Consider the following 144,179-nt stretch of genomic DNA (forward strand, 5'->3'; position numbering starts at 1 on the left):
CCAGATTTGATAGGCTTCAATTACTTCACGCTCGTATTGCGTGGTTCCCTTCCCAATGATTTGGGTGCCTTTCAGATCAGGAGAACAGCCGCACACCCGGCAATGAGCAGGCAGTTTTGCTCCTCCTCCCGACCTGATAGACGCTTGATGTTCTTTTAGGCGCACATTAATGCATCGTCCCGTTTGTCCAATATACACGCAACCACATGACAATGGTATACGATAAATAACATTTGCGATGCACGAAGTGAAGCAAGATTTATGACCGGTACAGAAGACACTCCTGGGTTTCCGCCCATCAATCCTGCCACAGAGACTTGATAGCTTACACGGCGCCGAAAACACAACGCGAACACCATGCCGTGTGGCAACCTTTTTCACTTTATGTGAGACCTTATGAATATACGGCGTGACTTCTACTTTCTTACGGTCGTCATGAACAGTTTTGTTAGCACTGCTAACCCGTTGTGCTTTAGTTGCCTGTTTCAGCTTTTTTAGCTTTGTCTCAGTTACCGCCTTGAGAACAGTTTTAGGGAAGCCAGCCGCCTCCAAACGTTCTATCTGTTCTTGAAAACTTTGCTCCATCAAGTGATGGCAGCTTATCTTCAGGGCAAAGACGGATAAGTTGTCCGTTTTCTTTGCAGCCAAGACCCATAAGGTCGAATGCCCTTTCAGAGCCATAGTGACGGAGAAGGGAACCTGGCTCTTTAAGAAATGAATCACTGATTTTCAACTTCAATAACTGCATTGTTGTCAATACAAAAAGAAAACTTGTGTGGCTTAACAAGCAGGTCGAGATGAACGCGAGAACTATTGTTAGATCGTTCCTTAAAACTGTGGTGGAAGTGAAATAATAAAAAAAATATTTTATGTTGCCGTTTAGCTTCACATAGACGGGCATTATACGTCGTCCGTATTTCCTGGAAGCATTCACCACATCGTTACCGAAAGCCGAGTTGCTTACTTGGAACTATCTCGAAATATCCAAGCTCATATTTATTTTTTCTGCCTTATTTTTATTTCACTTTTAATCCACTCCCGGAACATAGCCCCATCATTTACCGAAGTCCTTTCCATCACCTTTCCTGATATTGCGTCGCGTCCTAGATTACTGTGTCCCGTCGTAACACCATATATTAGTATCTATATATGAGACTGCTTTGGTTTCCCATGTTTCGCCAAAGATAGCCGTCCAGTCAGCACCAACTCTAGATTAGTTCGTTCGCGCAGGCTTTGGAACATTCGGAAACACTGCACAGTTACACTGTAAGAAGAAGCCAGCGTATTTTTGTGTAATAATTAACGAGATAACTAACAAAATGTGGATACGGCATTGTCATACCGCGCACGAGTTCAAACGTTCGATTCCCGTCCATGACAGCAACAAAATCAGTAGGAATGGAAGACAAAATGTTTTTGGTTACGTTTCTCAGAACCACAGATTTTCGAAAACATTCTGAACACGCCCCTCTTCCAGAGCAATGGACTCCCTTTTAGTTTGAGTTGCTTTGGAACGTTCAAACTTCAAATTTCCCCCTTTTTCCCCTTTCCATTTTCCAGTAGTAGGCTAGAGCGTACTAGTTCAGGCCGACCTCTCTGCCTTCAAATAAAATTTTCTCTCTCTCTCTGTCTCAATTAGAGAGTCAATGAATCCCAAGAAAGACGCGGAGAAATTTTCCAAGATTTCGGAAAAGTTGAGTTATCGTTACGTCGTAGTCGAGGTAAATGAATAAACAAAAACAAAAAATCGTTGCGATGAGCTGCGCACTAGTAAAATGTGCAGACTATAACTGCATTTCCTTACGCCTTTTCGCGGTGCATATTGGTTCAGCAGCGTTGAAGTATTAGCGCCGACGTTTCAATTCAGGTAGGTTAAACAGTGCGGAGCTTTGTCTGTTTACCGAGCCAATGGCTCTGATCTTGCAAAAGAAAGAAAGAAAGAAAGAAAGAAAGAAAGAAAGAAAGAAAGAAAGAAAGAAAGAAAGAAAGAAAGAAAGAAAGAAAGAAAGAAAGAAAGAAAGAAAGAAAGAAAGAAAGAAAGAAAGAAAGAAAGAAAGAAAGAAAGAAAGATAAAAGGAACTGGCAACCTGAGGGACCTTTACACAATTTATAGCGAAAGAAGAGCTCCCGCTATCGAAGAGATCCTTTTCGTCCTGTCTGTCGAACAAATATCGGCCGGTCAAGAGACGACGGCAAATCGGAGACGCCCATGGGAGATCAGCAAGTTTTCTTCGCTGTTGTGCCTCAGTGTACACAAAGCGACCGGCGGCATCGCTGAACAAAGGAACTTTTGACCCGCCGTCTATGCCTTTTTTGCGAGGCCCGTAGCTCTCTAGACGCGCTAGGTACGGAAACGCGAAGTGGTGTAACCGGGTGGCGGCCGCTGGCGCGTTTATCTCTTACCGTGTTGGCAAGTGAGGCCACGGAAACGAGAATGCGGCGCATCTAATGTTGTTTGCCGAGGGGGTATGGCGCCGTTTGCAGCGTCACGGCTGTTGCGCCCGCGCTTGGCGTAAATGTGGCCTCGACCGTTGACATTTTCTGCGACAAGCGCTCACAAAGTTTTCCATGTCGCGAAGAAAAAGCCTCGGATCGTTTGAAAGAAAATTGTTGGTACAGCTTGATCCTAGCAACACGGCATTTGTAGCTGCCTGCTTTGCGATATGGACGAACAGCACTAAAGCTTCGCTGTGATAGTTAACGACAATATAGGGAGAGCCGGCAATCTAAAGGATTGCGGTGTGAGTAACAAATGCCGCGGTTTAGCGCCTGCAATGTCACAGCTTATCTTCAGAAGCGTGTGTTGTGTTATGGAATGCTGAGCGAAGCCAGATTGGCCACAGAAAGGAACTGCACGCTCGCTGGTGCCGCCAGCTCTTTCATAGCCCGAACTTTCTCGATGTCCGCTTTGATGCCATTTCGACTAAGCTCACGGTCAAAAAACTTTATTTCGGTTACCTCAAAACAGGCCTTTTCTTCTGTTTAGCGTAAGCCAAGTACTTGTCAGACGATCTAATGCAAGACGCAGGCGCTCGTCATGTTGAGCCTTCTCGCAGGCAAGAACGAAAACAAAATTCATCGTTTTTATCACGCTTGGGATTCCATCAAATGTCTGCGACGTTTTCATTCGAAAGAACTCGGGTGTTGACGCTATTCCAAACGACAATCACCGAAATCAGTATTGCCCCACCGGCGTTATGCATGTAGTTAACAACTGGCTTTCGGGTGACAACATAATTTGATGAAAGCCAGCGTTGGTCGTCCAACATGGAAACGCAGATGCCCCACTTAAAATACCGAGACTATTATCAACAGTCGGCATCACAGAACGCTCACGAAGTACATTTTTGTTTCATTATATCACGTCAATGTAAATACGAAGAGCGCTAGATGTTTGAGGGTATAACGGAAACTTCTGCGCCTGAATCACGTTCTGCGAACACCGGAGTGCCGTTAATGACAACCTGCACAAAATGAGATATTATAGCGGTCGCTGTTCACCATGTCAAGGAAATACGCGCCCTTGTCCATATTGCCACGCCCGCTTCTTGTTTTAATTTGATGTATTCGGGTTTGACCCGTAATGATGGTTAGCGACGCTCGACGAAGACCGCCGCGGTGTTTGAGAAGCTTCGCGATTGTAGAAGACCATTTTGTTAAGATTACGCGCAGGACGCGAATAGTCAAGATTACTACAGAGCTTGCGCGACCGCCAGTGATAAGGCTGGAAAGTTCGATGCGTGATGTATAAAAGACAGCGCGTCGCAGCGATGATCAGTTTATCGACGGCCGACGCTCTGTTCGCCGCTATTAGTGTACAGTGTGTATTGCTGTAGTTGACTTTCCGTTTCCCGGCCACAAGTTCGGCCAAATACAGAGTTTAGTTTAACACTCCGGCTGCTGCCTTCATCGACGTCAGGACCCCGTGACAATATGGAGAGAAGAAAGTTGTACCTTCTTTCGATCACCTGCAGCCTGATCACCTCTATGTTCTCGAACGCGTCGGTGAAAGCATGCACTCTCATAAACGAGGTTCCTTGTGGCCACGAAGTGCTCGTCAAACTTCTTCCTAATGACTTCGCACAGAGGTCAACATGCCTGTTCAGAACGCCAGAGCATCGCTACATACATAGGCCACATCTTGGCATGCGCGTCCCCAATGATGAGCCTGCCTTGAATTTTGTTTCCTCCTTTTTGTCACCGTGGCTAGAAGAACCGTCTTTGCCGTCAGAAGCGCTGTTGATGGTGTAAGGACGCAAAAAAAAACAAAAAAAAACGAGGAAACAAGAACCGCGCAATGTATGTGCAGTAACGGCCGTGGCATGTGCGACGGACTGCCCTAATGACGCTACCGCTAACCAAGAATAATCTTGCAGCATAGCTTGCATCGAGCGCCCAGCGGGCCAACTCTCCGCGTTTTCTTTCTTTCTTTCTTTCTTTCTTTCTTTCTTTCTTTCTTTCTTTCTTTCTTTCTTTCTTTCTTTCTTTCTTTCTTTCTTTCTTTCTTTCTTTCTCTGCGGCGCCACAACACCGACAGCGCTTATGACGTCCAAATCAGTTGTTTGAGCTGCGGCGATAAACAAGGTGTGGCCTATCTCAAACACGTGTTATCTGTAGACGTCGCCCGTGCAGTCCCGAGCGCGGCGCTCCGGCGTTCTACACAGGCACGTTGACCTTTGTCCTTCTGTTCTTTCAATAATGCGAAAGCTGGGAAGAGTTCTCTTGCTTGCCTTTCCCATCGTATAAAGTAGCCTCCTGACTTCCACTTTTTCTCTCCGCTCATTTAGGCGTGAGGAAAAAGACGTAGTCATCAAAGAGCTGGCTCCAACAAGGCCATTCGGATGTCCGGTCGAAGTCAAACCTTGGCGGAGTTTGAACCGCGAACATGCCTTGAAAGGGCTTGACTACGTTGTATTCTTACCAGGGGTGTAGCCAAGGGGGGGCTTGTGGGGGTTCAAACCCCCCCCCCCCCCCCCGAAATTTTTCAGTTTTGCTTGCGTATATATACACGCACACATACAGACGCACGCACGAACATACACAAAGTATGGTTGAACCCCCCCCTCCCGAAAAAAATTTCTGGCTACGCCCCTGATTCTCACATGGCACTGGTTGACGCAGATAGTGCTGCACTCCTCGAACGTCAGAAAGCAGCCACTGGGGAGAGGTAACCAGAAGAGGAGCTTCCGGGAAGACACACAGCGGCGCTGTATGCCTTACCTCTCTTTCTTTTTTTTGGTTTTCTTTGTGCGCGGCTTTTTTTTTTCAAGAAAAAAAAAGGAACGGAAGAAGGACTGAACGGATACGGAGAAGTAAGTAAGGTGTGTTGGCAGCAATGCGGCCGTCAGTCAGTGATGATTCATTATATTGGCATTCACACTGGAGCTAGATGATTTTCCGGCTTTACTGCCTGCTTCGCAAAACTATATTGTGGAGCGTATGTAATATGTTTGTGGAGCGCTTGCAAAATGTCTTGCATGTAGTGTTTGCGAAAGGGTTTTCACATCGACAAGTGTTTCTAAAGGGCACGAAGGCTAGAGATGATTTTTAATGAGACATATGAGTAAATAAACTCCAGAAAGAGAGAGAGTCGGGCGAGTCTTGTGTCTGTGCCGTGTTCGAGCTGATTTTCCAAGTATACGAGTGAAGAAGTGTTAAGCAAGAAGGGAGATAACTGGCGGAAAGAAAGGGAAGAAATAAAGCAAAATCGTTCACGCGAAACGGGGGCGTTCCATGACACTTTGTCGCGAGAGATATAAAAAAATATGAGTTTTTTTTTTTTTAGAACATAAGGAAATAAAGAGTATATGGTGGACGGTTAAGAGGATTTTGTGTCTCGGACAAAAGAAAGGAAAACGGAGATCGGACGACGTTCGGTGGAAATTGCAGAATTATCGGCTCGCTCCTCGGAAGACTGTCAAGTATGGCAAAGTTTCACAGACCGAGGAATATTCCCAAAATACGAAGAGCACGGCGTCGAAAGTGAGAAATAGAAGAACGGGCTTGTGGGCGGCGTGGAAGGAAAAAAGCTTAGCAGGGTCGCCCACTACTACGACGTCAGTCTGCGCATAAGAATTATTAGCCCGTGAACTCTATTAAAATAATGTCGTTTTTCTCTTTGCAGCATTTTACAGCAGAACTTTCACGCTCGACGCTAGCCGTGTGTCGTAGATAGAAAGTCATCATCATCATCACGAACCGGTACGCGCTCTATTCTTCATTGTCGTCTTCTGCTTCGCTCTCAGAACACGTGCGCCCATTTTTTCCGGCGCGGGATGCAATAATTTGATGCGCGAAAGAACGAGTACGGAGAGAAAGAAAGAGAGAAGGAAAGAGAAATGAGATTGAGAAAGAAAGACATCTTTGGCGAAAGAGATTTCTTGGCCAGAGCAAGCATAGCCATGTATAGTATAGTATAGTATAGTATAGTATAGTATAGTATAGTATAGTATAGTATAGTCTAGATAGTATAGTATAGTATAGTATAGTATAGTATAGTATAGTATAGTATAGTATAGTATAGCAAAGGGGTGAGAAAAAGAGAGGTGAGAGAGTCAAGCCTAGCCAACCCAAGACCAGCTAAATGCCCACCAGGTCTGCCGTGACACAGCTTTGCGCGACTTGGTGGAAGCTGCGCTGATTTTTTGAAAGAATGCAGTATCTTCCCTGTTGATTAACCTCTCTGCCTTTCCTTTCTCCTCGGTTTTTCTCTCTCTCTCTCTTTAATCCCCTGGGGTGTTTTAGTCTGACCCGCCGCGGTGTTCTTGTGGTTATGGTGCTCGACTGCTGACCCGAAGATAGCAAGATCGAATCCAGGCCGCGGCGGCCGCATTTCGATAGTGGCGAAATGCTAGAGGTCTGATACATTGATTTAGGTGGATGTTAAAGAACCATAGGTGGTCGAAATTTCCGGAGCCCTCCATTGCGGCGTCTCTTATGATAGCACCATGGTTTTGGGACGTAACACCCTAACAATTAAAATAATGCTTTAGCCTGGTTCGGAAATATTATCCCACTTGCAGTAAGCCGGTATGTAGTGCTTCTTTCTGGAAGTCTCCTGACCGCTAATATTTAGGAGGAAAATGAGAGCAGCGTGCTTTTTTGGCAGAATATCCGCGAACCGCAACACAGAACTTTTTACGCAAAGTAGGGCGACTACGGGAGAATAATAAATTGAAAATGGGCTATTAAAAGACGGGGTGATCGATAACATCTGCTGCGAAAGGCTGTTCGCGATAAGTGAACAAACGGAGTAAAAGAATAAAATTATTACCTGCAATTGAAATTCAGTGATAGCCGTTACAGCGCTCGAAATAAGCGTATTTCACGTACTGATAAGGAATTACCTCCGGCTCATTTAATGCGCCAGGGCTTATCACACCGTAAATCTGCCTTCCATCGCCTTGTCTAACAAAGATTTATATTATCTAGGTGTCATATGCGCAAGTGGCCGCCGATATATATGGCTTGGTTTTTGGATGTTTACCATGACTTCTAAAGCAGGCAGTTTCTTGTTACGGTGTTTCGTCCTTTGCGGAGTTTGAACGACTCACGCGCTCGGATTTGTATGTTTATATAAGCAGAATGTCCCAGTACTGAATATTCAGTTGCGATTTAGCGCTCACTTTCCTCGTGTGCTTTGTCTCTCGTCAACAAAATATTCGGGTTAAGTCGCGTTATCAAGGATGAGCAACCCGCCTGATTTTCTATTTTACTTCACACTAGGGCGGTTGATGCCCCTTTCATAGGAACCTGTGGCGACACGAAAGTGAAACGTGTTGTCATAGAAGTATAATTACGGCCTTGTTTGACGTTAAGAAATACAAGAGCATAACTTTGCACTGTGTACAATATGATATTATCTATAATTTTTCATTGTTTACCTTATTGCGCACCACCGAATCCATACAGAGCCTTTTCAGGCGGAGGGCCGTGTTGCATGAAGCCGACATGGCCCTTGCCATGTCGGCTTCATGCAACACGGCCCTCCGCCTGAAAAGGTTGCCGACCCTGGCTCCTAATAATCAACATTATGAGTTACCAATTTCAGTGGCGGCGGCATAGTACGCGAAAAACCCGGCGCCGGAGGGCATACGCAAACAAGCCCTAGAACGTGCGCCAGCCACATGCGCATATGTATGCACCGTTTCCCAATAATTGATGCTCTCTCGATCGTAGGCCTGCTGGCGACCAGCCGTTCTGATATGAAAATCCGATCTTTTATCGAGGTCAATTTTTATTTCATGTGGCCACATTTCATTGCTGCCTTTCATTGTGGCAGTACATTGTTTCACGCATGGCCGTCATTGTTGCCTGTAGCAACAGATGGTCTTGCGTCGCTAAGCACGTGCGTGAAGGTCCAATTCCCGGCATGGAGGAAGGAAAAAGTTAAAGAAATCATTGCGCAATGCGACAGGTCATGCACGCACACTCCAAGCTTCGCTTTTCATTTTCCCGATAGGCGAAGGGCTCCTTAATATTTACTATAATCGTAGATGGTGGACAACACACAGGCCAAATTTAGAGCGTGTGACCAAGTTACGAAAATAGCAATACATTAGGAAGGCAAGTGATCGCGAAAGCTGTTACTGTCTTCCACGAAGAGCGCATATTTTGGGCCCTTTGCAGTAGGAGAACCGCCAGCGCAAGCGATAATAAATTCACCGATAACGGTGCGCGGGGGACATATTGATAAAATCTTCTCGAAGTGTGATGCGCGCCGTATGATTTACAATTTTTATGAAAATTTCTCAGAACAGGTGCTCGAGAGTCATATTCGCGGAACGATTAGAAAGACAGAGACGCAAGGAAATGCAGGGAGGACGCACGTCCTGTTTGCCACCCTGCGGAACGTTTAAAACGGTTATAATATCTGGGGTTTAACGTCCCAAAATGACGATATGATTATGAGAGACGCCGTAGTGGAGGGCTCCGGAAATTCCGACCACCTGGGGTTCTTTAACGTGCACCTAAATCTAAGTACACGGGCCTCCAGCATTTTCGCCTCCATCGAAAATGTGGCCGCCGCGGCCGGGATTCGATCCCGCGACCTTCGGGTCAGCAGTCGAGCGCCATAACCACTACACCACGCGTTTAAAACGGCCGTGTGATATCATGCGGGTAGCGTTTTAAACTAGACATCTTAAATGTAGGCAGATGATTTTTTTTTTCATTTATCTGCTCGAACTGCGTCATTTAACTGCGTCGACAAAAACTGGGCTGTGATTGTGCAAGGTACCACAAGCATTACTAAACTTCATTTTTTTAGATGCAAATCGCATGCTGACGTCCATGCCCGAGCACACCTACGCAGTTCGGTTACTGGGAGGCTGCTTTCTTTCGCAACAGCGGGAACAAAAGCTAAAACTGTGACCTCAGGGGGAACAGGTTAACACTGCGTAACCTAAAGCAAGCTGCCTGGTTTTCGCAATAGTTGCTCCACCCTAAACGATGCGAACGTGGCGATGACACTAAACAAGAGGCCCATTACTAAGCGGCCATATGGGACACGTTGAATACTCTGAAGGTATACTGGTCGCCTGTGGGTTGTTGCACATCGTGCTCTTAAGGCACCGGCATTTTGCATTAGTTATCTTCTTCCTAGATCCGGGATATCTGATGCTTATTTAATTACCAATCGAATGCCCAATAACCCCAGCGAAATAATCGCGCTACGTCTCTGCATATACCCCCGTTTTGCCTACCAAAGAGCAGCCCTCCCCGACGCACAAGACCAGCTGTACGACCACACACTCACACAAAGAAAAATAGTGGGGCACTGGGCTTCACAGACTTCAACGCGGGTCGCATAAAGTCGTCAGCGCGTTTTTTTTTTTTTTTTTTTGAGGCATCGGATTGAACGACATATAGTCAAGGGGACAATGTTTTTTGTGCCTTTAACGTTACCACAGTCATAATGACAATGCGATGCCTACACGAACTCCTCTTTCATTCTTTCATACCCCCAACCCCCTTCCTAAGTGCACTCTAGCCAAGCAGAGATATTTTCGTTTAACTTTGTCTCTTTGCGTATCTTTCTTTTCTTCCACATTTCATTGTTTCTAAATGATCACGATGACATATAGTGAAGAAAGCTAGTTACTTTGCTCTAAAACTAGTATATTATTCTATCTTCATTCATGAAGCTTTCTTTCGTCTCTTGCGATGCCACCGTACAAACGCCGATGAGCTGTCGCCTTCACGCTCGGAGAACATTGCTTGACAGCTGTGTGTGCCGTGGTCAGTACACGTTGATCCCCTTCGCCCTTTCAAAACAAAACAGAGGCAAAGGAAGTAAGCTCGAGGAGAGGGTTCTGTAGTGCAGAGAAGGGAGGCCGGGCAGGCCAAACAACGTCGCCTTTTTTTCCGCCAGCAGCCACTAGGCTGCGCTCTGGGAGCTGTTTTTCGTCGATCGATGGTTGCTTGGAGCACGCGAGGGCTCTGCAGCCTTGCTTGCCTCGCGCGTCATCCCATCGTTGCAGCGGCAATCGTTGCCCCTCTCTCTCTCTTTCTCTACGCTGTCTCTCTTCCCTAGGTTCCCGAAAGGGGAAGCGAAAGAGCGAGACCTAGGGAAGAGGCCACGACTTTCCCCTTGCCCCTATGCTAGTGGGAAAGAGGAAGCGAGCATTACACACCGAGCGGTCGACGGCAGCGCTCGCACGCCGCTTCCCTCTCCCTCTTCTCACTCTCGCAATTCGCGCGTGCTGTTCGACGCTGCGCGCACGGTCAGTGAGGACCTTCCGACCGCCTACGCCCAAAGTCCTTCGTCTGCGACTCGTGAACGTCATCGCCAGGCGCCCGCGCAGCTCTTCGGGCAAACGACGCCGATCGTCTCCGCTGCTGTTACGTCCTGCGGTTGAATCAGAGGTCAGTGCATTCGTAAACGATCATCCGCGATGTTTTCTACGTAGCCCTCTAGTTAGACCACTCTCGTTGGCACTTGCGCCGCAAGGCATAGGTTACGTACAAGCAGCGCTATTCATTAGATGTCCCGATAACAACTGCTGGGCAAAAGCCCCAATTTACGAGATCCTGGCCGCAAGAAGGACAATTCGCCTCGCTCACGACCGTGGCCAATCGCTTAACTACGTGGAGCAACGACAACAAACTGTCCCCGTTACGGCACGTACGCAAGACACATGGAACAGCGCTTGCTTGTATTGACTCAACCTTTCATTGAAGCAGCAGCTTCGCCGCGAGTATTCACGGAATTCGGTTTTACAGGTATAACGTATGCGCGCGTGTCATGGAGTCTTCCTGGCTCTTGATTTTCGCAAAGGCCATCCTTTAGTCGTAAATCATAGGGTTGGCAAAATCAAACACTTGCGCAGTAGTGGGACGGCAACCTTGACGTCCCATCTGGTGGCGCGATAAAAAAACGTGCTAAGCGTCGGGCTCATTCGTCCACGTTTCGCCGCGGGCGCTACAATAGAGATCAGAGTGACCGAGCCACGGCGGAGCTTTAGATCAACATTGGCTGAAGTTTAATTTTAACCTGAGCGTTTGCGGTGGTCGCGCAGTGGGAGTGGCCGAGGCCGCTCATTGACGCTCGGGTTTAATTCATCATTTCGTGTTACAAACTGTTCTTAAATGAGAAATTAGACACCAATTCAGTTTCGAAGCCACGCTTCGGAAAAATAGTATTATAATGGAGCCTCTTTCACGTTGGTACATCTGTTGAGTCTGCGATAAAATGTAATATAACGAAAGCCATCATCCACAGAATGCGTGATGCCGTACATGCTGTGGTTATACAGTGTTTCATCAGCTTAGAAACCTCATGGATCCAGATAAAATGTGCCACAAGACATGTACTGTAAGCTAGAAAAGCTCAGATTTGGGCTAATCGGTTGTACTGATTGCAACGTGCCATCTTATTGTGAACAAAAAAGCCTCACACTTGCCTATTGTCATGGGTGCCTTTTGTTTGAGTATTTTTTTTTGCCGCAGTAGGAAGCTTCAATCAGTAGTATAAACACCAGGCGACGAAGAAGGTATCAGCTTGGTGCTACCTGTTGGTAGTAATATTATAACCTTAAAAATGATGCGCATTGGTTATGAGACCGCATATAGGCTTACAGAGAAAGGTTGTTATGCAACTGCCTGTTTAAAAGAGAGTGGAAATAAATATACAGGCACCAGATATTCGGAAACATCATCCCTGGTACCTAGTTACCATGCATATTTATACATTTTTAATTTATTACAAAATTATTGTGAAATGTGGAGCTGCGTATTATTTAACATATGGAAGAAGCACTGTCTTCGTGATCAGGTAGACAGTTGTTACTATATAGTTCACTTGCTTGCCGGCGTCTTAGGCGGAAAATTGTCATAAGCTTTTCTTCAATACTTTATGTTGTTCATTGCAGCTAATGTTATGTATCTATAAGCTATAGCTCTCATTATTCATTCCATTCCTTCCCAGTTCATGTGAAAAACTGACAGTGACAAGGCTGAAGAACCACCAGAGCTACGTTTTTAAGTAAATATTAATGGCTCTTTTACATCAATCTTTAATTAGCACACAGCGAGAAGAAAGTCAAGATATTTACGTCATAACCATATTTGTCGTCCTTCACCATGTATAGTTACATATTGCGGACAAAATTATCGCTTCGTTGCATATTAACAATGACAACAGTGGTCTTCACGCTGATAGCCCGGGCCAGATAAATAAAAACTAAACTATATATGCTGCAAAGCTTGTGACGACCTTATCAATATTCAATGTCTGTGTTCGCCTGCTTTTTTTTTTTTTCAAGATGTGCTTCTTATGTGTATAAGGGCTTGCGACCCGCCTATAAATTGTTAATTTCCCGTCGTCGCTTCCCGGCTTCCTCAATACCGCGATGTAACTTTTAAAATTCCACTACTATGTATGTTAAAGGCCGCCATGATTTCGTCTTGACGTTGGATTAAATTAACGTAAACTACCATTGCATTCTTCTTCTAATCAGTGAGCGACTAAATCATCTCAGACTGTGATAGATAGATAGATAGATAGATAGATAGATAGATAGATAGATAGATAGATAGATAGATAGATAGATAGATAGATAGATAGATAGATAGATAGATAGATAGATAGATAGATAGATAGATAGATAGATAGATAGATAGATAGATAGATAGATAGATAGATAGATAGATAGATAGATAGATAGATAGATAGATAGATAGATAGATAGATAGATAGATAGATAGATAGATAGATAGATAGATAGATAGATAGATAGAACTGTTAATTCTATTCCATCGCTGTAGTAGACTAATCACAAGACTGATTCTAGATCTGGTGGTTAATTTGTATTTCTCGCGTCGCTGATTACAGCACGCAGCGAGTAACTCTGTGTGTTCTTTCTCCCGTGGAAATCTAAGAAAGTCCGCGAGAAAAGGACAGCGTGGAATATTTGCTCCATGAGGAATAAAAATACCGAATTACATTGTAATTTGGCCAGAGTAAAACGCGACCGCGCCATCACTCTCTTGAATGGCTGTGTAAGAGAGAGAGAGAAAGGTTAAGTGAAAGGCAGGGAGGTTAACCAGAAGTTTCTCAGTTTGCTACCCTGCACTGGGGAAGGGGTAAGGGGGGATAGAAAGGTAAGGATGGTGTAAATATAATAAAGTGAACGTAAATGTATTTGGCACATTGCCGTTTTTCCAAGCTAGTGGCGAACACGCGAGCTCGATTCACGGTAGATACTCTTACGTTGCAATACAACGGAATACACATTATCAGTATATGCGGCATCAGATACGTTCGTCTCACCGATGGGAATTTGGGTCAAAACGTACTCGTTATTAAGGATGCCCTGTCAATGAATAAACGGCAAGTTTTGGATAGCGTTGGTGCTAAATTGCTTATACATAGCTGAGACGAATGTCAGATCGTCGTCATGCGTGACGAATCGTATTCATTAAGTTCAGTGCACGTCCATATGTAGGCATAAGGTTCGACGGCCTGTCTAAAATGTTGATAGCGCAAGCGACACAATGTCGCTAATTTTCTCCATTTTGAACATTCTGGCTAGGTCAAAAGTAAAGAAACATGAAGGGAATATGAAATGAATTTGGTTTCAAGCAGCATTAGAGGGCACGTAACAGGTACTACAAAGCTGCAAAATCCAGCGATTCTTTCGCAATTTCCGAGGACTACTTGAATGTCGACTTTTCTTTTTTTTACTATTGCAAGAGTATGCGCTATTTCTTGCAGTGTAGGATTCGCGTCTCTGCAAGCGCAACCTATGCGGTTACGAAGCACTTTTGTTCATTTATTTCGCAACGCCCCTTTAGTTCTCAAGGAACACGTTTGTGAAACAAGTAGCCATTTCTGTTACAATATTGGTAAGCGCCCTTGAAACCCGATATTATGACAAAACGCTGCGCTCAGGTTAACAGCCGAGGCCATCGTCGCAAGCTCAGCGAAATGCTATCAGTTCACCGGAACATTGTTAAGTAACGAAGCCAGCAAGGTTGAAAGTGCTTACGTAAGGGCCCGTCACTAAAAAACAAGGTAACAAAACTTCAGTAAAAAGCATGCGAAGCCGCTAAGTTTTATCATCACTGCACTTTTCCGCGGCCATTCGCAGAAACGCGAGTTTTATTCTCAGAAGCCGACGGTGGCGCTAATGTTCAGCGATATGACTATGCACTTAAAATACTGATATGCCGCTGAATTCGAAGCGTACTAACCACCCCTTTCAGGAATTGTAATATACATCGAACTACATTTAACCCGATCATGCTTAGCTTGACAGACTTGAAGCAAGCTCAAGCAGTTGGAGGAAAATGACGACAGAATCCATGACATGGGGACTGGGGGGAAGAAGAAGAGAATGAAAGAAGAAGTTAGAAATGGCGACGTGAAGGGTACTGTGTGTTTATTATGTGAAGTCTTGTTACATAATGAACAGATGTCATTTGTAACTTCACGTCACCATTTATAACTTCTGTATTCTCTTCTCCTTCCCCCATTCCCCATGTTATGGATTCTGTCGTCTTAATTCGAAACCAACAAATTCCACCACGTATTTATTGGCACTAAAAAAAAGCGTCGCATTTCTTTTTTTTTTTATTAATATAAACGTATTTAAAAGGAGTTGGTGCCTAGCGCTGGCTAACCCATTTTTTCTGACGTAATAGCTTTTCCAGTAACGTTCCTAACAAACACAACAATCGAGCGTCTCTCATAGCATCAGTCGCTTTCGGAAGTTAAATCCCATAAACCAAACCAGTAATAATAACTGTCGGGATTTTACGTCCAAAAACCACGACATGATTATGAGGGACGCCGTAGTGGAAGGCTGTAGAAACTTCGACCATGTGGAGTTCTTTATCATGCACCTAAATTTAAGCACATGGGCCTCCAGCGCTTCGCCTCCATCGAAATGTGGCTGCTGCAACCGGGATGCGATCCCGTGACCTTCGAATGAACCAAACTAAACCACGACACTCAAGATAAAAAAAAAAACATTTGAATGAAAATGCACATATGAAATTTGAGGGTTACAGTCTTACTTCTTACTACGTTTAAAGGATCGGCAGATAAATAACAGGCCCATTTACTGGCTGCAACTATCACTTCTATTTTTTTTCTCCTGTTATTGACACCCTGCATACGTGTAATATACATGCACTGGATGTGATTCTTTCAGAATGAGATTTTCCGCCGCGTCTGTGTAAACACATTGGCTACGCCTAAAACTTCGCATTACAGCGGCGCTAAAGCTGCTTTCGACGAGATAGTCGCCGTTAAGAATTCCAATGCGTCGAGAGTGGGTAATAATGCACGAGGCATAGTTTTTGTTTTCTTGAACACTAAGACAGCTACAGAGACGTCGCACACACCGCCATAAGCTTGCGGCTAACGATTACGAAAGTATGCAGCATCTGTGCCGGATAGCACGCCATCAGAAGCAGCGCTCGTTAATTTGCGGAGCGCCAACGCAGAGAAACACACACTGACGATGTCGGACTGGCGTCCGTTTAATTGATGCCGAACGGCGTAGCGCAATTGGCGTTCGGCCCTTACACCGAACGTTTACACAGAAGACGGTGGCGGAGGAGGCACTGCGGCGCCGCGTTCGTGGATTTCGATTCGTTTATAGGCTGTCGTAAAGCCCGCAGCTTAGTCTTTTTCTACAGCTGCGGTTGTTACTGAGGACATCTTAGTGGAAAGGGAAATGGGAAACATCAGCGTTAGACGAATGTAGGAACGCAGACGCCAGGCGCGGCTTACACATGCGTAGGCGGTGTCTGGCTCCCTGCAAAGCGCCGTCTATTCCACTGATTCGTCAGTGAAGAGATGCTATTTTGAAAATTTCCGCTGCATCCAACTAGACATGTCTGGCGCCTTGCCGAAAAGTGTGCATAGAGCATGCAGAGAGTGCAGTCGGTGACGCATTGAGCAAGACCTTGTGCTTGCCGATACGAATGCGTATGCTGCCACAAGTTGAGAAAATAGCCCACGCAGCCGCATCATGGCGCACTAAGGATTGAAGCGCATTCCATTTTCAAATAAAAATACACATTAGGTGTACGTAAAAGCACGTAGGTGTCTTAACGAACATGTAATCACTAATTTATACCGATTTATTTTTCGGATGAATGCACAAAGATGTGTTGATGGTAACGTTCTTAGTTGAGCTTAATCGGTGCGCCGCTAGTGAAGACTACGTAGCGCTTTACTATCAGATTTTGTTTACAATACGTTTCTTTCCCGCCATCCTCGTTCATATAGCGCACTGCGCATGTTTTGGTAATTATTTTTTTTTATTCGTGGTAAATGGTGTGTCCATGGACGGAATATCTACTTGTGGCGCGCCAGTTATAAAAATGGACTCGGTTGAATTCTTCTGGGAATAATGTTTATGACATCAACGACTGTCATAAATGTCACCGTCCTTTCATTGAAACACCTACATTAACTTTTCGGTTTTCTCCGCATTTAAGAAAAGAGGCGTGCAGGCTGCCTCCTCTAAAGATAGACATCGACTTCAGAGCATACAATAAAAAACATAGTTACGAAGACTTAGAATATTTGAATGAAACCTGCTATTCATTACAGCATCGTTGTCATTGGCGACCTCTTGTGTTGACTGCTATGTAGCTAGACTATCAATTTCCGTTATGGCGTACGAGGGGCCACCTACATTGGAGCTAGACCTCTGCATCTTGAAATTTCCGCTGAATCTAGCTGAACTACAAGCAATTTTCGTCATAATGTGAACGCAGCCCAGAAGTGTCCTAAACCGTGCCAATTTACTATATCTTACTGATAATCTGCGCAGGCCCAATGAGCATTTCGTGCAGTAAAAAGCTGGTATGACTGGTAGTTGAAGGATCCAATGGAATATAGTGCGCGTCTGCACAGCGAAGTGTGGAATGAAAATTTGCGGATTTGATGAAGAGAGAGAGAAACATCAAACGAGAAAAATGTGGGGTGGTTAAGCACAAAAAAAGTATGTTTCGTATATTTCGACATTGTTTACTTTATATTAAACTGAAACAAGAAAAAAAAAAAAACCAAGTAAGTGGAAAGTCGAGAAACCCTAAGTTTCATATTTTATGTGAAACTATGGATTCGATCCGCCGAGTTCGTTAGTTTCTGAGAAACGGTAGGTGAAAGTAAAGGAGTGTACAGGAACTTGAAACTTGAATACAGCGCTAGCACGGAACACAGAACAGAAGCGACAATTTCTGGTATGTACCAACAAGCGAGCATTAATGCACTTTTTTCAGGAATTTGAAACCTCGATCCGTCCCTCACTCGCTTTCGCAGTTTGGATAATACAAGCTAGGGGAGCGCAAAACGACACCACTGTTGCGAATGCCTGATAGCGACAAAGGCAACAAAAGAATATTTTCAGAACGGTCCCAATACCTTTATTTAGCGTAACCAAAAAACGGGAGATCGCCGTATGCCGAAGTGCAGCGCCTGCAGAGCGTGCTTCGTTGCAGACACACCCTAACAAAGGTGAAGCCTGCTTAAAGTGAGACGACATTATTACTGTCGAAACCTTTTGCGCTGTTTTTTGTTTTTGTTTTTTGAAGAGCTCCGGTAGTATAATTTTATTTAAAATGTTCTACTCAGTCTTATTGTAACTTCTGGCAGGCATTGCCCTTGCTGCAACAAAGACCGCTTTAAAGGAGCGCCAGCTCTGGAATGCTGCGATCACATCCCCCCCCCCCTCCCATTTTTGTTAGGACATATTGCCAATCTCACAAGAAATTAAGGTGGAAAGGGCACAAGAATAAAGAATAAACATAGAAAAGGTGGTTTCCAATTAAAGATAAAATAGTTTATACCAAGGACGAAAAGGGACTTTCTGAATTACAAAGATGATGAGTAGTAATATCAAAGTCTGATATATAAATACAATAGAGATTATGAAAAATAGATATACAGACTAGTGGTACGTTCAAAACCTTGCAATAAATGCTCTGAGGTAAATGCAATACCTTCAAGTCAAGAAGGCGCGCAGTGTTTATGAATCATAGTTGTGAATCCTGTAAGCAATAATGAAGTAGTAAAAGTAGTAAATGAAATGGAAAAGTGAGCGACGAGATATTGGTAATATTCGAAGGTAAGCCTTTCTATCGCGCCATGGTCAGTGCGAAAAAGGAGAAGATAAAACAATTAGTATAGAAATGATCTACCTATAAAGAGCATGAATGCTTTAACCGTGTTGTTTTTGTGTATATAATGCTAACCCTTAATTTGTTAAATTTATTTATTTATTTATTTGATTTGCATACATACAAACACAAGGACACCGAGAAAAGAGGGAGAGAGCAAGCTGGCAACTGCCACCAGAAGGGGCACAACGCCTGCCTGCTCTTTCGGGAGGAGGGAAGAGACAGAGGAAAGGTAGTTAGGAGGAGAAAAAGAGGAAAGGAGATAGGAAAGTGAAGAAAAAAATTGACGAAGACTTGGACAAAAATAGGCACACACACACAACACACACACACACACACACACACACACACACACACACACACACACACACACACACACACACACACACACACACACACACACACACACACACACACACACACACACACACACACACACACACACACACACACACACACACACACACACACACATCAGCAAAGCCCGCTGCGTAGCAAACGCGGTACAGTGTAATATAAGATGCTCAAGTGTTTCACATGAGCCACAAGCTGCACACAACGGACTGTTCACACGTCCTTGACGGAATAGGCGTTCGCGCACCAATACTGAACCGACTCTTAGTTTATATAACAGTGCTCTGCAACGACGAGGAAAGCCACGACCACGAACACGGGGAGGAAACGATCCGTTCGCGACACGCTGGTCTGGGTGCTGCTTTAGGAGGTGGCGGCGTATAAGCAGACGAGCGTTGTCCATCATAGACGAAATTTCCGGGCAGTCACAGACATCATGATTACAAGATAAAGCGAGGCGATCAGCCTCTTCATTTCCAGCAATGCCCACGTGCGAAGGTATCCACTGGGTAGCTAGGGACATCCCGCGTCAAAGAATTTTGTCGGCTGATTCTACGATGCTGCATAGAATAGGGCTGTCGGCCTCTTTTCCAGTGAGTCTGCTGAGGGCGCCACAAGAGTCTGTAAGGATGACGACTTTCGATGTAGGCAATCATTCTTGCACGTACTTAAGGGCGACATCAATCGCTGCTATAAACACTCGTCTGATGTCTGTCGATGGACAAAAAAAGCTGCAGAAGCGCCGAGGCCGTCGCTGCGTACAGATGCGTCCGTAAATACTTTAACGTCATCTTCCAATTCTTCATATAAGTGCGACTGGGCTAATTGGAATAGTGCCCAAACAGGTTGGTCACACTTTTTGCGTATTTCTGGAATTGACAGGTGAATGGGGAAGATGCATTTACTGTGCCCTTTCGATGTTGTCACAGAGGTGGTTTTGTCCGAATTGCCGGTAATGTCAGTAAACAAAGCCGCCATTTTCCCCATGTTAGAGAGCGGGCGCCGAATAAGCCTATTAACGTGTGCTTTGCCATCTGGGGCGCGGTGCATGCGCTCGATATGATGTAACGCTCTCTGGTCAGCTTGTAGCCTTAGGGGCAACTGGTGTAATGGAATAGATTGGGCCTCTCGAGGTAAGCCAAGCATGACTCGGAGGGCAACACGATGATCCCGTTCCAGTTGAAACATTAAACCAGGCGCAACGTTCAAGACTGGCAAGGCATACATCACGCAAGAGAGTACAGATGATTGGTACACCTGTAGCACTGTCTGGTCAACGCCATCGCCCCTAGCAGTCAATGCGGCCACATACTTGAGCAGGGACAGCGATTTGCGCCGCACAGAGGCAACAGCAGGGCGCCAAGAAAGACGATCATCGATGATTACGCCCAGGTAGCGGTGTTGCTGTAGCCATTGTATCGGTGTGTCTTCGAGGTGTAGCCTGCTCATGCTTCGACGAGCGCGTTGCCTAGGGTGGTAAGCAATCGCGGCTGATTTCGCACGTGAAATGTGCAGGCCAACTTCCACCAAGTATTCTGAAGTTGCATTCAGAGCTCTCTGCAATATTCCACGAAGACGGGGACCATGGTGTGACGGACCGCTGACCCATAGTGCGATATCATCGGCATAAATTGCTATGCCTAGTGGAAAGTCACATTCTTGCGGTAATCGGCTTGGAAGTCTAGCTAGCACACTGTTAAAGAGAAGCGGCGACAAGACGCTGCCTTGCGGGACGCCACAATTAACAGTGCGAGATTGACTCGTTGCTTCTCCAACGCGTACTTTCATCCTGCGCTCCGATAGAAAATCACGCACAATATGTAGCAGACGACCTGAAATTCCCGCAGTCATAAGTGCGCAAATAATCGCCCTATGCAGTACCGAGTCAAACGCTTGCTGTACGTCAAGGAATAGAACGTACGCAGAGTGCCCGCTTGCTCGAGCAGATTCAAGCGATGATACAAGATCTGCGATGCTGTCGAGGGCTGAACGGTGACGACGAAATCCACTCATGACGTCAGGGAAGAAAGAGAGCTCCTGTAATCTGCCGTCCAGACGAAACAGTACCATTCGTTCCATCAACTTCATAACGTTAGAAGTTAGCGATATTGGCCGGTATGACTTCAGATGTTGTGCAGGGCGCCCAGACTTTAATATTGGCTTCACCACAGATAATTTCCACTCAGTAGGAATCAGACACGTTCTCCACACTTTAGTGTATTCGTCTAGGATACCCTGATGAAAGGCTTCATCGATGTTTTGCAAGGCTTGTTACGTAAAACCATCTTCTCCTGGAGCTGTGCGACGACATGAAAGGCTGAGCGCATGGCACAGCTCGTCGAGAGTGAAGTCTGCTTGATCCATCTCACAGGGAGGACCCCTGTTAAAGCTCCGAACCGAAAGCAATCAAGGCAAATAGCATGAACGTCAACGCCATTGAGTGGCGAGAATATCCTGTATTTAAGACAATTACACAAGCCTGCATGTTCACCTGAAAGGCGTTCACTTAGTGACAATCGCAGCACCATATTTCTGCGACGTGTACGATGTACACACTACGTGTAAAGAAGAAAAAAGAAAGACAAAGTGCAGCGACGCTCCTTTACTACACTATTATAAGTTATTTCCTTCGTGGCTTCAACTTAAATTTTACTTTGTATCGTAGGTACCCATAGCTAAGTCTTCAATTTTATTTTTTTTGACCGTACTCTAAACTATATGCATATTTTTCCATGTCCAACACGCCCTTTCGAGCTCTTAATTTGCCGCTACTAGAGACTCTCGTGCGGAGACTTCCTAATGTATTCTAAAGTATATCAAATACCGCTGTACAGTAAAGGAAAGAAAAGAAGACTTCCATGCGTCTTGAGAATGTGAACGATAGCATGCATTACTTCACGGCCTTACTTCCTTGAGTATCCTGTTCTTGAGTGAAACCGACACAGACTGCCTTACATTTTCGGCAGAGCTCTGCAGATCTTGCGAAAAAGAAAAACTTAAAGGCCAGGAGCTCCATGTTGTAAATTGTGACATCCGTTGGAAAAAGAGCGGGAGGGAAGGAGCAAGTTAAGCACGCTCTTTTTAAATGAAGATGACAAAAAAAAAAGAAGTTCGCACAAGCCACTCAGCAGAGACTCAATCTTGCAAGAACAAACCCCAACGCATAAAATACGGAAACTACGGTATGCCGCCTCGCAGCAAGATTGAAAACATGTGTCTTTCGCTTTGTAAGTTATATTAACAAGCGAGTAACACGTTACTTTATGAAAGTGGTGCTTGGTTGCAAATAGAATTTTCGCACTTTTCTACCCTTTACAGAACATCTGTGCAAACGTGCTGGTTGTAGAAGAAAAAGAGTATTTTATTTTTATATTAACTACTAACGCGTTAGTGATGCTCCCTCCCACATAACAAGCTCAAGTTCTCGTGGTAAGCTTCCCATTTTTATTTGCCATTGACAATGTCTGTCGCAACAACCTGCCGGCAAAACTGACTACTAGCGCTTGCATTGGAGATCTTCACCTCATAACTTGATTAGGTAAATTTATCAAAGCAAAGAACAATATAAAAACAAATAGCCCAAATTATTTGGGATATATTTTATTTTCATAGGAAATTGAGTTCGTGTGCGTCTTCCTCTCTTCCCTACTTGCTTGCTTGCTTGATTTGAATGCAAACTTACATTTTTGTTCGGTAATGTACGGCATGCCAGTTGCCTAAGGTCATTTTCCATATAGTGGTCTGTTTGCCTTGAACCAGGAAGACGCAAGATTGTCTCCGTTGACCAAGTGGACATTCCAAGTGCACGAAAACAAAAACACATTTAAAAAGGAAAAAGCTCGTGGCTGTTCGTCTTCTCTTCCGCGACAGGGCTGCGCGTTCTTCCTTCGCCAAACTAGGTGCTGAGCGTTCTTTCAGCGTCAATCGATACGCCGTGCGACAGCAGAATGAGATTCTGGGTCCATCCATTCAAGATTCCTGGCATCGATTGCGCGAACTTCTTATATGCTGAAAACGACAGAAGAAAAGTAGGTTGTCTTCGATGTTATATCCGTACTTTATTTTTCTGCTTCCGGTGAGAAAGATAAGAACTCAACTGACGCGCACAATTTTCAGAGTGAAATCTGATAAGAACTTGTCTCTTCATCAGTGATCGATTTATGTTGAAACGTATTATTACACAATCCGCATTGCACCCCCCCCCCCTCTCTTGTAATTCGTTTTCGAATTGCACTGGTTATACGTAACATACTTTCCCGTGGTGGTGATTCTGGGCAAATATGGGTTAAATTTCTTTTGGATGGTTCGGCGCATTGCTCAGGACTAACCATTTCAAAATTCCTTTCTTTTACTATGCAGAAATAGTGTCAAAAGACACCAATTAATTTAAGAAAACAACCATTGAATATCATACCTTAATTGACATATGATAGCGCAGTTATCTTATGCACAAAGGAAGAAGGAGGTGTGATGATAATAGCATGTTTCATAAATTTGTGAATAAAAAAAAAACAGTATTTTAAAGAAGAAGTGGTTGTTGCCAGGAGTTCGGCGGCCACCTCATTCCAGACAGCAGTGGGCTTGTTTTCGCAATAGGCACGCCGCATCACTCATTCGTCTTTTTACAGAATGTACGCCTCTTTCCTGCATAGACGTTACAAATATGATTTGCTTGATGTAATGTACAGTTCATTTCACAGCCGTGTAGAACACATGAGTGCGTGGCCAGGTGATATTCACGGAGGGATACTTAGGTGTGGTTTCTCGGTCCGAGATTGTGCATAAAAGAGAACAATACCACACAGTGAAGAGAACAATGCCATGCACCCTACAGCACGACCTAATATAGATAAATATATGGGCACATTACTATAACTCAGAATGACGTCATATAATTTCGAACTAAGGTTTCTGCAGAGCACCTTGGTAGTGGAGAGAAGCAAGAAAACAAGAGAGAAGGCTTGGTAGTGCGCTAGTTCAGATGCCATTGAGGCGACGTTGTTATGCGTGGGCTAGCCTCAGATTTTTCTGTTCGGCTTGAGGTTTTCTGGTGGTTTTAAATGCGGAGCATTTCTTAGTCGCACCTGCGGCGTCGGTGGCGCCGTCCACACCCCCACTGCGCATGCTCGGCTCGTCTCGTGCCGGCAGCAAGCCTCTCCTCTCCCTCCCTCGCATGCTCGGCTCGTCTCGTGCCGGCAGCAGGCCTCTCCTCTCCCTCCCTCCTCTCCCTCCCTCTCCTCCTCCCCTCCCCCGTGTTGTCCGTTTTCTTTCTATTGTCCCCGTGTGTGTTGCGCTGTAACCGAGTGAAAAAAAATCATTCGAGTAATAATGATAGGACACTCTGAGGACATAAGAATGGGCCTTCACATGCAGAAGTGTGCAGACTGGCTTTACGGCGAGCCAAGACGAGCATTTCAGGTAGATTTTTTTTTAAAGAACAGTGTTGGCAAGAGAAAACACCTCCGCAAGTTTGAACCTGACTTGCCAATATACAGCTTCATCTGTCATGATAATGACGGACGCTTCGCTGATTTTCCTAAATTTCGTGGTCTTGTATTCAACCGGCTTTGCGTATATACAAAGAGATAAATTTCAACGAAATATTTGTTATACATGCAGCCATTCGCACTAATTACGCCTTGGGGTAATCAGAAACCTGTTCCCTTCCTGCAATAAAATAGGACTCCTGAAATATACAACGCGACAAACAAAATAACTAACCAGGCTTATTTTGGCTGTCGCACAAACGTCCTTTTTAATCATACGTCGACCCTTGATCCTATCGGTATGAAAATTACGTTACTTACTATAGCCGGTAGAGCAAGCGCTGAATCCCTTTTCCCCGTTTCAGTGATTTCACAGAGCCGTACAATGAAACAACTCGACGTTACACAGGTAGGAATAGCAACAAACAGTCACTTTTGTAGGATTCCCCAACCAAATCAGTGTCAGCTAATAAATTGTACGTTTCGATAACTGGGAGGTACAGATAGCTTTGTTTCCGTTTCTGATTTACAGGCAATCGCAGTGCCCGCATTGTCTAGCTTCAGAAAACTCGATGACGAAGTTGGCGACGAGATCTTTTTTTTTCCCGGAGTCATGCCAGCTCAGTCTCAACCCTTCTTACGGTGTGGCGGCTGTCGCCTAAAATTGGATTCCGATAGCAGTCTCGTATTGCAAAGCACACTGGATGACAAAACACACAGAGGTGCCGCATAATTCTATGGTAACCTATCTATATATTGCATTTACCAAGTCTCCTACTTCGTCGCCTCGGTGTGAAGCTACCGCTTCGGTGATTCCTAGAAGAGTGCCGCAGCTGAAGAGAAATATTTTTCTTTACATTACTTCAGAGGCCAATTTCGTTTTCCGAGAATTCGCCGTTTTCCTTTACGTCGCTGACTCTGTGAAGTCAATTCGTATTACTGTCATTTCATCCCTCGGCATTGCGTCCATAGTCTTTCTTTCGATCACTCGCTCAGAGTCTTCCAGTAGACGGCAACTAGAGAAAGAAGTTAGTTTAGTGATATTTTTAAGTGATCATGCTTCAATACCAGAAAAGCAACTTGCACGGCTACAAAAACTTTGGAAAGCAATAAAAAAAAGAGAAAGAAAGATGCAAGCGCTAAAAACATCTGGCGAAGCCGCATTGAAGTTCCTGCATCAAGTGGTCGCGTCATCACAGATTTCGACACCATCTGCTATGCCATAAATTAATTTTACTGGTAAAGATGAGTGGCATTATACACTTCAAAAACAACAAATAATTAATGAACTTCGGATGCTTGAAGAACTTTAGCCGGGTGACAACAACAAAGTAAGAGAATTTTATCTTAAAATACGAAATGCAATAAAGGAAACATTACCTTTTATTTTAATGACATACTAATAACCAGTGTTCACAAGATTTTAAATAATTATCAGTCAAAACTGATCATAGTGTTTAACTTTAGCTTCCATTCTTATCTTTTTAAGATTCTTTGTATGTCTTCTAGATTTGGTTGCTCATAATGTATTCGGTTCCACATTCCACATAACATAAATTATACATCTTTAACTCCATGAGTAACCTTCAGTGACTTAGTGTACTATACTATTAAAGCGAAAGCCTTATACGTCTCATCGAGTTAAAAAAGTTCGAGGTTTGGCGAGACGGCAGCGCCAAAACGAATGACGCAAAAAAAAAGCCTACGTATAATAAGAGTCGGTCAAAAGTCATGTGATACTCAACTGCGTGTATGTTAACCGACGGCGTACCGAAACTCACTCACTCACTCACTCACTCACTCACTCACTCACTCACTCACTCACTCACTCACTCACTCACTCACTCACTCACTCACTCACTCACTCACTCACTCACTCACTCACTCACTCACTCACTCACTCACTCACTCACTCACTCACTCACTCACTCACTCACTCACTCACTCACTCACTCACTCACTCACTCACTCACTCACTCACTCACTCACTCACTCACTCACTCACTCACTCACTCACTCACTCACTCACTCACTCACTCACTCACTCACTCACTCACTCACTCACTCACTCACCCTCACGATTGTGTTAACTAATGCTCTGAGTATTGCCTAACTCAGTTTGCTAGCATGCCTTAACGCCTATGAAAAAAAAAAATTAAACGGAGAAAGTCGCATTCAGTGCTCTATCATCAAGCTGCGCATACGCTAGCAGCGTGATCTTCTGCGAAACACGTACTATTTGTATTTTCCTTTTATTTTTCTGGCCAAAAAGTTGAGCCGGCTCCCTATAGAGCGACTTCTCGTTTCCCACTGCGCAAGCCGGCGCCTATTGCACGTTAAGAACAAAAATCCTCTTCCTATCCCTCCAAATTTCCCGCTTCTTTGATCTCATCGGTACAGTCTAAGTAAACTTGTTTCATCTTGCCATTTAGGCGAGTAAACATTTGCGATGGTGTTTCCGCAAAATCTTCGCGGGACGTTACTAAGAACTGTATAACGCTGACTGAATCAGCTTTTTCTAGCGCCTCATTTGCGCTTCAAGCCTGAACGATCAACGCGGTGAGGAAGAATGAAGGAAAAGGAAAGAGAGGAGGATGGAGAGGAGGGAGAGGGGAGGGACGCTGACAGTGTAGGCCAGGACTTGTAGAAGTCAGGAATGAAAGTGGAAACTCCACCCACACCGAAGTCGCGCAATTTCCACTTGCATCTCTCTCGCGTCCCAGAGTTTCCTCCGTTTCCTGCCATTTCGTGTCGTCGGATTGGACATAAATAATTCTGCCTCGCGAAGTAGGGAAAGCGGGTGACCGGCTCTTTTGCAACTCCTTCTTTTATTTTTGTTATTTTCATACTATAGCTTGGGGAGGGCAGACTGAATTGGGGCGTTATCAGGCTCGTTTTTCTTTGTTCAATCTCAGCTTGGTCTTTTCTTCGTTCAACCAAACACACCTCTAAGCTAACAGTGTTCCTCTGCCGTCCTGGTTTTTCCGTTGCGTGAACTTATGCTGGTCTCGTTTTACCGGGCCCCGTTTGAGTGAGCACCCACGCGAACGTTATCGACTCCTCCGGTTTTCACTTTTATCTTACTTTTCTTGCATTCGTAAATTAGTTCTACGTCCAGCGGTACCATCGGTGGGTGTGAACTGGAGCTCAGCTTTGTTTTCTTGAAACGCTCTCACTCTCTTTTTTTCAGTTTGAAACAGACAAGTTCCTCTGCCCACGCGGCCCGATTAATTGCATTTCATTGCAGCGCAAACAGAGCGCCGAGCTGCCGCTACGCAGTGAAAAGACCCGAAGCGGAACAGCACGTACACTTTATCCTTGTCGCTTCTGCTTTTTTCCAAAGACTCTTTCGCGCTCCCTAGGGAGTGCAGAGACTTCGCGCGAGAACAGTATTCAGCTTTCTGTGTCAACGTGGGACGCCGGCAGTAGCGCGCAATCTCGCGATGTTCTCGCGTCCTGCTTTTGCTTCGTTGTTACTGCCGTTACCCAAGACGTGCTAGCGACACTGCGTGCAGCGAAAGAAGCGCGAAAAGACTGTGCAAAGAGACGCGCGCTGAATTTGATAAAAGAAAAGCGATAATCTCGAACTCTGCTTTTGTGCGTCAGTGCCTGGCATAGAAGGTTCACCTCGCGAAGCTGCATTTCACGAAGACTAGTTTAATCTAGTTCCTTCCCTCGTTTCGCGGCCGAAGCGAGGCGTAGAAGAATTACGACATTGTATAGTCGAGTTTATCGCACAACGTTTTCGTTTGCAGAAGTGTTAGTACCAGGGCCACTCTTTCGCAATTCGTGGAAGAAGTTCTGGAACGCTCTCCGTTCTTTGGCTTTATTCAGATAAGCAGGGAAGTCACGTTTGTAGTTCGTAAACTAGTTAAATCCTTTCCGTGTATTTGGACGTTCGTGTGACACTATGAGCAACGCAGTAATTTGTTTCCACGCTGAACGTGCATGTGTCAAAGTGTAAACGATACAGGTGCAAGGATATTTCGGCCTGCTGCGCCAACACTCTTCCTCTAGCCTGAGGACATGCGCCACTACTGCCGGCTTATCGATCTCGTAACGGTAGCATTTCTGTGTATGTCGATACCATGATGTTCACGTTTTATCAGTAACTTTCTCGCCTAAAGGTAGTCGCTTTCTGCATTACGATAACGTTGCGCGATCTATCTAATTTCTAGTACACTATGGAAAGTGGTAGAAGTATCTGTTAACTACTTTGGTTGTGCGAACTCAAAGCTTTACGCTACTTGTGAGAGAAATAGTAGAGAAGGAAAGGCAGGGAGGTTAACCAGTATAGGACAACCGGTTTGCTACCCTACACATGGGGACAGGGTGGGGGAGATTTAAAGATGGAGAGGAAAGAGAGAGAGAGAGAGATAGAAAGATAGCACGACACAGCACACATAGAATCAGTCGGTCACTCTTGCGTGGTAGCATAGCACACATAGAAACAGTCGGTCACTCTTGCGTGGTAGTTGGTCACTCCTGCGTGGTACGCGACATTTCTGTCACAGGCGCTTGGCCAAGTTCGTCGCTCTCAAAAACCTCAGCAGTGCCTTCGTCGCCTTCAGTTGTGATGTCTTCTGTTGACAACATGCAAGTATTGTTTGAACAGACATTGGTCTACTATCAAGGCGCGCTAGAACGGACGCCAATGACTGTCTCTGAGCATTATATACCGGACAGTCGCAAAGGACGTGGTGTAGCGTCTCCTCGCAACGACAGGCATCGCAGAGAGCGTTGTCGGCCATTCCAATTCGAAAGGAATAGGATTTCGTAAATGCCACCCCTAGCCACAAGCGATAAAGCAGTGTGGCCTCTCTTCGGTGGAGTCCAGTTGGCATACAGACATGCATCAAAGAGGACAGGTGGCGTTGACGATTAGTCCGGTTGGTTTGGCTGCTTGGTGGGCACCATAGAGCGAGCGTGATCTCCTGTGCAAGGCCTCGAAGACTGCTGGCAGCGTCAGACCTTGAAAGTGGGATGGTATCTTCCTGTGAGCTTTCATGAGCTGTCCGAGCGGCATTATCGGCCTGTTCGTTCCCTATGACGCCGCAGTGACTTGGCAGCCGTTGAAACGTCACGTGGTGCCCTTTCTCATATGAAGTGTGGAGAAGACCTCGAATTTCAAAAACGAGCTGTTCATATGGCCCGCGACGCAGAGCAGATAGCACAGATTGTAGGGCTGCCTTTGAGTCGCTGAAGATAGACCAATGTTGAGGTGGTTCCCGATTAACAAAACAAAGTGCAGCGCGCAGAGCAGCTAGTTCCGCAGCTGTCGACGTCGTGGAGTGGTCGGTCCTAAAGCTGATGGTAATAGCTCTTGCTGGGACAACCACCGCACCGGACGAACACTGGATGTTTGTGGAACCATCTGTATATATATGTACACTGTCCGCATACTTCTCGTACAAAAGAAGCAGAGACAGTTGTTTCAACACAGGTGACGACAGCTCAGATTTTTTCCGGATCCCTGGTACACTGAGTTGAACTGTGGGTCGAATAAAACACCAAGGGGGCATCGGTGGTTTAGATGCAGTGGTGAAGCCCGAAGGAAGTTTGTCGTTGTACTTGACGATAGTTTTAGAAAATGATGCGTGGCGCCTCTCTGAAGGCAGTGTTGCAAGGTGATGACAGGGAGCACGTGCAAAATGTCTGATGTGCGTTCTCAGGACTTCCACCGTAATGTGAGTTTGCATTGGATGGTCACGAGCAATCGCAATAGTTGCCTCTATTGACGTACATCTGGGCAAACCAAGGCACGCTCTGAGTGCTTGAGCTTGTACTGCCTGCAGAACACGAATATTGGTCTTACAAGTATTACTCAGCACGGGCAGGCTATATCTAAGAAAACCGAGAAAGAGCGCTCTGTAGAGTTCCAGCATTGCGTCTACTGACATCCCCCACGTCTTTCCTGCCAAGAACTTGAATAACTGGGAAATTGCTGTCAGGCGCTGCTTCAGGTAGGCCACGTGCGGGCTCCAACATAGGTCCCTGTCGATGATTACGCCAAGAAACCTGTGAGTTCTGGCATAAGGAATGGGCCGCCCGTTGATTGAGATGACATAAGGTTTCATTAGTTTTCGAGTGAATGCCACCAGTGCGCATTTTTCTGGTGATATGCTGAGACCTTGTTTACACAAGTACCTAGCTGTCAAAGTTGCTGCTCTTTGAAGCCGCGCACGTATCTGAGGACGTGTGACTGCCGAAGTCCAGACACAGATGTCGTCTGCGTATATTGAAACCTTGATGGTAGTTGGCAAGTAGTCAGCAAGCCCAATAAGTGCGAGGTTGAATAGCGTCGGGCTGAGAACTCCGCCTTGAGGAACGCCCCTGGAGGTATAGCGTCGTGTAGTTGGGCCATCGTCTGTTAACACAAAGAATGACCTTGCAGCCAGGTAACTTGCAATCCACGAAAAAATTCGACCACCGAGGCCAACCGCCGCAAGTGCATCGAGAATAGCCTCATGTAATACGTTATCGTATGCACCTTTCACATCTAGGAACAAAGCTGCAGATAGTCGCTTACGGGACTTTTCGTGCTGAACATACGAAACGAGATCAACTACATTGTCGATGGAAGAGCGGTCACGTCGGAAACCAGCCATGGAATTCGGGTAAATCTTGTAGTGTTCAAGATACCACTCAAGGCGGCCAAGGATCATTCTTTCCATCATCTTTCCTACGCAGCTGGCTAGTGCAATTGGGCGGTATGAGGCGAGTTCGAGGGGCGATTTACCCTGCTTCAAGAGAGGCACCAAGCGGCTTACTTTCCAGTCGTCGGGAACATTGCCATCCTGCCATGAGGAGTTGTAGAGGCTCAGCAATTCTCTCCTTGCGGCTCCTCCCAGGTTGCACAAGGCTCGATATGGAATACCATCTGGACCCGGAGTGGTAGAACGCCTGCAGAGAGCTAGTGCCGCCTCGAGCTCCTCCATTGTGAAAGGGAGGTCCATGCGGCAGTCACGGGAATGGGGGACGTCACCTCGGGCTGGAGAATCTGGACGAGTCGTTTGGTTGGCGATCCGCGCACAAAAATCTTCTGCGACATCGATGTCTTGCCGCCCTTCAAAGAGTGCGAGCGCTTTGAATGGAAAACGTTGCTCCGGAAGGCAACGCAGACCTTGCACAGTTTTCCAAATGTGGGAAAGTGGCTTGCGGGGGTCTAGCGTCTGGCAAAACCTTGTCCAACGTTCCGACGCTAATTTATCCATGCGACGCTGAATCTTCTTTTGCATCCTCCTGGCTGCCCTAAGGTCGTGAATTGATTTCGTGCGCCGATATCGACGCTCCGCCCGGCGCCGCAGTGCTCGAAGTCGTTCCAACTCTATGTCGAAATCGTTTCGCGTGGAAGAGATTGTCAACGTGCGAGTGGCCTTTTGCATTGTACTCTTAATTGTTTGCTGTAACCCAGATTGTAGGCCCTCGCTGCAAGCATCTTCCATGTCAGATTTGAAGGTGGTCCATTGAGTCGCTCGAATGGTCCTCCGTAGACCAGCTCTTGACAAGCCTTTGATGTTAAGGTAGATGGGAATGTGATCACTCCCGTGTGTCTCAACATCTGGAAACCACTTGACACATCTGGCGAGAGAGTTAGAGACAAAAGCAAGGTCGAGGCAGCTTCCGTATGTCACGCCTCGAAGAAAAGTGGGGCAACCATCATTCAGGAGAGTAAGGCCATAGTGGTAGGCGGCGCTTGCTAATCTTCGTCCTCTTGCATTTGTCCTTGGACTTCCCCATGCAGGGTGGTGCGCATTGAAATCTCCTATGATAACCCATGGAGCAGGACAAACACTCAAGATATCCGCTAATCTTCGTGAATCGAAATTGCTTGAAGGCGATATATACACGCCTATGAGAGTAAACAGGAGTTTGTGCTTTTTAACGGTGATGCATACATATTGATTGTCATCGTGAGGCGCAATTGGTTGCACCACATAGGTGAGTTCACGACGAACAAAAACGATGATCTTGCTGCACGCACCGTTTGTTGAAGACATGACAGCTTCGTACCCTGACAATCTGGTTGGTTTCGACAAATTGGGCTCACAAATGACGATCAGTGGAAACACATTACTATACACAAACTGACGAAAATCTGAAAGGCGTGATTTAAGCCCTCTGGCGTTCCATTGGATGATGGACGCTGATTTGACTTCTTGACGGAAGGATGAGGTGTGGGTAGCCATCTTTCTATTCGAGGGATTCAAGCACTGGGCTTAAGGCGTCCAGCACTCTAAGTGCGCTTCGAGCTGATGTTGTTCCCATGTCCTCTAATATCGCTCGGATGGCTCCCATGAGGGAACGCAGCACCGAAATGACTTGACGATCTGTTTTAGGTATACCATCCATGACCGGAGATGGCTCCGGTGGAGCGGCGACCTTCCGAGGTTCCTTGTCAAGGGGCCGGGTCGGAAGCGTAGGCCATTCCTCTGGGGGAAGATGCTTATCCGCTGCCTTCGTGGAACTGGTGGGCACTTTCGCGGCGCGACTGAGTGGTGCCGCCACGGAGTGGGCACTATCATATCGGGCATGCGCGTTCTTAGAAGACGTACGATGACGCCGACGTCGACGCCGACGCTTGACAACTTCGGCTGCCTCCCTGTGGGTCGAGTTGTCTCGAACCATTTGCTTGAGAACCTCACGCTCCTTCTTGATGCGAGGACAGTCTTTCGACGAGGCAGCGTGAGGACCGCTGCAGTTGGCACATTTCAGAGTAGTGGCACGGCAGGTGTCTTCTGCATGAGGTTCAGCGCAACGGGGACAGAGTAGCGAGTTGGGGCACACGCCTCTGACGTGTCCTAGCCTGAAGCACTGATGACACTGAAGCGGCTTCTGTATGAATGGCCGAACCGGATGGCGGAAATGTCCGACTTTCACGTGGGATGGTATGCAATCCCCCTTGAAGATCAATTTTACGCAGCGCGTATTCCCAAGGCGACGCACTTGCGTAATGACAATGCCCTCGTTTGCCGGCTTGATGAGGGTAGGTAAGTCAGCACTGGGAATGGCAATGTCGATGTCGTAAATTACACCGGCTATAGATGTATCATCCATCGGGATAAAGGGGCGCATTTTAATGCCGCCTAGCTCCGTCATTTGTTGAAGCTGCCCCAGAGCACTCACGTTGTTCACGTCTATGGCAAGGATGTTCTTCCGTGGATTAATTCTGATGTCTTTAATTTGATCCGGCACCGCACGTTCCAGAATAACGGATAGGGCTTGCCTGTTCAGCAGTCGTAGGTTGCTTGAGGGATCCTCCGGCATGAAGATGATGACATGCGGCCAGCGCGCAGGCCTTGACTGCATAGTCGCTGTACTCGCAGGCGTCGAAGGCGGTGCGTTGATGATCTTCCTCTTCGCCCTCTTACCCCGGACGGGTATGAAGCTGTCGTCTGATGTGTCGTCTTCTGACATAGAGTACAGCTCGGTGTCCTCAGTGTCACTGGGAGAGCCAACTCGCTTCCTTGCGATTGACGGCCGCGGTGACTTCTGGCCAGACGGGCCTCTGGCCTGCTCCGCGTCCATGACCGCAAGACGGGGAGGCGAGGCACCTCGAAAAAGCGAAGGTTTCACTAAAAATTCAGAGAGCACAGAAACAAGCGTTCTGCCAAGAAGACACTTCGTCGTCGTACTTGTGAGGCTTTGCAAAAAGCTTACAAGGCCCAACGAATTGTTTAGCATAATTGCCTTTTCACTATAACGCGCGCTGGAAGGCACGGCCAGTGGTAGCTGCCGTTTCTAATAACACAGCGACCGTCCCTGAGCTGGGATTTCGCAACCCCAGATGCATAACGTCACTCGAATTGAACCACCAACAACTTTTTTGTTCTTTGTTCTCCTCGGCGCGCTCACGTATTAAGCGAGGAACAAAGTTCTGCACGTTCTATTTGGAGATTCAATATCAAAGGATCGAAATGAAAATGTGAAGGGGGGAGGGCAGGCTCGAGCTTGCACTGGTCGAACAAAGACACACGAATAACGCTTCTCCATACAGAAGCCAGCGCATACGAAAGACGGCGCACATACCCTCAGGCTCTGTACCTTCAAGCACATTTGCCCTCAGGGCTGCAAAACTATTGCTATTCTTTCTATAACAGACCATTTTCCGCGAAACACGCCTCTCGAGAAAATTGCCTCGTGAAAGTAATTTATAGTGCTGTTTATGCGGTGGCTGCCTTCGAGTGAGCAAATTGCATCGGCGACTGCCACGGTGGTTCTTATAATAAGGAGTTATGCTGCTTGGCTTCAGTTTCAGTAGTTGGGGGTCGGCCTCAGCAATGGAAGCGGTAACCGTGTCGAGTCGTAACACAAAATTAAGGGAAACATTATAGTGCTCAAGTGCAAAGCTATCGTGTTTGCGACGGCATCATTGGCAGACGGCTCCAAACAATCATGCAGGACAAGACGAGACAGCACGAAAGCGCAATGGCAGCCATGTTTTTTTTTATTTGTGAGGTTTAGCTAACATCTTTTCCCGTAATTTGTAGAAATTTCAGGGCACTTAGAGGCAAGCCTAACTTGGCGAAAAAAACTACGATCCGCCCAGTATAACCTGCATATTTGTACGTGGACAGCCAGAACTGTTCTAATGGTGCCTATGTTGATCCTTTTTTCCTGTGTTTCTTACTTGTTTAGGCGAGCGGGACGAATCCCTTAAATTACATTTGCTTTGGGATGCATTTACTGATTCTGCGTAAACAGATTTTCTTCCCATCTCTGCCTTTTTTCTCATCCTTCTTCCTCGGCGAGTGCACAGTAGCGAACCCTATAGTTACTATATGGCCAAGCTCTGTTCTTTTTATCGTGGTTCTTGGCCTTCATTGGGACATGGAATTGTTAACGCATTTACTGTAGCGAACTATTAGAACTCTTGTGTATTATCCGCATCTTTAGCAGGCTCGAGGAAGGCACTAAAGTTCGCCCTAGAAAAACGATGTTACGGACGAGCCCAGTAAACCAGGCGGCCCCCCTATAGCCAAACGACGTTCGTTTGCGGCCGTTCCTATTTATAGCCGCTGACTGTACGAATACATCGCGGTTGTTAAAGAGAGCGATTGCGCTAAATTTGTAATAGCGATCACGCCACTCGCTTCTCGCCGATGAGGACATCCATTTGGCGCGAATTCTCTGCTCTATAGGAACAATTCAGCGCTGTTGAACAGCAGATGCTATTAGAACACGTTGATGACCCGCTTTTCTGCATTTCGTTTCCGTAACAGAGGTAAATTTACGCAGTAACTAGGCAGTGACACAGCAAATCGCGCAGTAACTAGGAAGAGAAAGGGAGATAAGGGTGCTGCTCTCGGAAAAAATTCCAAGGAAGCACACTTGACGATCAGTCTAATGTTCTATAAGTCTACCTCACAACCAGCCTTCGCTTTGGTTCGACTAAGGAAAGGTACTATAGATCTGAATTGCTGGGAGCGTAGTGTTACAAATTCGCCCATTCGTAACGATATACATTATTAGGAGCGAAACTGCTCGGTAACTAGGACGGGGCATGGAAGAGAGAGAGAGAGAGAGAGCTGCCGCTGTCGAACAAAATTGCCAGGAAGCGCACGTGACGCTTTACTTAATGTTCCATAAATCTACCTTCCCACCAATCTTCTTAACATGGTAAAAAATATCACATTAACTGCTTTCAAACTTGCGACAAAAAGGAAACGAAAAAGAGCAACAACGGCAGCAGCAACGAGATACAAAAAAGTTAGAACAAAAAAAAAACATAAATCTTCTGACGCAGCTCAGATTCCAGACATAAGAAATTAAGGAAGCCTTCTTCTTTCCTCACTCTCTCCAAGGGTTGAATTTTATTTTATTTTTATTTTCTTGCTTCTTTGTGCTATCGTTTTATGCTGACGTAAGAAAAAAATTTACAGCTCTGAGAAAGCTGCCGCGTTAGACTCGAACCGCCCACGTAGGCACGTTTTTTTTAGCCCAATCAAGCCAGCGTTATGAGATATGAACTTCGGCGGAGAAAATGCGCGGAGTCAGCTATGTTCCGGAGTAAGGACTGGCGTGACTGACTTGAGCTGTTAAGTAGCATGCACAGCATTTCCTAAGCATCAGGGTGGAAGCTAACCAGAGATATCAGCTCATTTCTGAGCGTGGTAAAAAGAAGGCCGGATGAACAAAAAAAGAAGCTTAACGAGGGCGTTCTTTGGGGCTGAAATTACAAAGTGTCTGAGCCTCGTTATCTGCGTCTGTTGTTCTTTTAAGAAAGAAGGCCTAGTGAACATCTACAACAAAGTACGCTTCGCATAGCGGCATTCTTTTTGAATCCTAGTCCGGATAATGAGGTATCACTGTTTCTTTTTTTCTTCAGGAGAAAATGCCGCATTACGAATATAGCAGACAACGTTGTTACGGGGACTTTGGATCCGCAATTTTGCATGGAAAAATGGAAAAAGGAAAGGAGGAAAAGAAAAAGCGATAGAGACAGAGAGGGGGTTGGGGTTTGAGGAGATGGCTGACGAGACTCATTTCAGCGCGTTAACTGATGTACGTAGTCGAGTATTCTCTCAGTGCCGCAAGACTAGGTGTAATAAATTTGTTATGAACTCTAAGACACAAAAGAGAACGGTCGTGAACTAACGGGACTAGTAGGGTGAGGCGGGGCAAAACGAGACGTGGGGCAATACGCGACATTTTGACTTTGCCGCCCTCTATAGCTAATACAAAAAGTGCCTTTTCTTTGTTTCTCTATTTCAGCGATAGGTGCCGGTAGTTTTCGACCATTTATGTGTAAAAGTTGATGATTGCTCACAGCGTTCGCGGGGGAAAAATTGCGCGGCCGATGTCAGTGTGTTCGTGACCCGCCACAAAAGGGGCAAAATTCTGCTCGGCCAAATTTTCGGACCTGGGAATGAAGCTACTCCGGCATCAGTAGAACAATGTAATTATTTATGTTGTTACTTTATACTACTAAGCTACATACCACCAAAAGTTAAGTTCATTTGGTGGCGTGGGCCAAAGGGGATTGTTTTTAAATTCGGGCATGTGAGAGGGGCAAAACGCGACAAAAAGGCATTGAATTGCCTTAGAGAGTGTCTTATTAAGTGAACCATTTATTTACGCTCAATATATATGATATTTTTTATATGCGAAGCATCTCTTGCTTGGGGGTATGTCCTGCAGTGGGCTAGTCCGCACTCACACTACGCATGCGCAGGAGGCGAACCGGCCAAGCGGCTTTCCTCTCAGGCTGCTGCCCGCAGGAGAGTCGGCGGGGGAGCAGGAGGGCGGCGCGGTGTGCTTCCAGGGGGGGGGGGGGACGTTTGAGGCGCGGCTGCTTGTCTCACTCTCCTACTGTGGGGGTGCGAACTAGATTTACAGACAGGGTTGCCAGGTCGAAAAGACAAAAAATAGCCAATAAATCGGAAAAACTAGCCAGAAAGTAGCCAACTTGAGCCAAGGGCACTAAACGTAGCCAAAAGTAGCCACGCGTGTGTGAAAACGACTGCGACCTTGTTATTCAAATGACTGAATTCGGTAGCCTTTTGGTGGAAACGTAAAGAAGTACACCAGAAACCCTTCAATATCATAATTTCTGAGAATAAAGCATAAATTGTTGACTCTAGCAATCATTTCGTGCCGGATGATGAAGTTTCTTACGCTGTTGCAGAAATGACGTCCTCTTCGCGCGCCTTGCGTGACTTTTCTTGAAAGGGCTACAAGTACCACCGACAATAGAAATTAGTGCTGCATAAGTGTGCACAGTCAGTTTCCGTGACTGAAGCATAAATTGTACTCACTTCGGCAATCGTTTCTCGCGTGATTACGAAGTTCGAGTAATTAATATTCTCGAGTCGCAGTCCGCCCCTAATTCTTGGAAACGACACAAGCAGTTCGTCAGATATCCGATTTCTAATGTCGACTAGTGCATAGAACTTTGGATGCGGAGCGCTTTCGGTTGTCCTGTTCCCTTTCAATTAGTTTAAAGTCGCGTTCAGCAATAGGTGGTCTGCGAAATGAGATGCCATGCAACAGTTTTCTCCCTAAGTCCCAGCCACTTATGCATAAGACTTTTCTTTTGTATAATGCGAGCGCCAAATTCAATTTCGGGAGCTTGTAACACGCCTTGATAACCATGTTTTGACACCGCATACTCGAACTCCAGCGGCTGCGACGTCACAAGCTATTGATAATTTAGTTCAAATTGAGGCAACAAGAAACTAGCCAAAAAGTAGCCAAGTAGCCAACACAATTTTTCTGCCGCCACCGGCCTAAAAAAGTAGCCAAATTGGCGCAAAGTAGCCAAACCTGGCAACCCTATTTACAGACGATAGTCTTTCTTGGGGAACTTAAACGCAGAAATTTTGTGGTTCGTCTGTCTGTCACACGATTCAGGCAACCGGCCAAAGTTGAACCACTTGCCGAAAGGCCAGCCATCCTGTACTGCTGACTAGGTTCATACTTGTGTAAATTGTCGATCCAAAAGCAAACATTACGCATATCTGAGGCGCAACATCACTAGGTAAGTATTAGGTGGTGTGTTCCTTTAATAGAAAATACATAGATACGTAATTCTAAAGACCGTAGTTTCTTAAACTGCGCTGACAATGCGGCTGCGCTGAAAATGCGATATGCACGCAGACGAACGTCCTCTACCACGGAGAAAAAAAAAGAACCTCCTCCGTGCCCTCTGCACAACATGGCCTCCGAGATGGCGGGCGCGAAACCCGCCGCGCACCCACCATCTCGGAGGCCATGTGCACAAACTCATGTTTCCCGACGTATTGCCAGATGGCGCCCATATCTCACGCAGCTCTAATCTATCGTCTTTCGGCGACATTTCGGCGACAAGCACGCAGATACGCGGCCCACTTCTGTCCTGCTGTGTACAGCATTCCTCCCGGTTGCTGCTGCTTGCCGGCTCCAGAAGCGGGTTTTGAGGAGAGGGTTTCTGGCTCTCTGGGTGCCTTTGCGACGAGGCCGAGGTCGGTAGCCTGCCCAACGAACGCCAACGGAACGCGATCGTTCAAGTGCTCCGGCTTCGCATCGCCTCACGGTCCCCTTTAGCGGGAGATGATGTAATTTTTTTTTGTTAAGGATAGTGCGGACGTACAAGAGAATATCATGTAAAGTTTCCTGGGAGGAAAACGACATGAAAAAAAAAACACTGAATGCTTTTCAGGAGTTTCAGAGCAGCACAGCGCCGGGTTCTGTGTGGATTCAATGCATGGAGTGCAAAGACTGGGCGCATGAAGACTGCGTGGCGGCCCACGGAGTGAATTTGAAGTGCTTCTACTGCAAGAACTGAAAGGATAAAATTTTTTCACGCTGTCTCGTGTTGCCTCAGGCAGCGTCTCGTTTTGCCCTGCAGGTTGGGGCAAAATTAGACATGTGGTGCATTTTTTGTTTCTTTTTAAAATAATATTTTGAACCGTCCCAGCATGGCCATATTTATGCAGCACATACCTTGTACCCAAAAGAAAGTTCCTGTGTTGACATTTTATGGTAACGAGTGAAATAAAAAAAGATATTCACTATTTTCAATTTTTTGTCGCATTTTGCCCCGCCTTACCCTGCTTGCAGCAGCAATTTTAAAAATTCTGGAATTAACTTCGCTTGCCAAAACCGCGATATGACCATGAGGCACGAGGTAGTGAGGGACTCCACATTAATTTTCACCGCATGGGGTTCACTGACATGCAACTAAATCTGTGCGAACGGGTGTTGTTTGCATATCGCCTCAATTGAAATGCGGCGGACGTGGCCGGCAGTCGAACCCGTTTCCTCGAGATTAGGAGCTGCGAATGGGTTGCGTTGCTAAGCTCCAGAAAGCGGGTTCGAGCTCCTTAGCAGCGCAGCACGCGCTAAGCTGCCACGATGGGTGCAACATCATTTAAGTGTAGTGTTGTATGCGCGTTTGTCTGTATGTGCCGTGTATATTTTAAAGTTGGAACAAATTAAGAAACATCGTATAGCCCACGTTCCCATGTTTTCACATCTAAATAAAAAAAGACAGCCAGAGCACCTCGACTTGTTCACAGAAGGGGTTTGTTGAGACGAGCTTTACTATACACTACAAATCGCAACGTTCAGGCGGCTAATCAAAATTTTTATCAATTATCTTTTGAAATATTTGCCTCTGTTCATATGCTGAAAGCGCGACATCGAAGTTAATCGAAAGCAATGTAGTCGTGCCCACGTAGTAGAAGTGCCGCGACCAACACTATTTTTTAAGTATGCACCCTCAAGAGGTACGACGAAGTTCCCTCACATTTCATTCAACAGTTTCCCAAAAGCTACGTTCTAGCAGTTGGAGATGAGGACAGCTGGTGCTGCACGCGTTCCGATAAATGCCCTGTCTCTGCACGAATAATTAGTGACTACCTAACGTCCCGTGGATTCTAAGAATATACAGTCGTAACACATGTCTGCAGCCACTTACATCTTCCATAGCGATGTTACGTCCACCTCGCCGGACATCTTGAGTACCATTGACGATCGAACCTTCTGACTAGCTTCTTTCCGTTTACTACCATATCGCAGTCAATTAGGCGAAGTCTTATAACTTAGCTAAGTTCAGGTTGTTTCGAACCTTCCATACGAGCGCTTCCACGGTCCTTTAATTAAGCTGTCTAGCAAACCACAGACAGGCCCTCCATAGGGCATTGAGCAAACGTTCACTGGCGGCCGATCAACATGGACGAATGAGGGAATCTCTGAAAGCGAGCGTTCGTATTGGTCATGCAGTTAAAATGAGGCGCAGCGCGTAGCGCGGTTGTGGTAATTAAGTCTTGATTAAGCCTTTAATAAGCGCTAGCTTTCATTAGTTTTAACGGAACTTCCTCGTGTGACCTTTCGTAGGTCTGCTCAAAAATTGGACGCGTTTTTGCTGCTGTTCGCCACGTTAATTACGCGGCACATACAACTGGCACTGCCAGCTCAGAGGATAAACATTCGTCGTGTGCGGATGCGTAGTACAGCGGGAGCTACCTAGAACTAAGTGGCCGGCTCCCGTTCACAGCTCTAGGTAGACAGCTGCTCATACAAGAATGCCTCGCGTTTCAATTATTCAGCTTAACCTAGGGGACGTGTTTTGTTGCAGTATTTCTCGTTCTGACGTCATAAATTTTTCGACGTCATCGCCGTAGCGGTGCTTAAGGACGACTTAAGCTTAGAAGCGCCAGCGAGGGCTCAGAACATGTGTGGAATATTAGTCTATCCGTTTTGTTCCTTCTTGTAGCTGAAATTAATGGTTGATAAAAGGAAATATTGAAAGCCTAGTTGATAGTATCACTTGTGCGTCTATTAGTTAGTTCATAGTACTCTGTGGCACATGGCTTTAAATTGCATTCTTCGCAACCCATTTGCCTCTTCTAAGACGTACCAAATGTGCGATTGTGTACGTGTTAATAAAACGCTCCCTTACTGAATTCAAAGTAGTTTCCGAGTAAGCTCACGAAACTAATTTTAACTGTACTGACTGTGCTGTTATTGCTTTTTCATTAAAATTGTTTCTCTTTCATTGATTCATTTCGCAGTGCTTACAGAAAATTTAAGAAGTTTTAACGGTTGTATACTATGTTTATTCTTCATATATCAGCACTCTTACTCTATACGCCCCACTTGTGCTCTCTGTGGTATTTTAAAATAAATAAATAAATAAATAAATAAATAAATAAATAAATAAATAAATAAATAAATAAATAATAAATAAATAAATAAATATTCGGAATACGCGGGCGCATGTGCGTCCCGTGCACTTCAAGAAGAGATAGAAACAGAGTACAGTAACTTCGAGTGACATGCAATGCGAAACGAGCGGAGTTTCAGATAGTTGCGCAAGCACCTTCGAGCCTTAATACACCGACTTGTTGTTGTAGGCAGCTAGGCAAAAGCTTAAGCGATTAAGTTGATCCTACAATGGCTTCCAGCCGCGCACAATGGAGGCAGTCTGTAGCTCACGCTGTTTTGTTTTATGTTTTTTGTTTTTAAGTTGGCGGCTGTTCAGGCTCTCGACGCCTAGAAACAACGTCTGAACATACTTTAAGTTACAAGTCGTCTCCAACGTCGCTTGTTCTATGTTCCTCATCGATCGTTGCGTTTGCCGGCGGCTACGGGTCCTGTTTATTTTTCATTACGTAGCTCTCCGGTCCGCCGTCCTCACGAGCGCAGCTCGTCATACAACTCATTCGGCTCAGAAAATTGCTGTTTTCTCAGCTGGCGAGTAGAGCTACCAGCGTCGCCTTTGTGTTTCGGGGATCGATCCCTTTTTTTCTCGCATCTCTTTGGAGGAATGCCCTGTCACGTTCGCGGCAGAAGGCGGTGGACAGTAAAATTTAATCTTCACATGCATAACACGGGACGGCCGTCCCGATGTTAGGAATCGAAATCTGAGGAGCACTTCGGTCCACAACTTTCGAAAGCCGGTGAGAACATAGACGTCGCTTCTGTTATTTTTTGTCATCTCTTCCTGTCAAGACAACTCAACGTAGCGAGTAATGCGGTCTGGCACGCTGTTTCAACACTGTCTTACTTCGCCTCCAAGAAAGAAAGAAAACAATACCGAATAGTGTGAGAAATACTGTGGCCGCCATTCAGTCTTCTTCCAGTTCTCATTTGCGTCACGGGCTGTAAACTTTTCTAGCGACACCCATTCCCTGAAAGGTTGCTCGTGATGACCTCTGTTTTCATTTTCGAGAACGGCTTCGACATTGAATGGCAGCTACAAAATTTGACTTGACAGGGCAAGTAGTGACTCGACTTGATGATTTGACTGACAGCTGCTTACCTCGTGGGCCGAAGGTATACTGCTACTGAAGTCAAGAGTTCGCAATATCTTGTAATCAATGTGTTTATAACGGCAAGGACGCGTTTGTGTAAGCGTCGTGGGTTTCCTTTCGAAACCTGCGCAGTTGCTTCAGGAGTGTATTTCCATTCTTTCAATGGTGCGCGTCTTCCTCGAAGGACTACCGCCAGCTCAGTCTGTCCTGTACCAACCCCAATGAATCTCATTACGGCGATACTCAGATTTCGTAACCTCCTGTAACCAGAGCTTTCGTGCCAGCGCTAAGGCGTCAGCAGACTGTCGTGGACCTTTCTACGGCTTCAGTGCGACTCTTGGACACTTGATATAGCAGTGTCTTCCTTTATTTGCACGGCGCGCGTTCTTGCTGAGAGACTCGCCTGCTTGGCCTGCCCTGTACCTCGGCGAATGTTTTGATCCTTGTGGTCCAGCGTATGGACAGGAACGAGCTTGTCGAGTCTGTCGGTCTGTGTTTTATGAAAGCAACTGACTTGGATTCCTGTTCGTGGTGTATTTGTTTCACTCCCTTACTCCTGCTCCCTGTGCGATGAGCATCAAGCCAACGGGCTCCTTGTTTTAAATATTGTTTCCATCATTATTGAATTTTAGTGGCCCACAACTGTACCCCCCCCCCCCCCCCCCACCCCATCATACGTTCCTTTTTCAAATATTTTCATTGTAATTTATATTTTCTATTTCCAGAGCGTACGCAATTAACTTCACAAGCTCCGCACAGTTCTGGAACGTCATTGCCTTCTTGCACGCTCTTATTGAGGCCCCGGAAAAAGTGCTACCTAAAGCCAGGAAACTCAACAAAAAAGGCCTAGTTTCCTAACTTTCGCTAGCAGTTCAGGCGAGACCTGGTTGAGAATACGTATATGTGTTACCGTGGAAACTTGACCTTATAATCGTGCCGTATTTTTCGCACATAAAGCACCAAGTTCTACGTCAAGTGACCTTTTAACTAGGCGCTTGCCAGACTTTCACACAGTCAGATTTTTACTTTAGTCGGATACAACTTTCGCGGCATTTCCTCCTCAAAGGCGGATGCACACAAGCCTGCACCGTTGGGCGCGCACTCCGGACTGACGTCATGAGCCGGACGGCCGGTGACACCGCCTTCGGAATACATTGGCGAGTGCATGAGCGGGACTATTTCTTTAGTCGCGGAGGCGATCGGCTGTCGCGCTTCGGTCGTCTGAACGGGGCCTCTCCGGACTTCTTAAGCTCTGTCCGACTATAGACTACAACAGAAAGAAATAGCTTTAAGCATGGGCTGCTAACTAACGTGTTGTGAGATTGGGCGACCACGAAATAACGTTCAGTTCACTCATCCTTCTCTTCCGCCGCTACGAAGCGGTCAAAACACAAACAATGTAACAACGCGCTACAGATAAGGAGGCGCATCACTCGATGTGACAAAAAAGCAGGTAATTTTGCATTCAAACGTGCATGCAGTCCCTACACGTACTCTCGCACACGATTTCAATTTTTTCAATTTGCATGCACGACGGTTCCACTGCTCACTCGCAGCTCATTTACGGGAGGCTCAGTGTTCTGGCAAAATGAAATTATAAACAAGACGCTTACACTTCCTGTTCGACCGGAACAACTCTTGCGCCACATGAAGCGCAGTGTTGTAGCGCCATTTTGAACGATATAGGCTGCGAGATGCAAGAATAGGATTTCTGTAGCACACGCACACGGAAAAGCGCGCATAGCTTGCGGAAACCATGGCGAGCATACTCTTTAATTTTTTATACATTTTTTTTTCACTATGACATCAAAAACATCGTTTCCTGTATCTCGAACACAGTGCCGACTATGACGTGCTATGTTCGATTCGCTGCACGCTATCGCGAACCTTCTGCATATCCCTACCGCACTTCCTCGTCTTCTTTAGCGTGAACGAAACTTTCGCAACAGCGCATTCGTTTGCATATTTCGCTCCTGGTTTTGGTCTCGAGAACCGAGCGGTGCTCGGTTGCACTAAAGAAACAACTGCAAAAGAGACCGGAGTTTGCGTTCTAAGGTGCATGTGAGTGTGAAAAGCTTACTGCGTCACCAGCAGCATCAGCCGCAGCCCGTGACGCCTCGGCGGGCAGGCAGACACAGGACGCGCATAAATCATCTGGCTGCGTCGTATACCGTCTGGTGTACTGTCGATCTTGTAGGCGTGCCCCTGATGCTTCCTTTCAACGTCGGGCGTTGCGGAAGAGGCGAGACAGGCCTGAGCTGTTTCACGGTTTTGCGCGTACGATTATGAAGGTGAAAAGCATTGTTTGAATGCGGAGTAGGAAGTTCAAATGGCTGATGCGAGGGCTTTTCGGGGGAATACGAATGTACTTCAGTTAATTACACAGTGGCCTCGGATCGCATCGTCTAAGAAGCTTTTATGCTTCCATATTGCAATCATTGTTGCTCATCGTTGTCGGCTGACAGAGCACCGTGCTTACGTTATCACCTTCTTGGGTAATGACTGGCGCATATTCGTGCAGCGTCGATCGACCCACTGAGCGAGCAAAGCATGAGCGACATCTTCGCAATGCTTTGGATTTTATAGAACCGTTTGTCGTTCATCGAACGCCCCGCGAGCTATATTTCTTGGTTCGCACTCAATAGGTCCTCCCGCCATATTTTTCTAAAAAAAAAAATTCCAGTCAATCCCGTCACTGGACGTACCATTAGCAGAGTCAACCCGCCAATAGCAATGAGAAATGAACAAAAATGTTTTGCGGATTCAGCTCCGTGTGTTTTTCGACAAAAAATGGGTGGAGTCGCCAAGACGCCAAGAACAAGGCAACAGACGAACCGAAGGCGCTGCTATTGCGAGCATGGTGGTTCGCGTTTGCAAATGTTCCTTTAGAATAGCTTTCAAAACTGTTCTTCTTCACTACCGAAACAATGTATGCGGCAGAACAGTTGTCCACTGACTCTCCTTTCGAACATCGCCGTACAAAATCCTTTGTGAACACGAGCTTTGGTCTGTAAACGTGATCGCGGTTCATAATATGACCGTCAAAAAATGAGCGCGCTCTACAAACGTCCTTACAAAAGGCGCCCCTACATGAAACGGTGCACAAACCTTCAATGTATAAGTGAGCTCCATTCTGGCGCCAAAACAAGCTCTTGGCTTTTCTCCGACTTCAATCGAAGACAAACAAGAAAGGAAGCGACCATCATAAAGTAGAAGGACAGCTAGTGACGTTCTGTACATGTTCGCTATGTGCATGTGTTTCCTAGCTGTGTCCAGTGCATTCTAACTTTCGAAAATTTCGTGCCAGCCAAGCCAAGTCACAGCTCTTCATACTGACGTTATCGTTTTTTGTTAATTATGCGCATATGTACTCACTAGCCACTGAAATCAGCGAGAGCGTGATGAAAAGCTTTCAAATATTCAACACAGTTGTAGCAGTGTCAACACAGGGCGTTCTATTTATGGCATCGCGACTCCCTCCAAGCAAGCGATGTGCTCTCTAACGACTCTTAATTGCGCGACCTTAGTGACCTCCGCCTTCTCATGACTTCTTCCAAATCTTTCATGGAAATGTCGTTTAATGTAACAATACGTGTTGGCATCTTTTTTATATTATTGTTCTGGTCGAATGGCACTCCGCATTACGCTTAATCAGCCTTCGCGCTGAAAGAAAAAAAAATATTGAGCAAATTCGCCAACACTCGTCTTTCATGCTACCACGCATGCGGGCGCTTTTAATTAGCCTGTGTTGGTCCTCGCTTCAGAAAACTATGAAGCCTGATTTCCCCTCATTTCGAAATGTATATTTGTAGTGCAAGCGCTTATTTACAGCGTATAACATTCCAAATGGGTATGCGTGATGCCTAAATTTTTTACAGAAGCTCGCATTTGCGCAGAGAGTGCGAGATAGATAGAGGGAGAAACAGCAAGGTTAATTAAGGACGCATTGGCTTGGCTGCCCTATATTTTTCCAGATAACTTACTACCTTGTAGCAGGCCCGTAGCCAGGAATCTTTTTCAAGGGGGGGGGGGGGGCACTTGCTGGCAACCTTGACTATTTATGAAAAACACCTATCTTCATTATTTATTTTTGGTTAGTTCTGTCCCGTGTGTTTGAATAATTCTACTATATATATATATATATATATATATATATATATATATATATATATATATATATATGAATACCCTACCTTGTCGCTGTTTACTTGGTTATTCATTTTATTTTTTTATTTCCTTTTTATTCTGCATTTGGCCCCGAGACTGGGTGGCCCTCTGCTGCGGGTTGTGCCATGTCATTTCACTGCTTACACCATGCGAAGAAGGCTGGACTGCCAGCCTAAATTGTTAGGAGAAAATGAATATTTGTTGTGCTTCCTACATTGCAGTACTTTCGAAGATGTTTACGAGTTTCATTACGGTAGCGAGAAGAAGCTCTCGTTTATCTATCTATCTATCTAAGTGGAGGGGTGAACCTGAATTAAGTGCCTCTAACTTGCTAGCCCATGCTGGAAACGTTTTCTTTTCTTTTTTTTTTCGTAAAAGGGGGGGGGGGGCATCTAAGATAGGACGTGAAAAGAAGAGTGTTGATATTACGGTAAAGTTAATCAAAGCCGCACATTCATTTCTAATGAAAATATTTCGAACGGCCCCTTCCCAGAACATGCCTCCACGTATAGATTGCAAACTCTTCATTTCTTTGAAACGGACCGTATATTCCGCTTTCTTGTTTTATTTTTTTTAATTAAACACAATGTGCGCGGCTCATTCCGGCTTGTTTGGTGGCCCAAATATATTTCACTTTGTTGGTTGCTGGTTTCAAAAGAGTCTTCCAGTCTGGAAGCACTTCTAGTTTCGATCGAAAGAGCAATAAAGAGAAATACGATTGTCTCCATAATCATAGTTGCACTTTTACAATACCAAAAGCACCGCTTATGCCGTTAGAATATTTTAATGTGCGCATCGAGATGTATGTAGGCGCGTGATTAAAGTCACGGTGTTTTTCAGCAGTTCTTGAAAAACTTAACTGGATAAAAGAAATAGTCGGGCCAGTCAAGAATAAGTAGTCTTATTACCAATTCTTCCTTTTTCCTATCTATCTATCTATCTATCTATCTATCTATCTATCTATCTATCTATCTATCTATCTATCTATCTATCTATCTATCTATCTATCTATCTATCTATCTATCTATCTATCTATCTATCTATCTATCTATCTATCTATCTGCAGAGAGTGTGTGTGAGAGCGAGAGAGAGAGAGATCAGACACCGACCCCTCAATACCTCACAGGTAACAGATGTAAATATGCACTCTGACACAAAGCGTCACTTTTCGCGCTTTTTCTTTTTTTTTTTGTTGCACCCCATTAACCTCTTCCCCCTGTCATCATCATCATCATCATCATCATCAGCCTGTCTATGCCCACTGCAGGGCAAAGGCCTCTCCCATGGTCCGCCAATCAACCCGGTCCTGTGCTTCCTCCTGTGTAGGGTAGCAAGTCTGACGCGCATCTGGTGGATCTTTCTACCTTTTGTTTTCCTCGTCACTCTCTCTCTCTCTCTAACTAATCCCTGCCGATTCTCTCACTAACACTCGATAAAAAAAAGCGAATATTTTTGACCTTCGTTGAGAGCCCCGCTTTATGGACCACGTTCACCGGAACGGGCCTGCAGCAGTGGCCTGTCTCGTAGCCCGGCAACGGAAATATTTATCATCTCGTTTATCGTTCGCTTTCGTGTCCCCAGAGCAGACCGGTGAACGGTCGCTCACGGCTGGCGCGGCTGTGTTTAATCTCGCCGTGGCGCCGTCGCCAACGCGTCCCCGCTCGTTAATCAGAATAGGCACTGATAGCTATACGGCATGGCGTTTTACGGTGACCCAGCAAATAATTATTTTCTTAGCCGTGGCTGCCAGTTTGGATAATTCCAAATGCGACATGTGTGACCGTCGCAAAGGTCAATTATATGCTGAATGCGAAGGTTACAATGGACGGAGGCTTAATAGTGCCCGCAAGGTTCTTTCCAAATTTTCTGTTCTAGTGAAAAGTGGTGAAATATGCTGACGATCGCGATTGCGATTCGGCTTGTTCGTATGTCACCAGTAATGCGTTCAGTGGAGCACAAGCTGCCATTCGGCGTGTCGTATTCTTATGCGGATGTTACTGACATCGCGAAACCATGAAGCACAAAAAGAAAGAAAGACACAACACAGAGCTCGTGCTGTGCTTTATGGGTTCACGCTGTTGGCAAAATATGCATCGGTAGCGTCTCGCCCAATTAGCTACGCTTCTGTCTCCCCCCCCCCCCTCAGCCCCGCCTTAACACACACACAATGAAAACTACCGGTAGAGAAAGCGTAAAAATAACGTTCGCACAAAACAACCGAAAAACGACCGGCCGCCGGACTCGCGAGTAGTGCAATAAAGTTCGGAAGGAAGAGAAAGTAACAAGCATTCAACACATACGAACAAAAACAGTGGGACGATGCTCGAAGCGAAGAACAAAGCAAAAAAAGAAAAGCTTGTGCAGCCAGAAGAGTGTGGCAGGAGCGTAAAATTAAGGTGCCAGAGGGAAAAAAAAAAGATCACAAGAAGGCGGTGGGAAGCGTGAGGGTTGAAAGTGAAGAGGCGCCTCTGGCGAATCAGAGTGCATCTGCGATGTCTAACTAAAGAGTCGATGGCCAGGGACGGAGAGTGCCCTCAAGCGCGACAGAGAGTGAGAGACGAGGCCGCGGTAAAAGGGAGCTGGATGCGACTGCTCCATCGGAGGTGCAGGAAGTAAGAGAAAACAAATATAGGGCACTCGGTGATGCAAGGGAGGGAGGTGGGCTGAAGCGCGTCTAACGCAAACCAACCACGCCAATGAACAGAGACAAGCGAGCAGTAATAAAACGAGTGCAAGCCACCGTTGAGGAAGAGAACGAGGAGGAAGGAGATTTTGGTGGCGGGTTTTGGGGTAGGCTGCACCACAGAGGCGCGAAAAGGAGTGCCGAGAAGCGAAAGGCCAGACCGGCGAAGCCCATCAAACGCGAAGCGACGGTATAGCCGAAGCTTCCAGCGAGCCATCGGTCGCTGCCGTCGTCGACACAGCAGGTGCCACCTCCCCCCCCCCCCCCCCCACGTGTCGCGGAGAAGGGGGCAACGACCTGCTTTCCTCCGCGAAGGAACCCGGGCACCGGCCGCCCGAGCCCTGGGCCCGGGGACCGACGACGTGTTTCCCCCAACGATCACGGCTCGCCCGGCATCAACCTAAGCGAAAACACAGAGCCCCCGAACGCCACTCTCACTCGCCCGGCCGAGCAGCTAGCATCCCGTCTGCAGTGCGGCGAAGGGACTGGGGGCTTACTTACGCGAAAAATAATGTGAAACGGCGAAGGCGCTCCGCGCAACCGCTTGGTGTTGGGAGAGAAAACTGGGCCATCCGTCTGGCAGTTCTTCTCTTCCGCATGTTGGTTCGCATTTTCGTTTGTTCACGTTTATTTGCTGATCACTTCCACGAGTTCCATTGCAATGCGCATTCTGCTTTCGCGAATATAAATATGCATTCCGCGTGTTTGCATAGACGTCTCTTTTTTTTAGTACCCTTCATCTTGCCTCGTACCAGCCAGTCGTTTCGCTTGCTTTTGAGAAGCTCAGAAACGACGGCGTCAGGAGTGAAGAAAAAAGAAGGCACGCTTGCAAAGCCGTTTTGCGATGCTGGAATGGACGCACTTTATCCTTCGCTCGGCTCTCGCATACGGCCACACCACCGCCTTTCATCTGGTTCTTTTTTGTGCAGGTTTGGAAAACTCCTCTGGGTTGGTATGATGGCATCACTGGGCTGGTCACGGTCTGCCGGCGGACTGTCATCAGTGTCATGAAAAAATAAACGCCTGCTTGCACTGTCGCTAAAGAGAATGACCTCAAGCAGAAATCTGTGCAATCGCTCGAGGGCCACTCGTTGACCGACGTTGCGACATCAGTTCAATTGTGAGGGAACGCATGGACAGCATTTTAAGAAGGCGCGTTTTGTTAAACGTATAGTGACCCCTTTGTACGCTGCTTTTGCTCTTCTTTGTGCGCGTCTTGTCTATCACCACATTCTGTTGATACAGTTACATGGAACATCGCGGGCAAAGTCAAAATGAGAAACTCACAGGGCATCTTATGCGTTCACCAAAGACAACTCGAAGGCGAAAGCTATCTTCTTTTTCTTCGCAGTCGCTATAGTAAAATTTCCTCTCTCCCCGCACCCTTCCGAAAGCTTTCTGCAACTAACGTGGTTTTGCACTGACTCCGTGATCGGCCCGCGTTTGACCAAGCGTTGATGTCATGTGATGACGCCATCATGCGACTGTACATAACGTGACGTCATGATGATGTTACAAATTTCGGATGGCAATGACGATCTGGTGATCTGGCTATACCCTTTGAATCGGGTCGCCTGCGTTCAATGCGCGGCGTAGGCTGAAAAAAAGAATGTTCTTCGGAGCATCGCGGCTCCAAGAGATCCCCGGAAACATGGGCACGGGAATCACCGCGGCGCACCATACCGCCACCAGTGTTCCAACCGTTGTTTGGTTAACTCCACTTGTGTTCTGGTGCTTTTACGCTGGTCTTCACTTTCGACAAAACCGCGTGCCGTCTGTAGCGATGTTGTCTCGGAGGGCGGGTGAATCTTCGGACACTGGATGACTATGTGCTCGATTGTTTTCTCTGCTGCATTGCAAAGGATGCATTGCGTCTGCTGCCCGTCATGTGTGGTGATGATGATCTCATTTGGCGACGGCCCACTCCTGCAATAGCCCATGTGAATATAGAACGCTGAACAACAGATTGATTACCGTCATCATTATCATTACTATCATGATTCAGACATGATAATGGTGGCTTTTCGCATCACTCGTGTTGGCGCCGTCGACGCCGCCGACGGTCATTTTTCGCGTTTGATGAGATATCTAAGGCTTCCGCCCTAATGGATGAAAACAGAACTCATCACCTTCCTTTTGTTTTCTGTTTTTCGCAGGACTCATCGCTATGAAGGTTGACTGCTCCAGCCTCCTAGTGCTGGCGCCGCTGTTTTTATGCGCCGCCGTCCAGTCGCTGCCGACGGGCCACAAGACCGGTGAGTGTGTTCTGATGTCTACTCCTTCGTATGAGCTACTTAGCGGTAGCCGGAACGTGTTCGACGATGCCTGCTTATGAAGTTAACGTCATCCGCCTCGATGAGCAAGTGGGTGCAATGTTCCGCTGGCTTGCACGGGGCAGATGGGGGTTGCCCTCCTTGCCGCAGGTTACAGATTTCGATGCGAGAGGGTAATGTATGAGGAGGGGGTAATGCGCGTCGCACATTGTCCCGGATGGTCAAACTTATTGCTGATTACAATCAATCAATCAATCAATCAATCAATCAATCAATCAATCAATCAATCAATCAATCAATCAATCAAAGAAGGGAAAAGAGCGCTGAATTTTGGTCGAAGACAAAGGAAGACAGACGACAGGCGTTGACTTCATTTCTGATGTTTATTTCTGTGAAGTAGGCACATTTATACCACGTCAGTGAAAACACACGTGACTGCCATTAATGTGCTATCATCACTCTGACATCGACATCACCGCATCACCACTCTGTGTCACAAACAAGCGTGAATCATCTGAAGCCTTAACTTAAGCCTTAACCCTAGCAATCAATCAGCTGTGATCGCTTGTTCAGACTCAAAAAGCTGCGTTAGTAGGGGAAGCCGAGGTGCCCTCAATAGTAACCTACGGTTAACAGAACCGAACACAGGAGTTCATGGTGAAAATAAGCAGCGCGAAACACTTGGGAAACTTAGGAAGCCCATTTTCACCATGAACGTAAACCAACTAGCCCACATCGCTATTATTCAGAACAGATGAGTTATAGGGACAACCAACTACACGAATGGAGTTGTTCGAGCGTAGCCATGTTATGGTGTCTCAAACACCGCACAAGTGGTGCGCGTGTTCTGTTCGAGCGCTGGCTTTGATCCTGCGTGCGTTGTTATTTCAGTTCGCTCTTCCACATTTGGAGCGCGGCGGACCGCGCTATCGTAATGCGCTGCCTAACAACCAAACAAGCTGTTCGGCCTACCGGGACGTAAACACTGAGTGTGAAACGAAACATTCAAACCGACGGTGTTTTCCTTCAGACTCGCGGAAAGGAATAACATAACCATGCCGGGTGCCGTTTGTTTTGCCAGGGAAAAACGTGGCTACGAGACCCGTTAGTAAAATAGGTTAGAGACAGCGCAGTCTAATCAAGTTCCGTTTTCTCCCTCAATGTGCCCCTGGTGGCGAGGAATGAAAGTAAAGCTTCAACGAAAAGCTTACGTATGACCACGTTTCCAAGGAAACGGATGCAGCCAATAAAAGTGAATGTTTTGTTATATCACTACAGTGTATGTCGCTCGTCACACAAGATGGAAAAAGGTGGTGAGTGTTTGCTTAGCTTCTCGGGCTTTCTTGGCTCCGTGTTTTCATGACTAAAGAGAAATTCAGGTCCAATAAGCTAGCGAGAGTGCGTTCTGTTATGGAAAGGTAGCCAATTTGCTGCGCGACATCTTCATCTCATCAGGCTGCATGCATTCGTCTACCTCTGACTTTCAAACTTCCCTAACCCTTTATCCACTGTAGGGGCAGCATACCTGTTCTTCTAGGCTGGTTAAAATCTCTGCCTTTCCTTTCCTGTCTATCTTAATTGCCCACCCCTTTGGCTCGTTGTATTTGTCTGTCCTCTCTTTTTTCTTCCACCAATGGGCAATTTTACCGTAGAGTTGACGTGGCAACGTAAACAGAATAAACTATAAACCCTTAAGAATGAGAACGCATCTGCCTATATACGCGTCGAAAGTGCATTGCAGTTGCGCTAAAAGCTCGATCGCATTCACGTCACGTCAAGCAAGGGCGATGACGCAGATGCAAAGAGACAGAGAGTAGGAAATGAAGCGTGACAAGATGAAAACAAAAGGAGAACCTAATGCCACGCTGTCCTGGGGCACACACTGCCGCGCATTCTTGTTTTTCTCTGGCGGCGCATGGGCATGCACCTCGCGTGTCTGTGCTGCGCGGTCTCTATCGCGCTATGGGGGTTGGGCACGCGCAGAATGACGCAGCGAACGCGTTCCTACAAATTGAATTAGCGTCCCGACGGCCGGAAGCTCCCAAGGCGCGCATGCATTCCTCTAGCTGGCGATAAATCCTGACGCCCCCCATCTTCGCTCGTCGCGCTCGCCGCCGGCAGCGATGAGCGCCAGAGGGAAACGATGCTGTCGGCCAGGCACGTTTGCGCGTGCGTGAACGCGTACGTCGCGAGCCGCGCGCCTGTTTGTGTGTGGCGCCCTGCAGTCATTCGGATTAAGTAAACGCGGTGGTGATGCTGTCGTTATAAGGGAACAATGTTATGGCATCACTGGCAGCTTTTACGTTTCCAGCGCTGCCAGTTTTACCCTGTCGAAGTGTGCGCTACTAAAGTAATTCCCGAAAGGGATAATCGACCACGTGCTTGTAGCGTGAAGTCTCAAGGAAATTCATACGGATTTCTCAGAAAGGAAAACTTGTAGTTGACGAAACATTCGTCCTGGTCCTGGTATCAAACCCGGTGCCAACACCTTTCCGGGGCACTCACTCTACCGGCCGAGCTAACCATGGATGGTAGCAATTGGCAGCGCGAGGGCGAATTAGTCAACAACTCGAAGCACAATGACACATGAAGCGACTCTTGCTGTACAGGAAGTAGATGACCGTCATGCATACCTATATATAGGGTTCAGCGCGAATAATTGAAAATATGAAAGTTATTGAGTGCGTGTCGCAGATTGCGTGCGCACGAGCTGAACACGGGTTGAAATGCGAACCATGGCTTGAACTTACATATGTACAATCGGCGTCAAATGAAACGCGAACCGCGGAGCGCGTGCCACAAGCATTAGCGACGGTATATTGCACACCGTCCAGTCACCACGATTGAAAGGCGCGCACATCCGGTGTGGTAGCACTGCGCGATTCCCCTATGGTGATGTTCTTGCTTCTGTTTTTACTTCTGTTCTAGTTCTGATATATAAAAGGAAAAAAAATAAAAGATATAAACGAACAAAAAAGTGATACGGCCAAAAGCGCCAGGCACGCCCACGCCGGCCGCCTTTATCACCATATCAGAACTTGAACAGAAGCGAAAATATCGCACAATTTGACGCCGATAGTACGTCCGTTAGTACGTTTTGCTATTGGTTGGTCACAGTTGCTAGTAATATGTTCGTAGAGTTTTTACAGCGAAAGCTGTTATGAGATCACAACGGGCCGTTTTTGGCGCCGTAGTTGTCCGCCGCCGCCGCCACCGCCGCCGCCGGTGTCCGTAACCACTATCGCGAAAAAATAAGAAAAAAAAAACTAAATAAGAAAAGAATATTCGGGATGGAACGACGTTCAAACCTGGGCCCTCTGCGTGGGAGCCTAGTATTCTACCTCAGAGCCATGCTTTTTTTTTTTTGCTTTATTGCCTGTTTCCAGACACGAATTACATGACAAGCACGTAGAATAAATAACAACAAATGGTGTCCGCCCTACTGGACAGACATCAATTTTAAAATTCTTTGAGCACTGGAATAACCACTCGGGTACAGACTCCTGCGTTTTTTGCAATTCCACAAATTTCGACATGCACTCTCGAAAGTACATTCTGGCGGGCTTTGCATCTGGATCGCGGTGAAATCCCGCCATACGGGCTCGCTATAGAGAGTGGAGGCCGGTTAACATTATTAAGTCTAATGGCAATCCATCCTCATTATCTATTGGGAGAAACCTGATACCATATGGATCTATCGGGAATTCTTTTTGGTGCTTGAGACTGCCTTGCAAAAAGACCCTATACAGGCTTCATGTCAGGAAGTAAGCACATTAACATATATAATGTAGTGTGGTAGAAGACCAAATATTAACCAGGCGTCAGACAACGCGAATTTTGTAACCGGGCATCTCACAATGCGAATTGCGCAACGAATAGGTTGTTGAATTCTTCCAACCCATTACAAAGGCCTCTGCCATAATTCTTCATCGTCATCAGCCACAGCATCAACAGAGTGCACATAATGCCTTACAGATGTTTAGTGAGTACCACGGTTCTCCGCAGAATGACGAGAAATTGCAGAGTGGCTGCTTCCCTACCTCACAAGAATTATGATGATTTACAGCGTAGTGGGTTCCTCGCAAGTGCACTTCTATTGGTTGCCAAGGAAGCCCATGAGGCTCCCATGATCCATTTCCTCAGGGTCTCAATAAAGTTAATTCCCTCTTTCCATCGCTTTCTGATTCTACGGTTAACGTATGTTATAAAGCGTGTTGGGGCAGTTAAATAACGACCGGGATTCACACAATGTGAATTACGTAATTAAAGGGTCGTTTAAATCTTCCAACCTATTACAAAGTGATCAGCCATAATTCTTCGTCGTCATCAACCATCGCATCAACGAAGTGCACATAATGCCTTACAGATGGTAACTCGCTCCTCCGCAGAATAACGAATAATGTGGTGGGTGCTTCCCAACTTCCCAAAAATTATGATTTGTAGCGTAGTGGGTACGTTGCTAATGTACTTGTATTAGTAGCCACAAGAGAGTTTATAACGAGCTCTAGAAATGCCGCTCTTCCAGCTTTCGCTGTGACTGTGCTGCGTTTTCCGCGCAGCCCTGGCGTCTTTTTTTTTTTTTGGCTAATGTTTGCTGTTAAGAACAATTGGATCTTAAGAGCTTTATTGCGAAACAGTCCCAGCATCAGTGCCCGTCTCTGCAAAACTTCTTTTTCGCACAAATGTAAATGTACGAAAAAGTAAAACACCATGGCTTGCTGATTAACATATCTGAGTACAATCAGGCTTGGATGACCAGAATTGATCTTAAACTCCAAGGCCGAAATCACAAAGCCTCTGTTCTTAGCAGCGGAGCTGTTTACGCGTGGCAAAACTCCGCGTGGCGTTGGCGGGTATGCGCCTCTGCAAGCGGGTATTGGCCTCGAGGAGTTACGGAGTCGCCCTCTATCGGATGCGCCACGATTGCGTGCTAGGCAGGATACCGCCGGCGCGCTCCCCATAGGTTTTGCTGTCGGCGCTCTACAAAAACACCTCGCGGAAGCCCTCCAGGGCATTTCTGTAAGTACTTTCGAAATGAACTGTGTTCTTTAATGTCAAGATAATCGTTTTCGACAAACTGAAAGCACAAGATAGTCTTCAGTCGCTGTCTCTTTGCACAAAATTGAGCACCCGCTTCACGCGGTCACCGCGTTGGAGACCCCTGAACCGGCTTCTTGCGTGAAAGGTAGTCACTCGCTGAGTGCAAACTATGTGAAATATCTCGTTAGAGTAGACTGCCTGTATAACCAAACGGAGCATAACAGAAAGAAGCCTCAAGCCAGCGATCGCACGGGATCGCGACGACTGACGGTGCCTCTGCATGTATGAGCGTCTGCATGTATGTTCGTACTGATGGTTTCGCTTTTGCTACGAGCGCGTTTTGGCACCGCGCTGTGAACTTTAGGCCGCAAAATATGAGAATTTGTGAGTAAACAAACAACTACTGTTGCGCGGACGCTATCAGAGCAGTTCAAAAACAATTTCCTTACAACTGCAGCTTCGGTGCGCATGGCAACTTTGTGATCTGCCGTCCCGACGATTCAGTGTTCTTTTTTTTCTTTTTCGGTCTAAATTCGGGCACGTTTCAATGTCATTTTACAAGCTGTCTCGCACTGCGTATTGATCGGTCTTCTCAGCGGGCAAATGCCGCTGCTTCTGTTTCTTTATTCAGCGCATTCGTTTCGTTTGGTGCTCACACAAAACGTGAGCAAATGCAACGCCTTATTTTAATGCTCCTTAATTATCGTTCCGTCTGCATTCCAGTGAACTTGCCGCTCTGTAATCAACAAATTCATAGACCAAAGCTTCACCACTTCGAGATTGCTGGTGGAAGAAGAACCAGTCTACGAGACCGAGCATGTAGTAGCATGCGACGTCTAGGAAAAGAAAGAAAATACAGTAACGTTTGCCGGACTTGTTCTGCAAGCGTCGGCTGTGAACTAGGACCCACATGAACTTGAAATAGCGGTGAATAAAATAGAAGTTATTGCAGTAACCAGGAGCCGCAAAACAGGATAGTAATTATTTGGCGAGTACCCCAGCAATTTTGGCAGCAGTGTCGTGCAAACGCGAACAGGGTGGCATCTTTCCCACGTAAATAAATGAGGCTCCAAGAAAATACATGGGGTTGGCCGGTGGGCCGATCACGGAGGCAATGCAAAATTTATGTAGCTTATGAAGCAATGCATGCCTCATCAAATGGGAAGGTTGCCCGTTGGCGTCCCGCATCGGCGGCGTCAACACGAGTGATGCAAGAAATAATCGTCACGTGATAGTGTCACCATATGACGTCATCATGATGTACAGATCGCCAAAATATGTAGCGTCATTATGACATCATATAATGTCACGTCAAATGATGACGTATTCACACGTCATGGTCGCTTTGCATTGCCTCCGTGATCGGTCACGGAGGCCGTGCAAAACCGCGTTAGGCGCAAAACGCTTTTGGAGGGGGGCGCGGGAGAATCAGTACATCGACTGACAAGAAGAAGATGTCTTTCACCTTCTAGTCATCTTTAACGAATGCATAAGGGACCCTGTGCGTTTTTTAATTTAACGTATCTAAACAATGACTTGCGCATCTGCAGCCGATTTTGTGGACGCTGAGCACGGGGCCGACGATCAAGAGGTCGCATTGGAGGGTTTGAGATGACATTGCACGTGGTAAAAGGTAGCGCTTTTACCATCCTGTGGCAGATGAGCATCATTTGCCGGCGGGAAGCGCGCGCGAGCCATCGTCTCAGTGCGCGCTGTCTGCTACTCACCGAACATCGCCGGCCCGACGCAGTAACAAGTCTTCGTCGCGGAAGGGCTTGTTGCACACAAGACTCGTAGCGGATGGCTACTTGCCGGTTCTTAGCTTTACAACCCATGCTTCACACTGTTTCTTGTCCCGCGGTTACCAGTAAAGGCTGACACTGGGCTCCTTTGCGTAAGCGCGGCACTGCGGCACCGAGCGGTAGAGCCCCATATTCGTCGCCTTCGGAGGCAGCCACTCTATTACAATGGTTTCATTTGAGTAGAAAATGAGAAAAAAACCTTCGAATTTGAACAGACCGCAGCGCATGTGGGACTTGAAACTCGTTTTCAAAGCACGCGGCAGTGCGCCACAAGCAGCCGACGCGGCCGCTGAGACCACGTGATCCTGCCAAGCACGTCACGCCGACGGTGGCGCCGGCGTTTCCAGTGGTGGGCCTCGAGGCCAATATGCCAAGCAGCTCCTCGCATAGCATAGCCATGCACAGTAAAGTATAGCAAGAGGTGGGAAAAGGAAGTTAGGGTGAGGCTAAGGCCACCAGCTTCGCTGCATCCTCAGTCTTCGCCCCACTGGTGCGTGGCCGCCGAAAACTTTTAGATGCGAAGCAGCTTTTGCTCGGGGCCGTGTCCGGCGGCGGTGGTGGCGTCCGCGCTCCACTGCGCATGCGCCTACTCTCCCACTCTCCTCCTTTACGCAGGTGTTCGGTCGCCTTCTCCCTTCTCCTCCCGCGCAGCCTCTCCTCCCACGTGATGCAGCCGCGCCGCAGCCAAATACAGCCTGTAACCAACTATCTCCTCTCCCTCCCCCATTTCATGTGTATATAAGCGCGTGCGCTCGGTCGGCTTTCCGTCATGACTCATTTTCGCTTCGCTCCCGTTCAGATGAGTTGTAACGTCAACGTCTGCGCCACTTGTTCACTCGGCGCTAACGGAAAGCAACGCACAAACACAACGTGACGATGAGACAAACACTAACTACAAACCTCACACACTAACGAAAACGCCGAGCGAACGTAACGGTAACTTGGTGTGCGCCCCCAATGCTGTTTCGCATCCCCTCATGGTTCCCTTGAGTGGGAGATGGTGTAATTTTTTCCGTAAGTGCTTATTGCTACTGTGTACTGGCCTTCGCTAATACGTCTGACGCCAGGATTCATTAGCATTTAATTTTTCAAACTCTTAAGTAAGAGCTTGCGTATTTGGGGCCCTGATGTTTCTCACATTTCACTTATTTACTGAAGTGCCGCGTTTTAGCCCACGCACCATTGTACATATTCCTCAACGTTTGAAGAAAGGAAATGCATATAAGGCAGAGAGGTTAGAGGAAGCTCCTGCTCGATACCATGCACGGGGGAAGGAAAACAAGGGGAAATGGAAGAGGGAGTGAAAAAGAGAGAGAGAGATTAACATAAATAGCGTAACCGCATACACCGATGAAGAGAACAAGCCCACACCGATGCGCCCGGCACGGCGATTTGCGTCCGCGCATGCGCTCGTGCGATGGCGAGTGCGCCGGGGCGAGGTTTCAAAGGAAGGAAAGCGGGTACACCATCTCCCCAAAAGATGGGGCGGTTTCTCTTCAGTCGGTTCAAGAAAGGGATATAGCACGCGACGCGGCCCCGAGAGCACGTAAACAAACAGAATTCTAGGCACACAGATGGCCGCGCGTCGATATGGCGTGCGCACGGCTCGCTCACTCGGGACTCGATACGCGCCGCTTCCCGGAGCAGCAATCGCTGCCGTCTAGTGACAGGGCGGGCATAAAAAAAAAAGGGAGAGGGGGTTGCTGTGAAAGACAGAGCCAAGATCTTGCTACTGAAGGCGCGGGATCAATAAAGAGAGACCGCACCTGTCCGTTACCTTTGCTTTTACTTAGATAGATCTCGGCCCAGGATAGACGCACCCCCATTTCAGTTGCTCTTGTTCTGCAGTCTCGGCCTTGCCTTCAGAACGTCAGCTTAGGCTCTGCATTGTCCGTTCCGATTCTATACGCACCGTCTCTTTCATTTCTGAAAGCACACACACACAAAAAAAAGGGTCAGATCCTTTGGTTTCGTTTTCGCTTCTGCAATTGCTATCTCCTCTGTTTTCCTTTCACTTCGTTTACATATAAGCTTGTCCGCGACAATGAATGCTTGGAAAGCATTCGGAACGAAATGTTCCACGTCCATTTCTCTGTTCCGTTCCTTCTATAGAAACTTAAACAGCAGCAACAGCGTGGACGCAAAATTTGATTTTCGGAGCACGTAGTAGAGCGCTGGCGTCTCGCGAGATAAAGGACGAGAATATTCGATGTCGCGAGAGAGCCGGATTGGTGTAAACAAGACGGCGGCGGCCGTCACTTCGCCGTTATCGAGAAGAGATGGCGTTAGAGTCTTCAGTTTTCTTACAAGAACCGCCTAACTATAAACGCGTTCGTCTCGTAGATCGTCAATTCGGCCGTCGTCATGGCAACAAGGACGAGAAAAACAAAGAGAAAGAGAAGATAGTGAAATAACATAAAGGGAAGTGGCGGGCCAGTTAATCAAGTTCTATGTCTGGAAAGTGCTCCGGCCCAGTATTGCATGCGTGCGCTTCGGTGACAGCTATGAACGGAAGGGCTTTTTTTCCCCACCTCCACTGTCCACCCTTTTTTGTAATTGACAAAGCTGGACATGTCGAGGATTCCGGTTCCCGAAATAAGCTTTCGTGATATTGGATGGAGGTCGTCGTACTTTTTTTAAACACTTCAATTTAGCAGCTGGTTAAAATTTCTTTCTTTCTTTCTTTCTTTCTTTCTTTCTTTCTTTCTTTCTTTCTTTCTTTCTTTCTTTCTTTCCTTCTTTCTTTCTTTCTTTCTTTCCTTCTTTCTTTCTTTCCTTCTTTCTTTCTTTCTTTCCTTCTTTCTTTCTTTCCTTCTTTCTTTGTTTCTTTCCTTCTTTCTTTCTTTCTTTCTTTCTTTCTTTCTTTCTTTCTTTCTTCTTTCTTTCTTTCTTTCTTTCTTCAATTATGACAGCCAGCTAAATTCCTGTAGCACGTGGGCAAGTTTGCTCTTCACCGCGTCTCCTCTCTTCGGTAGGCGACACGTGTCTCTGGGCGTCAAGCTGCAAAGCAATGTATGGTTGGACGACCATGCATTGTCTGGCTGAAATATATATAAAAAATAGACCCCCCTCGCTCTTTCACAATCCTACTACTGAGATTTCTCGCTGCTCTCTGTACCTATAATGCAGATTTCCAGAGATGTCCAGAAAGTTTTTTTTTTTCGCGTTGCTCAGTCCCACGCTCAGGCGGATATAATGATCAAATCAGCTTGTAAAGTCAAACCGCAAAGAAACAGCGTTGTTGCCTGATAAAGGCGTACTTTTAGAGAACACATTCTTCTTCATTAGCGGCTTGCATTGGCGAGGTAATTGCATCAGTGGTTCCTTTTTGTTGTCGCTTTCTTTTTTTCAGCAGTTATCTTATCTGTTTTAATGCTTTGGATGAACTTGCTCACCAGCGCTTCCATATTTTCAATCATCTATCGCGTTACCCCTTCGTATTACACTGCGAGGCTGCAATGGACATTGCACAGTGCACGCAGCCATAACGATAGCGATATACAACAAAACAACAACAACAATAATAATAACCTAATTGCTGGGGTTCTGCGTTCCAAAACCACGATATAATTATGACGCACCACGTAGTGGGAAACCAGAATTAACTTCGACCACCTGTGGTTCATTAACATGCGCCTAAATCTAAAAACACGGGTGTTCTTTGCATTTCTTTTATTTGCGTTTTTCTTTGGTTTCTTCTATAAGCTGTTTTCATTTCTTTTGCTTTATTTTATTTTTGTGCCTTTTTCTACTTTTAATCCGTTTTATTTCTGTATTGTATTTGACTTTGGATTGCATTGCTCTGTTTTATTGTATTCCTTTTAATTCATCTTGTATTTCAACTGTTCTTGCCTGTTGCTACTTTTTGCATTGTATATTATTGTTATTATTATTGCTCATTATGTTGCATTTAGAATTTTGCATTCTATGTTTTTGTTTTCCTATTACTTCATCTCCTATTTCAACTTTTCTCGCTTGTTCACCACCTGCTAATCGTCTGCTTTTTTTTTAATTCACTTTTGTTGTAGTTTTCCACTGAGGGTCCAATTTTTAGTATTTATTCTCTGGGACCATCATCTATATACGAGTATTATGTAACTGATGCTTATGTAACCAGTAAACTCAAACTGAAATGAAATGAAATTTCGCCCCCACCGAAATGCGGCCGCCATAGCTGGAAATTGAACCCGAGCCCTTAAATTAGACACCCCGCACCCCACCACCACCACCACCACCACCACCGACAACAACAACAATAATGGCTTCGAAATGAAAAAAGTCATTTGTATTGTGCGTGATCGGCCACATGTATGCCTGTTTGTGCCCCATATTTACACGTCCCGCAGATAGGCGTATAACGGGCAGTTGAAATTTCATTGTGCCACGACGACGTTGTCGTGTTCGACCGTCATTACATGCGCCGCCTGGACGTCGTTAGCGAATGAAATCGTACGACGATCGTTTATTTTACACACAAGTCATCAACTCTCCGCCGAAAGCATCTTTGCTTCCGTCGCGTCCTTCGAAAATAACAGACATTGATTTCTTAAAAAAAAAAAAGTACGAACGCATAGACAGTTCGGTAAAAACTAGGTCTGCGGAAAAAAGCAAAGATAGAGAAAAGAAAAGACACACAAAAAACAAAAAGAAAAGCAAGAAACGGTCGTGATATTTCTGACTGACTCAAGGCCGTTTTCCGCCATTCCCAGGCGCGAAACGACCACTTCCGCCCAACGATGCTTCGCACCCATTCTGCCCATCGCTCTTGAAGGTTGTAAAAGAAGGGCTTTTTTCTTATACCCTCTCCTACGCCAAAAGATAAAGCAACCGTAACAAGGAGTGAGGTTACACGAACAGAGAACAAATAAAAACAGGCAACATATAGAAATCATCAACGCCGTTCTTGGGCGTTCCCCTTTTTTTTCACTTCTTTTTTTCGAGTCTTCCGGAACCCAGTTGCTAGGAGAGAAACGGAAGAAAGTTTTACCGCGAGAACGGTCAACGATAGATAGTTTTGTTTTCTTTGGCTCTTTTTTTTTCTTCTCTGCCACGCACTACAAAGCGCGAGGCGAAGCCGAATCGGCGGAAGAGGCCGTTCTGGCAGTGCGCAAATAATCCGGGTCCCCGAATATTTCTTTCACACTATTTTTGTCGTGTACTTGCCGGCTATTTACGTCCCTGCCTTCTGCGTTTTTGTTTTCTTCCTTCCTTCTTTCCCACGTGAAATTCTTTTTTTTTGTTACATTGAAACATCAAAACAAGAGAAAAGACCAAAATAGGTTCCAAGCGGCGCAACGCCGACTGATACCGTCTATCTTTTCCGTTCCCACATTGAGCATACTTTCGTTTTTCTTCGTTCATCGCCCTCTAGTGTGAAAGGATAATAACGAAAATGCGGGAGAAAGATACAGTTTTCACGCTTCAGACCACCTTTTAAAGAGAAAGGGCTGCACGTCTGGGTTCACATATCGTACGACAGTTTCTTTGATTTCATCGTGCTTCTCATTAAACTGAATTCAAATACGCGTGAAAGAATATCTAACTTTATCGCAAAAAGAAACGGCGTTCACGCTCTCTTCTTGCAGCCAGCGTGCTGACTAATCGTCACTGCGGCGAAACTTTTCAGCACGGTACCGGGGCAGCTTCGGAGTGCAGGAACGGAATTGGGTCCGAATATTTATAAAGTGAATGAAGTCACGTGGTAGACTGACTGGTTGGTGAAGTCATATTAACACGGCTTGCTCGTTACTTGACGAGAGGTCACATGACGAGTCAGTCACATCAACCCCTCGGCATTGCCGGACACATGTAAAGGACCAAGAGTAAAGCTAAAGAAGCGCCATGCCGCCGGCGATTCCAGCGAGTATGCATCAAATAGGCAAACAGCGCATGAATCACGCAATATGACAGCCTTACATACAAAAGTATCAGCACATCATCAATTCGTTGCAACGTCTCTTTTCTATCATCTTTTATTCCCCTTACCCCTTTCCCCAGCACAGGGTAGCCAGCCGGTCTGAGAACTTGCTAACCTCCCTGTCCTTTCGTCTTTCCGTTCCTCCTCCTCCTCCTCCTAAAGCCACAAGACTGCCTCAAATATGGGTTAAGAGTAATGACAATTAAGTACTGTCTTCCTTCATTCTAGTTTTACTCTTTAGTAGATATTAATATACCGCAATAACCACGTTTATAGGATCCTGCTTGCCGCTACGTGCAGTTACAATCAGAATCTTTTGTTCTATGTGACAATATTGTGACAAAGAGCTGAATGTTGTTCTGACATGCCTCTTTATCGCTACTTGTTTACAATTTCGTACTCGCTGCAGTAATTCGGGTATATAGTCACGGTCGGCTTCGGATGGTCGCATCTTTATGTTCTCTTCACAGAACTGTCTTCAAGTGGGGCAACGGCACTGGGCCACATCATTAGTCAACCAGATAACTGAAATTACCGGTGCCAACATCACACAGCGAGATGATTAAAATCACTTATGTGGGCGTACTCTTCCTAATGACAGTCTGTGAGCCCGATAATTCGTCTCTCAGCTTCTATTACCCACGACACCTCGAATGGAAAAATTCAGGACGCATGGCAATTCCAACGCTCAGCTCGGTCTTGTTGAGACTGAGTCAGGATTGCTAGAAAATTGGCCGCCAGAAGTATATACGTCAACGGTGGAAGATCTAGCGAAAAAGAATAAAGAACAGGCCGAAAGAGGAAGCGTTCAGCTTCCAATTGCATTACAAAAATCCTCCATCATCTAAGCGAATTCTCGGGCCGTTCTTTGCGAGCGACGCAATTAAATTGCGGCAGTCTATACTCATCGCCACCGTCAGTACGGCGAGCGAAAGATTGAGAGAGAAGCTCGGATGGTATGATTGCTGCCGCAGGCTTTGTGAGCGAATCGATCAAGGTTCCTGCAATGGCCGACCTGCGACGTTTCCTCGCACACCGTTCCTGTTCGATGCCCTCTAGACAGCCCATCCACGCTTCGCAGGACACGCTGACCTCGCGGCTGTTTACTCCGCAGTTTGCTCCCCGCCGCTCAAATACACGCGATAACTACCTATACTTTCAGGCCGACTATAGCTGTCTTGGTAGAGCGGAGCTCATTTGCAAGCTGGATCGTCTTAATGACGGGTTCGAGACGCGTGCGTAGGCTCTTTGTAGGACGCTATTCAGAAACTTCCGGACGTTCTGTCAGGTGATTGCCACCGGTGCAGGAGCCCAGCTGAATCACATCCGGGGGACGAAGCAGTTTACCTCGGCATAGTTTCCTGCGGTGCTGTGACAGCTACGGGTTGCAGTGTTCTCGCATTGGTGACTCATGTATTAGTCACACTAAATCATTCATGTCTGTTGATCTGAGCCCCGCGTGTTCTTTCATTTATTTGTTTTGTTTACTCGAGTTTGCTAACTCTTGCCAAGTGTTAACGCGTGTCCTGGGTGTGCACATTAAGCGCCCGTTCCTTATTTTTCCTAATATATTGAGTCTGGAATTTCCCTTTTACCCTCCCCAAGTGTTGGTAGCCAACGGTGTACGTCCTTGGTTAACCTTCCTGACTCTCCCCCTTGATTTCTCTGTGACTCAATGTGTGTGTGTGTGTGTGTGTGTGTGTGTGTGTGTGTGTGTGTGTGTGTGTGTGTGTGTGTGTGTGTGTGTGTGTGTGTGTGTGTGTGTGTGTGTGTGTGTGTGTGTGTGTGTGTGTGTGTGTGTGCGTGTGTGTGTGTGTGTGTGTGTGTGTGTGTGTGTGTTTGTGTGTGTGTTTGTGTGTGTGCTTGTGCGTGTGTGTGTGTGTGTGTGTGTGTGTGTGTGTGTGTGTGCGTGCGTGCGTGCGTGCGTGCGTGCGTGCGTGCGTTTATCTTCGTGTGTTCCCCTTAGATTTGTGATGGCCTATATTTAAAAAATAGCTCACATTGCACCAGTACTGGCTGAAAATTTATCTTAATAATAATAATATTTGTGGTTTAACGTCCCAAAACCACGATATGATAATGAGGGACGCCGTATAGTGGAGGGCTCCGGAAATTTCGACCACCTGGGGTTCATTAACGTGCACCTACATCTAAGTACACGGGCATCAAACATTTTCGCCTCCATCGAAAATGCAGCCGCCGCGGCCGGGATTCGATCCCGCGACCTTCGGGTCAGCACTCAAATGCCATAGCCACTATAGACCACCGTGGCAGGGCAGAAAAATTATGTTAAAAAGAACACAAGTGTAAGACGTTATTTTAAATACCGGCCCTGGTTCTGACCGGGGCGCCAGCACATCTACTTTTAAAATAATACTTCACGTTTTTTTTTTCCTTACCCTTTCTTTAAGCAGACAAAAATAACACGACCAGTACTTGTATCATGCGCATAAAAAACAAAAAAGGCAGCTGTCTTGGATTTTTCGAAGCAATCGTAGTAGCACCTTATATTGCAGCCTTCAGAAACACAGCAGCTTTTTTTTTTGTTTTTTCCAAGTCTGTCGCCTTACAGTTTTCTTCAGGAGGCAAGAATGGCTACAAAATTCTCGCCGATTATGTCATTGCAGTCTGCAGGTTACGCACGCGCCGCACATTTCATAACATTCGGTCAGCCACGAAGCCATTCGTAGGAGCAAATTTGGTGGGCATAATATTAACAAAAGAGAGGAGAAGCTGTTTCGAACGGAAAGCTTCGCGAATTCGGGGCCTCGGCACCACTCACTGCGTATTGATGGCAATAAAAAAAAAATATGCACATACGAGGTCTGTCCCGCACTTGAGGGGCTGTCAATTCGGTCGCGGCGAAAGCCATTCGCAGCAACGAGGCCGTATAACGTGGAAAGAAATTGACCAACGTCGACGATAAGAAAGCGTTGCGAAAGCAGTTCGCCCCCACAGGCCGTATGTAGTGAGCATGCGCGGAATAGCGCGACACTTGCAAGCCTGGTTAAATCCACAGAGATGAACGAATGCAAACACTTCTTCTGACTGAACGCTACGTTTCGATTGGGTGGACTGCGGCGCCGCTCGGTTAGTCTTGCGAGAGAAATTTTTCCTAGAATTCTGACGGAATCGCATTCGTTGCGCAAGCCGCTTCTTCGATCGTCTCCGCCCGTCGATCGTTAAAGAATGCCCCGCGTGGGAGGAAGAACCTCAAGCTGCGATTCATATGGCGAGATTTTTTTTTTTGGTCGGGCGTCAAGCAAAACGCCGTTCTGAAATGAATCCGGTGGCCACCTCGCTTACTCCTGTGGGCCTGGTGTCATCTCGGTGTCAATATTTTTTCGGTGGTTTTAAAAGAGCAGTAGATGTTACAGGGGAAAGCGAGACGCGTTAAATTTGTTCAAGTTAAAAATCTAGAAAGATGGTAGACAGTTCAACGACTGAATGGTGGTTCGAGTAAGACAATGTTGAATTTTAGGCCTTTTGATTTATTGCACCCGTACAAAATGTATGCAGACAGTCTATAGACTGTCTAAAAATGGATTTAGACAGTCTATAGACTGTCTAACTTTATTTTTGTAAGAGTGGCATGCGCTTTGTGAAAATTCAACTCGACAATTAATGTTACTATAGAATTAATGCAAGTGCACTATAGAATCAGAATATTGTCCACAGTGACTTCCTTTATTGAAACAAGGTGTGCCCGCTTTACCTTGGTTACGCAATTGGACTGCCCAAAATTCCTAGTTGAGGCAAGCCTCAATCTCATTTAGAGAATTGCTACGCGTGATGCGTTAAATTTGGTCACAAATTACTTTGACCCGCTGCCAAGCGTAATTAGGGACGTCTTACTGCTTCCCCCTAGCAGACCATACAGTAATTTAAATCGTCGCCGTACGTTTTTAAACACAAGTTCACCATCATAACCCGTTAGAGATGCCCGTGAGGACATTGTCTAAAAGAACAAAAAAACTATGAAGTTAAGAAAAATTAGGGCCTCCGATACAGCTTCGCTGCAGTGTTCTGCGAGTTTGCACCACACATCTTTGGTGACGCGGTGAAGATTTAGCACACCGAAATGCTGTAGGAATTCAGTTATAGCCCTGCTTCGAACTTTCAAATGCCGTGACACGAAGAAAGTTATGATTAGGAAACTTTCTGATATCATTTAATTCTGCCGCGAACTGTAGAGTCACTTTTGTTACATTATAAGCCACATCGGCATCACGTTTAGAATGAAACACACCTAACCTTCACAGATTAACTGACATTTCGCGCTCGCATATAACCCATATCGCTGAAAAGAATTCACCAGAAAGGACATCGGTCTGTTTTCTTTAAATAAATGTTTGACATGTTCCATTTATGCGTTAAGTTATTAAGTAAGAGATTATTTCGCGACTGAGTAAATATGAAAGTTCAATCTCCGAACACCAAGGTCTGTATTAATGATAAAACGACACGCGCTAGCATCTTTCGTAACAACGGCTGGCAGCCGATCGACGGTAAATATTCCAAAACGCAAAACTCAGTGAATTCAAGAGCCGGAAGTGCTTTTCTTGTGTAATGTCACGTTTATTCAACTGCCAAATTTTTTACGGCGACATTTTCATTTAAGACGACCTAATAAACGACGTTAAACAACCGGGACGACAGCAAACAACTTCACCTTTTAGCAGAACACCAGTTCTTTCTTGCGCTTTTCAACATTTCAAGATCAAAGGATTGGCATTGGCACTACGCGGCGAAGTAATTTGATGACAGAAAAATAACGTACTTCCGCAACGAAACGCTTACATAAAAGTTAAGCGCTTTTGAATAAGCCGGGAAATGTGAGAAAATATGAGGGAAGGCATGAAAATAACAATTATTACAAAGTTGTTTGCGCCAGCGCTTAGTCTTTCACAGTAAAATTAAGACAGAGCTTAGAAGCAGTCTTATATGCCAAGGATCGTTCTTCTGGGTCACCATTACATTGTTAGAGAAAGCAGAAAAGTCGAGACCGTCGCCTTCTGTGGCTCATGTGGAAATACCCAGCGCGACTCAAGTCGGTCTTTCCGTTGCCGCACGTATACACTCGCCTCGTTTATTTTGTGTTTTTAGATTTAAATTTTTCTTTTGTTATTGATATCAGAGAAGGAAACGTTGGCAAAAAAATAAGCCACCAAAGTGTTTGTTGTTGTTGTTGTTGTTAGTGAAGTAAAGATCAACGAAGGAGTTGTCCTCGTTCGCTCCCTTTTCATTTGGTTAATATACGAAATTAAAAAAAAAGGTAAAATCTTAAAATCTTGCGTTCGGCGCCTAGAAGTTGTTCTCTAAGAGTTCTAGTTGTAACGAAGTTATCGATCGTCTGGGCACACAAGTATAACATACAGAAACGACGTAGCTCGTCGTTACTCGTCTCCAGCCAGTGGCATATCAACTTGTTCGTTAGTGGGGGAGGTGGGGGGGGGGGGGGCAAGAGAGAAATAGATGAAAAGGAAACGCAGGGAGGTTAACCTGGCGCGAGTGACCGGTTTGCTACCCTGCACAGGGGTGGGGATATAGGGGTCGGAAAGAGGACAGAGAGAGAGTGAGATAAAATGAAAACGAAAAAAAAACGCACACATCCACACACACGCAAGACGTTCCAGTCAGAGCCGTTCTGAGAGACCCGTTGAACGCAGAAAGCGCAGTAGCGCTTGCACAGCCTTTTTCTGTGACGTTTGGTCCGGTCGATGGCGCAGGATTCTTTCTTCCGACAGAGTGAGGTCGTCCAACTTATCGAGCGCGTTGCAAAGTGACTGTCTCTGTGAAGAGTACTGTGGGCAGTCGCACAGAATATGTTGAATTGTTTCATCACTGCCGCAGTGGTCACATGATGTGGTGTCGTCCATTCCTATGCGGCACGCGTATGCGCGCGTAAATGCGACACCCAACCATAACCTGCACAGGAGGGTAGCGTCACGTCGGCGAAGGCCTGGAGGAATTTGAAGGCTGAGAGTTGGGTCCAGGGAATATAGTCGCGCATGCTTGAAGTGCGGCTCGTTCCATTGCGACGTGGTGCATTGACGAGCAAGCACGCGGAGCTTCCATGCAGCGTCAGTCCTAGAGAGCGGTATTATTATTTGACTGCTTTCTGTATGGGCTGAACGGGCAGCTTGATCGGCCCGTTCATTGCCGATAATTCCACAGTGACTTGGAAGTCATTGAAAGGTTATTTCATGGCCTTTCTCAATTAAATGGTGAGTCTCTTCTGCAATCTGAAATACCAGTTGCTCGTGCGGGCCGCGGCGTAAAGGTGACAGAAGGGATTGCAGTGCCGCCTTTGAGTCACTGAAGATCGTCCATTTTTGTGTCCGTTCATCAGTAATGAAACGTAATGCGGCAAGAAGCGCTGCGAGCTCTGCTGCTGTCGATGTCGTAAGGTGAGAGGTCTTAAATTTGATTGTCGTGGCTTTCAGAGGTATTACGACAGCTGCGGTTGAGCTGTTCGTCATAACGGAGCCGTCGGTGTATACGTGCATTGAGCCTCGGTACTTCTCATATAACAGGAGCAAAGCGAGCTGTTTAAGAGTCGGTGACGACATATCTGCCTTTTTACGGATGCCGGGTATCGCCAGGCTGATGATTGGCTGAGTCAGGCACCACGGAGGAACTGAAGGTCTCGCAGCGGGCGTGAAGCCTGTTGGCAAAGACTCGCGATATGCGGCTACCGTTCGGCAAAAAGAGGTGCATGGTCGGTCTACTGGTAAAGAGGCTAGATGGTGACGGGGAGTCCGAGCAAGATGCCTTATATGTGTCCTGAGTGCTTCGACGTCAATATGTGTCTTGATGAGGTGGTCTCTGGCGATCGCTATAGAAGCCACCGTCGACGCGCTAAGAGGCAAGCCTAGGCAAATTCGGAGCGCTTGGGCCTGAACACTTTGTAGTATTCGTAGGCTTGTTTTGCTTGCGTTGGTTAACGCGGGCAAGCTGTAGCGCAGGAAGCCGAGGAAAAGTACCCTGTACAGCTGTAGCATAGCACTTGGTGGCATTCCCCAAGTCTTGCCTGCGAAGAACTTCAATAGATGACAGATGCCGATCAACCGCTTTTTTATGTACAATACGTGATGGCTCCATGAGAGATCCCTGTCGATTATGACACCCAGAAACTTGTACGACCGAATATACGGTATAGTTTGGCCATTGATGAATACGCCGTAATGATTCATAGGTTTGCGCGTAAAAGCCACGAGGGCGCATTTCTCGGAAGAAAGCTCCAAGCCTCGATTACGGAGGTAACGGGCAGTTTGAGCGGCAGCTCTTTGAATTCTCGCTCGCAACTGCAGGCGTGTTACGGCGGACGTCCAAATGCAGATATCATCCGCGTACATTGATATCTTCACTGTGCTTGGCAGGTGCTCAAGGAGGGCAATCAGCGTAAGATTGAACAATACAGGACTGAGTACGCCACCCTGGGGGACGCCACGGTAGCTGTAATGTGGAGAGGTTTGGCCGTCTTCGGTGCTCACAAAAAAGGATCGCATTGAGATGTAACTACGTATCCAGCGATACATCCGACCACCTATTCCAACCTCTTCGAGAGCGGTGAGGATGGCTTGGTGTGTAACATTGTCGTAAGCCCCTTTGACGTCGAGGAACAAAGAAGCGCAGAGACGCTTACGGCCTTTCTCGTGTTGAACGAAGGTGACCAGGTCAACGACGTTATCAATCGATGATCGACCACGTCGAAATCCTGCCATTGCATCTGGGTAGACGGTGCTGCCCTCCAAGTACCACTCCAGGCGTCCGAGGATCATCCTCTCCATAACTTTGCCTACGCAACTGGCAAGTGCAATCGGGCGGTAGGATGAGAGCTCCAACGGTGACTTGCCAGGCTTCAATAGTGGAACCAGGCGACTGGTCTTCCAGCTTGTCGGGAGCGAGCCATCTCTCCAAGATGCGTTGTACATATCTAGGAGAAACATTCTCGCGTGCTCACCCAGATGACGCAGGGCTCTGTAAGAAATTCCGTCGGGCCCTGGTGCCGACGTGTGTACACACAAAGCTAGTGCTGCCTTGAGTTCGTGGAAGGAGAATGGCAAATCCATGCGGGGATCACGTGGTTGCGGACAACTGCTCGAGAGTAGTAAGCTGGTTGCTGCTGTTATTTGGCCAGATAATCTGGCACAGAATTCTTCGGCCACGTCTATATATGGTCTGTTTTGGGAGAGGGCTAGAGCCTTGAATGGGTACCGCTGAATAGGTTTTGTGCGCAGACCTCGTACCGTCCTCCACAAGTGCGATAGAGGTTTACGAGGGTCAAGCGTCTCACAGAAGCAGTCCAACGTTGCGATTCAAGCTTATCTATCCGGCGCTGGATCTTCTTCTGTAGACGTCGAGCGGTCCGCAAGTCTTCTACTGCCCCCGTACGTCGGTGTCTTCGTTCAGCACGTCGGCGAATTGCTCGAAGTCGCTCTAACTCTATGTCGAATTCTGTTAATTTCGAAGAGCACGTGAGAGTACGCGTAGTGTCGTGTATCGTGCTCTTGATTGTTTCCTCTAAGTCGAGTGACCTATTCGCTTGACATTGCTCTTCCATGCGAGATTGGAATTTTGTCCAATCCACTCTTTGAATGCTATCGCGTATCTTGGAAGGGGATAAACCTTCAATCTTGACATATGTGGGAATGTGGTCACTCCCGTGCGTTTCTATGTCCGGAAACCACCCAGCATGCCTGACGAGGCTTCGTGAAACAAACGCCAAGTCAAGACAGCTGCTATACGTTGAACCACGGAGAAACGTTGGAGTGCCGTCATTTAACAAGAAAAGTTCATTGTCGGAGGCGAAGGACACCAAATTTCTGCCTTTAGCATTGATCTTCCTGCTTCCCCAGAGTGTATGATGAGCATTGAAGTCCCCGATGATAACGCACGGGTGGGGAGTTGATGACAGGATGCTTTGTAGTCTTTTATGGTCAAATCGACTTGATGGAGATAGGTAGGCGCCCACAACAGGGACGGTAAGTCTCTTCTTCACTGTAAGACATATATATTGATTGTCGTCGTGATGGGACACCGGCTGATGAAAGTAGGTGAGGTCACGGCGAATAAACATCAGAACCTTGCTGTTTTCAGCAGTTGTAGAAGACATTAATAATTCATATCCGGAGAGTCTGATGGCGTACGGTAAGTTCGGCTCGCAGATGACGATGATGGGAAACATATTGGTGTACACGAACCGACGGAAATCAGCAATGCGTGATCTCAGTCCCCGGGCATTCCACTGGAAAATCGCTGCCTTTCGGACCTCTTCCCTGAATGACACTGGCTGGTGAGCCATTATCTACTCAAAGGCTGCCAGTACTGGACTCAGGGCGTCCAGTACTTGGAGTGCATTTCTGGCGGTCGTTGTGTGCATGTTGTTTAACAACACGCGAATGGCATTTATTAAGGGTCGCAGAAAAGCAATCACTTGCTGATCTGTATTCCGCAAGTCCTCTGTTGTAGCAGCTTGCCCTGATGGGGGCGGCTTCTGCTGTGGTTCTTCCTCAAGTCGCCTAGGTGTAAGTGGCGGCCATTCTTTGGTAGAGAGAGACCTGCCCGTTTTCTGGTTTCTAACATCTGCATTTGCCAGGCTAGAAACTGCAGCTGGTGGTGTTCCCTGATGAGTCGGCTTACTTGCTGAAGTTGACGTTGTCCGTCGTGAAGACCTCCGACGGCGACGTCGTCTTCGCCGGACTTTTTCAGCGGCTTCTTTGTGGGTTGGACTGTCTCGCACCATTTGCTTAATAATAGATATCTCTTTCCTTATGCGCGGACACTCTTTGGAAGAAGCACTGTGAGCACCTTGACAGTTAGGACATTTCAATATGGTAGCGTTACAGTTGTCTTCCGAGTGCGGTTCTGCGCATCGCGGGCACACTGCAGAGTTCGTGCAAACGCCCTTCACGTGGCCGATCTTGTGGCAGTTGAAGCATTGCACAGGTCTCGGGATAAATGGTCGAACCTGGTGACGAAAGTGGCCAACCTTCACATAGGAGGGGAGACAGTCACCTTTGAACGTTATTCTCACACAACGTGTGTTACCAAGGCGGCCGACGTTCACAATGACGTTGTCTACACTCGCTGGTTTTATGAGCACAGGAAGGTCCTCGTTAGGGATTTCAGTGTCAATGTCGTAAATGACTCCTGCTACGGTGGCACCATCGGATGGTATGATGGACCTGACTGTGATGTTTCCCAGCTGCGTTACTTGCTGCAGCGTGCTCAGCGCGCTCGGGTTCATCACATCAATTGCCAGGATGTTTCTTCTTGTATTTATCCGTACATCTTTGACCTCGTTCGGTACAGTGTTCTCAAGATACAAGGAGAGCGCTTGCCTGTTCAGCACACGTAGACTGTCGGTAGCATTCAGCGGCACAAACAGGATGGAGTGAGGCCATCGCTGAGGCGCTGTTTTCACGGTGGCCGTACTTGACGCTGAAGATGCGTTGATGATCCGTCGTTTGGCCTTGCGGTACAGGACGGGTTGAAAGCCGTCTTCCGAGGACTCGTCGCCCGATGCGGAGTACAGCTCAGTGTCCTCGCTCTCGCTGGATGTGTTCCCTCGCTTCCTCGAAGCGACGCCGGCGGTTGAACTGGACCCAGACGGCGCCTCGTGAGGTTGTACATCCATCACCGCAATGTACGGGGTAATAGACCCCACAAGTGCAGCGAAAAGTCCAGAAAATCACAGAGACGAGCAAGATGTGTTCCGCAAGAGAATCACCCCCATTCAGGCGGTCGTTGCACACAAACAGATAAACACACACACGCACACACACACGCGCGCGCGCGCGCGCATGCACGCACACACACACACACACACACACACACACACACACACACACACACACACACACACACACACACACACACACACACACGCACACACACACACACACACACACACACACACACACACACACACACAGAATTTGCTCAGTAGTGTTTCATAACATTACAAAAAAAAAGATACAGCTGTTTTACGTAGCATACACTGGGACAACCATACATATGAGTGCTATACGTGCAATAGTATTCCAAGCAACACTTTTTATACATTAAACAAATAGCTTTAGGCCGCCTTGCCAGTAATATAGATTTGTGACATTCAATGAAATTTTGTTAATGTCTAAAACCTTCTCACTAACAATTACGTTCTTTAACGCAGGTATCAATGACTGCACCTTTTCTTTTACGTAATAAGTACTACATTTTCTTGCACATATTCAGGTTTGCGTATAATATATACAGGGTGTTTCAGCTAAAAAGCACCAAGTATTAAAAAATTAGGCATAGGCGCTAGGCGTCTCCAATTAGCGCAACATTGTTCTGAGCCATATAGAACACGTCAGAATATTTTTCTAATCCACCAAGCTTGGCAATTAACAAAGATTGCTTAATGAACTTTTTAAATAGTAACTCTAGAGAAAAATTTTCAATACAAAAGTTGTAGCGCTTGTTCAGAAATATCGAATTTTTCAATCTGTGTTGAGATAACTACCCTGCCTAAATTTTTTCCAGCCTTTCTTTAAAGTGCGCGAATTTTAAAAAAATACCACGTGACTGCCGCCAAGCGCGCGGCGCTTTTAGTGCCCTCAAATGTAAGTTGAATGAATTATCAAAGGCTGCTTCGCGCACGAAGATCGATGGAACAGGTTATCGGTGACTGCGATGCACGTTAAGTGACAAAATGAGCATACCGTTTCAGCAACAACAAAAATTCTTCAACGAAAAAGTGGTAGCCACGGAGCAAATGCTACATGAGACCGTAGGCAGCATTTGATGCAGCGTTGGCATTTTTTCTTTTCTTTTCGCATCAATGAAGGAACACACTGGAAGGGGCGAGGGTTACAACGTGATGAAGGACCGAGATAAAAGATGCACTCACAAGCGTCGGCCGCTCTTTCGTAGTTTTTTTTTTTTTAGATGGTACGGCTCCATCATCATTTAGCGTCCATCGCAGTCACCGGCAGCCTGCTCAATCGGCCTTCGTGCGCGGAGCAGCCTTTGATAATTCGTTCAACTTACATTTGAAGGCACTAAAAGCGCCGCGCTTCTGGCGGCAGTCACGTGGTGTTTTTTAAAATTCGCACGCTTCAAAGAAAGGCCGGAAAAAATTTAGGCAGAGGAGTTATCTTAACACAGATTGAAAAATTCGATGTTTCTGAACAAGCGCTACAACTTTTGTATTGAAAACCTTTCTCTAGAGTTGCTATTTAAAAAGTTCATTAAGCAATCTTTGTTAATTGCCGAGCTTGGCGGATTGAAAAAAATGTTCTGATGTGCTCTATATGGCTCAGAACAATATTACGCTAATTGCAGACGCGTAGCGCCTATGCTTAATTTTTTAATACTTGGTGATTTTTAGCTGAAACACCCTGTATATTGCCTTGTTTGCTCCTAGTCGAAAGAGTGTTTCTAGCGTGCAGAAGCTTCGCTTCTTGGTCGGCTTTGGTTGGTGGTTGCCCTCACGAAGGCATACGCAATGCTAATATGGAGTGACAGGCAGTATGACATGCGAGGTCTGCGGCACCGAAGAAGACATGAAACATTTGTTATGCCGCTCTCCTCGATTTGCCTCTGAGAGGCGATCATTTCTTGACGCCTCGCGACCTTTGGACGATGGACCGCTGTCCTTGCAGATGCTGCTGGCGCACCGTCCCCGTCGCTAGTCGGCTCACAATGCAGTTAAAGCATTTTTGTGCTTTTAGGCGCGAAGCTCCTTATGCCGTGGGTCTGTCCATCCTCCGTTTGTTCGTTTGTTTGTACTAGCCACCTCTAGTTCGTGAGAAGCGCGCGTTCTGGTATGCAGTAGAAGAAGAAGACGACGTTGACGAGCGATACTTTCGTGCGTGTTCGCCTGTGTGGCGTTCTTTCTTCTTCACTGCGTCTCGTGTTTTCAACGATGCCCGAAGACAACATTTCAGAAATAACGCGCCATGAGGCTCCCTCTTGGCGCGCTTTTTCTTTCGCTGGAAGACAAGGCTACAGAGACCCACCCACGAAATAGCCGTTAACTTTGCAGTGGTCGAACGTCTTGGCAAAAGATTGCCGTTCTCTTATGTTTTCTTCACTTGTTGTTGCCTTCTGTAGTTTCCCGCCTACCATGTAAGCCTGACTGGTTTTATGTCAAGCTTGTAGACGATGTGGAAATGGATTCCATACTTACTGCGGTGGACGTTCTGTATCTTACCGAGACGTGGAACGCCAAAAGACCGTATATCAAACGATACGTTCCAGTCGTGTGCATCGATGATCCAGAGCGTCCTGCAGGTGGTGTGGCCGTATACGTCAAACAAACAGAAAATGCACAAGATCTGAAACTACTACCAACGACACAGAGCCACAACGGTGAATATGTTGCCATCGATTTTGAAGGATGCATCATCATGACCATGTACCTTGCACCCAATTTGTCGAGTGGGAATAACAAGAGATTCAGTGACACGGCATTGTGTAATTATAACAAGTACAAGAATAGACAATTTGTGTTAGTTGGTGACCTGAATGTCGATATTACCGAAAAGAACAATGAGTGGTTAATACTACATATGGCAGCCAAATATGCTCTCACGTGCACGTCCTTTGATCATATGAAACCAACCACCATCCGAGGGACGTGTATAGACCTGGTATTTTCAAATTTCCAATTGCAACCCGTACAGGAACCGCTAACCCTTCATTTCATGGACCATAAAGCCGAGATAATGAACGGACAACGCAAGCCAAACATCATCTAATTAAGAAAAATAAAAGTTTGATGTTTGTAATATACACACAGTGTTTTTCACTCTTTATATGACGATTGATGGGGCGTTACACAGAACATTCACGGTTTACCGATGATTTCCTCCGGAACTTCGCCCCACTCATCATCATTCACCACGTGGATATGCTGTGAATTTTTTAAGGACTACGGGACTATGTGAACGCCTTTCACTTTTGTAGAGTGCCACCGCTACATACGCGTCAGGGAACTTACTGATTGTTTCCATCTTTCCTACGCTCTCTCTCTCTCTCTCATCTTTACAGTCCCCTTTCCCATTCTCCCAGCTTAGTGTAGCCAACCGGGCATGTGCCTGGTTAACCTCGCTGCCTTCTCTCGTTTTCTTCCTTCATTCCTTCCTTCCTATAGCGTGGGGTTATATTTATAATTATTATTATTATTATTATTATTATTATTATTATTATTATTATTATTATTATTATTATTATTATTATTATTATTATTATTATTATTATTATTATTTCTTTGTGTTACTATTATTGTTACCTTGTGAAACACAACTTTTATTTAAGAAATAAGAATCTCTGGTATTAGAGTCGTAGTACATTGTTTACACTCATCGTATTTGTATTTTCAACATTGCATGGAGGACCTTAAATTGTCTTTGAAAAAAATAAATTGGGTGAATATAGCGTTAAAATACCCCAAATTGTTTCCTTCCGCATTGGCCGTTAGCTGTTTAATTGGTCAAAATTTTCTGGGTCATGAACCCAGCACCTGCTCGTAGCGAGATGCAACAAATGGCGCGAAAATGATCCATCGCGTAATGAACACTTGTGCACGACTACGTAAAAAATAAGAGAATGACCTATCTTCAATACGAATGAAGGAGAGAAGATTACATTTAGGGGATCGTTTTTCTTTGTTAGACACAATATTTATGAGAACTAACACACAGTAATGCCAAGGAAGGTATAGGGGATGTTATTTGTAATAATTGGGATATCCCAATTATTACAAATACACTGCTATCTCCAGAACACAGTGTCCAGGCTAGCACAATGCACATCACAACACAAGCAAATATCACGGCACAATGAAAGTAATGACTAGATGTTATCATGAAGAAATATGAGTTGCTCCACATGATCAGGCAGCAGGCCCTCCCTTCTAACAGAGACACCCCCCCCCCTGCCACTGAAAAGGCACGCTCGCTTGGAACGGAAGTGGCTGGTATAGGGAGGTATTGGCCTCGAGGCCCACCACTGGAAACGCCGGCGCCACCGTCGGCGTGACGTGCTTGGCAGGATCACGTGGTCTCAGTGGCCGCGTCGGCTGCTTGTGACGCACTGCCGCGTGCTTTGAAAACGAGTTTCAAGTCCCACATGCGCTGCTGTCTGTTCAAATTCGGAAGTTTTCTCTCATTTTCTACTCAACTGAAACCATTGTAATAGAGTGGCTGCCTCCGAAGGCGACGAACATGGGGCTCTACCGCTCGGTGCCGCAGTGCCACGCTTACGCAAAGGAGCCCAGTGTCAGCCTGCACTGGTAACCGCGGGACAAGACACAGCGTGAAGCATGGGTTGTAAAGCTAAGAACCGGCAAGTAACCATCCGCTACGAGTCTTGTGTGCAACAAGCACTTCCGCGACGAAGACTTTTGTTACTGCGTCGGGCCTGCGATGTTCGGTGAGTAGCAGACAGCGCGCACTGAGACGATGGCTCGCGCGCGCTTCCCGCCGGCAAATGATGCTTATCTGCCACAGGAAGATAAAAGCGCTACCTTTTACCACGTGCGATGCCATCTCAGAACCCTCCAATGCGACCTCTTGATCGTCGGCCCGTGCTCAGCGTCCACAAAATCGGCTGCAGATGCACAAGTCATTGTTTAGATACGTTAAATTAAAAAACGCACAGGTTCCCTTATGCATTTGTTAAAGATGACTAGCAGGCGAAAGCAATCTTCTTGTGAGTAGTTGTACTGATTCTCCCGCGCCCCCCTCCAAAAGCGTTCTGCGCCTAACGCGGTTTTGCACGGCCTCCTTGACCGATCAAGGAGGCAATGCAAAGCGACCATGACGTGTGAATACGTCATGTGACGTCACATTATGTGACGTCATAATGACGCTACATATTTTGGCGATCTGTGACGTCATGATGACGTCATATGGTGACACCATCACGTGACGATTATTTTTTGCATCACTCGTGTTGACGCCGCCGACGCGGGACGCCGACGGGGAACCTTCCCATTTGATGAGACATGCATTGCTTCATAAGCTACATAAATTCTGCATTGCCTCCGTGATCGGCCCACCGGCCAACCCCATGTATTTTCTTGGAGCCTCATTTATTTTACGTGGGAAAGATGCCACCCTGTTGGCGTCAGACACGACACTGCTGCCAAAATTACTATCTTGTTTTGCGGCTGTTGGTTGCTGCAGTAACTTCTATTTTATTCACCGCTACTTCAAGTTCATGTGGGTCCTAGTTCACAGCGGACGTTTGCAGAACAAGTCCGCAAACGTTACTTTATTTTCTTTCTTTTCCTAGGCGTCGCATGCTACTACATGCTCGGTCTCGTAGACTGGTTGTTCTTCCACCAGCAATCTCGAAGTGGTGAAGCTTTGGTCTATGAATTTGTTGATGACAGAGAGCGGCAAGTTCACTGGAATGCAAACGGAACTATAATTAAGGAGCATTAAAAAAGGCGTCGCATTTGCTCACGTTTTGTGTGAGCACCAAAAGAAACGAATGCACGGAATAAAGAAACATAAGCAGCGGCATTTGCCCGCTGAGAAGACCGATCAATACGCAGTGCGAGACAACTTGTCAAATGACATTGAAACGTACCCGAATTTAGACCAAAAAAAAGAAAAAAAAACACTGAATCGTCGGGACGGCAGATCACAAAGTTGCCATGCGCACCGAAGCCGCTGTTGTAAGGAAATTGTTTTTGAACTGCTCTGATAGCGTCCGTGCAACAGTAGTTGTTTGTTTACTCACAAATTCTCATATTTTGCGGCCTAAAATTCACAGCGCGGTGCCAAAATGCGCTCGTAGCAAAAGCGAAACCATCAGTACGAACATACATGCAGACGCTCATACATGCAGAGGCACCGTCAGTCGTCGCGAACCCGTGCGATCGCTGGCTTAGGGCTTCTTTCTGTTATGCTCCGTTTGGTTATACAGGCAGTCTACTCTAACGAGATATTTCACATAGTTTGCACTCAGCGAGTGACCACCTTTCACGCAAGAAGCCGGTTCAGGGGTCTGCAACGCGGTGACAGCGTGAAGCGGGTGCTCGGTTTTCTGCAAAGAGACAGCGACTGTAGATTATCTTGTGCTTTCAGTTCGTCAAAAATGATTATTTTGACATTAAAGAACACAGTTCATTTCGAAAGTACTTACAGAAATGCCCTGGAGGGCTTCCGCGAGGTGTTTTTGTAGAGCGCCGACAGCAAAACCTATGGGGAGTGCGCCGGCGGTATCCTGCCTAGCACGCAATCGAGGCGCGTCCGATAGAGGGCGACTCCGTAACTCCTCGAGGCCAATATGGGGCAAAGCTTTGCCAGATTGCGGTATCTGAAGGTGCCTGCAGTCCGCCACCAGTCACATGGGTGACTGGTGGCGGACTGCAAGACTGCGTCTTGCTTCAGAAGTGGTCCCGTATAGTGAACGAGTGGTAGCGCTCGTCGCAGGCAGATATCGTGCCTCTGTGTACTTACGATGTTTATCGCTCCTCTCGGCAACGTTTTTAGCGATACGAAAGCAGCAGAAATGTGGAAGACGAGTTATTTTATGCATGGTAATCAAATCGCGTATTCGAATTTTTCGAATATTCGAGGTTATTCGAAATTCGAAACTTTTCGAATACACGATTTTCGAATCGAATACGATATTTCGAATCTAATATTCGACGAATATTCGAAACTTTCGAATATTCGCACACCCCTACAATAAAATTCTTTTTTTTTTTTGGAACAGCCGGATAGTATCTCATAGTGAACGTAATTCAAGAATGTTGCCCGTCGATCCCATTCCCAGCGGCTACTTATACCAGCTGGAGAGATGGATTCATATGAGTATAATAAACATTTTCAATTGTATTATAACGATGTTGAGCTGTTTGTACGCGTATACAACTCTGTGATCTCATCCTTGCTGAGAAAGAGGGCGAAAGAGAAATAAACAGCGCTGCGCGTCTGTGCTTCCTTGCCATCCGAGTTGTATTTTGCGCTATAAAAGTCAATTCAAGATGAATCAAGACCAACTAGCCCGGCTGTGAATTCAGTCTGCTTAGTCCAGATTACCGTGGAACTTGACCGTCGCCCTGGTCCGGTAGATCAAGTTTCGGGGCAAGATTGAAAGCTGTGCTTCCCAATGGGCCCGGGTCCATTGCCTTATTCGTCGCCTTGTTGCAAGATGCCGCGATCGCTGTAAGCGACCATGTGATAAGCAAGGCAGGTTGACCGAAGACTAAAGCGAGAACCTTTTTTAGCGCTTCCAGTTTGGGCAAACCAAAACGCACAACACTTCTGTACTCTCAGCGGCTTACAGAAGCTTGGATATAGAGTAGCTGTGATGCTATTTTCTTTTTTCGATGAAAGAAAATGAATTTCCTGAAACAGGAAGAGGTTTGATCGGTCCGTAAGACGTTTACTACTTCCCGCCCGCATTTGCGTAGTCGATTATTTATATTTTAGGCCAGGCAGGGCAGAATAAAAGCATGACAGAGTGATCTAACGTTATGTAGCCCCTGCTCAGCGGTAGCCTGAAGCGCAATGCTGGAGCGCAAGGCACGAAACCATCGCATACGCGGCCTGCACCACAGAAAGCCTACAGTGCGTGGTCGTGAGTCACCGAGGACAATCTTTACAGCAGAAGCGTAGGACAAATTTCATTATATAATTACGTGGGTGCTGTGTTGAAGGGAAACTTCGGCTCAGTTGTTGGTTTCCCAGCTTGCAGCCGACATTGACCACTCTCTAAAGTGGAGGGGAGGAGGCTCCGCCTTCCTAGCGTTCCTAAGTTGCCCCCCCCCCCCCCCCTGAATAAATGCGCCTATGTCACCAGCAGACAGTGTGTGTGTGTGCGTGTGTGTGTGTCAATTGGAAGGACACCTGAAGTTCGATCACCCAACCATCCGAAATCCGTCAAGCTAGACAAGTTACGCTATTCGCATAAAAAGATACTCCACGAATCACATACGCAGATCAAGATTAAAATAATGAAGAGCGTTAAAGGCGCTAACAACCTCCTGTAATGCCGCTGTCTTCAAGAAAACTTTCTTGCTGTTAAAGCGCACTTCCTTCATAGCTCGTGTTGGCCACGTGTTCAATGATTTCTTTTAACTGAGTTTTAGTTATTTTTTTTCTATCTCGGTCCAGGTATAATCATGAGCGAGTGTCGCGGACTCCGCATATAATGCGGGAAGGATCAGGGACGCAGTCGTGATGAGCTTAAAAGGAGCTCCTAATGCAGCTAGTGTACTCTAGCAACTATAGACAACTGAGGGATTGCTGAAGATCCACTGCCGCAGAGCCCTAAGCCTTTTTTTTTCGCATACAACTGCTGCCGAAAGATTTATTCAAAAGATGACAGTTTTCATTTACTCCGGGTATCCTGCGGCATAGTCAAAACGAAGACCGGCATTCCGGCTGGATAATTCACCCGCACAAGATCTCGAGTCTACGAGGCTCGCAGCAGCAGCAGATGACAAAGAAGGACCGCGAGCTGTGCCCTCAGCATTTCCATTCTCATTTTGGGTGCCTGCGTGAGCTTAGAGCGGTAGCGCGCAGCGGGAGAGGAGAAAACGGGCCGGATTAATGATCCGCACTCGAATCCTCCAAGGCCTGGTAACTCACTCTTCTGTGGGCTCGCATGAAAGCGTTATTAGGTCTCCGAGCGTCGCTTGTCTCGTCCCGCAGGCCAAATGAACGCCGGGAAGAAAAGAAGGAAATGGGTTTGGGAAATGAAAGAAAGGCTTAATGGGAGTGAGGGGGTACAGAACGGATCTTGATAAGAGTGACCTTCGACGTCACCCACTCATCGGAATAACCCGATTTGGTAAGAACGTTTCCGTCGCCATGTAGAGGATCGGGGCTAAGGGAACGCGAGCCGGGCTTCTGGCGTCGTGACTGAGAGCCTAGGCGATGTTCGCACGAAACGGCGATCGAATGAGCGAACTTCTAACAAGCGAGATAGGCGTTGAATACCACATCCCGAGCTAGTTGGTTATACGTCGTAAGGCAAAAACAGCGCAAACTTTGCGAAGACGAACAGAAGGAACACGAGGCATACGCGCTGCGCCTCGTGTTGCTTCTATCTCTCTTCTTGATATCTGCGCTCCTTTGCACATGGCAGGCAGTCTGGGAAATAAATTATAACGGACCGTGTGATGATGGTCGCTAACAGTGTCCTTCGACGCGTTAATCGAATACATTTGTTATCTCTTAGAGTATACGCTATCATGTATTCATTTTTTGCGCTGCCTATTCTTGTAGAAGACTTTTCGTATACACAACCTGCTAGGAAAAGCCACGTTTAGGAGAAGATAACGAAATTTGTATTTTATAAGTAGTACTTGTAACTGCCTGTGCGCTCTAACTAATTATTGTGTTAGCTATCACGTAAGGTCGGCAGATGTTTTCGTAACAACTGCTTTTTAAATGTATACGTCCAACAGATAGAACGTGGTGCGAAAAAATACGGAGCATCTACACATGAATGTCAGTGCCTTAAGCAACCAGCCTAGGCCAAACATGGTTTTGCCTTTTAAGTCATGCGCTTTTGAATATATGCCATGAACTGAAACATACGGCATAGGAAATTCTTTATATATTGGCATACCTTTTGTAAAATGTATTACCTGCAAAAAATCCCAGTGCAGCCGAGTGGCATCCGTTCGCGAAACACCAACGTACCGTGAGATATGCATACGAAATGAAAGACAAAATTTAAAGATTGGCCATGTTTCGCTGCTCTGCCTTATGAAAAGATGAACGAAGAATAAATAAAAATATTTTGAGGTGGAGAAGTCAAGCGTTCGTGTGCACTGTAGCTGTCAATATGAAATGCATTGTTGTAAACAAGTGCTGTGCTCGGTCGCCTTGAAGTACAGTGCATCGCTACAGCAATCTTGTGACCTTTTCCAGCGGATATGTACGACAACATGGTCCCGAGATTTGTGACCAATTCACGGAGCATATCCTCCGCAAATATTCTCTGCCATTGGCAAGCAGCCTTCGTTAATTATACGTGCAGCAACCAGGGTTTGCTAAATTGTCCTCCCACGCACCATACATGCGTAAGGTCTTTTTATGAATTCCGGCCCCGGTTCATTGAGTAAAGTTTATTAAGGCGAAAGCCTTAGGTGCCTCATCAAGCGCGAAATTTGACCGTCGGCGTCCCGCGGCGTCGGGGACGAGTGATGCAAAAATCATCATCACGTGATGAAGTCACCACATGACGTAACGATGACTTAACAGACCGCCAAAGTGACACGTGATGGCGTCATCACATGGCATCGTAGCTTCGTCAAAGATGGTCCGATCAAGGAGGCAATGCGAAACCGGGTGAGGTGCCTCCGATCTTGGAGGCAGTTAGGTGTAGAAAGGTGCAGAAAGTTTTCAAAGGGTGGCAGGGCAGGATCAATACATCGAATGAGAAGAAAAAGAAGAAGGCTTTCGCTTTCGATTCCTCTCAAGTGAATGCATAAAGGACCCTGTGAGTTTTTCGTCTAACCGGCATGTAGTGGTACATAGGGAAAGACTTGTCTGTTCAAAAGACGGTTCTAAGGACGTTTCTTCGCAGCCAAATGCGTTGTGTGTGTAGTTGCGTATCATTACTCTTAATAATTAAGAGGTGCGGTTAAACCCAACCACCAGGCGTACGCGACAAAGCAGTGTTTCTTCGCACCGTTTCCCCAATTTGCACTGTGGGCTGTGACGGACAGCTTAGGGATAGGCTGCAGGTTAATTTTGGCCCCCAGAGGCTTCTTAACGATTACCTAACTTCAAGTTCAAAAGTATTTTTTCCCCTGTGGTATCGTGACTGTTGTATCTTCACACGGGGGATGAGCGCTCAGTTGCACATCAAGGTTGAGAGACCGCAAACGGTGGTACTTGCTTAATTACAGGAGCTCCTTTGAACTCAACTAGGTTTGTGCTATGTGGGAGGAATATGTAATAGGTTCCTTTGCATATCAGGGCATGGTGAACGCAAATGACAGTACGTGGAATTCTACCCACGCGTGGGATGAGCAGGTAACCGACTCCGTTGTGTATGAGGGTAGGGCGAACTTATGGGAGAGGTCGTGCGCAGAATCCCACCTACACAAATCTCCAGCCATGGTTGCTTTGACTCGTTCTCGTCGCAGTAGATGCCTATTTCTCAAGTTACTGCATCGAATTGGTTAACCTCGCAGATCGTCTTCACCGACAATGGCACGCGAGCCCTTGAACAATACGGACAATTTTTCCAATGCCAGATTTTCCCATGCCCGATTTCAATTCCCAATTTTCAGTAGTTGTCACAGTGTACCAATAAAAAGTTCCAGCATCTTAATGTTACGCGAAGAGCAGTTAACCATTTTTTTGTGTTTAGTTGCCAAAGGTCCTGCGTCAACTTGACGTGAGGCTCACAAAGGTGCACCAAAATTGCAGTCAACCGCAAGATTAGGCTGTCACTGTCCAAGGCTTTGTTGAACAGTGATATACTTGTGTTGTACAGACGTAAAGTATGAAATGATGGGATGCGTTTGTCTTTGTGCCGTAGTTTTCATATTCATAACCTACAGATCGGTCATGTTTTCGCTATTAAGCGATGAACGGTACCCAACTTCTTCTTGAATATGATTTCGATTAACGTGGAACGAAACAAAATTCGGATATATAGCTAGATATATTATACGGTTAACTAATTTATCAATAAATTGATTGATTGATTGATTGATTGATTGATTGATTGATTGATTGATTGATTGATTGATTGATTGATTGATTGATTGATTGATTGATTGATTGATTGATTGATTGATTGATTGATTGATTGAGCGAGCGAGCGAGCGAGCTAGTTAATGTAAGTCAGTGAAGCCATAACAAAAACATATAAACGCGAAGTTTATTCACATAGCCACACGAAAGGCAACACAATATAAATTTCAGTTTCATAGATTGCGTGCAGTTACGTAGAGTTAACTGACAGTTCGGTCAAACTGAAGAAAAAGCCCGGAGATAATCCAGGTGTATCACATTCCTTCTTTTCCGATCAACTTCACATTCGCTTTCAAGTTTGTTACTTCAGAAGGGGAACTTACTAACTGGTTCGCGTGACAGGTGATCGTTCAATGTCCGTCGTGTAGACAGACAATAAAATGCCATGACCTAAATTTTCTGGGGTCAGCCGTGCGCACATTCAATTTCCGTTGAAAAGACACGCCATCGAATCATATTTCGGTGCTGTCGACATTCTCGGAGTTAAATTGCTAAATTGAATCGGCGGATAAGTAACTTCACAAAAATTTCGAGCTGATATTATGGCGATTTTTTTTTTCATTTACCTCACTGGAACCGTCTTTCCTGACAGCGCGCTGTGATAATGTTCAAGTACGTCTTTATATTTCTCCGGCTTTATTTTTCTACTGGTTCCTTTTCATATTAGAAGCAGCGGCACCCTTCAGTTTGAAACTCAATATATTTAGAAAGAGTTAGTGTGGACGAAATCAATCCGCTTGAACCGCCAACACAAATTGATTCTCCTGCAGACAAGGATCTCGTATGCGTTCGCTATAGGCCTCTTAGTTCCTTAAAAATTTCAGCTCAGTTGCAAATTTTACTAGATACCCCAGCTACATTTTTTTTGTCTGCTGCAATTACCGCCTAACGATCAGAAATCACGGGAAATGTCTTGCTAGCTTTCCGTTAGGAGCGAAAAAATTCGAAAGCTCTCAAAAATCTAAAAAAAGGGATTTTTTTGAAGACCTAGGTCCTGTTATTCATTTTCTTTTTCTTTCTTACTTTCGGACGAGGGAGACACATCCGGCAAGTTCTAGGAATATAATGTGAGGAGCTGATTAAAATGCCGGAGGGAAATTTTTTTATTTGTTTGTTTATTTATTTATTACTGTTCTCTTTTTCTTCTTTTTTCTTTCTTTTTTTGGCGAAGCAGTACAACTCATCGCAATCGGATATAAGGAAACAAAAATTAGCGAGAAACGCCCCAAGAAACACCGTTATGAAAAACTTGCTCTGGACAGCACAAGGCGTTAGAGTGGAGTGGAATAATATGCTCCATAAAAATATTTAAAAAAAGACATTGCGTCGTTTGGAAGGTCTGCTTAATACGGCAGTGCATAGAATGTTGTTCTGTTGGGCGCTGTCGTGCTTGAATGCTTAGCGAGATTCCGCGATTTGTGTTTTTTTTCACAGTCTTACGTGATTTTTCAGAGCTCAGAAAAAAAAAAAGCTTGAACGCTTTTGTCTTCAATTTTCGTTTCCACGTGATTACGCAGAGAAGAGAACCAATGCTACATTCTGACACTATCAAGTGTGCATTTCTAGAAATGTCACCCGTGCCAACATTAAATGACAAACGGGCGATCATCTGTAGGAGAGCATCCCATAGTGTACATATAGAATAGTGTACATATAGAATGCGGTGCAGTTTGATATAAAACTTGCCTACATGTATCCTTAGCGATCGTAGTGCACATACACTGCGCCACTGACAAAACATTTCTGTAAACATTGGTGCAAACACTGCCCTTACACATGAGACAAACGCAGTGAGCAGAGGATTTATGCGTTCATGCTGACGGCGAAATGAATGACTTTAACTGGTTGTTGGTGATGCGATTTACATATTTTTTGTTCTCTTTGCTCAATGCTATCGGGTGCAGGAGAGCACGTGAGTATTGTTCACGTCCATCACGTTTATGCAAATATTATATGTTTATTGCTGCGCTGAAACCTTATTGAGACACTTTTGTCATCACGGACTGGTTGATGTGGATATGACATGTTCGTACCATACAGTGACGTTTTCTTAGGTGTAGTCAAGTTGCGTCTATTGTTAGCTTACTATTTCAAGGCACTGGTAATATACACAAACAAGACCCTATTTACCACGTTTTAACGCAGCAGCGATTAGAACTAATGCATGTAACCTCTGTCTATATAATTCTATTTTCGTGACAGTGAGTACAGCACGATCTGATCACATTGCAGCAATTTCATCCGAACCATTCTTCTTTCCAAATTTTCCCTAAAAGCTGCGCAGAAGAATTTCACAAGTGTAACGTGTTCTTTGAAAGCCGCTACATAGCAGTGTCGCATTTCTTTGCTTGGTGTTTTATACTCTGACAATTTTCTGAGTAAACACCAGGGTGTTGAAGCGGCAGAACATACACCCAAGTACATAAGCGAACATAGTCCACACTCGAGGTTCTTATTCATCTTTCTTCCCTTGAATTGACGATTATTAAGATTTTTTCTTTATTTAGCGATCTGAAACTCGCTTCTGTCAGCATAGTGTCACACGTCCCTACATATTCGCAGCAATTATTCTATGAAAAGCGGTCAAGGTAACCCGGCAGAGATTATTCAACCTGTACCTTGTTTTCAGGTTCCTGACGAAGTTGAACAGTTAGATCAGCTTAGAAAAGCAACAGGTGAGTGCAGTTTTCACTCGATATATGTTCCATTGTACAGCACCCACTGACAGAAACGCGAAAATTTAGCCCTAAAAAAATTAACGTACTTTCGTTTCCACCGTATTCAATTGCGCCGTCATATCGGCGTAATTTCGTTTTGAACAAGGCCGAGATATAGCCCGGCGTAGCGTGCACGCGCGACCACAGCGCGGCGTGGTTAAGCTACGCCTGCGAAAAGTGGACAACTTGTAGTCTGGCGTCACTGCTGTAGCCGGACGCGCCCGGCCGCATTTTGCGTGCTTGGCGTCGCCGGCGCAGATATAGAACACGTCCTAATTTCACGCGCTCCACGCTGCTAGCAGTTAGGCCACAATGCACTGCGCGCGGCAGCGGCGGTTGGCAAAATGGCGGCGTGTGGCCCGCGTTCGAAAAGTGCGCCTGTGGTTTATTAGACATTCTTCGACGATAGCATGATTGTGTGCCTACTCGAAGGGATTATAAATCAGATGTGCGTGTAGACCAGCAATAGCATGGACTGCTGCGACACGTAGGGAAAAAGGAATTTCTGAGACGCCTTTGGAATCCACTCTCGTATGTACAGTGCCGTCCACTCTCAGGGTGAATACGGCTCAGCGTGGCTGCGTCACGGAGCGCCATTGCAGCCGGCGCGGCCACGCATCGAAGCTCATATTGCCGTCATGGCCGTTGCACTGCTGTTGCTTGGTTGTAGTACACAAAGAGCTGCGCGCTCGTGTGCGCCTGCGCCGCTTTCATTCGATGCGCGGCCGCGCCGGGTGCACTAGCGCTTCGCGGAGCGTGGCCACGCTGAGCCGTGTTCACCCTAAGAGTGGACAGTGGACGCCACTGTACATACATCATCCGATTTCGTTTCCAATGCAACCTATGTAGCCATTTTCTGGCTCCCAGAGCGATTTGACGCAATGCCTGTGAGGAGAGTCGCTTCCGATGCAAAGTCAAACAGCGCACAGAGCGAGAAAAAACACACGCGTCAACCAAAAGGCACACGTAGAGAATCAGAAAGCGAGAAATGTGTACGAGTCAACTGAAGAACGCGGAGGCGCGGGCACGCTCAACGCAGACAGTGCGCATGCGCCACTCCGAAGCTGATTGTCGCGGCATAGTGCATGCGCAGGACTCTATAGAGTGAGGAATTGGCCGCCGTCGAGCTGCGGGTATCCAGCGTATCCGACGTCGGCGCGCGCGCTCCCTGGTGCGCCGAACACACCGGGCTATATAAGCCTCTACATGAGAGCCAACATCATCCTTAGCGGACAGACTCGTTGGCAGAAAACGCGGTAATCTCGAGCATTTGTGCACACCACTCGCTATACTAAAAGCTTTAATGTCACGTTTGAATCCGTGAGTACCGTACACCTACATGGGAAACAAGGACCTGTAATGGTGTAGACTTTATAGAGTCGTTAACGTGTTCCTCGCTAATGGTTTCTGTGAGCCATTTTGTTGTTCAAATTGTCAATGAGCAGACAAGCAAGCAATGAGCAGACAAGAAAGCAATGAGCAGACAAGAAGGCATTATCTCCGAACGACGTTTGGAGATATGACTTTTTATTTGATAGCAACGTACGCCCAGGCGGAGCACTGGCGAACAGGGTCTTAAAAGCTAACCCCTAATGTAGCACGTCATCAACACCAGAATTTCTAACCAGTGCTAACGGCTTTGCGTAGTTCCAGAGCCTAAAGTTGCGCTGAAGCGTTTGTTGGATAAAACTTCAGCGAGTGAGTCGTCTATAAGGACATCGTAACACGATAGTCAGTACGTTCTAAGAGAAATAAAAAACTTGGATGACGCTTGAGCTTCGTTTTCAAGCGTAGAACACGATAGCGTAATCAGGCCCCGTGCGCATCGCCTTCAGTCACGCCGCAAAGGAAAGGAACGTTTGTGCGCGTAGCATTGGCCGCTTAAAACTATCTCAGAATGTCTACTGGATGTACAGTTGCCAAATGCCCAATACGCCATAGTTGTTCCTTTTGCAAATTGGCTAACTACCCACTATTCGTCCCTAAGATGAAACGCGCACCTTGCACAGCCGCACAGTTTGTAATGGGTGGGTAGCTTTAAACCACCCACTTCTTGCGCAATTCGCTTGTTATGACACTCGGTGCGATTTTACCATTCTGCCACGCAATATTACGTGCGTTAACGAGACTCCACCCACTACATGGTAGTCTTATAGCTTTTTTTATGAAGCAGTTTCAAACACTGGCGTAGCTCCTTGGTAGAGGACCTGCTTGCCACGCAGAAGGCCTTAGTTCGATTCTCACTCAGACCGAAGATTTCTTATGGTTTATTTACTTTATATCTATCTCGAATTTTCGCTCACGAGCAACGCTGATTTTTCGCTCACAACCGCCGACACCGACACCGAAATTTCTGCGGAACTAGCTATTTAACGCGTTAAAATTTCTTTAGTGAAAACACATTTTGTCGGAAAGGAGGATGCCGCACCCCGGCTATCCCAACTTGGTTCGCTTTAGAAAACACAGTCACGTATTTGTTTCTTCTCACTTCTTAGAACTTAGAGCCCGTATTAAAAGCACAGCAAAACGTTAAAAGTTTTCGTAAGGAATGATTCCAGTCAATCTGATGCTGCACTCTATTATTAGCAAAAGCGGCAGCCAGTGAACGTGGGGAACTAACGAACGATTCTAAAAAGACAGGGCGTGCAAACATGGACACAGCTCTCTGTTATTCTCAGCTCTCTGTTATTCTAAGCTTCATAACGAAAGATCACTGCGGATCTGAGGCCCGAGCTTTCAACAGCCTTGAAAGTTCATGGTTAGCTGCAGTAGCTGTGCATTCTTTGAGTTGAGCAAGAATCCCTTGAAATATAAACGTAAGCGTTTATAACATACAAGCATGCATGTGAAACACCAATTTTTCCTTAGCAATATGAAAGTACGAAGGAAAAATGCAAACGCAGGACCCAAAACGAGGCATCAAAAGAAGCGGGCGTAATTTCGTTCCCCGAATGTATATGGAAGAAGCCGAGTAAATGGAGCGTTGATTAAGAGCAGCAGCTCCTGAAAAGCCGTCATTGTTTGCCGAGGCGAATCGACCAAACTCGGACTCGGAGCTGGTAGCGGCGGCACTCACGTCGAGAAAAAGTCTTACTTACACGCACGAAAAAGGAGCAGCGGCCATTCTTATCAGCACCACCTCGCTCGAGTGCTCTGCTAACAAGGTTTCTAACAAAAGAACATTAACGTTCTTGTGTAACCGGCCGTAACTCCGAAAAAAAAAAAAAAAGATCGGCAGCGCCAATTCCGTTTCTTTGAAGCGTGCAGCCATCGTTTATTTTTTTAGGAGGGGGAAAGGCGGGGAGTGGGGTGGGTCTAAGTGTGGCAGTAAGATTGCTGCCAATAATAGGTATAAGTACTCTATCTTGTCGCGATATTACTTTTATGATCAGGGAATACTTACTTATAGTCATTGTCATAACGAGTACGTGCGGAGGTTGCGGTTTCGTAGATCACTGGCTGCAAATTGTTGCTTTGTGCACTGTAATTTCTCTTTATCCTGTCATTACTGCACTTCAATTAAAAGCTACAGATAACGCTCCCTGTGCGTTTCATGGCTTCGCTATCTCTCATCTTCATATTATAGAGTCTAAGAAAAAAAAAGGTGGACCCACGAATGCCTTAACTGTCCTTCGTTTGTTTCTTTAGTAGATACGCATTTCGCGCTCCTATAGCAGTTATTGACACAACAACTAAAAGACGTTTGTTCGCTTTGGCTCTTCAGCGCGTACTGTTTAACTATACAGTGAAGATATTCAAATCTTCGCAGGTGGCAAGGCGACGAAGCTAGTCGAAGCGGAGTCGTCTCGCATTGTTAACGTGAACGGCCAGGTGCAAGCTTCGAGTAACAAGGAGAAAGCGGGTAAGAAATTTTGCACGTTATCGTTAATACATTTAAATCTAGTTACATGTGCAGGAGGAAAGGATGTCTATAGGTCGTTTCTGCGCATTCAGTAATAACGAAAACAAGGTACACTCGGCCCGTTTAGATCGCGTAACTATAGCTTGCAGAGACTGCGCAAAATGTTGCGTGTACCGTTAAGAATGTGTTTGATGTTTACGAGCTATCCCGGTCTTGCTAAATGAACTTCAAGCCAATAAAATTCTAGTATCAGAACGCTCAAAATATTTTTTTAACACGAGCGGGATGCCTTTTTCTACAATGTACCATTTTCTCGCACTTTTATTCTCTTCTCTGTGGTCTAACACTGAGAACGCCATACTATAACACTACTATATTGATATATTACGGCACCGTTACGTCATGTAGCACTGTTGTCTGACAATATTGTTTAACAATAATCTTACGCACTCTGCGCACAAAGTACTCTAGCACTAGGCTGATTTTCGACAAGGGGGGGGGGGGCTCGAATTTTCAAAGTGGATATCACCGCTTTTCTGAGGCCTCTATTGCAGATGAACTCAACAAAATTGTGACTGTGAATAACTGAATTACAGGGTCAGCTGCGCTCCAGTGAATGAAAGTTTGCGTTTCATCTTGCCACTTAAATATATCGTGGTTCGGAAAAAGTTTCTGTTCCCGCGCTCATCGCTTCCAGTAATGTACAGCTACATCAATTTTTAATTTGTAAGACTATATCACCAGTGCTGAGTGTTAGTCTTTTATGAATACGGGCGGTCAGGCTGGTCTGGGAACGTTTATATGGTACTAAAAGATGTTGTGCTGCAAGTAACGTTAAACTTGTAGACTAGAAAACAGACTGCAAGTTGTTTTGAAATATGAATTGCGAACAGAATTTGTCATGCAGTCACAGAGTAGAGAAATGTTTATGGCGATAACACCCTGAAATTGAAGAACCAACTCCCAGTGGTGTTTGTTCGTGTGAGAAGTTTCGATTACGCTAACTGATTCGTGATATTGGCTATCATAGTTTGTTCTATTCCTAACGACTCTCTTTCGTAATTTCCCTTCCTACGTTATTTAAGTTTTGCCTCCATTATCGAGCATGCTAAAAGTGCACGCGAGCTCAAAACTCTCGCTATGGTTTGCGTCGCATATTAAAGTGGTCTTGCGTGTTGCCCGAACCATTACACAACCATTGTTTTGTAACAGCGTTTGCATAATGCAAATTCTGCAGGCGATGTTGTGCAGGTGTATTGCACTACGTGGCGTACCAACCGTCACATTTCTATTTCCAGTAGCTGTGCCTGGGTGCCGCTCTAAGCTAGACAGGGGCCGTAATATAAGACGATCACTTTTAGATATATCGGCATAATACAGATTTCAGTGCGCACTGATTAGATGGTTGAGGAAAGGCGGGCAACTTCAGCCACTGGACCCGCGAAATGCTACGTCACGCAAAGCGAAGTGGTCGTTTCGGGACATGGATCCGGAATCCTGTGGACGAATTTGATGCGTCTTGACCAAGAGATCTTTTTCTAACGCTGCGGGCACATTGTCACTTGTGGTAGCAGCAGCTAGCATAGCAGCTGCCCTGAACCGAGTTGCTTGCAGGCGTAGATAAACGCAAAGGAAAAAAAGAAAAATGTCAACGTTAGCCACATCCCGCACTTGCCAGTATGCCTGCCGCGAACAACGCTGTGCATTTATGGTCTGTGCATACGCCTACGCAATCATGGCGATATCACGATGTTCCACACATGTTTTCACGTTACTAAGTGCATCCACGAGTGGGTGCTTTTCTAAGAGGAAAGCGCACTCTCGACGTTTAGAACTGTAACTTGTGGAACCAAGCCTATCTTTCGAAAAATAACCATTTGAAAATGTACCCGGCGGAGCCGTCACTGTTAACGGACACGGTGGCGGTTGTATATGCTTGATGACAGATTTTTGAAGACAGTGACGTCCTGGACCAGCCGACTTTAACGAAGTACGATACATATCCATGACCGAATTCAACTACCGTATGTAGTCCCGTGCTATCAGCACCAATTATCACTTCCTAATGTTGGACAGTGATGTCCAGATGTTGGATTATGTTGGCTAATGCGGGCTAATGTTGGCTGCAGATCTCTAAGTGTTTCCTGGTGTTGCCTACGGTTGGCCAACTATTGGAAAATGTCGGTTAATATTGTAAAATGGTGGGTAGTGATGACTAAGTATGAGTCGATGCTGGTTAGGGTTGGTTAGTGGTGGCTATCCGCTGTTATAACAGAAACATTATCTTAATCCGGTTATTGAGTTGTCTAACAAAATTTTAATATCATGTTTGGATCGGCATCAATACTACAACTTATCTGACTGTCGCCTTAGTTTCACCCTATACTTTCTCTGGTTTGCAGTGAAGGACGCCCGAACAGGAGAGACGCTCGCTAGCGTCAAGGAGAGCTCCCAGTTGGAACAGCGCGGCCCTGGCGAGCAGCCGCACAGCGTGTCACGCACGACACTCGACGTGCCTGCCCTGGGCATCCACGAAACCAAGGTCGAGGACTCCAGCACCGCCAACAACAACCTGCAGCGGCAGCAGCAGCAGCAGCGACAACTTATGCCGGGCCCCGGCCCCGCCGAAAAAAAGAATTATGCCCCTTACTCCTGGAACGCAGAGGAACCCGACCGTACCGACGTGAGTGTGCCGGGCGGGAAATACGTTCACTCACCATTATTTAACTCATTAAGCGGGCAATTACGTATAACGCGTACCGGGCGTATTTTGTGTTGTGGCGTTTCCGGCTTCGGTGTGTACATTGTGTTCATTATGAAGAAATGTGATCGATGTGGCTACCGGAGAAGGTTGGAAGCCAACAACAGGGGCGCCGCCAGGGAGTGGCACGCCCCTGCTATGTAACTGTGGTGTACTTAATTTTTAACTATAGTGCCGCGAGTGTCTATTTTTGATGTATTCGGGTTTGATCCGCAAAGACGGTTAGCAAGGCTCGACGCAGACCCCGCCGCAGTGTTCGAGAAGCTTCGCGGTTGTAGTAGATCGTTTTGTTAACACTGCGCGCCGGACGCGAATAGTCAAGACTATTGCAGAGCTTGCGCGATCACCAGTGACAAGACTGGAAAGTTTGATGCATTAGGTATAAAAGACGGCACGACCGAGCGATGATGAGTTTATCGACGGCCGACTCCCTGTTAGCCGCTATCAGCCTACAGCGTGTATTGCTTGTAGTGTGACTTTTCGTTTCCCGGGCACAGGTTCGCCCAAATAAAAGGTTTAGTCTAACAAGGCGACCACCACCTTCGTCAACTTCTCGACCTCGTCACAATATTCATGTCAGGTAAGGTAGATTGTCGATGGGCTGGTTTAACGATTTGTTGTGTTGTGATGCACTGTTATAGCGTAAATTTGAGCAGGGGCTCGATAGGTGTATATGTCAACTCCGGTCTAAGGTATGAATATATGCAAGCAAAACGTTCACCTTTCAGCTTTTGCGGTCCTGAAGAATCTAACTACGTACTCTCTATTTCTCCAATCTTTGACGCAGTACACACCTACTGACCTGGCTGAATACATCCTCAGGACAGGAGATGAAGAAGGAGTCGCTATGGCAGTGGAAGAGCTACTCAGACAAGGAATGGTAAGAGGCTGAAGACCATTTAAAATAAAGGGACACAAATTAGTCTCACTTATATGCGGTGCTATGCGAAGGTTTGTTTAACTATCCTGCAAAATATTGACTTCAGCTGTGATAGACTTTCTTTAGGGTGTTCATTGAGTGTTCTTGTAATAGCTTTAATCTAGGGTAACATGTTAGACATACTGCCGGGACCGCCTGCCCAGTTTTCCGTAAAGATCCTTACTATTTCACGCGTTATGCTTCCGTGACATACCTTTCTGTTTAGCTCTTAACGTCAGAACTTAGCAGCGGAGAATGTTTCCATCGTTTCTTCATTGTACAGTGAAACAGCTGATAAAGCATCACCTTCGCGAAATGTTTCGGTGACTGAAACATTACAAACGATGGTAAAGAAGAAAAGTGCGAATTTTCAGCTTCGAAAATGTACCTCGAATGACTCCGGTAAGGGCTAACAGTAGATGATTGGAAGCGAATAAACTTAACGTCTTCGTTGAAGTTTGCGAGTATTTCTGGGCACACTTAAGAAAGTTTAGTTGGAAGCGCTTGGTCCTGTCTGTTCTTTTCGTGTCGTCGTTTTTCGCGCTGTTTTGCAGTCACAAAGCCATACCTACCAGCTCCTTACCATACCCTTTGGAAGCCATGTTTATGTACAAAAGATGACCTATATAGAGGATACAGAGAGGGTTCTCTTCGTGCCTCCTGCGTTTTTGGGGTTCTAGAAGTAATAGTCCGCTTGTTTCCTGGCTGCTCCCTATGCGCCCAGCAAAAGGAAACATCTGGGCTACAAACTGCATTTGCTCTGGCCATTCATCCAGCAATGATCTTTCTGCAAATTTCCTTGAAAGCTCTCATCGCAGTGAAAAACATTATTGGATCGAATATGGGAACGAGAATTCTGGGAACAATTTTATCAACATTGATTCTCCCCCATTGTTTACCTCTCTTGCTTGTCTCTATTCAGTACGTGTTTGCGTTTGCGTGTGTTAAAGCGCACTTTTACAAGACCTACAGGGTATGCGCAAGAGATCACTTATTGGACGCGAGGCCCACCACTGGATACGCGGGCGCTGCAATCGCTGTGACGTGCAGGGTTGGATCACGTGGCCTCGCCTCGCTCTAGCGAAGAGAAGCGGACGGTTGAATTCGTTGATTTCGCGGCGTTTTCGCTTTTGAACAGCGTTGTTTTGCTTTCACTTCTTGTGTGTGGACTCCCCGAGACTACACAATCCGGAAAAGTGCAGTAAAAGTTATCGGCGGCCTGGTACTCTTCTGCTCCGTGCCACAGTGCACCACGTACGTGAAGGGGCCATGGGCGTGAGCTTTCACTTTTACCGCTACCCTGTTTTTCACGATCATGATGCCGCTGTCACCTGTTTTTCTCTTCTGTTATTTCAAGTCTATGGTGTTAAAATGGACACCGACCACGAATATTCATAAAAGCAAGACGTTCCGGCTCCCGCGCGGGAGCCTTGTCCACAGTTACTAAATGAATGCGCAAACAGTTAGGTCACGTTTAAGATATGACAGAGGCAACGTGCGGACATGTGTGGAAAGTTGCCGTCATGACGACTAAGCGTGTGCGCTGTTGTCTAGATTGTCAGAGATTCAAGATAAAGCCAAGAAGTCCAGTTCTTTTCTCTTTCCGTTATCATTGCCTTATCCCGGTCTATTTCGTGGCCAGTTGCTTCTACGTGTTCGGCCAGTGCGTTCGATGAAACATTTCTTACGTCATACATGCGCTGCTTGAGTCTTTGCTGAAAGTAACCTGTCTGCTGAAAGTAACCTGTGAAAGTAACTCGCCGATGTAACTTCCACCACAGTTTGTCTCCCCCCCCCCCCCGCCCTTGTGTTCAGTTTAATTGTCCTCGCGTCTTTTCCCGACAACACGGGTTTCCGTTAGACTCTCGACTTCAGCCCATGGGTTTCCTTGCTTATAGATTATTTCTGTAAAATGAGCCCATAGCCAGTGGCACTTATTCTTCGCTATGGTATTTTACGCTACAGATGAAAACATGGCCAGCTTCAAACACTGATTCACTTTCTAACAGTAGCCGCGAAGTGTCATACTGCTTATAAATGAAGCTTTATAAATGCTGAACGCTGATATTTTCACTGCAACATAAGATTTCCATTTAGACCACGGTAAGCTACACCTTGCAGCATGGCCATTCAAGTGCGCAAATAATACGGCTAGCCGGCACATGGTGCATTTGCTATCGCAATCGAGCCCGATCGGGACCGTATTTTTGGATCGCGATTTCCCCCTTTGTGCAAGCTGTGTAACGGAGTCAATTGTCGAAAATTTTCATCCCGATGTGGCTCGGTGGCGATCTAAAATGCACCGTACGTGTGACAACCTTAGAAAATTCGTGCAATGAGAAGCAACAGATAGATATTAAAACAATGCCGCAGACAATCTCATGTGGAATGTTATCTAGCTACAACACTGAATGAGGCGCGTGCGTACATATGGCTCTCGTGCGTTTGTCTCCAATCATATGAGAAAGGTTGCGGCTGCATGAATCTCTAATCATACTGGATTGCTTCCCACAAAGCGGAGAAACCGCTGTCGTCGTGCGTCATAGGGCTATGTGTACTAAACAGGAATGTGAATTTGCCCATGATTGTCGTGTCAACCGCGGCCCGTTTTTAAATGCAAACTTACAATGAGTGAAGTTGCACGGTTACACGCATTTATTGCAGCAAAAATTTGTCTTTGGAGCAAGCATGCGCTAAAGGCCATTCGACGCAACGTTACCTTTTACAAAATCAGCGTGCGCGGCCCTCGTGGTTTCCATATCGGTGGCCATAGCAGACGACGCTGGCAGTCAGGACGCTGTCTAAGGCATTATGAGGACGTAATATTTTTTCTGAGCAGTTATTTAGCATTTCGTACAGTCAGTGACGAAGCCGCAGCAGTATTTTACCGTCTTCCTCAAAGTGAGGTACCACAATAATAAACAAGCAGACGCGAAAGCGGCTCCGCGCTGAGCGGGAGAGGGCTGGCGGAGCAATCCAACCGTGCACGTCACAGGGATGCCTCCGCATGGCGGCGCCACGGTATGTCCTCGCGCCCAATGGAAAAAGGGGCCATGGAGATCTGTCCATGGAAGTGATAAAGAACTACGCAGCGATCCTGTAGCCAACTCGCGCATTCACTAAGAGAGGAACGTACCTGTTTTACTGAATATCGTCAAACTGCAAAGCGGAAGTGTCAGAATTGTTTTACGAAAGCGTGTATATTCGACGAGGCAAATGAAAATCATAATATCACAGACGGGGTCCGAAGAAAACGTGTCATACCAGCTTTGCCGGGACTGAAGGTTCCAAACTACGAGGGGCAGGTGCGAAATAATGGTAAATACAATACGCTGCATTCGCAGTGTTATCGATTCGAATAAAAAAAAAAGAGGTTAGAGGTAGACGACTGACAAAAAAAGAAAAGAAGAATAGTGCACGTGCGCAGTCACAAAATGTAAACACGGAGAGCTACGGAAAAAAAATAGTGTGAGACAATGTTGCTTTCAATGTGTATCAACGCTGTAAGTGCAGCCGACACAGACGCATGCCCTCAGCGGAAAATTTCGTAACACACATTATGGCGAGATAGCGTCAACGATGGGGCAGCTGAAGAACAAACACATCGCTTTGCTCTGTTTGGTCTTCCCCTGTTCCTTCCTTCGGTGCCATAACGGACGTGAACCGGCCAGTCCGTGCAGCCAAGGACACACGTTCGAAACGTCGCTCCCATTTCTCACCGCGGGTAACTGCCACTGAATGTAAACGGCTTGCGAATCCGCTTACGCACACGTCTTTTCCTGCAGTATTGTTTCCGTTCTCTCGGAGTCTCATCGGGCCCTTGCTGCATAGTATTATTCTTTGTTCATTGTGTGTCTAAAGTAAATCGAACAAGGTTGTTTTGCAAAAACGGGTTTCGTGAAGTAAAAGCAATACACTGGCTGCCGGAAGTATTTACCGACAGGCGTCGTACTTATCTGAAAAAACGACCACGAGACCACCTTACCAGTTTTGTGCTTCGCACGCGGAGTTCTTCACAGTACTACCAGTTGACTAACAAACGCTCCCTGTTTTCTTGCAATATGGGCAATATTACCATTTACACATTCATTCATTCATTCATTCATTCATTCATTCATTCATTCTCTGTCGCAGATGACGCGTGAGGAGGCCATCGTGTACCTGCAGGACGTGAAGGCCGAGATAAACTACATCCGCGCTCAACAGGAGAAGCTGCGCAAGATCCAGGAGCTTCGCGAGGCAATCAACATGAAGAAGAAGGACGAATTCAAGGTGCGCTGAGCAGTACTGACGATCATCTTCGGAGCTGCCTTTCATGTGCGATACAAATCTCTTCCTGTATACGAAGACGGCTCAGAGCAAGTGCGAAGCTCGGGAAATGCTGAAGAGACATCTTATTTTGATATTTGGAGTCAATTTTTTGCACCTACTGACATGGACCTTAACGTGATGTCAGGCTACAGTTTTCGTGACTTCACGTACCAGTATGGTTAGTTTCACTAACGACAGGAACCAAGACAGACAAAATTGCCGCTTGTCCGTCACCAACGGAGCCACGGGACGGAGCGGCCATGGAAACGTCGCGATATCATGCAGGAGCACGTGACCAGAAGTTCATACCGTGTCGTGGCGCCTGGGTACATGAGTAACTGAAGATAGCTTTTAAAAACATGTTGTAACAATTTTTTCAGGGTGCACTCACTCTTACCAGTACACTTTCTAGGCTCTTGAGGATATGGCCTTTTATTTCACGCAAAAAAAAACGAAAAAAAAAACAGGAAATGTCCTTGTCAGCATACCCTTTGAGCTCTCTTAAAAAGATTATCCCGTTACAGCAACGACGTAAGCATTGCCTCTTCATGTACCCATTAAACGTTTTACGGGGCCAAAAGTCACTACACCCGCGGAACATGTAACAATGTCTTTCGACGGGCTATGGGGTTTTGAACAGCATAAGTTTGCAGGTTGGAATTTTCCTCTCTTGTACACCAAGGTACGCTAGCCAGATAGAGGAGGCCGAAATCTTCAGTTTTCCTGCGGCCTAATATGACCGCCTGTCTTGATAGTTACAATGCGAGGAGAAAGGTAAGGATGGTGAATTCTCATGGAGAAGGTGTTTTTCAATATGCGTGCGCAGCTATATGTATATTGCGGAGGGTCCATGATAGAGACCGAGATACGTCTTTTGTGCTCGCGCTGGCCGCTCTGCCTAATCACCAGCTGCTAATCTGCACGCCGTGGCGATGCGAAAACCTGGCGGTATCTTTTTCGTCCGCGCTTCGTAATCCCTGCAGGAAATCAAGGCACAAGCTGCTGTTCTTTCTATCCACGGTGTCACGCAGCGACACGCCTTCGCGTGTCGGGATTTAAACCTCGCGCACCGTCCGTCCATTATACGATGTTATTTATAGTTTCCGTGTTGCGACGTGTGTCAGACTAATTAATAATTTCACGGGGCTTAACGGCATCGCTTTCTATTGTTGTCACACGTCAGTCATCGTTACGCATAGAGCCTCTCGTTAACGCGACTACGCTACTATTGTGACAAGACTGCTAAACACTATAAACGTTGTTTCAGGTGTTTTTTTTTTTTTTGTTCATCTGAAGTGTCTCATTTAGTACACATAATAAAGATACTTTCTCAATTAGGCACGAAAGCCAGGAAGCATCAGACCTTCAGCGCGTCGTGAAAACGTTAACGGTTCCACTCCACTAAAAGTTCTGGCCTGGCGTATCAGGCGACTTGCCATCCTTAAATATTGGAAGTTTTCTCGCACGTCAAGAAAATATAAGCGAAGTAAAGAGATAGCGTATGAACATGCCCACACTTTCTGTATTCTGTCACCAAATTTCTTGCTTCCTTCTATGGGGCACCCTCATTGGCTTTTCCTATGTTAAACGCAGATAGCGACGTCGAGAAGTCCTCCAAGAAACCTTTGTTCAGGCATTCTACAAATACAAAGAACACGAGAATACGAAAAAAATGTGTCCTGTCCATGCACACAATAATCGTTAAGTCCAATCTCGCGAATCATGGGCTATTAGGTTCCCGAATTCCGCTTGCTGATTAATCTCGTTGCATAATCAACCTGGAGCGCACACAAACGAACTATACTTAGCATACACTTAGAGGCTTACCTGCTATTGCGTTGCGCTGCATTCCACTCTTCTTGCGTCTATACACGCAGGCGCAGCGTCGTCTGGGAGAAGCTCTTGGCACACGCGAAATGGACCATCCACCCAAGATTCCAGTGGCCGCCAAATCATCTCAGAAGGCTGGCCAAGCTCCTAACCCCAAGGTGGCGGCAGCAGAAAAGCCGAAGTCTCCCGCCGCCAAGCCAGCCACCACTAAAGAAGTGACGTCACAGGGATCGTCAAAGGCTGGCGGAAGCAGCAAGGCGGCCGGTTCTTCGAGCGCCTCAGCTGCTGCAAAGACAAACTCCGCTGGAGAAGACAAGAACAAGGCGTTGGCGTCCCAGCACCAGGTAATTATTTCTAAATGTGCGGACCAAATTCACTTTGACCGTTTCTATCTATCTATCGACCCCCGCGGTGGTCTAGTGGTTATGGTGCTTGACCGCTGACCCGAAGATCGCGGGATCGAATCCCGGCCGCGGCGGCTACATTTCGACGGAGGCCAAATGCTAGAGGTGCGTATGCTTAGGTTTAGGTGAATGTTAAAGAACCCCAGGTGGTCGAAATTGTCGGCGCTCTCCACTACGGCGTCCCTCATAATCATATCTATCTATCTATCTAGCCACCTAAGTCTGGGTGCACTTGTGGTCACCTTCTTAACTTGGTATATACGAAAGTTAGCAAAGGAGGGTATGAGTGTATAACGAACATGACTTCCAGGTCATGAATGACATGGCTGTCGCGTACGTCATGAAACCCTCTCCAAGAGTCGCGTGTGGCGCATACGCGCATACCACGGCCCGTGATGCGTGTACGCTCCACGGGTGATTCACAGTCAATATCAACCCAGGGCAGCGACAATAGGTATTGAACACTTCATATATGACACTTTGCGTGGACTGAACAAGAGAAAGACATACTGTTTGTTATAGCTGGCGATCTTGAGAACACCAGCGCAAAAATTTTAGAAAACATGGACAGACAAACCAGGATACACACAACACAGGCGCTGATTGTCAGCGCCCGTGTTGTGTGCATGCTTGTTTTGCGCTGGTGTTCTCAAGATCATGTACAACCCAACTAGCCCGTCAGTACCACCTAAGCACAGTTGGCGACATTAGTTTTACACACAAACACTTATATATGTACTCCTATGATTTAACAGGCTATAGTTTAACGTTGCTCGTTCCCACAGAAATACGCCAATGAACGTTTCTTACGCTTCGTTTCGACAAAAGGGACGTCTTGCTGGTAGTGTCGGTTAAATTATGGCATATGTCGGCTGGTGATTGTTAAATGATGGCTAATAATGTTTCGCTAAGGATGATTAAAATAATTGTTAACGTCCGCTAATGTTGTCGAGTCACTGTTATAACACTAACATTGCCTTCCTACTACATGGATCCAGTTATTTGATTCGGTTGTCTACAGATGCTTATTGGCTATGTACGGACTGGTCGGCGTCAGCAAATACTGGTGATGAGCGTGACTGGAAACGTAAGCTAAAGAAAATGCGAGAAAACTATGTTACAGTGTCGATCAACCATTAATGGGATCTGATGGCATAGCAAGGGGGTGGGCAGGGCAGGGGAGTGGGGGAGGGGGGCGAGCGTTTAAATATACCAAACAAATTCTGAGGTTCTACACGCCATTACCACTATCTGTTCAGGAGGAACGCCGTATGTGTGGAGAGGGGTTCCGTAATATCTCTGACAAACATGCGATTCAAATAACCAGCGTCCAAATCACAGTACGCGAGCTTTCTTGTATTCCGCCCACCAATGAAATGTAGCTTCCAAGGCCAGGATGGAACCCGCGACTTCGAGTTCATTAGCGCGACACACTGAGCTACCGCGGCCAGTTGCTGGAGCAATTCTCGAATCCTTAGCATTCAGAGGGATGGAAAAATAGCGCCGCTTGCGACCTCTGCGGCAGCGAGGAAACTATCGATCATGTTATTTGCGGGTGCCCTCGATACAGCGAGCACAGGTCGTCGATACTCGATAGTGGCCGGGTTAGCCCGTCTTGTCGACGCGCCGCCGCTCTCGGCGCACAGAATCCTAGAATGCCGGCCTAAATAGCTGTGGGATTGTACTCTTGCAGGTCCGTTTATCGCACGGCGATTTTGGCCATATTATGGAGCAGATGCCGCTGAATTGTGCGGTGTTTACGAACCCCTTCTAAGTGCGGAGAACATTAGGGGCCCGGGCTGTCGTATGCCGTCGCATGCTGTCGTATGCTGTCGCCTCATGTAGCTTGGCGTCACGCAGGCAAAACCATGTATAAGTATAGCCACCTATGGCATAGCCATGTATAGAATAGTATAGCAAGGGGGGCTGGAAAGGAAAGTGAGGGTAAAGAGGAGGGAAAGGAGGCAGGGAGATGGTAAAGCATAGCATAGCAATTTATGGCAGCGCGCAGGAAAAACCATGTATAGTACAGCCACGTGTAGCATAGACACGCGCAGTATCGTGTAGCAAGAGGTGGGAAAGGGAAGTGAGGGTGAGGAGGAAAGAAAGAGAGGAAGGGCAGAGAATAGCATAGCCGGGTGTGGTACAGTATTGCAAGGGAGTGTAAAGGGAAGGGCGGGTGAGGAGGAGGGATAAGAGGAGGGAGGGCAAATGATGGCAAGCCGTGTATACAGTAAGCAAGGGGTGGAAATGAAAAGTGAACGTGAGGAAGAGAGATGTGAAGGTGAGGAGGAAGGAAACGAGAGGAGCGTAAAGCATAGCATAGCCATGTGTAGTACAGAGCAGGTTGTACGTTTGGAACGCCAGCGCGCGCTTGCCCGTCAACGCGAGCGCCGCTGAAGGGCAGGCGACTCACAGCTCGGCACTTCCTACGGCTTTCACGTTAAGTGCAACTGCATACATTTTTTTCTGCCGCACTTAGTTTACACGCGTCTATTCATTTCTTAAACACTGGGACACAGCTCGTACAGAGCTCAACACGCTTCACAAAAACACTAAGGATAGCGTTGTTGACGTGGTAACGAAACGTTAGATTAACCCAAGGAATGCACGAGTGTACACGAACGCCGATGTGCAAGGGCAAACTTCGCTCTGGCTGGTCCTGTGCAAGCCAGAGTTCTGTGGCTGGCACAGGACCTGTTAACACATTCAAAATGAGTACCTGCTGACAAAATATGGTCAAACACTTATGCTCTTACCTGGGGTCATTAAGAAATGCGAAAAACTTTGCATAACTGAAAATCCCAGTATTGGAACACCACGTAGCCGCACAAGACATGTGATGGCCCGATTTAGCCGTGTCCGCGATGTTGTTTTGACGTTCGACCGACGTGGTTTGTGGCGTCTTTCGTTCGTTGCATATCTCGTCAAGATTTCTATAGTAGGATTGATAGGCGGATGAGTTGGAACTTATCCATCTTTGCGCATATATATATATATATATATAAATAGAGGGTGACCTTATTTTTAGGTCTGGCGGTCCCATGCCGCCAATTTCCCACATGGTGGGTGCCCTCCCAAGCGACTATGAACTTCGTTCTGCCGAGCACCAGGCCGGAAGTGCGCTTGTCCCTATTTTACCGGTAGGTACGCGGCGGCAGCAATTCTCTGCCTCCCACAGCAGCGGCGGATGCTTAACTATTTCACCAAGGCTGTGGTGGGTTAAGGTGCGCCCAGGGGCCTTCACAGAACCTTATGGGGCCACCTTTCGAGATGAGTACCCATTAACAACCGAGCGCCAGGTAGGTGTACTCCTCTACCCCCTTGGAAAAACCGGTGGGTTCCCGGTCGGCACTGGGAATCGAACCCGGTACCTCCCGCATTGGAAGCGGACGCTCAACCATGTAGCCACCGCTGGGACACAGCTGTTTTTTTTTTCAAATAAAATCTTTCAGTTGAAGATCAGCGCTTGTCCCGTCCTCTTCTCTTGTGTGCCTTGTCAATTTCGTGCGCTGCGCAAAGATGGAAAATATTTCTATGGTAGCTTCGCCACTTTCATGCTTGACAGCCTGGCGCAATAACCGAAGCATATGACAGCGCCCAATTTGATCTGTGCTTTCGCTATGCGAATGGCAAGGGTGAGGGGAGACAAGCACGACGGACGCACGATGTCATCCGCTTCCCGCGCTTCGCCCGACTTAAAATTCTTGAAAAGATAAATAGAAATAATTAAACGGAAGGAATATTTATTCACCGTTCATTCAATTTTTTTTTACTTCTAAAAACTTGAGCGTGACGATAAATCTGAATATACACACCTGCGTTACCTTCTCGGATACATGCAGCGCGACTCAGGAGACGCATAAAACACAGACGAGCGCCGTCTTTTATGTGTGTCCTGTCTTCGTCCAAGTCGCGCTGCATGTTTCCGAGTATGTACCAACTAGCCCAAGTCAAAGTGTTATTGCGTTACCATGTTCCACCAAATCTTATGGTGCCCAACAACCGCTAGCATTGTAACAAGACTGAAACATGGGCTAGTTGGTGTTGCAGCGGTCAACACACTTGTCTAGAACGCTGAGACGGCACGTTCCGGCACGTTTCAGCACTCGCCATCGCCGTGTATACAGATAACAAGTAGTTTGAGACAGTCCACATTGATCGCTCGTCGCCCCACAAAGCAGGTAAAGCACTTTTGTGGTTTTTTGAGGACTACTGGCATTTGTGAACGCTTGCGACTATTGTACAGTGCCACCGCCACATATGTGTCAGCGCATTTATTGATCACTTCCTTTGTTTTTTTCTCGCTTTTCTCTCTCTCTCTCCCATCTTTCCATTTCGCTTCCCTTTCCCCCGGCGTAGGGTAGCCAACTGGACTCTGTCTGGTTAACCTCCCTGCCTTCTCCCTTTTGTATTCCTTGCTTACCATACTTGAGCATCGTGCGTGCTATAATTTGGGCTCTTTCAAACCAGGTGTAATCGGCATTCGTCGCCAATGCAGTCCGGAGCGCGCCGTTCTTGTGTTCCGGATGAGTGTGTTGACCTCTGTACACCATGACTGACCTACAACCTTCAGTTAGCACATCTATCTATCTATCTAAATAACTTTATTTGGTCCTGAGGAGGCGATAGCCCCCTACGGGGCCTCGTCTGAGGGCCGCACCCACGACGGGACCGGGAGTTGAAACTCGACGGCCAGGTCGTGAGCCCTCTGGACGGCCACAAGTTGGTCGTCCTCGTGGGGACTTGTGAGGAATGTGTCCCAGTCCTTTTCTGTGGTTGGAGACCCGTCGTTCGCGCGAAACTCGGGGCATTGCCACAGCATGTGTGGTAAGTTACCTCGCGGTATGCCGCATCGGTGGCATCCAGGCCTTAGTTCGCTTATGAATCTTGCATAAACTGCCGGTGAGGGATATGCTCCTGTCTGTAGGAGACGGAAGGATAGTGCTTGTGGTCGTTTTAGTTGAGGGTGAGGTAACGGAAACTTTCGCCGTTCGAGACGATAGTGCTCACAGATTTTATTATAGGTCTATGCAGGAAGCTTGTCGGTGTTTTTGGCCTATAGTCTTTCTCGAATAAAAATTCACTTGTAAGCAGTGCTCTGTATTTGTGGTCCTTCTCATCATTGTCTGTGTGTGGCTATGCTGCCATTCAACAATGAACCGCTAGGATCGCGCATGGTCCTTGAAACCGAAACTAGCGCTCAGTTTCTGGACCCGTCTATACCTCGCAGGCCTCGGCGTCGCCAAGCGGCACAGAAGCCCAGAAGCGCGTCGGCGAGAGGCTGATGATGCCTGGTGGACTGGCGCCCGGCAAGCTGAGCGTGCTGGAACTCGAGCGGCTGGGAGAAGAGCAGCGCGTCCGGTCGGCTCAGCAGCAGGCCGAAGACGACGTCATGGGCGCGCTGAAGAAGTTGCGGGGCTCGTCGCTCTATGACGAGTACTCGCTCGAGGAAATCATCTACTGGCTCGCAAAGGACATGTTTGCCCATAGCATCGTCAAGGGTGAGGCTTTGATGAAGCGTAGTGCCCGTCTTCTCTCGTCTTCTTTCCGGTGTGCTCTCGATTTTCCCCCGTTTTCAGCTTGCGCCGCAATTCGCTCGGTAAGCTATGCACCAACTCTGTGCTGCCCACTCTTAAGTTTGTGCCTCCAGGCAAAAACGTGTGCGTGTTCCTTGCGCAACAGCATGATGACATAACAAAAGAAGGAGTTGTCAGCAGAGGTTTTACAAGGAAGTTCATTTGTTCTACTGTACTTGGTGAAGCATACAAAGCGCGTATAGTTCCCGCTACAGTCAAAGCAGAAATAAAGTAGGCCACTATAGTCATACGGGCCCCATAAACGGTTCGGTATAACGCTAACGCACTATCAGCCATTTCCACAGGAGGAAGTTCTTGCCAATATTTTTAATCACATCTTTGCCGGTAAAAAGTGCACAACCTGAAGTCTGGTTCTGAAACAAAATTGTGATTTCATATTTTTTTATTTTTATTTTTTATTTTCATTTTTATTTTTGCAGGGGATCAGAGTGCCGAGGAAGCCTTAGCGAGGTTTGCCAACTTTGTGGAAACCGAGGTGTCCCAAAACAAGCTGTCTGGTGAAGTTGAGAAGAAGGTCCTCGGTAAGTGTAAAATGTGTCGTTTGTGCATTGTTATTCCTTGAATTTGTTCACGATCTTTCTTGAAGAAGAACTCTCGTGAATCTCCTTGGAAGTTGCGTGATGAAATGCACGAAGAACGTGCAAACACTTACACCAAATGGGCTTCTCTTTTCCGGGCGTCCTAGTCATCCGTACCTGATTTTCCTTCTTATTGCTTTTTATAATCGACGATTTCAAGACAGTACTTCTGCCTTACTTCAGGCTTGTGCAGTACCACTCGGTACTTGCATTACGTTTGCACGAACCTTCTTATGATCATGAACCACAGCGCATCCAGCGAGACGGGGACGATAAGAAGAAGCACGAACGAGGCGCTGACTTACAAGTGGTTTGCTTTCTTCAGAAACGGGCATACGTAAACGTAACCTTAAAAGATAATACAAATACATGGAAACCACAGAAAACCACATTATAAAGCAGCAAGAAATGAAATTAATTAAGATAGTAAGATATATATATATATATATATATATATATATATATATATATATATATATATATATATATATATATATATATATATATATATATATATAGTTTAATTCTTTCTTGGTGAGTGACCACTGGGGTGAGCCACGCTTACGCATTGCTCACCCCAGTGGTCAATCGCTGCTGCCTCGATTATTTCACGGGTGCCCGAACTATTACCATTCATGCGGCGATTCTCAAACTAAGGCTCGTAAGTGCATGCGTCACAATAAATTGTAAGGTGTACGTCGACTTTCTTTAAACGGCGAAGCTGTTCAGCAAATCGTTCCTTGTAAACCCCGCACAAAAAAAAACTATCATCATCATAAACGCGTACGCGCCACAGAAATTATGTAAGTCCCAATTCAACAGTTAGCCATCAAATGGCTACGAAGCGACGGCGGCGAGCCGAAGACCCCGAGTACGAAGAACGAGAGAATACTAGAGAACGAGAAAGGCAACGGAGGCTGCGAGAAGACCCCGAAGCGATGGAAGGCCTACGTCAACGACGACGTGTCCATATGAGAGGTGCGAACGCTTGGTTTCAGCGTGAGGTTCTGTGTCTGGAGTTTGGATATCCGTGTCCTGTCTGTGACTGTCTGTGGTTCAACTCGAACCTCTCTGCCCTGACAATCAACGCATAAACAAACTCGCATCACCTAGCTAAAGCCTAGAAACGGCCTATAAGCAACCTAGAAACAACCTGCGTCACCTAGCTAAGGCCTATAAACAACCTAGAACCAACCAGAGTCTATAGTCTTTAGAGTCGACCAGTTTCGCTGTTTCAAGCCTTGCGCGGCTTAGTGCAAGCTTTGCCTGATGGTTTTTTTTTTTTTTTTTTAACGTTCATATCTCGTCGTCCCCATCTCGGCAGTTGCGCTGTGGTTCATCATGCATAATGAACACGCGCAGGTTTTTACGTTGTACTAAACTTTCTTACGGCATACGAACAAAGCAAGAAACGAAAGTCATGTTGGAGTTTTACATTTCGTTGTATACTATTTCGGGACGCCTCTAAAGACTCTTCTGTTGAATCTTCTCCACAGACATTATGCTCGCCGCCCTGGTGGACATGCTTCGCGAGTTCCCAAGCGCTCAGTACAGCGGTCCAGTGTCGAACCAGCTTCCCCAGCGGCTCTTTCCAGAGGCGACAGAACATCAGGCGGCCAAGCTAGCCAACGCCAGGGTTAGGAACGCCGCCATACGACTCCGAGAGGAAAAGAGTAAGCCAATTCAACAAGAATCGACACACTAAACACCCTCTAATTCGCGCATAATGTTCGATCATTGATTATAGCTTCAGAGGTGTCTCTAACAATAACATATTTTTTATCGTTTAACGCTTAGACAACATAGTATGTACACTGCGTTAATGGGGAGTGATTTGATGATCCTACTCTGCTTCACCATTCGTCTAAGTGAAAGTGAGGAGGGGGACCGATGGATGTGCACCTCCTCCACTGGTCAGCCTCGGCTGAGTGAGGTCCGGTGTGGAAAGTAACGGCTTACTGCATATACGACCCGCGCACCCTATCTTGCAGGTAATCAGCGGCGGGTGCAAAAGCTGGGCCAGGTAATTCTGGCTGGCTGCAACACGCGCGCTGTCAGCCCACACAGATAGCGGCGTTATCTAAAAAAAAAACAGATTCTTGTCTAGTTTGCTATACGTTGTCGTTTCCGATGTGCAATCGGTTGTCAATGACTCGCGGTTGCGTAAATCACTGTTCCTCGTATGCATGATAGAGAGAACCTGGTACGCGAGGTAGAAGGGCCGGGGTGGACGATGATGCCGCTGCGTAGAAAAACAGCAACTTATAACCTGTCGTCTTTCTTCCCTGTTATCTTGTTTCGGATGTTGTGTCAGTATTCCAGGCACACCTTTTCTTTATTTTTATTCAATATTGTTCTGGACCTCCTTGCGTCAAAAGCCGCAAAGCTCACTCCAAACTCCGCAGATCTGGCTTCCTGTTCCAGTTTTCCGAACGCTTATAGCGGAAACCATAATTTTTGCGGTCAGCATACGACTACGTATTTAAAAGGTCAGCAGTACACGTACAACAGACAAACCCCACGAAATTTTTCACTTGTCTTTAGCGCGGTTGTTTGTGATCCACACGTTTCCTTATCCACAGCTATTATGAAAAATCATGGCTTGAATTTTCTTTCCCTTTTCTTTCATCTCTCTACGTTCACAACTGCTTTACAGAAAAGACCATTCCCACGGTGATCAAGCACAAGGAAGTTCCCACAGCCTCTCAGAAGTCCTAAGGTAAGAACGGTATAGCATTTTATTTATTTCCTGTGCCGTATCACGCCTAATATTTCTATAGAATTTCTTACGACTGGTTGTTCACAATGTTTTCGATCACTCTTTCATAGATTAACACGTTCTGATCCGATGTAAGAGAAGCATGCTTCATTCGGTCCCTATCACCGGAAATGGTAATATGGCAGTGAAGGAACTGCTCTGAAACAAAATACACGGTAAATGTGAGCGTACAGTGGAACTTCCTCTAAGCTCAGGCGTTTCAACGTTGGTGCTGCGCCTCTTTGCCCCTCAGAACTCGAACTTTGTCCAACAACTTTGTCTAACAAAAAAAAAAAAAAACAATTTGTTTTACTTATGCTCATAATGGAACTCTTGAGTTCCTGTTGAGCTTACAGATTTATAAAGTTTTCTCCAGATGATTGCAGAGCACGTATGTAGACAAATTATAATGTCTTGAAATAGCTATAATGGTATTACGATATCACAATAACTTTTAAACTGTCATGTCGACATGGAACATGTTTCCGAACAGCTTACAGGTAATTGCTTGTGTGGTGTGATTGCGACACTTAATTCTTCGTGTTACGTTTATGAGGTACGCGCTTCTTATTAATTTAATTGGCAAGCTGCATTTCCTTCCAATTATTATGACTTGTGCTGAGTAGTGACTTGTGCAAACAAACTCGAGATGTTGTGTTTAAGAATTCACACAATTACATTAAATTAAAAGCGTGTGATTTGGGGCATAGTTAATTTTCTGGAATAATATGCGGAAAATTTATGAGGTATTTTTCGTCAGAAAAAGCAAATAATTCCTGTTTACACAGCATAATGTGTTGTCGAGACGAGCGCACCTGCCCCGTTTATAACACCTGCAGCATTATTCGACAAGAAAATAACCAACTAAACTATTTCCTTCGCGTGTCATTCACAATAGAAACATGCCCCGAAACTTTCACCCTTCTCTGTGGCTTTCTATCGTATACGAACTTTGTTATTCAAGTTCTTGCACAAACACCTTCATCATGAACACCACCGTGAGCTGTTAAGGAAAAACCGTATTGTGAATATCAGTGAAAATAACTCATGACTAACAACAGAGCTACGATGTAAACAGATCTAATTTATTCTTGTTTTTTTTTTCTTATTTTGCAGAGTGATGCTGTGAAGGATGCCAGCCCTGTCGCATGTGTACCAAGACTTCGTCGATGACCGTGACAACACTTCACCGAATCTTCCGAATCGTCCCAGACCCGATCTCTCACCTGTAGCCAGCCAACGTTCTAGAACCCTCGAACCCTAGCGCCAATGCCAAAAACCCTTTCCCTCGTTTGCCTGTATACAAGCTACCCTCTACCAGAACGTATTGAGATATCAGGATAGCTCCATTGCCACCTGGCACCAGCTCCCCTAACTACGCTAATCCTAAATATGTTCTTTTTTCTATAAAATGAGAAATTAAAAAAAAAAGAGGACTTGCGAAGAGCGGTCAACTTAAAAGGAGCTACCTGTCAATTCTGTATAGATATACAAGTCGTGTTCGTGAACACCTTCGTATCATTCAACGGTGTGTGTGATATATCTATAAATATCTACTGTGGTTGTGTTATGCACTGTTGGTAGCGATATGCACTGTAAAAGAATTCCACTACAGAATCTATCTCTCGCCCTTTTCTCGGGACGAGAAACCAAATTAATACCTTTCTTCTTTCATCTCCGTTTCTTTGCTTACGAAAGCAGGTACAGTGTAGTATCGTTGTTCGCTACGAATATACCAAGTCAAAGGTAGATCCTCTCGTAGGTGGAAAGACAGTTTGAAATATCTTTCGCCGCTTATCTGATCGACGACTTGTCGAAGCTTCGGCAAGTCGTCGATTACATAGCCTCATGACACAAATTAATAGAGTCAGCATCGGATTTATCAAGGACTCGATGTTTAGGCCTAGTAACTAGATTTTAGGAAAAATCTATAGTAAATCAGCATCATGAAACGGAAAAGAAAAGATAAGCAGCCGGCTGACACATATAAAAAGGAAGAAAAGAAATACCTGAGAGCTGAAGGGAATTGATTCAATATCTAAATTAGGAGGGGAGAGGGGGTAGGGGGAGGGCATTAATATAGGTTTCACACATCTATTGCTATCTTTCTACTTCAGACATAAAAAAAAAAAAAATCTCACGGCTACAAATATATGGGCTATGTGCAACTCCCACAGGTAAATATTTATTCCATAGTTAAAAAATCTGAAAACTGCCAAAACTCAGACAATCTGTTCTTCATTCGGCGTATATTGTGCTTCTGTTTCAACGTTGCAAAGTAGGAACAAGAAAGTACGGTGATCTAGATTTATAGGGTTACCGAATTCTTTTACAATGCACAGTCAAGTCTAAGGCTAAAATGTTACTCGAGAAATCTATAGTAATGAAAGAAAAAAAAACATAATCAAGACACGTTCTTCACAGTTGATATGCTTATGAAAAAAAAAAGAAACAATTCCTTCCCTTTGTTGTTGGTTGAATGCTATTTTTAGAACCTTTTTGCGATTGTTGACCTTGATGGAAGGATGCCAACGTTGTTTTGCTGACCGCCCGGAAACGTGGTCGACGGTAATGCAGGAACGAACTGAAGTGTATTTATGACTTTGTTTTACGCGTGACGTCACCAGGCCTCGACGGGCGCCCATTTTGAGCCGAGCTCTTAGTACGTTGTTACGATTACATCGAGTATTGCCAAATTGCATCAGTTTGGTGCCATATTGGCATTTAGTGCCATTCGAAGTGGCCGTAGCAGCTCTGTGAGCTAATTACGCTTGGCACGATGGCAAACTTATCGCCACATTTTAGTGTTTGAATGGCAACCATGGTCGAAATGTGTTCCATACAGAAACAAAGGCGCGCTACATTTATGGAAATCCAGGCCGACGTTCTTGATGACGTGACTTAGAGAATAGGCATGCGCAGGGGGGGGGGGGGCATGGGGGCGGCGGCCCCTCCTAGTCACCTAAGAGGGAGGGGGGCGGGCGCAAGGTCTGCCCCTTATATTGACTTAATAGGGAGGGGGGCACGCGATGAACCTTCGCCCGCCTTCGCCCTCCCTAAAGGAGAACCCTGCGCACGCCTATGATTCAGAGATATTGTAAGCCGCAGGAACTAAACCAAACGGCGCTTCGAGAAGTGCCAACGCCAAAATACAGCCCTGTAGCCGTCACTATCCACTGCTGCACGGAATTAGAGCTCACCGTAGCGGTACGCCACTTGCACTAAACGCGTGCAGTGCAGACACAGTCACTGTCTCCTATAATAATAATTGTTGGGGTTTAACGTCCCGACACCACGATATGATTATGAGAGATGCCGTAGTGGAGGGCTCCGGAAATTATGAGCACTTGGGCTTCTTTTACGTGCACCTAAATCTACGTAAACGGGCCTCTAGCACTAGTCTTCTCAAAGATCAATTTCGGTGAGGCACAGGCAACGAGCACGCGGTGTCATTACAGAGGTGTTAGCAGTGAATCTTGCAAGTACGTGGCAGCAACTGGAAACTGATAATAAGAGTCATTTTCTTCTTGCGGCAATTGTCATTGATTGATATTATGATAATGGCTTGTATTTGAGGATATTTATTTGAGGCGTTGGCTTAGGACGAGGCCGGCCTAGATTTCAGTAGATCCGGTTCATGGAACACATTTTCGCTCTGCGCAGAACGAGTGCCCCGACGCCTGGGAAGCCACGTTGTGAAACACGTCGAGATACGTTTGAAGTGGCTCGCCGCTTTGATAAGGCGCGGCTCCACTGAAGTGAGACATGTAGATAAACAGGAAAGGAGAACCCACGTTGACGTCAAACCTTTTTCACGCAGCTCCTCCTGCAGCTTAATATATCGTAGTGGACTCGTACGTATTTTGTAAACGTAGTCGCATTGATTTAGCGGTTGTTTTTTTCTCTCCAGGCATGCGGCTCCACCGGCGAGCCGTCGCCCACTGTTTTCACTGACACTGGTCATATCATGAATGTTGTACAATTTCGGCTAAAATAAAGTCACCGAAAAGCACCCTGTTCTCCTCTAGCATTTCCACATGTTTACTGTTGGTTATTGCTTACCAAAAAATTGCAGCAGGTCCAACAAACCTTGTTGGAATCTACATCACCCGGCGCTACACGCACCTTATCGGCCGTGCTCACAGCCGGAACTGTGAACGCTGCCAAGTGCATGAGACTTTATCACATCTATTTTGCGATTGCCCTATGTGTCAGATTGCAAGATGCTGGCCTCAGTGTTGGCAGGCATTGAAGTGGACGCACTCAGTGGAACGTATATTGTCCACAATGTCCGACCAGACTGTGTCAGTCATACATTCTCTCAATAGTACTGGACTGGATGCTAGAGTTTACAGAAACCATAATGCTACGTGGTTATTCCTTGTACGCATCACCTCTTCCTATCCCCATCACAATACTTTATCACTTTGTTTCCCCCTTTCCTTTCTTCGCTGTGGAGAGCAGCAGGCCAGAGCGTACTAGCGCAAGCCGACTTCTCTGCCCTCTTCTAGTAAACCCTCTCTCTAAGGAGCGAAGCTCCGTTACATCTTCCTGTTTCACTCCACGCTCAGATGCATACGACGTGTCTTATCTCGAAAGACTGCATTACTGCACTCTTAATCAGGTCCTGGTTACATGCTGGCTATATTCGGGAAACCGGACGAAAAATTTCCGATCTTGTGGCTATAACTTGCACTTTAAGCAAGTTGTACTACGCAAGTGTACTTTAAGTAAGTGTACTACGACCGGAAGGAAGTTAATAGGCCCGAAGCTGATTTTGGAAATAAGAGGGCAGAAATAGAAACTGGAAGTAACATGGTCGATCAGAAGTGGTATAAAGGAAATGAGGCACGATCACGTTGGACCGGCTGCAGGTTATTTCAGTGCCACCTATTCGATTAGACAGAAGCAACAGCCACCGAAGTAGCCACGGTAAGCAAAGCCCGGATCACAAAGAAAGCTTCGCGTTCGAAACCCATTCAACACCACGCGAAATGATTTTCAGAACACCAGCTTTTAAAGCTAAGTTTCCACCACTTTCACACAGTGGTGCTCGTTTAATCTACCATGGCCTCCGGGATTAGCTCCGGCAGCGCAACGGCGCGCTATTCGCGACGGCCACGCTTCTGATAGCAACCTGTATAGACAGCGTAGGTGCACAATGACGTCATGTATTCTTATGTCAGCTTATACAGGGTGTTTCACGTAACGAGAACCAAATATTTTCAAAAAGTGGTTAACCGCAGCTGAATGAAACCAATAGCATATGGTTTGCCGTCATGTGGAGGTCGTTATGGTATTCTTTATATTGCGTTTAATTAGTTCATTAACTAAGATAACCTTATGCGAAATTTTTCATATTCGCTTTAGGGTCAAGTACGTTTCGTTACGTTGAGGAAACAATTCCAAAATGACCGATCCAATTTCTTGTGGCAGCGTAGTAAATGCTGCGTGGTGATTTTTTCCGGCGTTTAGAGAAGCCCGCGAAACATAAAACAAAACTGCGCTCATGTGCTAACCTTCCGCGGCGCTCTCAAACATGCTTCGAGCGAAACAACCGGCGAGCGGACCGCGGCTCCAGGCATCGGCTTCCCAGTGCATCAGCATTTCTGACGGCAGCACACAGGAAGGAAGCGGCGTCGTCGCTGACATGTGATAGGTTGATGGGTCCGCGCGCCTATTATTTCGCTCGAGTCACCGTTGAAGGCGCTGCGATTTATACCGCGATTGTCCCTTTAAAGAACACTCAATTATAAACCATTAAAAGCGGGGCCAAATTATGGCGCGTAGTCGCTTGCAAAATAAAACACAATATCTAGCGAAGTTACCCGATCAACCGACACCTCGTCGCACTCGCTGGGTACTACAATAAAACTCGTGCAGATTGTACACCAAGCAAATTTCGCGTGTATTCCCGAGAGAATTCCCGTGCCAACCAGTTAAGCCAATGTTGAAACATGAGGTGACATTAATAGTAAGGCCTGATGTACAGATAATGTTAACACACGAGGCGCCAGGCATAAAGTCCGCACAGTCCCCCCCCCCCCCCAAAAAAAAAAAAAAAACATATATTTTGTGTATTCTCAATATAATACATTTTGAGATGCTACTGCAGCAACACGCCATTGCATTACCCATAGCATCCCACCAAAAGCTACCTAATTTTCCTGAAGAAAAACCATGTGTGCATTCTTAGATGATTAGTTACTTTGCAGTTCATGTTGTAATATGTATTGATTTCATCATTGATTTCGGATTATTCACTAGGAGAGAACTGGGTGTTCATCAGAAAATCTTAAAAACTTTTTAAAACAAATTTCATAGTAATGTATAATGTGGGTAGTTTCATGGGTCATGCGGTAATGTGATAATATGGGTAATGGCGACTTACGTGGACAGACATCGCGAAAGCACTGTAAGTGCCATATTTTAGTTTTTACTCTTTCGTTATTCATGTTTCATTCACAATTATAATAGCATTTTAGGTGACCATCGGACTAATTTGTATGCCCCCCCCCCCTCCTGTTTTTGTTCCTACTTCAGTCTCATCAAGCATCGTACATGTAAGGATAGACAAATAAGACCCACTTCCGACGCTTGCGTCTCAAGTGAACCACAGCTCTTTAAAAGTTACGCCCGTTACCCTGCGACACTGCCCGAAGTCCTGATATATTGCCTTGAAATGTTACGCTAGTTTTTCCGGGCACCACAGGCACGCCCGTACGTACAGAACCCAAACATATGAACATGCCAAAAACGAAAACAAAGGAGGCCGCTTGACCGATCGACGAGAGCGCTTGAAACGATAGCTCCTGGTTGGCAAGTTAACAATGGGAGCGGCGGCAGCCTCCCAGCTACGCGACCATGCTTGACTCTCCCGTTCAAGCCACAGGTGCCTTCACAATCTCTCCGCAGAGCAAGCAGGTAAACACAGCAGCATCGCTGCACGGCAGCGACGGCGTGTCCGCCAGTCCTCCTCGTCTCTTCTTTTTTCTTTTTCTCCCGTCGTCGCTCGTATGCCTACACTGCAACGCTGATAAAGATGCGCCGCAGCTGCGAAACTAGACTTTGCAGTGTTTGTGCCAGGTCTGCCTTTTTTTTCGTACTTGTGTTTTCGCTTCCACGTCGGCTGCGTCCCGCGAACAACCTGCTGCGCCTGCGCGGCATCGCGAAGCCCATACACGACGCGGGGACGGTGCGCAGCACGAAGCATGGCGTGGAATGTTGTGATGCTTTGCTAGAACCAAGGATACTCGCACTGAAACCAGAAGCGACATGACGCCGGCAAGCGAGTGGTAAGTCACCTAATGATAGCTGATGAACTGCATGTCCAAACTGTACGTTAGAACCGGCGAAATACAAAAAAAAAAAACTGGGAGCGAAAGGAAAATGAAATAGTGATTTTCGTTCAAAGTTCTGTACTGGAACGGTTTTTTCAGTTTCAAAAGTCCAGGAGAACGATGTGACATACCTTATGTTTTAGCGCAAAGAAACACATGATATGCAGTATCAATTAGCCAACCAGTCGGTTTTATTGATGTGGCGTGCTGACTACAAGGGCACGTCCACTCGACGACCATTTCCCTAAAGATACGCTGTGATGCAGAGTGACATTGTGAAGATGGTGGAAACCATTCAAAGAACCCTACATCTGGCACATGCTTTAACATGCAACGCTTAGCCCTGCGATATTAAGATTTCGGGTAATTTTTGCAGAATACGTCCCAATCACATTTGATAGACTCTTTCTATTATCACGCGTGCGGGCGACTACCGTTTGCATTTGCTGCGATAAGATGGTAAATGCAGCAGTATGCTGCCGAAAAAGAGTGCTATAATAGACGGTTGCTTATTTTGTTGTATGAGCTACTGCTGATTACGCGTCGCCACGTGGTCCTTACCGTAGGCTAAGAGATGAGTTCTGTTTACACCAGGAGAAAACATTGCGAAACGGCTCCGAACGTTGACTCATGCGAACTCTCTCGCTGAAGTTTACCTTTTCGCATAATTGGTTGATGAACGCGAAGAATAAATCGGTGATATACCCGTAAAGCCTGGGCTTTTAAAAGAGCCGGCTAGTAAAAGTTTTTATGGTTTGAACCGAAGGTAATGTGCCCACACATCATAGCCCACGCGTCTGTTTCCGCTCGTGGCCCCTGGTGTTAAACATGTTCAACGCTCGATTGCTGCAACCAGTACTCGCACCGATCAGTAAGAACAAGTTGACTCCCTCTACCAAGGTCAGGCAAGCAGTGGTATTCCTACGGCATAAAGCATGGCGAAATAGATGCTTACGTCCACGATCAAATATCATCACTCATTTCGTGCATTAGTGGTGTAAAAAAAATCCAAAGCGACAATCATAGGTCGGCAGAAATATTGGAACTCACTCAGACTCCCTGAAGAACTATGCTTTGCTCTGAGAGCTCACTCGGACTCAGACTCACCGAAATTTTCCTCAACCGGACTCACTAGGACTCAAGCTCACCAACATATTGCTTAGCCGGACTAACTCAGACTCAGGCTTGACCTGAGCCTTAGTGAGCCTGAGTGAGTCGACTCATGAGTCCTCTGGCGTAAAATTAGCTGTTCAGATCATGGTCTAAATGCCGTTTAACGCCAATATCTCACATAAGCGGTGCTCTACGATGCGCCTTTTGATCTTGTGCCTTCAAATGCGAGTTATCAGTGTTTGCAATCCAGTAAGGACGTTTTTATGAAATATGCGTCTCACAGGAGATATTTCTATCAAGAACGTCCCGTGATTGATTTTGCGGGGCGGGGTCGTGGCACCCCCCACTACCCTCAAACTCAGGCCTCTGATCAATAAACATTGAGGTGGAGCATGAATGCTAGTGTGATGAGGCATGTGTGAATAGATCTGAGTATAAGCGTAAGCCGATATAAGACTGATAGTAATGCTGATAGGCCAGTAGATAGGACCATAGGTCGCCAATAAAAGGTGGAGCTCACTCAGACTGACTCAATAAATAAAATTTGCTCTAAGGGCTCACTCGGACTCAGACTCACCAATATTTTCCTCAACCGGCCTCACTCGGACTCATACTCACTAAAAGTTTACTCAACCGAACTCACTCGGACTCAAACGCACCAACATATTGCTCAGCCGGACTCACCCAGACTCAGACTCACGGCTCGATCTGAGTCTAAGTGAGCCGACTCATGAGTGAGTTTGCCGGCCTATGGCGACAATAGATAACGTTGCTTTCTGATGGAGAGCGTGATAAAAAGAGAGAGAGTGTGTGAATAATATGTTCTAATATTGTTGTCTGCTAACATAAGAACACATTTTAGTGAAATTATCAGTTTTCCATTTCTTTCTCAGTGGTGAATTCGGGGATATCCCAAAAAAGACAATCGACGCTATGTGGATAGTATTCTTATGCGATGTCTATAGCGGTGTTTTCGGCAATGCACATTCTAGCATCGGAATGGCTGCATGAATATGTATTCAGGGCAACGACAGGAAGCATATGGATAGTACAAAGCTACAGAGTAAAAAATAAATAAATAATGATCTACAGGTGGTCGTGCGTCAGGAATTCCCGCACATGTGTGAGCTCTTCGCGTGCGTCACACTCCCGGTTATTTTCCACGCAGGCTCGCTAAACAGGCTTAGATTGTTATTCGATGCTTTCCGAAGAGAATGCACCGCAATAACCCAATCTCGCAAATAATATCGTTTATTACACAGCGCCATTATTCTTCTATCTTTTAAAAAAAGTGAACTGACGGGCTTCGGCGAAAATGCGATTGAAGCAGTTCCTATGAGTCTGATGCCGTTTTTCTCAAAGCATATTAGAGGGCATGTGCTACGTCGACAAACAAAAAGGGACGATGATACAGTACAAAGGTAGTTCGGGCATGCGTGGTGTGCCGACTTGCTCAAGAATATTTCAACTAATTACGCTTCTTTCTCCGTGGTATGTTGTCATAAAATACACTGTGCGCTATATTTTTCATCGATGTCTTACTTATCAGTGCGGCAAACTTTTACCCCTCATGTTTTGACATGTATAAGCTGAAGCTAGCTTTTAGTTTATTGTTATGTATATTTTTTATCTGCTCGGCCATTCGCGCTAGTATTAATTTAAAAACTTCATCGCGCACGTTAGTTAGCTTATTTCCCACTGAAATACTGCAGTCCTCTGCGAAGGATAAGCCAGGAATCGAGCAATACGAGAGTTCAAGGAAATAAAACATTTCCAGGAAAATGAATTGAAGTGACTTATTGAAAACTGATAATTTACAAATTGGCTGACGCAAGCATGAAGTGAATAATGTTTAAGCACTTCTGAGAAAGTAAAAAGAATATGTCATCTCTTTTCTCTCTCTTTCTTTTAATGTTGTCTCAGCGCTCTAATTTCCATGGCCATAAGAAGAACGCAACATTCTGTCATTTTTATAAACCGGTGTCGGACTCAAACTAGAGTTACACAAACGACACTATCGTTGACCTTAAGTGCAATGCGCTGAAATAAGGATGATTAAAGGCTGCATTTAAACCGAAAATAAAGAAAATGAACAATAAAAAGCAGTACATTTTCCTTTTGGTCTTGCCTTTTATTTTTGTTTTTTTATTTTCCGGTTAGTATTGCAGATTACGAATCTGTTTTAAGCTACACCCTCTCGCTTTCAATTCTTGACCAATAATAGATAACTTCCGCTGACGTCACTGAGACAGCCACGTTGGAGCACCAACATGGCGGGACGCGAACTTCGCGATGTCACGTTAGTGTTGTCAGTACATGGCGTGCCAGTTCCTTCATTATTGATGCACAGAGGCCCAATAACTAACATTCCCGCCACGTCGTTACCACACCGAAGCAGGTTAATCGCCGCATGATTATACTGCCTTGACGTCATCTACGCTGCTATGTTGGAGCCATGTTATGCGTCCATGACGTCACGTGCAAGCTATCAATAATCTTATTAGGTGGGCACTATTATCAATGTTACACACGCACCATCACCGTCACTGTATTAACAACAATGCTAAAGAAAAAGCACAGCGCAAAGATGCATGGTAATTTAGGTCTTTCTTTGCTCTGAGAAAGGACAAAAAGATTAGAAGGAAGTTTATTGAGCGCCACGCGCCAGAATATACCGGTTGTCCCAGCTATCTTTAGCCAAGGGTTAAAAAATACGATATTAGAGGCAGGCGAGTGAAATCAGTTGCATATTGCTAACAGCCACCATGCGCACTACAGACAAATTTCTTTGTTTTTGTAATAATCAATTTGTTAATTAGGATTATTTAACTGAATTGCTCATTATTGACCTGAGGCAAGAAATGCGACTTGCAAAGCTAGAGAGCGTCTTAAGACACCACCACTGCATTATTTGAGTTAAAGAAAGTCTCACGTATACCATTTTTTCCAAGCTGCAAAGAAAACCCGCGAAATACAAAAAGAACCACGTGACTAGCGCATTCGAACAATGTGATCATACTGCTCTCAGGCGTGGTTTGAGCGAACGAAATTAGCTGCGGCCGCGACTCGTCGGCTCCGTTGCAGCGGTAGGCCGATAAGGTGGCGGTGGTTTCTTGGCCCGTTGCCAGCCAGTTGTAATTTCGTTCGCCCAAACCACGCCTGAGAGCAGCATGATCACATTGCGCGAATGCGCTAGTCACGTGGTTCTTTTTGTATTTCGCGGGCTTTCTTTGCATCTTGGAAAAAATGGTATACGTGAGATTTTCTTTAACTCAAATAATGCAGTGGGGGTTTCTGAAGACGCTCTCGAACTTTGCAAGTCGCATTTCGTGCCTAAAGTCAATATTTAGGAAATTAGTTAAGTAAACCTAATTCACAAATTAATTATTACAAAATAAAAAAATTGCTTGTAGTGCGAAAGGTGGCTGTCAGCAATACGCAACTTATTTCACTCGCCTGCCACTAATATCGTTTAAACCTTTGGCTAAATATAGCTGGGACACCCGGTATAAAGAAACGGTAAAGCTACCCACAAGATTCAATGAATATTTTTTTAGGCATGACCGAACCTGAGTGGGAGTTATGGTAACCAAGGATCTCGCACTTTTCCCAGTCACACAGCACGTGGAGCCAAAAGACAGCGACGCTAAAAAGAAAAAGAAGGAAATAAAAAAAGAACAAAAAAGAAAACAATAAGTATTTTTTTTAGTGAAATGGCGAAATAGCAAGATAAAGGGAAATTTAAAGCACAAGGAAATTGATCTTGGCACAGACGGCAGTCGCAGGTGCTTTCGGCATGTAATTTAATAGGTGGTTTCGGCACGTAAAACGCCAGTAATTATTATAGTCCCTCCATCCCTTCCCCTCCCCCCCCCCCCCCCCCCCCACCCAGTGTAGGGTAGCAAACCGGACGCGCGTCTGATCGACCTCCCTGCCTTTCCTCCTCCTTTCTGTTATAACCATACAGATTGTTCTTATATACGCATGCAGGTGGGTATTCGACACGCAGCACGTGTTGCTCTTGGTTGTCTGCACGGCGGTCGCGTGCTGCGCCCTCTTCATCGCCTGGAAGGTGACGCAGATGGTTCGCATTGCGCGGAAGCGCCAACTGCTCGCCAAACATGTCCAGGACGGGTACGTCTTCCTCGGTGAGACCAACGTGTCCATGGAGTACAGCTGCCAGGAGAACGACGCGCGTCACTACCGGCTCCTGGAGGCCGCGCAGACGTTGGGATGACGGACGCTGCCGCTACGCGCCTTCACTCTCTCGAATGGCTGCCTCTGGTAGCCACTGTACGCGCTCAGACACACTGCAGGCCACTCAGTGTTCTTGCAGTGTACCAAGCAGGAAAATAATCCCTGATTGCCCCTGCGCCTGGACAGAAGTGTTATAAATTGCCAGTGACCAGGACAACCCTACGCCCAAAGAAAGCCGTTGCGATTCAGCTCCTCGTCTAATAAAGTGGCCTAAGACTGGTGGAACTGCAATAGTACACTGCTACACTTAATAATACAAATATATATCAAGTGTATACTGAAAATAATTGTCACTTGTGAACGTGTAATTGCGTTATGTGAGGCTTAGCAATCAAATAGCTGCGGGACTAACCGAGAACCGGTTGGCAACTAAAATAATGAGCAAGTAAGGTATTAATATAAGCGGGGTGTTTTGTTCGCGCAGCCTTATAGCGCATTTATTAATGCGATTAGCGTTCCATAGGGGCTTCACTCAAAAGGAGAGACTGATGGGCTCGTTGATAGGACCGTATTCGCACAGTAGCGCAACAAACAAAATAAAATAACAATCCCGTACTCCTCTCCGGGGCTTTCGGTATTCCCGCAATTGGTGCAAAGTAGCCAAACCTGGTGACCCTGGCAGCAATGAACCAACCATACTGATTCCGCGTTAAAGGTTCACCTGATGCGCTTCCTTCACCGCAATGAATGTCAAACATATCCACAAGATATCCGTAAAAATAACCAGTAGATATTTAAAAAAACATCCCGCGACGACGATAAATCGGTTGTCCTGCGGACATTCTAAATGAATAATGGACGTTCAGTCTTAGTTGGGATGTCCGAAGGACATCCATGAACCAATCAGTATTTCTAGTTATATATACCCTGCTTTTTTATGCATCATTTCTATCCTTTCTTCGGTTTTTTTTTCTTCTTCAAATTTCACACACTGGTCTACTTGCACACTACCACACAGCAGGCTCACTTGCCCGCAATTTTGGAGCTTGATACACGAATCATATCTGACGTCAGCCCCGTGAGCAGCTCCGATTCAGAAATTAATAACGATCTAAAGGTGGGTCACACAGCTCGCCGCAATGGGCAATTGCCCCTTTTATGCACTCTGCGTCTGCCGAAAAACGTATGTCGAATATTGAAGAGTAGAAGAATATCTACGGGGCAGGGGCGTAGCCAGAAATATTTATCAGGGGGGGGGGGTCAACCATACTTTATGTATGTTCGTGCGTGTATTTGTATGTGTGCATGTATATGTACGCAGGCAAAATTGAAAAACTTCGGGGGGGTTTGAACCCTCCCCCTTGGCTACGCCTCTGCTACGGGGTATTTCATCTTCAAGGAATGATTCGTGAACGAAAGCAACAAAGACGATATCACACCAGAGACCTCCTTTTAATTGCACTATTTAATGAGACATTGTTTTATTCAGCGTAGTAGTTACACGAAAGTAAAAGGTCTGAAATAACTTTTCCTTGTGTCTTCACGCCACCGCATGGAGGCTGGGAGCAACAGCTCGTCATCGTGTTTTCACTCTTTCTCATAGACGGCGCCACACGTCTCGAGAAATAGCCCAGCGTTTGCACGGCGGGCTGCAGCAATGTGGCGCTGAAACGCTGAAACCTACGATGGCCGCAATCTCCGCCCCGTTCTCTTTTTTTTCCTTTTCTTTCCTTTGTTTTCTGGTTTTTCTTCTCCGACTATGACGAAGTCATGCGTCCACCCGATCTAGAGGGTACGGCCAACTCTCACCATCACAAAACGTGCTGCCGCGCTATTAAATTTCTCGACACAACTTTCTCCACACGTGTACACTCGACACTCTAGGGGAAAAAAATCGAGCATTTTCGGAGTACTTCTGCCACACAACTACAATCGTCATCTATCTCGAGTACCTTCCTTGCGTTATCACCGTGGTCCCCGTACTTCCCGGTCACGAACGGCGTGCGCGCTGGCTGGGTTTTCAAGAAAGGAAACGCGAGCAAGCCAAGTGGCGATTATAGTTGCGTGGCAGAAATACTCCACAAATACTCGATTTTTTTTTATCTTGGAGTGTACGCTCTAAAAAGAGTTGGCACTTTCTTGCGCGTCTTTCTTCCAACCTGCGACCTTCGGATCCGAAGGTCGCAGGTTCGGTCCCTGCCAGCGGCAAGCTGTCTTTTCGTCCACTTTACTTTCTTCACATCTATATGACAATTATTACAATACATTTAAAACAGTACAATTAACGTCCCCTATACCGTCCTTGGCTTCATTATCTGCTGGTTTTCATTAAGTTTGTGTCAAACAAGGAAACGATCACTCGAAAATTCCGTTCCTTCGTGTACTCTCTACGAGTGTTATGAGGACACAAAAACGGTAACAGGGTAAAATATAACTACACGATTGGTTTGTGAATACAGGCCTACTTTTTTAGGTTGGTTTGCGAATGAGGGCATTATAAATGGGTACTTACTTTTTAGTGTGTACACCACTCGTGTCCTGTTGCTAATGTTTGTTGGTGGGCTAGTTAGTTTTGAGGCATATGGAAACGAAAAACAGCGCGAGAAGACGGGGACGGACGGGGACGCAATTCTGTGCAATTTTGATGATACGTACGAGGCGTTGTGCTCGATTACATGATGTAAGAATGCCCAGGTGAGCTTCACTTCTCTCCACGCTAAAAGGATTGCCGCTCCCACAATTCTTGCTTCTTCTTGTTCTCTTGTTTCTTGCTTGCCTTTTCTCCTTGCTTGCTAGCTGGGAAGGCAGAACGCCCGCCCCTCCATCAGAGTTGTTCGCTCCGCAAAATAACCTTTAACAAAAATTAAGCAACTCCAAGCAATTATACCATTCTAGCTTAAATTAATCAATCAATCAATCAATCAATCATCAATCAATCAATCAATCAATCAATCAATCAATCAATCCACTACTTTGAACGGGAATTCACATTAGCTGATTCGCTGTGTACACTCAGCGGGACTGCATCCCTCCTACATCGAAGGATTCTGTGAGTTCGACCTCGTCGGTATTCGAACCTCGGTACCAAAAGGAGTTTTTAGTGGCACGACTATCGCGTAACACTATTTGCTGTCATTGAGAAGCCCTTGTCAAGCGCCGGTGCGAGTTGTCGAAAACCCTTGGTAAATATTAAAAATATTTATAATGGATGGAATAGGCTAAGCTAAGGGTTGTATATGAAAAAGGGTACGTCATAAAAATAACATTACAAATAAAGAATAACATATAATTAGTGGAAATTAGTATAAAAGCATTTAGTATAAACTGTTCGGTAAACTGGCACGATATTGATGGCTGTGGTTCAAGTCAAGAGTTTTTGAGGCAGTTATGTGAAGAAAAATAGCGCACAAATTTTGCTCAAAAGCGATGTCACACGCACGCGCTTCATGTTACGTTTACCTACATCATGTACATCAACTATTTAAATGTAATAATGACTGACGTAGGTCAAATTAGGTATAAAGTAATCGAGCATTTTCAATTAACTACGACGCCTCCGCACAAAAAGATTTGCGCAGCTTGCACTGAGTCGCGCAAGGCTGAGGCACAGCAGAGGCTAGTCGCTACTCGGCTGGTCCTGGCTTGACTAGGCACACGTGCATTCACACGCCGATGCAGGAAGTGTTCACGTGATCACATTGTAAATCACGAGTATTGCATAGGTATTGCTCCGGTTCGAGTGGGTGTCTTTCTTTCTATCTCTTTCTCTCTCTTTTTTTGTTTCTTTCTCTTTCTCCCTCTGTTTCTCTTCCTGTCTTGATCTCAGTTTTTTCTATGTCTTTCTTGTGTCTGTATCTTTCTGTTTTTTTTCTCTCTCTCTCTATTTATGTGTTTCTCTTTCTTTCTATTTCTTTCTCTCTCTATGTTCTCGTTCTCTCCCCCATCCGAGTTATTGCATCCCACGCTGGACAAATCGGCGCAGCGGGAGAGCTCGCGCAGGGAGCACGTGTTCGGGGAGCGATGCAGAAGGTGACGAAGCGAGCGCACGCCGGCATGATGATGATAGTTTCATGTCTACATCGCGAACCGGTCAAACGGCGGGCATAACAGCTCCGCTAGCCACCATAGCTCCGCCGTAAAAAAGTACACAGAAGCAAGACTGCTGAACACGGGAGAAACCCATTCTATTTCTGGAATCGTGGGCATTACATTAGGGCTCCAGAGACGACTGTTCACTGAGGTATGTCATTGTCACTGCGGCGCGTGGGCAGAGGTCCGCAACTCGACAGCGCGCTGTCTCGTGAATGTCTGCAAACTTATTTTGGCTTTCCGTGACTTTCTGCCTCGTAGCACCCAGAAACCTCGTTGGAAGCCGCAGTGAAGGCGGTTCCATAAAGAGGGAATTGTTCGCCCCTGCATCCCTGCATCCCGTCTTCGCAACGTTGTGTGAGGATAGTTAACCTGATTGCTCAAGCTACTTCATGCAGACGCTCTAGGCTTACATAGCACCCAGTACGAGTACATGCAACGCTTATAAGACCGCATAAGCACTTTTACAAAACGCAAAATTTCCAGCTTTGGTCCACCGAGTCAATTCTCTCGCTCTCTCGATCTTGCTCTTTTTGCAGAATATTATATTATAACAATGAATAATGCCGTTGAAAGAGAGCTTACAGTTCCCAGGAACTTTATTTGGGGCACGAGCTATTAATAACACCTCAAAGACCTTCAAACTTTTACACGCCATCCAAAAAGCGTAGTTAAGAGACTACCTTAGTATTATTGTAGTACATTGTATGTATTGTAGTACAAATGTCTGTTCAAACAATACTTGCATGTTGTCAACAGAAGACATCACAACTGAAGGCGACGAAGGCACTGCTGAGGTTTTTGAGAGCGACGAACTTGGCCAAGCGACTGTGACAGAAATGTCGCATACCACGCAAGAGTGACCAACTGATTCTATGTGTGCTGTGTCATGTGCTATCTTTCTATCTCTCTCTCTCTTTCCTCTCCATCTTTAAATCTCCCCCACCCTGTCCCCATGTGCAGGGTAGCAAACCGGTTGTCCTATACTGGTTAACCTCCCTGCCTTTCCTTCTCTAATATTTCTTCTCTCTTCTCATTGTATGATATATTGCGACTGCATTTAATAAGTTATATAGAAATTAATAAAATACTGACTGCCGTGGATCAGCAACATATTTGCTCAATATTTCGGAGGAGTGCCGAGGAAAGTACTTAATGTCAATTGCGTGGGAAGAACAGATGAACATGGAAAGGTGAAATTCTAGTGGCAAGAATAATACTGAGGAGCGTATAAACATGGTAATACTTCAGGTTCTTTTTCTGCTTATTCTTGCAGTGTAAATGGTCAAAATATAAAATTTCGCAAAAGCGAGGTATGCCTCTAATCCTCCGTTATAAATGTTTTGCTTGCGAGCTACGATGTTTTGAAGCTACGAAATATTTTGATTGAACATAACTTCAACTCCAACGTATTATAAGGTTTTTCTGAAAGTATAGTCCTGCTGCTTTTGTGCATTAAAACTGGCATACGCGCTCGACTAAGCGTCTGTTATTGCACAGTGTCGGTGACACTACACACAATAATACACCTCAAACGTCAGATGGATTTAAAATTTTATACGCTTGTCGAAAAATGTTTGCTATGTTCGGGCCTCCAGACAATCTAGTTAGCGGTGACCTCGTCACAGAAACAACAGTGCAAAATTGAGGGAAAAAGCAACAATCTACAGTGTCTATAAGAGGTGCCTTTGGTGAGATTATCGCTTCGATACTGGATCCTATTTTCGTCAAAACAATTTTAATGCCATGAAGAAAATATATTTTTAGCAAACGGCATACACCATTTCTTTTTCACCAAATGTAGCAGCGTCAAAGTTCGGGTCAAAGTTCGCCGTTGCTCACGTAAAAGAGGGGTTCTTAATGATATATCTGTTGCAACTTTAGACTAGTGTAATATAAATGCGCCGCTGCAGTCGCAGCAATTCAACTAAAATAACACACTGCTGATGACGCTCTGTTACGGCTGTCGCGGAGTGACTTTAGTGGCTGTCGCCTAAACAATCATTGCCGTTTTTATTAGATAAAAAGCCTCACTTTTGTACACCTGAGCTGCTTACCTCCAGCTAATGCTTTCCCTGGAGGTAAATTTCGGCCGGCTCGCATCCGCATGTAGACACCGTATATACACAAAGTGTACAAAAAAATACAGAAAAAAATTTGGCGAAGTTTGCACTAAGCCGCGCAAGGCTTAAAACAGCGAAACTGGGTGATTCTGAAGACTAATCTGGTTGCTTCTAGGTTGTTTCTAAGCCTTAGTTAGGTGATTCAGGTTCTAGTCGTTCCTAGGCTTTAGATAGGCAATGCTAGGTTCTTTTTAGGTTGGTTCTCAGAGCAGAGGGGTTCGACTTAAACCACAGACAGTCACAGAAACCACATGGTTGTTCAAACTCCAGAGACAAAGTCGCGCTGAAACCAAGCGTTCCCACCTCTCGTAGATCTACGGGCACGTCGTCGTTGGCGTAGGCCTTCCATCGCTTCGGGGTCTTCTAGCAGCCGCCGTTGCCCTTCCCGTTCCCTAGTATTCTCTCGTTGTACGTACTCGGGATCTTCGGCTCGCCGCCGTCGCTTCGCAGCCATAATGTTTTGTTTTATTTCCTCAAAATTATGGCACTTACCCACTTTCGGGGATTGGCCAAGACTCCGTATCGCCCATTTGTTGGGCTAACTTTATTTTTAGTGGACCAGTGGTGAGCAGTGGGATTACCCAATTTCTGTGGCTCGTACCCGTTTATGGTGATGATAGTTTTCTGGATCGACTCACAAGTAAAGATTTACTCAACAGGTTCGCTGTTAAAAATGGGGACGGCGCATCTGGCAAAGCGCGCTAATGCGGCGCAGCTTGCATCGTGGCAGTGTGGTGGCGCTGCCGCAGTATGACGTAGAGCACTGCTACACACTCTAGCACTGCGAGAACCAGGAGAAGGCGAGGCGCCGAGACAACGCAACGCGTTCCCGCCGGAGAAAAGATGGTAAAGAAATGTGGAATGCATCGACAGCAGCCAACGCGTATACAGAAATCGAAAGCGGGACCGTGCAAAAGCGAAGAATGCGTCGAAAGACCACTAGTCCATGGAAGAATGTCACCATCTGCAGTCGCTCAAGCCGGAAAACATTCAATATCTGAGGTTTTACGCGCCCAAAGCACTGTATGATTATGAGGCCCGCCGCAGCGGAAGGCTCCGGAGCTTTCGACGATCTGGTGCTCTTTAACGGGCACCGACAACGCGCAGTACACGGGATTCTAGCATTTCGTCTCCATCAAAACGCGACTGCCGCTGCCGAAATCGAACCTGCGACCTTCGGGTCAGCCGCCGAGCACCGTAACCACTGTATCACCGGGGCGGACAGCAGGCCGGAGATAAAAGCGGAGTGGCGTCTGCAGCAGAAACACAACTACAATTTCGCTGGTAATCCGCCCCGATATGAATGTTGCGACCACACGATTTTTTAAATTTTGTTTAGAGACCACCACTAGACGTGAATAGAGCACGTGTCTATGTGTGTGCGCGCGTGCATGTAGGCGAGTGTGAGTTAAGAAAATGACTCGCCTTCGAGCTTTTATTGAAAGTAAAGCGTGCAGTAGCGTTTCTAAGATCAAAGCAGGCGCATTGCTCACGGAAGAAAGACACGAATAGAGCAAGAATTTGCGGTGAGCTTTCAAAATGTTTACCTTCAACATGTGAAAATATTTAAACAAGCGGAGTATCGTATAAAGATGTAACATTTCAGGGAACTCGTAGTGCTATATCAATTTCAACACAAATTGCACGCGTCGTTCGTGCTCAGGTTTGTCCTTCGCAATCTGTGATCGAAGGCATTCCATATTGTAAATGAGCGTCGAAAAATAACCCACGTTGGAAGCTTAGGACGTTTCACACACGGGCTGTTTACGTCTGCGGCTCGGATCCCGAAATTCATAACGCAAATGGATTTTGTGGTAAACCGTGTGTTGAGTTTCAGAAACCGATTTTCGTAGATGCCCTCAAACGTCGTACCGAGTTTTTTTTTTTTTTTCCCACTCGGTGGCACAGAGTATGCCGTGTTTGGAACAGCACGGCACATATATTGTTATGCGAAATTAAACTTTTTTTTGTTCTTTTCATTTCAGCGATATGCTACTGTGGCTCGAGTAGAATGTTCAGATCAGGCTTGCTTCAAGCTCGGTGGTGCGTATCGACAATTTTTCACTAAAAATACTAAAAAAAAACGAGGGGCTGCTAACTAACGTTTTAATTAGATTGAAAGAAATCAGCTACACTTATTCTGCAGTGCAAAGAAAACCTGAAGCTTTGAAAAACAGGAAATATGAGCACGCTCATTTAAACTACATTAAACGACAAACGAATTTAGTTGTTAACGGTGTTCTCGTCGCAACTGTTCATCCCTTATTCTGGCCAACGGCTACTAATTATAAGGTGTTCTATCAGCTGAATCGCGTCCGCACAGAAATCATAATGGAGCGAGGACCTCGCTTTGAAGGAGCGCGGAGCACCCAGAACTTACACCTTAATTGAAACAATTTACTCGATTACGAACATTGCAAATTAAAGCAGAATCATGTGTATTTCATTTAAGTCAAAAAGGCGGTAGCGTTATTAAGTCGCACCCAGCAGCGATAAATGATAGCGAAATAAGGAAAGGAAGGAAGGAAGGAAGGAAGGAAAGAAAGGGAGGTTAGCCAGTTCTAAAGACCGGCTGGCTACGCGCTGAGGTGGTTTCACAAGCGTTCAGTCGGCGACGCAAAAATGCCTTTCTACAACGGGTGAAACGGGGTCTCCTGCAGTATGCCCCGAAAGCGATGACATGAACGCGAATATTAATGACGTATTTTGTTATTTACGAGCACACGTCGCACAGATATTGCATAAAATACCAACTAATCGGCACCTACTCTTTGGAGCAACTAACACTTTTCATGTTCATTTTTCACGTGCTTAAGATGCGTATTTTGTTTTACATTTTCATCGCACAGTAATTCTTACGTCGGTGAGAACAGCACCGAGATATTTTTATTGCGATAGCAATTATATGGGCAGTCTCTGCTGGTTTTTGTCCGTTCCCGTCGCCGTCATTCACCGTATATGTATAAGTATATATATATATATATATATATATATATATATATATATATATATATATATGAAAGTCCAAAAGGAAAATAAGTTAGAAAAATGCTTCCGAAGGGCGGAATCGAACCAGGGACCTCTCGCTCCGCAGCCCGCGGCGCTAGCCACTACGCCACAAAACTCCGATCCTTTACGGAGCTAACGGCAAGCGTTATATACACACCCTTTACCGCTGGCCGGACTCAGAGACGACAGGCTCTTATAAGAGTTTCTTCATTGCCAGCAAGATGGCGCGAGGTGCGCAACAAAGGTCTTTCGCTCGCTGCAGCGGCCGCGTTTGCGAAAGGAGCGCCTCGTTCGAACAGAGGACGGTGGGCCGCCTCGCGTTGGGCGCTCACGGGAAGACGACAAATGAGGCTGTAAAGGGTGATATGGGATGGACAGGCTTTGAAGTGAGAGGAGCTCAGAGCAAAATGAGATTCGAAGTGAGGCTGAGGAAAATGAAGAAGAGTAGATGGGCAGAGAAGGTTTTCAGGTATTTGTAGAGAAAAAGCGTTGACACGCAGTGGAGAAAAAGAACTAGGAGGCTCACCAGTAAATATACGGCTAGCAGTGCGGGCGATGTGGCAACAAGGAGCATTAATCGCATTAAGCGGAAGGTCAGAGAGGCGGAGAGGACTTATTGGATGACAGCGATGGAAAAGAAGCCGGCTCTGAGTAGCTACCGAAAGGGAAAAAATGAAATAAGGAGGGAAAGGTTTTATGATAATTCAAGGGGAAGCGCTTTACTGTTTGAAGCAAGGTCGGGCTGCCTTAGAACGCGTAGTTATAAAGCGAGATTCAGTAACGAAGAAGAACAATGTACATGCTGCGGGGGAACTTAGGAAAGGATGGAACATGTACTGATTGAATGTGGCGATATTCACCCAGGTATACGTGTGGGCACGAGTCTACATGAAGCCTTGGGTTTTAGGAACAACAATGGAAAGCTGAACACGTCCGCGATAGAGATAAGTAAGAGACTGTTGGACTATTGGTGGCAGAAAAGTAGAGATAAAGTACAAAAAATAAATAATGGGGACAAATAAGGTCATTCTGCCTTAAGAGGCAGAGAGATGGACCGTGAATTTATATTTTTTGTTATAATAACATAGATTTAATCAATGTTGATAAGGTATTAGGCCAACATGAAACAAGGAAGCTTCTTTTCTTTTTTTTTCTTTTTCTTTTCTTTCTTTTTTCTTCGAGCCCGGTGGCAGACATGTCACCGCCCCGTTGTAAAGGGGACGCTGATAGCATCCATCCATCCATCCATCCATCCATCCATCCGTCCAGTAACAACTGCGACATTTAGTTCGCACTCGTCCTGTGTGTACCTGTTCGCTCGTTTCGTGCGTCCTGCTTTATGTTTTAGCAGTGCGCTTCAAGTATCGAGCTGTGACGCATGATAGCTCGTGCTCGTCCTGTGTGCGTTCTTTTCGTGCGTCCTTTGGGCTCGAGCGACGCGCTGGCAATTTCGAGCTGCTTTCCGTTCTTCGCGTTAGATTCCAATTTGTTGTTATCGCATTCATTGCTTGGCCGTTGCGGCGAAACTGTGACTTTTTTTATTTAAAAAAAAGGAGGGCAACGTTTTGTTTTCAATTAGGTGCGCAATACATCAGAACGTAGGCTGTCCCTTATGAAACACGCTTTGAAATGGGTAAACACCACTTTCTTAGTTACCGTCATCGCTGCGCCTATTCGTGCCGCGCGCTAGAGCCTCTTCCCTACCATCCTACAGTACACGCAGGATATTCAGATAGCTAACAACGCTTCATTCGCTACACTGAAAACAGAATTTATAGCCTATCGCATAGCTTCATTCTCAACGACGGCAGGCGAACGTGCTCTTGTTGTGTGGCAGTTCTTTACATGTAATAACTGTGAACGCTGAGACAAGGAAATGCCGGAAACATGTAAAGATCCTTATAAACACTCTCCTGACAATTTTATGCCCCGATTGATTACTTCCAAAGCAGATACAAGCAAGAAGTTATAGCAGCGACAGCAATACGATTCGGACACAAGGCTCCAACATGGCGCCGAATCGGTAGGTTCGTCAAACCTCAGACAGATGGCAGCAATTTTACATAAGGTCTATACAAGTGACGCAAAAAAAATCAGCATCGTGTGATGACGTCACATGACACCGTCATTTGGTCAAGCGTGGGCCGATCCCGGAGGAACTGTAAAACCGCGCGAGGTGCAGAAAGCTACCAGTGCCTCCGATCCCGGAGGCAGTGCGAAACCACGTTGGGAGTAGAAAGCTTTCGAGGGAAGGGAGAGAGGGGGGTCAACACAATCGACTGAGTAGAAAACGAATGTGACTTCTTATTCATCTACTCTCTTCCTTCTTGCATTAAGCCATGTTACCTCATGGTTTGCAGAAAACCGCGCCCTTTCTCTTATCTTAAAAGTAACCAAGAGGTCCCCTTCCCTCCCCATTGTCTTGGCAAAGCTTTTGCAAATGTTGGTAAGCCTATGAGAAGCGCCCAGATTGGCTCCTACGCTGCTTTCACGCCCAATGGAGAGATACGACTTACAGCCGACTTCACATATTAACACATAATTCGAATCCAGGTGTCCAATTTTTTGTCGCATGGGTAACTCAGGCCTGTTCGTACATTCAGTCTTGCAAATAAATAGACTTAATCGCGATTATTCACGGCACGAGTGGTTAACACGAAGGTTAATTCGGACTCTATAAGTACATGAACAACGATGCTTTATTTCTGAGTGCACGCGGCAATAGTCTAATTGTCATTTCGAATAAGAACAGACAGAAAGAAAATAATTAGGTCGGCCTTCAAATAAATTGTGAGAGCGTATTAATTTATAATTGCATCGCGGATGACTTATTCAGGCGTGAAAGCATAATCTGAAGACTATCAGATTTCAGGACAAGTTTATTTCAAAAGCTATCTGGAAGCTTGGCTTGATAATGCGCTTACGGTACGGAGACGCTACAAAGACGCTATCTGGAAGCTCGCTTTATATCCTTTCTCAGAGAGATGTCGGATATTTGAGATTATATTAGCAGCTAAGCTCGCAGCATGTCATGCGTGCAATTTATCAAAGAGGCATACAATTTCAGCCTTTTAGCGCAGGACACAACACAAGGAGAGCGAGCGCGATTTAAAACGAAGACAGTGACTTCACTGTCCTATATGTTCTCGTGTTCTGTCCTGCGCTATAAATCTGAGATGCCATACAAGATGCCCAAACTTATGTCATTTCCAGGCACAGAAGACACACACACACACACACACACACACACACACACACACACACACACACACACACACACACACACACACACACACACACACACACACACACACACACACACACACACACACACCATTCTTAAAGATAACGCGCTGCAAAAACGGCAACAATAATAGCGAGTTTTAGTATAGCGGAAAACAGCAAACGAAGGATTTAGCGTTAGCGTTAGCGTTGCGTGCTCCTAACCGCGCATGAGCAGAACGTAAACGTAGCCCGAGCTCTTACGTACGAACGCTATTTCTGGAATATTGGCCTCGAGGAGTTACGGAGTCGCCCTCTATCGGACGCGCCTCGATTGCGTGCTAGGCAGGATACCGCCGGCGCGCTCTCCATAGGTTTTGCTGTCGGCGCTCTACAAAAACACCTCGCGGAAGCTCTCCAGGCATTTTTGTAAGTACTTTCGAAATGAACTGTGTTCATTTACTGTCAAAATAATCATTTTCGACGAACTGAAAGCACAAGATAGTCTACAGTCGCTGTCTCTTTGCAGAAAACCGAGCACCCGCTTCACGCTGTCACCGCGTTGGAGACCCCTGAACCGGCTTCTTGCGTGAAAGATAGTCACTCGCTCAGTGCAAACTATGTGAAATATTTCGTTAGAGTAGACTGCCTGTATAACCAAACGGAGCATAACAGAAAGAAGCCTCAAGCCAGCGATCGCACGGGTTCGCGACGACTGACGGTGCCTCTGCATGCATGAACGTCTGCATGTATGTTCATACTAATGGTTTCGCTTTTGCTACGAGCGCGTTTCGGCACCGCGCTGTGAACTTTAGGCCGGAAAATATGATAATCTGTGAGTAAACAAACAACTACTGTTGCGCGGACGCTATCAGAGCAGTTCAATAACAATTTCCTTACAACTGCGGCTTCGGTGCGCATGGCAACTTTGTGATCTGCCGTCCCGATGATTCAGTGTTTTTTTTTATTTTTCGGTCTAAATTCGGGTACGTTTCAATGTCATTTGACAAGTTCCCTCGCACTGCGTATTGATCGGTCTTCTCAGCGGGCAAATGCCGCTGCTTCTGTTTCTTTATTCAGCGCATTCGTTTCCTTTGGTGCTCACACAAAACGTGAGCAAATGCGACGCCTTTTTTTTTAATGCTCCTTAATTATCGTTCCGTTTTCATTCCAGTGAACTTGCCGCTCTCTGTCATCAACAAATTCATAGACCAAAGCTTCACCACTTCGAGATTGCTGGTGGAAGGAGACCCAGTCTACGAGACCGAGCATGTAGTAGCATGCAACGCCCAGGAAAAGAAAGAAAAATACAGTAACATTTGCCGGACTTGTTATGCAAACGTCGGCTGTGAACTAGGACCCACATGAACTTGAAATAGCGGTGAATAAAATAGAAGGTATTGCAGCAACAAGCAGCCGCAAAACAGGATAGTAATTATTTAGCGAGTACCCCAGCAATTTTGGCAGCAGTGTCGTGTCTAACGCCAACAGGGTGGCATCTTTCCCACGTAAATAAATGAGGCTCCAAGAAAATACATGGGTTTGGCCGGTGGACCGATATTCGGTGGGCCGATCACGGAGGCAACGCAAAATTTATGCAGCGTATGAAGCAATGCATGCCTCATCAAATGGGAAGATTGCCCGTCGGCGTCCCGCGTCGGCGGCGTCAACACGAGTGATGCAAAAAATAATCGTCACGTGATGGTGTCACCATATGACGTCATCATGACGTCACAGATCGCCAAAATATGTAGGGTCATTATGACGTCACATAATGTGGCGTCACATGACGTATTCACACGTCATGGTTGCTTTGCATTGCCTCCGTGATCGGTCACGGAGGTCGTGCAAAACCGCGTTAGGTGCAGGACGCTTTTGGAGGGTGTGCGCGGAAGAATCAGTACATCGACTGACAAGAAGAAGATGGCTTTCGCCTTCTAGTCATCTTAACGAATGCATAAAGGACCCTGTGCGTTTTTTAATTAACGTATCTAAACAATGACTTGCGCATCTACAGCCGATTTTTGTGGCCGCTGAGCACGGGGCTGACGATCAAGACGTACGCATTGGACATGTTCTGAGATGGCATCGCACGTGGTAATAAAGGTAGCGCTTTTACGATACTGTGGCAGATAAAGCATCATTTGCCGGCGGGAAGCGCACGCGAGCTATCGTCTCCGTGGTGCTGTCTGCTACTCACCGAACATCGCCGGCCCCGACGCAGTAACAAAAGTTCTTCGTCGCGGAAGTGCTTGTTGCACACAAGTCTCGTAGCGGATGGCTACTTGCCGGTTCTTAGCTTTACAACCCATGCTTCACGTTGTTTCTTGTCCCGCGGTTACCAGTGCAGGCTGCCACTGGGCTCCTTTGCGTAAGCGCGGCACCGAGCGGTAGAGGCCCCATGTTCGTCCGCCTTCGGAGGCAGCCACTTTATTACAATGGTTTCAATTGAAGTAGCAAATGACAGAAAACTTCCTAATTTGAACAGACCGCAGCGCATGTGGGACTTGAAACTCGTTTTCAAAGCGCGCGGCAGTGCGCCACAAGCAGCCGACGCGGCCGCTGAGACCACGTGATCCTGCCAAGTACGTCACGCCGACGGTGGCGCCGGCGTTTCCAGTGGTGGTCCTCGAGGCCAATAGCGGTCAACGCTAACGCTCGCAAGAGATCCCGTACGTAGGGTAAGATGGCGGTGGCTGTTGAAGCGAGAGGCGTCCACCTCGAATCTTTGTAGTCGTCGTGCTGCATTATTAAACTCATTCATTCCCAAATAATGTTCGTATTTGATTTATATTTGAGTAATGAGGCTTCGCCAACCGTTTAATAGCTCCGTTTTTTAGATACAAAGTGGATTTGCGGTGCAGGAGGCTTAAGAAAATTTGTTTACAAGGTCAGCTCATCTTTTCTGCAGCCGCACAGAGATGGCGACGCTATCTCCAGTCGCCTCTTTCTAAGATATGCTCACAAGTCAAGCCGAGACATGTCAAGATTCGTTTCCCTTCATGTTTTTTGCGGCAGTGCATGAATCTGATGCGTGATGCGTGTGCGTTTCACTTCTGCAAAACACTCCTGCAAACGCGACATGGAGGCTCAACAACGGTGACTTTGGATCAGCTCGACTTAGAGGCGCGTTTGTGGATTCTACAGGGCATTTAGTGTTTTTATGTCTAGATGGCGCCGTATGTGCTTGCGTTAGCGTTAGCGGGAATGCCTTCCGCTGTACTAAAATACCACCAAAAGCATGACCAAAAGAGCACGCAGCGCGTTCCGTTTTAGCGTTTGCGTTGAGACGCACGCTAACGCTAACGTAAGCGTTTCCCGCTATATTAAAACTCGCTAATAATCACGCGGCGTCGCTGCTGACGCTAATTAAAGGGCATCACTGACAATTATTGCTGCCGTGAAGAAAAATATCTGATTTCTAGTGTTCCTTGGCTGAAATTAAAACGATAACCTTGACCGTTCTGCCTCATATGAACTTATGACGCGCATAGAGTTTCCTACAATACTTACTAGAGGAACTCTGGCGCTAGTGTCTATGGGAGCTGCACGCTTGACGCTTCAGCCAGCATGGGAATGAGGGTAGTACACAAATTTGTCTGAACTTCGTTCTTTCGGCTCCGTTTGGCTCCGCGTCGGCTACATCCGCTTTGTCGCAAAACGAAGTTCAGCAAAAAGTCAGCAGTTCCACTTCACCACTTAACTTTTTAGGCTCACCAAATCAAACCTGGTCACGAAGTTCACAACGGTCTATTCTTTTATCCGAAACGAACGCCAAAACAAAGTAATAAACAAAGCCACAAGTACCATTTGAAGCCGCAGCACGAAGACTAGGCAAAATTTGTTACTACCCATCATTCCCATGGTAGCTGAACGATCGCAGCGCCAGAGTCCCCTCTAGTTAATTTTAGGAAACTCTATGATGACGCGGACGTAAGCTTGTCGGTAACCTTTTGGCTGATATTTCAGCGTGTGTGAGCGCCCTCGCTATTCGTGCTGCGTGTAGGCTCTAAGAGGTCATACACGGGCGCAGCTTGCTGGCCGCTTTATGACTTTCCACGCTTCAACTGCCCGCGTTTGCGCTTCATCCAAGCGTAGGAGCCCGAGCTGACGTCATTTGTGTCGTCACCGCAAGATCAAAGTACTGTACGATTCTTTTTTTAAATCTACATAGAAAGACTTCATATTTATGTATAGTCTTTCAGTACGTTTCCCGAAGTTGGGACAACGCTGTAAAAGCAAGGAGTCCTTCTTTATTACCACCTGTACACTGCCAGAGTGCTTCATTGCCAAGAAAGCAAAACAAATATATGTTCCAATACAGGCCCATCTCCGTTTCCACAAAAGGGCATTCAAGAGGGCTGGGAAACAAAGGAGGCACTCATGTTACAGCTTCGCTTAGCCGTTTCTTGCGTCAGCAGGAAAAGACAGGTTTTAGCCGTCTACGGGCCACGATGCGTTCTGGCGACTCCTCTCGCGTATACGGTCGCATAGCCAAGATATTCCCTGCTTAAGCATCTGCGCTAGAAGTAAGAATCCATGCGGGAGCATTTACGGATGATGGCGTTAGTAGAAGCAAAACGATGTGCTCATAACGCATTATTCAGCAAAGCTGTGTTTCTTGTATACACAGTGTAATAAACGGAGGAACTATTCTTGCTGCCATGCCCCGTCTCGGCGGCTTATGCGGTGGCGAAACGGTCGGAATTGCTTAACGACTACCCCGGCATCCGAAAACGTCTTGATCGACCCGTCTCTGCCATAGCGTAGGCTTTCTCTTTTCTTTGCGCAACTACATGAGCTCATTGCATCTTGATCCGCAACCCTCCCAGCGGCTCTCTTATTTACCAAGCTCGCAACAGATGTTGAGAGTGCTTCGACCAGCGAGGTCCATAAGCAACATTGTGCATCCAATGGAACGCCAGAGGGCTTAAATCACGCCTTTCAGATTTTCGTCAGTTTGTGTATAGTAATGTGTTTCCACTGATCGTCATTTGTTGAGCCCAATTTGTCGAAACCAACCAGATTGTCAGGGTAACGAAGCTGTCATGTCTTCAACAACGGTGCGTGCAGGCAAAATCATCGTTTTTGTTCGTCGTGAACTCACCTATGTGGTGCAACCCAATTGGCGCCTCACGATGACAATCAATATGTATGCATCACCGTTAAAAGCACAAACTCCTGTTTACTCTCATAGGCGTGTATATAGTCGCCTTCAAGCAATTTCGATTCACGAAGATTAGCGGATATCTTGAGTGTTTGTCCTGCTCATGGGTTATCATAGGAGATTTCAATGCGCACCACCCTGCATGGGGAAGTCCAAGGACAATTGCAAGAGGACGAAGATTAGCAAGCGGCCGCCTACCCACTATGGCCTTACTCTCCTGAATGATGGTTGCCCCACTTTTCTTCGAGGCGTGACAATAGTACCGGAAGCTGCCTCGACCTTGCTTTTGTCTCTAACTCTCTCGCCAGATGTGTCAAGTGGTTTTCCAGATGTTGAGACACACGGGAG

General features: G+C 46.1%; 1 protein-coding gene across 2 annotated transcripts; it reads left to right on the forward strand.

Moving 5' to 3' along the window:
- Window positions 1-10,674: 10,674 nt before the first annotated feature.
- Window positions 10,675-116,510, forward strand: LOC119393533 (uncharacterized). Of its 2 annotated transcripts, XM_049416269.1 has the most exons (13): window positions 10,676-10,866; window positions 52,223-52,329; window positions 90,461-90,506; window positions 94,318-94,410; window positions 96,813-97,093; window positions 97,959-98,051; window positions 102,225-102,362; window positions 104,279-104,575; window positions 109,869-110,139; window positions 110,655-110,756; window positions 112,310-112,486; window positions 113,470-113,532; window positions 114,688-116,510. In XM_049416269.1, the coding sequence occupies exons 2-12, from the start codon at window positions 52,234-52,236 to the stop codon at window positions 113,529-113,531; spliced, it is 1,656 nt and encodes a 551-aa protein (XP_049272226.1). In that variant the 5' UTR covers window positions 10,676-10,866; window positions 52,223-52,233; the 3' UTR covers window position 113,532; window positions 114,688-116,510. The 2 variants fall into 2 exon arrangements, with proteins under 2 accessions (XP_049272227.1, XP_049272226.1); XM_049416270.1 differs by lacking the exon at window positions 94,318-94,410 and having other exon boundaries at window positions 10,675-10,866.
- Window positions 116,511-144,179: the final 27,669 nt, after the last annotated feature.

The sequence above is a fragment of the Rhipicephalus sanguineus genome, chromosome 5 (assembly GCF_013339695.2).
Source record: "Rhipicephalus sanguineus isolate Rsan-2018 chromosome 5, BIME_Rsan_1.4, whole genome shotgun sequence".
In the NCBI taxonomy this organism is placed as follows: domain Eukaryota; kingdom Metazoa; phylum Arthropoda; class Arachnida; order Ixodida; family Ixodidae; genus Rhipicephalus; species Rhipicephalus sanguineus.

Coding starts and splice junctions, on each gene's coding strand:
- LOC119393533 (XM_049416269.1), top strand. CDS start 52,234: ATGAAGGTTGACTGCTCCAGCCTCCTAGTGCTGGCGCCGCTGTTTTTA. Junction 104,576..109,868: donor CGTTGGCGTCCCAGCACCAG/GTAATTATTTCT, acceptor TATACCTCGCAG/GCCTCGGCGTCGCCAAGCGG. Junction 112,487..113,469: donor ACGACTCCGAGAGGAAAAGA/GTAAGCCAATTC, acceptor ACTGCTTTACAG/AAAAGACCATTCCCACGGTG.